At 38.7% G+C, this 140,035-nt stretch overlaps 1 protein-coding gene across 7 annotated transcripts; it reads left to right on the top strand.

Annotated features, from left to right (window-relative positions):
- Window positions 1-47,934: 47,934 nt before the first annotated feature.
- On the top strand, window positions 47,935-137,568 carry ARHGAP21 (Rho GTPase activating protein 21). Of its 7 annotated transcripts, none has more exons than XM_081971483.1 (26): window positions 47,935-48,523; window positions 62,048-62,164; window positions 93,659-93,841; window positions 93,936-93,960; window positions 103,626-103,718; window positions 104,530-104,608; window positions 107,971-108,025; window positions 117,149-119,078; window positions 122,174-122,326; window positions 122,418-122,517; window positions 122,616-122,652; window positions 123,152-123,277; window positions 124,294-124,572; window positions 125,243-125,307; window positions 125,385-125,533; window positions 125,980-126,042; window positions 127,238-127,386; window positions 127,506-127,661; window positions 127,739-127,817; window positions 129,689-129,762; window positions 129,852-129,941; window positions 130,867-130,992; window positions 131,165-131,206; window positions 131,581-131,686; window positions 133,472-133,503; window positions 134,682-137,568. In XM_081971483.1, the coding sequence occupies exons 1-26, from the start codon at window positions 48,452-48,454 to the stop codon at window positions 136,239-136,241; spliced, it is 5,940 nt and encodes a 1,979-aa protein (XP_081827609.1). In that variant the 5' UTR covers window positions 47,935-48,451; the 3' UTR covers window positions 136,242-137,568. The 7 variants fall into 7 exon arrangements, with proteins under 7 accessions (XP_081827609.1, XP_081827611.1, XP_081827613.1 ...); XM_081971481.1 differs by lacking the exon at window positions 47,935-48,523 and adding an exon at window positions 48,945-49,481; XM_081971485.1 differs by lacking the exon at window positions 62,048-62,164 and having other exon boundaries at window positions 47,936-48,523.
- Window positions 137,569-140,035: the final 2,467 nt, after the last annotated feature.

The following is a 140,035-nucleotide window of genomic DNA, read 5'->3' as shown; positions in this document are numbered from 1 at the left end:
AATTTGAGCACCATAAACTCCTATATAGAGCTGCTTGTTTACTGCAATTCTTACCAAAGTGTCTCAGGCTTGCATCATATCATACAGATTGTTTTTTGACATGAACAAGCAGGAGGGTAGATGATAGATAGTAGTATGGTACGTAGATGAAGCATGATCGATTATTACCAAGAAGGAAAAATAGGAATAAGAAATGCTTCCTGTTCAATTATTGTATTCTGCTGAAATAGCATCTTAGGCTAAGCAAAAGTCCATAACTGTCTTAGAAATGTCCCCAAGCAAACTGCACCCTTTGAACTGTGGCTGCAGTGATGTTGGTGAAGCACTTGGGCATCTCCTAATGCAATATGTTGATCTTGATAAGGCATTTGGGCATCTCATAATGCAGAAGATCCAGATTCAACCTCAGCTTCTCCCCATATAGCAAGAAAAAAACTTTACTCTGAAATCTTAAACTACCATTACTAGTCAGAGTCAACAGTGTTATACTCCAAGAACTAATGGTCTGATTTAATGTGTATATTTAAATGGTCTGGCATAATATGTGTGTGTTTATTTCATTGGGCTCATATTACAGCTAATTCTGAGCCATAAATTCTATATTTTAACCTTTATCAATCGGGTAAAAACAAGCAATGCATATTACAATGAGATAGAAGAACTTAAAATTCTAAAAATAACAATACATAAGAATATATACTGTAGTATTAGAAGTTGATCCATTCAATAGTAACTAAGTAAAGATAACTTCTGTTAAGACCCACAACATTTACAAAATAGGTATGTTTTAAAGAACTTTCTCAATGCAGTAGCAGGAAGGGTCCATCCAGACACATGTGAGAGCTAGCTTGGTCTAGTGGTTAAGGCACCAGGCTAACAACCAGGATATTGGTGGTTCTAGTCTTATCTTTCCATGAAAGCTAGCTGGCCCAATCAAATCTTTCAGCCCTACTCATCTTACAAGTTTGTTGTTGGGAGGAAAAGGAGTACTAGGTTTTTGCCACGTTAGGGTTTTTTTTTTTAATTATTAGACAATTTCCAAACATTAAAATCACAATTGCACTTTTACAGCTTTCTGTTATCGCTATTTGTTTTTTGTGATTTCGGTTTTCCATTTTCCATTCTATTATTTTATACATATTCTTCTTTGTCTATTGCTTTCTAAATATATGCCATCTCTTTTCATTGTGTTTGCTATGTGTTCCTTATGCATTGATTTTACATCTCTTTTCAAGCCATTTATACCACCTATTCCATATCCTGTAGTACTCTGTTTCCTCTCTATCTCTTAGTTCCATTGTTAGTTTGTCCATTTTGAGCATTCTAACATCTTCTGCATTGATGGAATGGTTTTTAGTTTCCAACTTTGGCCATATGAAATTCTGGCAGCAGTGATTATATGAAGCATTAAATATTGGATATACTTACTAATATTTTTTATTATTATTCCTAGAACAAACAGCTCGGGGTTCATGTCAATTTTTTGTTCTATTATTTTTTCTAACCATTTTTGAATTTTGGTCCAGAATTCTTTGGCTTTCGGACATGTCCATCACATATGATAGAAGGTCCCCTGTGGGTGGTTACATTGCCATCTTAAATTACTTAGGTTAAAGGCAGGATTTTTAAAAAGTCTTAAAAATTCCCAGGAGAATGTAGCATAAAAAGGAGGCAGTGGTTGAGAAAACTCCCTTTCATGCTGTCTGAAATCCTTAAGGAAAGGCACATGGAGTAAATCCACACAAGGAGATCTTTTTGGGATCATAGATACTACTTGAAGAAAGTGGTCCTGCAAATATACAGTTCCTAAAGGCTTTACAGGTGATAATCAACTTCCCAGATTTGTCCTAGAAGCCAACTAGCTTGGGAAATTACACACACATGCACACTATGGACCGATAGACTAGGTACTCTAAATTAATCAATTAATCTGAATTAAGCTTCCATAAGGATGCATTTTGGAGATGCTCTATTTACAATTGCTACTGTTTGTCTTCTAAAACCTGAAAAACATTAAATGCAGCTATAAAACTAGCTCCAACAAGCTGGAGAGAGAAAAACTGTACTGAAGGGTTTTTTTAGGGGTCTTGCCTGATCTGTGCCTTTAAAATTTTTGCCATCAGGACGTGCCTTTCTCTGCTTTCAGTTCAGTATGACAGAAGAATCACTCCTTGAAGAAGCTATTAATTCTCTCTTGAATGTATTCTTATAATTGGCCCTAGATGTCATTTTCTGTTTGTGCAAAGGAGAGGGAGGGAAGCTGGAAGGAAGAGTCCTCATTCCAACTTTCTTTTTTTTAAAACTGAAAAATAAAGCTGTCCCATTATATAAGAGGACAAAATAATGATGGAACAGTAATAATTATAATCCCTTAAAAAGCCAACAATCAACAAAAATGAAGAAAGGTTAATCAAGAACAAATAATCAATTGTCCTGCTTTAATAGGAAAAGGAAGATCTGAAAAAAGTAAGTTTTTAATTAACACTAGAAGCAATCAGTGTTACAATACTTCCATCTAAATAAACATTATAGAAGAATTTTGATGCTTGGTATTTGTTGTCCATAAATCTTTTTTTTAAATTCTGCTTCCAGCTGCCTGAATAAAATTTCTTGGCATAGTCAAGGGTTTTTGCTTGGAAGCAATGCCCCAGTGAACCTGGGTGAGTATGTATATTTCAGTTTAATCCAGGATTAATGTGAGCATTAAAACAGGACAATTTCCCATGTACTTTGAAGGAAAAAAGAGGTTCAAGGTAAGGGGATTGTACTAAATCATATGTTGGTGCCTTCCTTATAATTGAACAAAAGCAAACTGCATCTTTCCAAATCATATTGTTTTATTCTGTTCAGATAGAAAACTTACCCAGCTTTCTTCCAAATTGAACATGTTGGATGAGGACAGAATGCAAACAATTAGATTACCTTTATTAAAAGGAAGATTTACAGTTGGTTTCCAAATTAATCAAAATAGAAAGGTTTGGTAAATTTATGAACATATAAGCAAATAATTTTCACAAACACGTTCAAATTTTCCTCAGCATTGAAACGACAATAAAATAGGATCATTAGATTTGGGCCAGCTTTTATGAAAAATGCTTGGGTAATATAGACACAGACTATGGTCAGAAAATCCTGAGCAATAGATAACTAGGTATCCCCAATAAATTAATCTGAATTAACTAATCTTAATCTGTACATTCTTCTGCTAAAAGCCGCAACATCCCACTGTGCTAAAAGTATTGCTGTATCAGTACCATGATCATCAATGTCAACCGCATGTCTTTGTAATGAGAAGGAGTGATGCCATATCCAAAACAAAACCCAATGTGACATCTAGACATGGCACTTTGGATTTATCTAAATATGGAGTAGGTACCTGGCTTTATTTCCATGAAGAAGGGCAGCCAATCTCCTAAACTTGGTTGAGAGTGTGTGTTTTCTTTGTTGGCACTGCAAACCTGCATACTGTACGAGTCAAAAAGAGGGCTGTGAAAATAACTACAAACCCCTCACATCCTGGACATAAATTGTTTCAACTTCTAACATCAAAGCGACGCTATAGGGCACTCCATAGCAGAATAACTAGACACAAGGACAGTTTTTTCCTAAATTCCATCACTCTGCTTAACAACTAATTCCTATAACACTGTCAATAATTTACCAAGAATGTATTACTCTTCCTTCCTAGTATCTATCTCTCCCCACTTTCGACTGTAACCATGTTGCTTGTATCTTTCAATTTATATTGTTTTTTTCCTAGTACAATTTGATAGCTTATGAGTAACCTATGATTATCACTAAGTGTTGTATCTTTTTATTCTTGATGAATATATTTTTATTCTCCTTACGTACCCTGAGAGTACACTTGGCCAATAAAGAATTCTATTCTATTCTATTCCTGAGAAAGGAGTCAGAGGTATTTTTTGCACTAAAAGCAGAATTGTAGGCATGTCATGATATTGTCATAAAGTAGATGAGGCCCTTCACATCAAGGAAATATTATCACACGGGCCTAACATGGGCTCAGTTCATATTGGTCAGAAATGCCCAAATTAAAGCAAGATGAAATCATTATTTCAGACATTAAGAACATTCTGGAAAATTTTCACCAGAATATGCCACCTGTTCAGAACTGGTGGGTGAGAAAACTACTCAAGTTTTACTTCAGCTATTGTTGCTTCAAGATGCTTTGATCCCTGTTTCTTCTCTTCTTTCCCTATCGTTCAGTTTAAGGTCAAAGCTGATCCTACTATTTTGCAGAGTTGTAGCATACCTTTGCTTGTCTAATCATTAAACTGAGCAAAGCAACTATTTTAGGAAGCTAGTTTGGGATATCATAAAAAAAACACTAAAATCTTAAAGCTGTTTGTTTGATTTAGAAATGGCCTTCCCACCCTGGAGAAACTCAGGCTGCATAGCAATCTTTTTAAACAATATAAAATAACACAGAGATAAAAATTAAGAATACAAAAAGTCCTAAAACTATCATCAAATGTTTTTCAGGCCAGACAGCAAAGTTTTAACCTTAGTTTCTCATGTGCAAAAAATATATTGAGTTGTTCTCTTAAAGTCAATGCTGTGAATGTAGATCTGTCCCTAAAACAAAACAAAATGATAATGCCTCCAAGATGTAGCAGTTAGATTTTATTTTATTACCTGTTCCCCACAATACCTAAATCAAGAGTGTCCAGGGAAATGTGGCATCTTCAATTTTTGGTCAGCACCCGGTTTAGTCATGGTCAGAAGTGTTCATGATCCGAGGCTCCACTGTAATTCTACACCTGCAACAGTTAGCTTAATGTCCTTTCAAAGTTACATTGGAACACTGAAAAAAGTGACTTATGACCATTTTTCACAGTTAGGGCTGTGCTTTACATTAGGGTAATTTATAACTGATTCACATCTAGGACGGTTGCAGTGCCCTGGGATCATGTAATAATCTTTCGTGATCTTCATGTCAATAAGGAGACCACATTCACTTAACAAATGTGGCAAGAAAAGTTGTAAAATGGGGTAAAACCTGCTTCAGTTAGCAACAAAATGTTGGACTCAATTGTGGTCGTAAGTTGAGGACTACCTGTACAGGGAAATGGAGCAACCTGAACATATGGATGAATGCTATTTCTTCTCACTAGATGGGAAATCATACCTAATCCTACAGGGGAGGGGAAGGTTGGAGAAATGAACTATTAGACAATCACCTCTAAATCTAGAGTTTGACTGCAAGATTAAGAAAGCATCTAGTAGCCATTTATAGATTTATAGCCAAATATACGTATTTGCTGCACTAAATTGTGACAAAGTAATAAAAGACAGATACATCCTATAGTCAGTTTATTGGTTGTGTTTTCTGTCTTCTTGTTTCCCAGTCTATGTAACCACATGGATCCAATTTCTACATTACAATACAGTCACCAGTCTTCCTTCTTTCCCAATGAGATTCTGCAATAAAGTACAAAGTCCCATGCTTACAGTATACCAGCCTCTGATCATGTCTATTTGCAGGTCAGAAAATAAACTTCGTATGGTTTCACTGAACAGACTGCATCATAGTTTATGCACTGTGTTTTTAAACTCTGGTTTCAGAGCATAGCTTATAACATAGTATATTGTGTAAACTGAGACAAATGATGTTGAAAAAACCAACAATGACAGCGTAGCATGTGAGTAAAAATTATCCATTCCTTTACTGGTCCTGTCAAATAAAGGATCTTCTATGTCATGGGGTGAGGTTGCTCCCGGCATTACTGCTGGTTTGGTGCGTGCCAGATGCGTGCTGTGCATGCGCAAAATGTTAAAAAATGAAAAAAAATTACATTTGTGCAATGAAAGTTGTTCTGCGCAGAATCTAAAATCAAAATGGTGCTGCCGTAGGAGAACCGGTTCGAGGGTGTGGCAGGCCTGGATAACTGCCGGTTCCAGAGACCCAGGCCACCAAACCACTACGGGTTTGGCCAAACCAGTTTGAACCGTTAGGAACCCACCACTGTCCATGTCATTCAGTTACATAGGGCAAATAACGAACACCCAACTGGGCTGATACATTAATTATCCTGCATTAATAGCAAGAGCACTTAGACTTCTATACTGCTTCATAGTGCTTTTACAACCCTCACTAAGTGGCTTACAGAGCCAGCCTGTTGCCCCCAACAATCTGGGTCCTCATTTTACTGACTTTGGAAGGATGGAAGGCTAAGTCAACCTTGAGCCGGTGAGATTTGAACTGCCAAACTGCAGCTAGCAGTCAGCTGAAGTAGCCTGCAGTACTGCACTCTAACCACTGCGTCACCTCAACTCTTGAAGTTAAGATGGTAAAATTAAAGTAAAATGTTGGAGCAGGGGTGGGTTCCTGCCAGTTCTAACCTCTTCTATAGAAGAGGTTCCACAAATCTACAGTGCCGTTTAGAATCGGTTCCAGCTCCCTCCCCCCGCCCATCTGCACATCATCAAGATGAAGAGTGAGAGGAGGAATTCTGGGAGCTGAAATCCACAAATCTTAAAGCTGTCAAGTTTGAACAACCTGGGATTTTTTTTCTAAAGGGTTAGGGGTGCACGGGTCTTGTAACTTGACAGCTTTAAGACTTGCGTGCTTCAAATGCCAGTTTCTGAGCCAACATTTTGGTTGCTAAGCAAGAGCGTTGTTAAGTGAGTTTCACCACATTTTATAAGTTGGCTACGCCCACCCAGTCACATGACTGCCAAGCCACTCCCACTCAGTCACATGGCCGGCAAGCCACTCCCACCCAGTCACATGGCCAGCAAGCCACTCCCACAAAGCAGGCCACACTTACAGAAGAGGTTCTAAAAAATTTTGAAACCCACCACTGTGTTGGAGCCACTGGAAGTATTAGGGATACAGTAGCTGGAATATTCAGCTGAAATAATGACATATTGAATATTTAATTACAGTTGAATATAAACAAAAAAAAGGGATTTGGAGAACAATTTCCAAGAGAAAGAACTACTAGATTGTGAACTGATTTCCCAGAGGGAGCAATACGGAATCCATGGCTTGGTTCATTTGAACCAGACAAGACAAAGCAATAATAGAAGTGTGCTAGTCATCATAGTTCATCCTGGTGGTGTTGGGGAGGGGGACAAGGGCAAGACTGCAAAAGTTACATGAGATTAAAAGCTCCCTTTAATCAACACTTCTTTTCTTCTTAAATTCAACAACATGCCTTACTCCAGGTCAGCTCAGATTAGCTCCCAAACCTGCAGCTGCAAAACTTCATTCCTCTTGAGAAAGTCTGAAATGCTAATATGATGCTTACTAATCAAGTTCCAGCATTCTGGGTTTTGGAATAGGAGCTGCTTCTTCATGTAGATTCATGACAGCCCAGTGTAAAATAAACCCAAACTGCTAAAGAAATCAGCAGAGAAATCTCATATTATGGAAGTGTTCCACCTGCGCTGGGGCATTGAATCTTGCAGAGAAATCTCATATTATGGAAGTGTTCCACCTGCGCTGGGGCATTGAATCTTCCAAAGACTTCCTAAATACAGATAGTCCTTGACTTCCGACCATAGTCGAGCCTTGTTATTAAGTGAGACATTTGTTAATTGGGTTTTTTCCCATTTCACAACTTTCTTGCAACAGTTGTTAGGTGAATCACTGCAATTGTTAAATTAGTAACATGGTTGTTAAGTGAATCTAGCTTCCCCATTCACTTTGCTGGTCAGAAAATTGCAAAAGGTGATTACATGATCTTGGGACACTGCAGCGGTCATAAATATGAGTCAGTTGCCAAGTGACTGAATTTTGATCGTGTGACCATGGGGATGCTACAATGATCGTAAGTGTGAAAAACGGTCATGTCAGTTTTTTCCAGTGCTGTTATAACTGCACAGTCACTAAACCAACACAACAGTCAAGGAATATCTATAATGATCTTTCACTGCTGAGGAGAATAAGAGAGAGAAAAAAGAGAGAGAGGAAAGGATAGAGAGTGGGAGGGACCAGGAGATCTCTTCTGTTAGTTATGAACCCATCAGGTTAGAATAGTGGTGGGTTGCAGGCGGTACGCCCCGGTATGGGCGTACCAGAGCATGCCAGAGCACCGGGTACTGTTCCGGTATGGTGCTCCGGAGGGCCCACTCGCCCGACCGAGCTCCTTACCTCTCCTTTAAAGCCTTTGGCGTTTCCATGCACGTGCATGGCGCGTACAGCACCTGCGCAATGCTCCACCGAGAGCTGGACCATATGTATGGACGTACTGGTTGGAACGGGATCCGGAACCCGCCACTGGGTTAGAATGAAAAGCTGTCCTACTGAACAGTATTTGCCTAGATCACATCTGGATCACATCTAGAACTAGCGCAGGAATTTCTATTAAAGTTGTCACTGAGAGGTCTTTCTGTTGTTTGCATGTTTAAGACTTTGAAACTTTCTGGCATGTTCATTTCACAGTGTTTATTGTACCTGCCCAGTGTGATTTAGGTATTTCTTCTAGCAAGTGATGTGCAAATTTTTATCTTGTGGGCTCTCTGCTTCAATATCACAAAGACAATGGTAAAAGAAATGACCATTTTCAGCCTTAAAGTTGCTGAAAATCAGGGGTATCTCCAGTGTGTGTGTGTGTGTGTGTGTGTGTGTGTGTGTGTGTGTGTGTGTTTCAAGCATAAAGCAGGTAACAGTTTAGCTTCAAAAATCAAAGAATAGAAACCCAAGCTTTTTTTTTTCTTGACAGCCTAGGATTGTTGTGGAGAGATTCACTGAACAGTCACTATTAAGGAATTTAGTTAATATTTGTTGTTGCTATGCTCCACTGAGCTGAAACCAACTCCTAGTGTCCCTATGGATGAAAATTCTCCAAAATATCCTGAATTTCATTGCAATGCTTAAATCTTGCATTTCTGTGGCCTTCGGTATTTCTTCTACCTACTCTTCCTGATCTTCCTTACCCTTTGCTCAGCATTATCATCTTTTCCATAGACATATTAACCTTCTCGTGTGTCCAAAATATTATTTCACGATCCTTGCTTCTATTGAATATTCTGGCTTGATTTCCTCTAATATTGAACAATCAGCTCTCTCTTTCTCTCTAAGGAACATGAAGTTTTCCTAGCATTGTAGCTCAAAGGAATCCATTCTTTTCCTATCACTGTTGCAGTTGTCCATCCCTCTCATCCGTACATCATAGAGTGAATAGCAGTGAGTGGCCTATTCCAACTTTTGTGTCTTGATAGAAATATCTCACTCTTTGTCTACTAGGCTCCCTAAATGCCTTTTCCGTTATTCTTCTCTAACTATCCTTTGAACAGTTAGCATCTTTATAAGCTCTCAAGTCTAGAAAAGTGTAATTATCAGCTACTTCTATTATCTCACTGTTTATTTTAAATTCTTCTAGTTTTCCAGTTGATGTAATCTTAGCTCTTTGATGTTCAAAGAATCCCGTCCTTTTTCAATCACTTGTTTTGCCTTAAAAATCTTAAAATTATCCTTCTTAAAGTCTTCTCCAATTTCTTCAGCCAAGATAATATTACTTGCATATTTTTGATATTTATTCTACTAATTCTGATCACTTTCTGGTTCTTCCAGGTTTGTAGCCCTTATAATGTGCTTAATGCATAATCTCAACAGATGTGGTGATATTATGCAGCCTTACCATTTTTTTCCAATGGTAAAGCAGTTAAAACAGCCTTTTCATTTAAAAAAGGCTTTTTTTGAACAAAAAGGACATTCTTTTTTTTAAGATTCCTGTTTTTATCTTTTTGAAAGTCCAAAGATAACATGTTCATCAACTGTAAGCCTCATGAAGGTTGTTTCAAATTTATTTGTTATATGCATATCTACTTTTTCCAGGACTTCAAAGGAACCAATATGTTTTTCTCCTTGTCCCCAGCTCACTGCTTTTTCAGAATGTGATTTTTTTTTTTAAGGAAAAACTATCCAGAGCTTGAGAAGAGGAAGAAAACAGCATTTGCAATTGAACAATATATTTTTGACATTGTGTACTAACTATGGCGGAGGGACACAGTGGTTCAGTGGTTAAGACGCTGAGCTTGTCGATCAGGGTCGGCAGTTCAGCAGTTCGAATCCCTATTGCTGCATAACGGAGTGAACTCCCGTTACTTGTTCCAACTTCTGCCAGCCTAGCAGTTTGAAAACACGTAAAAATGCAAGTGGAAAAATAGGAATCACTTTGATGGGAAGGTAACAGTGTTGGCCTTTGGCGTTTAGTCATGTCGGCCATATGACTATGGAGACATCTTCAGATAGTACTGCCTCTTCGGCTTTGAAATGAAGATGAGCACCGGCCCCTAAAGTTGCGAACGATTAGCACCGTTAAGTGAGTTCCTAATCGGTAGTTGTTTGGCGGCCTGGGTCGCTGAAACCAGAAGCAACCCAGGCCTGCCATGCCCCCAGACTGGTTCTCTGGATGGCGCCATAGGCACCACCATCTTGTTTTTTGCTTCTGCACATGCACAGAACAATTTTTATTACACTGCACACGCGAAACGCGTGTGCACCGCACCCACAAGCGAACCGCCAATAGTGCTTGCTGGAACCCATTCCTGACTAGCACGTAAAACAAGGGAAGAAGAGAAAAGAATCTCATTTCTTTTGTCGCCACGAAGCGACAAAATCTTGTTCCTTATAATAAATATTATAATATAATAAATCGCAAAGGCATTTAGTGCCACCTAAAAAGGTGCTACTGAACGCCTTCTGGTTTTGGGCTAGTATAGACTCACATGGCTTTCTTTCTGCAGTGTCTCAAAACGAAACGGACACCTTTGAATGCAGTGGTGACAAGTATCAGATTACACCTAGCTTTCTAGAACAAAGAAGCTGGGGGTAATTCCTCACTCCAAATTTCTGAAAACACAAAGATTGGTTGTATTCGAGATGCATTTGCATCAAGTGAAGCACATATATTCCAGGCTTAGCAGACAGCAGCAGGAATAAGAGAGGAACCATCTTTATATTGGCTGAGTCATAGTTTAATTGGAGATGGTGCAGTAGGCAAAAAAACTAATAGGAAGCCCAATTGAGCAATATACTATTACCTAGTGGCCGGAGGTGTGGAACTCTCAAAATGTTGCAAAACTTTCTTTAGGTTATGACAATTTATAACCTTATCAGCATGAACCAACATGAATAACTAAAAGCAGATTTTGTTTAAAGGCACCTTGAGTAAAATAAAACGAAAAGTCAAATCTAAAATCTAAGGAGTTCAATCTAAGGAGTAAAATGCATTTTCATTGTCTGTAACCCAGTATCAGATCAGAAAAAGAAGTCTGGCTTGTTACTACTGCTGTGATGGCTTTTTCATATAATCAAATAGCATGCAACACAAGCATCATATGACTCAGATGCATTTATTTATTGTCCCATTTTATAAGTGACCCCTGCAAATTGCTTCCCTTTTCTTGTTTCTATTTTGCCAAGTCCAAACCAGGTTCTACTGTAATGTCTAAAAAGGAAATCATGGCTAACAACAGACTACAAATAAGTATGTATTAATATGGCAACTATGAATTATAATCATGATTATAATCATAATCATGATTCTGGAAAACTATCTGTCTTTGAATTGATTTGTACACTGTGTTAATAAATGCAGATTCCTTTCTTCACTTGATTAATTTTTTGATTTGATTACCCTGGACTGAACATGTACAAAAAAGTAAGTGTACAAAAACACTATGCTAGGTGCTAATAGAACATAGTTTACTATGAGAAGGAATAGCAAAGAATAATAGAGGCTCTTTATGCCTTTTTTGCCCCAAAATCAAGCTGGCAGTGAGTGGTGGCTGCCTGCTGTTTCTTCTGCAGTTATTTATTCATTTGCCATCCTGGATTGAATTTTGTGCTCCTTGAGAAAAAAAAAGATTTCCCCACCCCCATCCTCACCCTGCATTCCTTTTCTTTTTAAGTCCGTTGTTTTGCACAAAGCAGTTACCCTAAAGCAAAATAAGGATTTGAATTACTTTGCGCATCTACATTTTTGTACAGAGCTTACTATACACAATTTGATAAGTAGGCAATCTGCTGGCTATTTGTAGAACCACAACGAAACTACAGAATGTAGAATTCAGTTTCCCCAGAGTCCCAGAATTCATTGGGGAAAATAGCACATTTCCAGTTCTTAGGAGTTAAAAATGAGCTGGGAGAGGCTTTAGATCTCAGAAACCTCAAACACTGCAATATAAAATTTGCAGAGGTCACAGAGTGGATCTTAAAGTAATTGAAGTAATTAATTAACAGAATCGAAAGGTATGGTTTTTATTGTTGTTACTACAACAATAGGGGATGCAGTGGCTCAATGGCTAAGACACTGAACTTGTGGATAGAAAGATCAGCAGTTCGGCAGTTTGAATCCCTAGCACTGTGTAACCAAATGAGTTCCTGCTACTTGTCCCAGCTTCTGCCAACCTAGCTGTTCGAAAGCACATTAAAAATGCAAGTAGAAAAATAGGAACCACCTTTCGTAGGAAGGTAACAGCATTCCGTGTGCCTTCAGCATTTAGTCATGCAGGTCACATGACCATGGAGACATCTTCGGACAGCGCTGGCTCTTCGGCTTTGAAGCGGAGATGAGCACCACAACCCAGAGTCAGGAACAACTAGCACATATGTGCAAGAGGAAACTTTACCTTTACCTTTAAAGGTATGATTTTTATTGCTGTTAGTACAATAATAACAACCATGTGTTATGCTAAATTATAGAAATTGCATAGACAGCATAATATAAATAATTGCAGAATTAAATTTTCCTTATTGTAGATTTTAATTCTCCCCCCCCCTTCAGTATAAAAATCTAGCTAAAAATATCAAATAATCTGGATAAAAGTGTTTAAAAATATGCTACAATAGCTATAATCACAGAATACTGTATCATCTTATCATCTGACCAGAGAAAACAAGGACTAGGGGTGACATGGTAGCAGTATTCCAGTATTTGAGAAGCTGCCACAAAGAAAAGTGGGTCAACTTATTTTTCAAAGCACCAGAAGGCAAGATAAGAAACAATGGATGGGAACTAATCAAGGAGGGAAGCAACCTGGAATTAAGGAGAAACTTCTTAACAGCAAAGACAATTAACCAGTGGAACAGAAGTTGCTTTCAGAAGTTGTAGATACTTCATCACTGGAGGTTTTTAAGAAAAGATTGGGCAGCCACCTATCTGAAATGGTATAAGGTCTCCTGTTTGAGCAGGGAGTTGGACTAGAAGACCTCAAAGGCCCCTTCCAGCTCTATTCTGATTGATTGATCTTATGAAACTACTGGTTTGTAGGAATTCAGAAATCGGGTAAAAAATTTTTTGCATTTGATCAGTATTATTTTTTACTATGATTTTAATACAAGTCCAATGATGGTGTCATTTTTATCAGTCAGATATCTTTTGCTGTTGATGTTAATTTATATTCCTATCTTGACTTTAGATTTTTTTTATAAAAAGGCAACTGTGCAATTATATAATTGTAATAAACTAGCATTTATCTTTTACTGATAGAACTATAGATAGAAACTATAAAATGGAAGATATCCTAATGTTAGTGGATAATTTGAAGAGTGTTTCTCAGTGGAGGTTTAGTTCCCAGAAAAGGCGATTCTAGCACAGGGACTGAAAAATACAATTATCTGGGCAGCCCAAATGGATCCTCCATACATCCCTTGCACTCCAGATGTTGGTGTCCTTCAACTCTACAGCTGCAGCAAAGAAGACTGATGCTAAGAGATGCTGGGAGATACTTTATCAGCATATGAATGGTCTCATCCCCAATCCACATCAAAGTGGCTTACTGCCACATTTTTGGAAGCAGCCCTCCCACACTGCCTTTTGATGGAATGAATATATTTAGACATAATATCAACATTTGGCTAGCGCCACCAGATCTGGACTTCAAAAATTCTGACCACCATTAGATGAGGGCAAACAAAATTCTAAAATTTTTTGCATCTATTAATCATTTTTATTTTTGCAGCCTGGTAGCATTGGTGGTTTTCATAGCCTGCATATGTTAAAGCAATTAGTTGTACTTTAATTTTTGCCTGATAATTTAAAAGCAACATTTTCTCACTACATGCTGTAAGCTTCATTTATGTGAACATCTATCCACCCTCCTTTGTTGTATTCCTTGTCCACACTTTTGCAGTATTTAGGAGTAATTTGTGATCTATATTTTGTTGTTATCTTTGCCAGCCTTCTGATTGTCTCAAATTGGTTTTTCGCCCCTATTTTTGTATTTTACCTTCCCTTACCCAGCATTAAAGTCTCTAAATTATTCACATTGCAAAACCTCAGTCACGTTAAAATCAACAATCAGCTGGAAATCATCCTTCTTTCATTGTATTTGGCAATCAAAACTGGAGCTTCCACAAGGCCTCCACCCTACAGCTGCATCTAATCAACCAGCAACTTAAAGTGATGGAGTTGGTTGAGAGAACAAATCTTTCTCTCTGCAACCTGTTCCCAAATGACATCCCCACGGCATTTTTAAAGGCAACGTGCACTGCCTAAAATGTGTTGTTTTAGTTCTGAAGGGAGAGGGAAAAAATCATATGTGATTTTTCTAACTGATGAAAGGTTATTCTAGGTTTTCCTTAGGGATGGAGCTTACATGCATATTTATTGATTCATAAGAGGACATAGCATTTTCAAGGAATGCCTTGCATGTATGAACAATCTGACATGGAAGAGACACTAGAGGTACTTTGTGTCATCTCACATATAAAGTTAATTTGCTTTACAAATTCCAGCTTCAATAAGCAAATAACCAGGGAACAAATGACTTAAAAAAAGAAATCAAGTGATACCTTTAAGACAATCGATGGTACAATTGTTTTGAATCATAAAGCTACACACTGTAATGTCAAAGAGTTAGCCATGGTTGTCTGCAACAATGAGAATTGGTAATACCCGTTATGAGCCAGATGTTACTAAAGTGAGATATGTATGTGCATGTCTATATGTATAGTATATATATTGACAATAAACTAAATGTAGTTCCATTGTAGACTATCTGCTGAGTGAAGTTGGTTCAGTCAGTTGAAAATCCATCTGGTTGTGGTATTGACAATCCCACATTGTTGTATCTTACCAAGAAGTAAGCTTATCTGTTTGTCTGTCTGTCTATCATCTAGCTATCATTTATCTATCATCTATCTAATTTCTACAGCTGCTCATTTCAGCCAATGATTCTGGCGGCTTATAATTTTAAAAATATATAGTTTAAAATATTAAAAGCATGTGAAAACAATAAAAACAATAGAATCAATAAAAACATCCTAATTAAATGTGCTTAGGAACAAGATAATTGGCCAATGAGCCATATAGCCAGGAAAGGGATCATTGACACATTCCACACCTTAGTTTGGAAACATAGCCAATTTTTAGAGCATTGCCAAAGGTTAAGGGGGTTGGGGCCATTCTGTTCTCTGAAGGGAGAATGAACCATAGACCAGGCCCACTGCAGAAAAAGCTTGTTTTCACAGCCAGCATTCTTTGGCTGACAGGATCTGCCATATGCCCATATGCCCTAGTTGGATGGGTAGAGACTCTTGAAAAAAAATGATCCCCTAGATACTGTGATCCCAAGGCATATACAGTGGCTTTAAAGATAATCACCAGTACCTTGAATTGCACCTGTAATCAGCATAACTCATGCAAGACTGGTGTCACATGTGCTGTGTCTTTGGCACTATTTACTACCTACGCAGCCACATTCTGCACCATTTGGAATTTCCAATGGTCTTTAGGAACAGCCACACGCAGAGCATGTTACAGTGAGTTACATGCTGTCCTGGTCTACATATGGACAAAATTGGTGCACCACTCAAAGGTCTCCCTGGGTGGAGGGTCCAAATACTCTCAGCCGGCAACTCCATCTTGCTAGAGTTGGGGCAGAGCTTCTTTCACCCTATCCAGTCCCCAGTAGTCTCCAGACAACAATATAGGACCTCCATGGCATTACTCAAGGGGCCTGGGGTAGATATGTAGAGAAGGATATCATGTACATACTAATGACATCTCACCCCAAACTGATGGATCATCTCATCTAGTGGCCTAATTTACTGCATATGTTCAATAGAAGGAGAGAAATAACAGAACCCTTAGTTACCCCACAAAGTAGGAGTTGTGAACTAGATATCTCTCCCTCTATCAATACCAGGCAGAGTATCCCCACAGCTGGCTCAGAAACATACTATGATTGATGGTATTGCTGCTGCTGCTGGGAGGTCACAAAAAGAGCCAGGATGAATCTACCTCCATACTGTTCCTGTCAAAGGTCATCCATGAATGTGATCAATGCCATCTCAGTCTCAAACCCTGGTCTGAACCGTGGCTGAAAGAGGAGTAGATAATCTGCCCCCTCAGAGTTTTCTGAAGCTACCATGTGTGATCATTGTCTCCACCACCTTCCCTAGAAAGGGAAAGTTGAAGACAGGATAAAGACTATCTAGGTTAGCTGGGTTAACTGATAGTCCTTTGAGAAGGGTGCACACCACACCTCTTTAACTCAAAGAAGAGTTAATTATTGCCCAGATCCATTCATACATTCCCTCCCATCAAGCCTTAATCCTTTAAGAAGAGCATGAATCTAACACACAAGTGGCTGAATTTGCAGTTGAGTTCACTTCCCCAGGTTCAATGATCTTGAACTCTTCCTAGATCACTATGCATGATATAGCCACCACACCTCCATAGATCCTTTTCTAAATCTACCTTTAAGTAGATTTTAACATGGATGACTCCCTCCAAGGAGGGGCCAAGTCATCCATTTTAACATGGATGGCTCCCTCCAAGAAGGGGCCAAGTCACCCAGAACAAAGCCACTGATGACCATAAGCAGATGCAATAAAGATGAAGAAATAAGTTATGCTTTGTCAAATGACTTACTGAAGTCTAGGTAACCCAAGTCTGCAGCCTTTCCCTTATTGACTAAATTAGTCACTTTGTCAAGGAAGGCAATAAGTTTTGTCTGGCATGATCTGTTTTTGATAAACCAATGCTTGCTTCTAGTAATTGCCTTGTTTGTTTCAAGGTGCTCACAAATGTGCTGCTTGATTATATTTTCCAAGATCTCCCCAGGTAATGGGGAAGGCTGATTGATGCCAGGCTAAGTGATCTATAGTTTCCTGGATCCATTTTTCTCCTTTGTAGATTGGAACCGCATCAGCTCTTTTCCAGTCCTTGGTATTTCCCCAGTGCTCCAGAAGCTCGGAAAATTTTTGTTCTGTGGTTCTGAGATAAGGTCTTCCAGGTCCTTCAGAACCCTGGGATGTAACCCATCTGGTCTTGGCAGTATAAACTCATCTAAAGTGGAGAGGTGTTCTCTTATCATTTTCTTGCTTATTCTTACTTACATATTTTTTGCTTTCTGAGTGAAAATAGATGCAAAGAACAAATTAAGTTATTCCACTTTCTCCTTGCTTCCCATCACATCCTTGCCATCTTCTCCCATTAGTGGACCATGCATTTCCTTGACTTTTTTCTTATTCCATATATATTGAAACAAACTTTTTTGCTGTTAATTTTGGGATTTGTTCCAAGTCATAATTTATTTTGAGCCTTAATTTTTCTGACCTAATCCTTGCAGATTTAGGATATTTGCTGGTATTCTGTTTTAGGTATGTGCCCCTTGTTCTTCTTATACTTGTCCTGTTTTTTCTCTCACGTTTGTCAGAAAATTCTTTATGTAACCACACTAGCTTTATTTTTCTTTCTCTGTGTTAGACTGGGTTTTTATAATCTCATGTTTCAGAATTTCTCAAGCATCTCAGTTGGTTTTTTCCCTTTAAGATTTCCATCCATGGAATCTTTCTAAACTAGTTTGTTGAAGTTAGCTGCCTTAAAGTGTAAGACAGTAGTTTGGCCTGTTTGATTATTTGTGCCAGCATTATGTTGAATTCCAGCATGACATGGTCACTCTCCCCACAAATTACCACAACTTCAGCTCCTTCTGCACTGTCTATACTTTGATGGTTATATCATATAATGAGGAGAGAGTGTAAAAGATACTTTAAACTAAAATGCAAAAAATTAAAGACATCCAAATCAACTCAGCTGATCTCATCATGGAAGAAGGAAGGTGGCTGAGTCAGAATATTAACAAATGTTCACTAGCAAAGTCTCTATGTTCTACATTGTGAGGAGAGCATAAATTGGCTTTTAAATCAAATTTCCAGAATATTCCCTAGGAGTATGAGAATGAAATATACCAAGCATAACATGGATCATTTTCTTTAGTATATTTTGTGTGCTCTGTCATTGTGGTTTGAAACCTGTGGTTTGTGGCTTAGCATATTGGGCCAAGTATAGTTTAATCAATAAACCATGCTTAAACAAACTATAACTTAACATATAGGATCCTTATCATTATGAAGTTGCAGCTACTTGAAACAGATGATAAATCTTTTTCTTTTGCATTCAATATTGAAATGCAGAGCTTTTCCAGTTAAAAAAACCCCACAAAAGTTACAAAAATATTCCTGAATCTAAATCGTTGGACTTCAGTTCTTATTAATGCTGAGCCAGCATGTTCAATGGACATGCTACCCTAAAGTTCTGAGAGTCACAATCACATATATTTTAAAGGCACCAGTTTCAGGACAAACTGAATTAGCATCTCTCTTCCCCAAACTAAAAGCTACAAATGGGTTAGGACAGACTTCTCTGTCCTGGGGCATTCTGGTGTGCTGGATTATAACTCTCTTCATCTTTTGCCAGCATGGCTAAGCACTATTGAGAATTGATCAGTTACGTATGAAGGTGGGGTATCTGTAAGCATCCTTTCCACAAGGAACTTCCTAAATGCCAGAATTCACTATTACAGCCTGGCTTATATTCTCAAAATATGATTAGAGGCATTGTCAGAGGAAACAAGGGTCTTTAATAGGAAAAGAGTAGGCAGTTGTAGACTTTGGCAGACAAATGTGAGTAGGAGGCCTTTTGGCTTCCTGGAACACAGAATCATATTTAAATGATGAAGAACATAATGTTCCTCTTCTTCCCCCAACCCCCATACTCCTGTCATAGGAATTTCTATTTTTTCTTGCACCTAGCTTGCCCTTTTCAAAAACTCTAGAGTATAGTTCTGTTAAACAGGTATAGAACCAATGGAAGAGAATATTTATAGCTCAAGGTTGACCTGTGGGGTCCTTGGTGCTCTCTGAGCTTGGTTGTCAAACTCAAAGAGCATGAAGGATCTCACAGATACAGAACTCTTTTGAAAGGAAGCACCTGCCCAGTCTTGTCCAGAGTATGACATGATAGGACTTCAGATTCTAGCAAATCCCATGCAAAACAGGGAAGCTGGGCGGGGGGGACGACGACAATATTATCTCCTGTAGCCAAGAAAGCTGCATTAATGCATCCCTTCATTCTCTAACGTCGAGCTAAACTCAACAGACAATTCATTACGTTTACTCTCTGTATATGCATCACCCCCCTCTCTTTCTTTCTCCCCTCCAAAATCATATCCTACAAGTCCACGAAAACTATAGCGGATAGAATTAAGGGAAAGGATAGGAGCAGTTTTTCTCAATCTCAGCAACTCTGTGAGGACAACATTGTAAAGTGGCGGAGATTGAGAAACAGTGAGTTAGAAGATATGTGTTAGGCTCGGCTTCTGCCTAGAAATGAAAGTAAATCCATTTCCAAGCACAATTCTCATAGGCTCTTTAGTGAGAATTTACTAAGAATGGGATGAGGTTACAAAAAATCCTAGCACTTGAATTGTTCTCAGGACATAGCAGCTATTTTCCAAAAATACGTACGGGTGAAGCCTTGCTCTTTGTCCCTTTTAATGTTTTTCTGTGAATTACCAAACTGACAAGTCTTTTTCAACAATAATCAAAGACTATGCAGGTTCTCTAAATCTGATCAGCTTAGGAACTGAGGGAAACATCACCTCCCCCTTCAGGTCTGCTTCTCTGCTCTCCTAAGTCCAAGAAAGCTCATTTTCTACTTCTCTTTACTGTGAAAACCTCCAATTGGATCATAACAATAGCCCTGTCAAGCGCTCCCATCATGAGCTCCAGGGCAGGAGATTTGGAATGGAGACTAGTGCCCAGGTTGGGGAAAATTACACTTGTGGATATTGTAAACATCAGGATCATGAACAGCCGTGTTTATAAGTTGGCAGTTGGGTAAATGCTAATAAAATCAGTGTCATGTTTTTCTATCCATTTTCCTTCCATTTGATAAATCCGTTTTTCACATTTATTTCAAAGGCTTCAGCAGGAGCCGGCTGAGTGCGGCTTCTTGGAGCAGCACGCCATCCTGATCACACACTCTGGGGATCCCCCCAAAAAAGACAGTGAAAAGCCCCGGCCTGGAGCGTACCCCCATCAAAACTTTTCGCCACAGTTTTGGTGGCCATGGCTTGGTGAGGGCGTCATTTGACTGAGTGTGCGTGAGTGACGTCAAGTTGGTCATGCCCACGCCCACCGAACCGGTAGTAATATTTTTTTGAAACGTGCTCAGAGGTGGTATTCAACCAGTTCTAACAGGTTCTGGAGAACCAGTAGTGGAAAATTTGAGTAGTTTGGGGAATCAGCAAAGAGGTTGGCCCCACCCCAGCTGCCTCCCAGCTGATCTTCTTTTGTTGCCCTGAAGAGGAGAATGAAGCTGGAAAGCAAGTTAATGGGGTGGGGAGGGAATGGGGATTTTGCAGTATTCTTCCCCTGCCATGCCCAAAAAGCCACCCCCACAAAACCAGCAGTAAAATAAAATTGAATCCTACCACTGTTCTTACTTATGAAGTGCCCAACAAGAATCAGTTAGTGTCTCACCTCACACTATGCACTAATCCAAATTTGGACATTTTTCAGCCTGTGGGCCACATCCGGCCCTTTGGCTGTCGCTGTTTGGCCTGGGGCATTGGCAGTGAGGACAAGGTATCAGCCCCAGGGTTGGGCAGCATCAGTGAGGGTAGGTTGGATTTGGTAGGGACACGGGGGCAGAGGGCAACAGCCCTCCACAACAGTCCCAGTTTCTTCTGTGGCTCCTTGGGAAAATTAATTGCCCAACACTGAACTACTGTCTTGGAGTGCTTCGATCTCCTTGCTTTGTCTATTTCAACCGAATCCAAAAGGAAGACGTTAAGAATAAATTCCTCCCATTTGCAGATCGGGCAGCCGATCTGGCTGCCCAATCTGCAAATAATAAGAATAAGTAACTTTGGGGTTCTCCTGAACTCAAGACTCCTCCTTGAGGAGCTGGTGGCAGTCATGACCCAGAGGGCATATGTACTATGAATTGGGCACCAGTTATGTTCATTCCTAGACCAATATGCTGTCCTCACAGTTACCCATAACCTAGGCATCTCCCATTTGGACTAATGTAATGTGCTGTAAATTAGGATGGTCTTGAAATGGTATTTAGAAGAGTCAATTGTTTTTAAAAAATGGTGGATTGCATGATTTTGCACAACTCAAATTTGCACATGTGTAGCTTCTTTTGGAGAAGATGCACTAGTTGCCAATTTGCTTCCAGACTAATTCAGGATGTAGTTAGCATCTTCAAAGCCTTGCACGGATTCAAGGTTATTGAAGTTTTTCTTTTTAAGAATCATCTCTCTCTAGTTACATCTATCCAGTCTATCCCGTCTACCAGAATCATATCTGGAATGAGCAGTTTATCTGGTGGGACCAAGAAAAGGCACCTTTTTCCTCCTTATGGAATACCATTTTCCTGACATGATTCTTTTCTGAAGGCCCAGAAGATTTGGTTCTGTCATTGGGACTAGGAACCCCAATCTGACACAGAGCTGATAAAGTGGTTGGAATGATTGTGTTTGTTGTTATCATGGGCGGGAGGGGGAGAACTATGGATTATTTTAACAGAAATTTTAATTTTGTAAGCCACCCAGAGTCACTATGTGTGAATTGGGAAGCCGTATACATTTATTTAATTAATAAATAAATAGATAGACTCCTAACAAAAAATACCAGCAAGAACAGGAGCCTTTTCCACCACTTTTTGTAACATAAAATATACCAAAGGGATCGCCAAGAAAAACATCAAAAAACATTCTGAAACATCCTGATAATGACGTAGAAAAACCAAAGTATCTTTTGAGAGGGAACAAACGTCTGAGAAACTACATGGAAGATGTTGGACCAAAATGATTTAGACTGCTGGATCCAACTCCCTATTCAATGCATGAACTTCTTGTAAAAGATCACTGATACTGTAGTTGTGGAATAGATTAGAATTCTTTATTGGCCAAGTTTGATTGGACACACAAGGAATTTGTCGTCGGTGCATATGCTCTCAGAATACATAAAAAGAAAAAAAATACATTCATCAAGAATCATAAGATACAACACTTAGTGATAGTCATAGGTTACTAAATAAGCAATAAAATCATACTAGAAAACAAATAAAATAATATAAACCATAGAGATATAAGCAACATGGTTATAGTCATAAGTGGGACTTATGTCTAGTTGTTCTGGTGTGCAGTGCCTTATAGCGTCGTTTTGAGAAGTTGAAACAATTTATGTCCAGGATGTGAGGGGTCTGTAGATATTTTCACAGCCCTCTTTTTGACTCATGCAGTATACAAGTCAATGGAAGGCAGGTTGGTAGCTATTGTTTTTTCTGCAGTTCTAATTATCCTTTGAAATCTGTGTCTGTCTTGTTTGATTGCAGAGCCAAACCAGACAGTTATAGAGGTGCAGATGACAGAGTCAATAATTCCTCTGTAGAACTGAATCAGCAGCTCCTTGGGCAGTTTGAGCTTCCTGAGTTGGCGCAGAAAGAACATTCTTTGTTGTGCTTTTTTGTTGACATTTTTGATGTTAGGTGTCCATTTTAAGTCTTAAGCTATGATAGAACCTAGAAACTTGAAGGTCTCTACTGTTGATACCATGTTGTCTAGTATTGTAAGAGGTGGTAGTATAGGAGGGTTTCTTCTAAAATCTACCACCATTTCTACGGTTTTGAGTGTGTTTAATCAAGATTGTTCTGGTTGCACCACAAGACTAGTTGTTCAACCTTCCGTCTGTATGCAGATTTGTCATTGTCTCAAATGAGACTAATCACTGTTGTATCATCTGCAAACTAGCAGAATCTGACCACACTTGTAACTTAGCCTCTCTCAAAACCCACTATTTCACAAATTTGGGGTTAGAAAGGCAGTAAGGAAAAGATAAACTCCCCATCCTCTTGCCTTATGATTTGCATGTACATCAACCAAGAACAATCATACATATTTGATATCACAGATAATTGGTTTAAAACAAATTCCCAGCACTCATATTAAGACTCCCGTGCTTTGAATTAAGACAGAAACCATATCAGCAGTCCTGCTAGGTAGAGTAAGACAGTTATTGCAACAGCAAGTTGCTGGATGATAAAGAGTTTTATGCTGTATTGTTTCCCCTGTGACACTAGTCCCTCCTCCAGCCTATTTCCTTCATGTCCTATGGAGGATGTTATTCCATCTCTATAGTGTTGATGTGAGATGCAGGCAGTTTATGTATGGGGGTAGTGGTGCAAAAAGACCTAGAAATGGGGAGGGCAAGAATTTTTCTAGACCCTAGAGAAAATTATTTGCAGAATCTTAAAAATACAGTAATATCTTCTTTGCAGGGTTTTTTTTCTGTCTAGTAAACAAATTAAGGTCTAAATTAATATATTCATCGATAAAAATCAAAAGATGACAAAAATGTTTGTTATCTGAATTTTATTAGGAATTCCATGCTAAATACTACACTTATGATTTCTTGGCTACAGAGAGGAAACCAATGGGGATGCCAAGGAATCCAAAGGAAATGTAAATCAAATCCTTCTGCTTCTGTAGATGGCAGAACACAGTATGAAACTGGCTGAGATAAACAAAGCAGGAGTAGCATGTACTGAGAAGGGCTAAGAATGGCCATACAGCCCTTAGCATCATGAGGATCCTTTATGTTTATTCTCAAGGAAGAGTAAGCTTCTAGACCTCAAGATGAGAAAGGTAAACTTGGATAAAAGAGCAGGTATCCGATAGGAAATAAGTGGGCAAATATAGCTTATTGTTTCTCTCATTAGGATCTTATATTTGCAGGCCTGTGTTACAAAACCACAAAGTTACTTTTAAAGCCTATGTTGCTGCTAAATGTTGCGATATCACAGCAAAGTTAAAATGTTCTCCGAACAAATGGCAATGACAATTTTAGCAACGTATGCCCTATGGGACCTTGGAGCCAAGAAAAAAGGATTTTTCACTTTATTTTATTTTGCATTGTGACTACAATGAAATTACATTTTTTTTTCAGATTCTGAAGGGTGTTCATGAGCAATGGATGAAATAAATCCCATTGTTTGCATGACATCATCATCATCAATGACACTGTGGATATCAATGGATTGAGCAGACTCTCGGGAATAACCAGCATGCCTCTGCCCCAATTAATTTAAGATTTTACTGATTAGTGACATTAATTAGATCATTAGAATGAGCTACCATAATCAAGAAGCTACTACATACAGTACAGTATAAGGACATTGGGGGAAAAAATTACTGTACTTATGACCCAAATTGTATACATCCCTATGGAGGGAAGGGGATGTTGAAAAAGCAGCACATGTTTTAAAAGGGGAGCTGTGTTCCAAGGCTCCATTTTGGGTTATTGTGAAGTACTCCTCTTATGTTCATATAAGAGTTGTAAAGTGGTAGCCAGATTTGTTAACTTCCATTTCAGAAGTGGTCTTCAGCAGGTTCTGATCAGTTCTGGAGAATCAGTAGCGGAAATTTTGAGTACTTCAGAGAACCGGTAAATATCCCCTCTGACTGGCCCCACCCCTTCTATTCTCTGCCTTCTTAGTCCCAGCTGATCGGGAGGAAATGGGGATTTTGCAGTAACCTTTCCCTGGAGTGGGGAGGGAATAGAGATTTTACAGTATCCTTCCCCTGTCACACCCACCAAGCCATGCCCACCAAACCACGTCACGCCCATAGAACCGGTAGTAAAAACAGTTTGAATCCCACCACTGTTCCACTTGTAATCTGATCTTATCAAAACAGATTGCTTTACCTGGAAAAAATTTTTAAAAATTATTGATGCCATTCCAAATTAAGGCAAAAAAGGGACTGAGAGACTCTGGTTATTATTAGCATCAGTTTGACAGGCAAAAGCATTAATACAGTATCTGCTAACAATAAAAGAAAGACTTCCAAAGCCATTCTATTCAACCTGTACACCAAGGGCTGGCAGCATGACCAGGAATATATACTCCAAAGCTGAACAATGTAGAATCACTGGGATTCACAATCATTCTTCAAAAATTTCCCAATAGAAATCTAGGAAACCAGTGGTGTCCATGGGAAGGAAGGAAGATCAGAATAATCGAATGGTGGACCCAATTCAGGTAAGGCTTAAATGGCATGGTTGCAGCTGTTACCTTCAATTTTTTTTGATTACGTATCCTCATAGATTTATGGTTCTGACAATTAGACAGAATAGATTATTTTTTTAAAAAATAGAATTCTGTTGCAACAATATTGAACAAGAGATATAACTATTTTAGATGTCTATTCATTCCTTTATTCATTTACACTTCATATTTCTAGACCATACATCTCCCTCAAGAAAGGGCTCTGGGTACAATATAACTGACCATAAAACAGCATATAAAGTTAATGTTATAATTTTAAAATTATCTTAAGATTTTTTTTTTAATTATGAGGTAATAACATTATAACATTTCAAAATAAAAATCCCAAGATGGCCATTTAACATTGGTTAATAAAGATGGAAGTAGGGTTCTCATGGCACTTGCCGATCCCTCAATTACATGGTTCTTTGTGCACCATATGAAAGGCTGCAAAGCCTGGTTTTGACCTTTTTATGGAAGGCCTCCACACAGCTCTCTTTCTAAACCCCAACAGTCACAATTCTTTGGGATCTCCAGCATGCCTTCTCTGCCTGGGATGGGCTGAGGTGATGAGGCAAAACCATTCCATAGAATCAGGGGTGTCCAATCTTGGCAACTTTAAGACTTGTGGACTTCAACTCCCAGAATTCCCTAGCCAGCTGGGAAACTCTGGGAGTTGAAGTCCGCAAGTCTTAAAGTTGCCAAGATTGGACACTCCTGCCATAGATAAACTGGTCCCATCCCATGCTTTATATGTGATGACCAACAATATAGAATTATGTTGCAACCATAGAGCAAGATATATATTTATAATGGTACAACTGCTGTAAAGAAGAACGGAAGCTACTTTTCTGTATCTTTTTCTTTCTTTTCTATTTTTACTTTCTTTTCTTCCTTGCACTATTTACCTTTTCCTTTGACTTCTTTTTTTCTTCTTTTTTCTTCATTTATTTATTTATTTATTTATTTATTTATTTTATTATTAGCGTTTATATACCGCCCCCTCTCCCGAAAGGGACTCGGGGCGGTGTACAGTCCGTATTAAAATACAACAGATTAAAACATAGAAATAACTATATAAATACATGTATAAGAGGAGGGTAAAATATGCCAAACTGTACAGCTAATAAATAAATCAATACAAAAGTTTAAAATATCAAGTTAAATTTAAAACAATATCCCTCTAAAAACCAGTAAGAATGTGTATGCCAGGAGGTAGACGTTAAAATTATGCCAAACCAGCCAGTCGGAACAGGTGTGTCTTCAGTTTCTGTCGGAAGGAGCGGAGGTCAGTAGTGGTTCTAATATCGGGGGGGAGGTCATTCCAGAGGGTTGGGCCCATCACAGAGAAGGCCCTACTCCTTGGTGTCGCCCGTTGGCATTGCCTCGTGGACGGCACCAGGAGAAGGCCCTCCCTGTGAGAGCGGATTGGCCGCAGGGATGTATGTGGGAGGATGCGATCCCGCAGGTAACTAGGCCCTATGCCATGGAGCGCTTTAAAGATGGTGATCAGAACCTTGAAACGCACCCGAAAGACCACAGGTAGCCAGTGCAGCTCGCGCAGGAGAGGTGTTACGTGGGAGTACCTAGTACTCCCCATGACTACCCGCGTGGCTGTGTTCTGGACTAGCTGCAGTCCTCGGGCGCGTCCCAAGGGAAGCCCCATGTAGAGAGCGTTACAGTAGTCCAGGCGAGACGTCACCAGTGCATGAGTGACTGTGCGTAGGGCATCACGGTCCAGAAGGGGGCACAATTGGCGCACCAGGCGAACCTGGTGGAACGCCCCCCTTGCCACGGCTGCCACATGATCATCCATTGACAGCCGGGCGTCTAGGAGGACGCCCAAATTGCGCGCCCGTTCCACAGGGGGCAATTGTTCGCCCCCTATGGCCAGTGATGGAATCAACTGGCTGAACCGAGGCGTCGGTAGCCACAGCCACTCAGTCTTGGAGGGGTTGAGTTTGAGTCTGTTGTCCCCCATCCAGACCCCGACGGCTTCCAAACACCGGGACATCACTTCGACAGCCTCGTTGGGGTGGCTTGGGGTTGAGATGTACAACTGAGTATCATCAGCGTACAGATGGTACTCAACCCCAAAACCACGGATGATCTCACCCAGCGGCTTCACGTATGCGTTGAACAGAAGGGGCGAGAGGACCGACCCCTGCGGCACCCCACAAGAGAGTGGCCTCGGGGTTGACCTCTGCCCCCCAGTCAACACATATTGCATCCAGCCGGAGAGGTAGGAGCCGAACCACCGTAAAACGGTGCCTCCGACTCCCATCCCCTCCAGCCGGCGCAGTAGGATACCATGGTCGATGGTATCAAAAGCCTCCGAGAGGTCTAATAGGACCAGGATAGAGGAGCAACCTCTATCTCTGGCCCTCCAGAGATCATCCACCAACGCGACCAAGGCTGTCTCGGTGCTGTGCCCGGGTCGGAAGCCGGACTGGCGTGGGTCTAGATATACGGATTCGTCGAAGTGACGTGGAAATTGCTGCGCCACCACATTCTCAACAACCTTCGCTAAAAAGGGGAGGTTGGAGACTGGACGATAATTAGCTAGCTCCGTTGGGTCAAGTGAAGGCCTCTTGAGCAGTCGGTAAGGAACCCTCGCTCAATGAGGCGTTCACCAGGCCCAGAAGCCAGCCTCGCGTCACCTCCCAGGATGCCAGTACCAACCAGGAGGGGCACGGGTCCATTGAACATGTGGTGGGTCGCAGCCGTCGACGCAACCCTTCTAAATCCTCGGGGGCAACAGAGTCAAACTCCTCCCAGAGTGGGCTCACAAGACTCACTGATGTCGGCTTGTCTGGTCCACTGAGGAGGGCCCATCCGCTCCGGATCTGAGCGACTTTGTCTTGCAGATATTCCCCAAACTCCTCTGCTCTTCCCTGCAAGGGTGCCTCCCGCGTCTCCTGCGACAGGAGAGAGCGGGTCACCCTAAACAGGGCGGCAGGGCGGTTATCCACAGACGCAATGAGAGCAGCACAATGTCTACGTTTGGCCGCTCTCAATGCCACAAGGTAGGTCCGTAAATAGGCTCTTACCTGTGTTCGGTCAGACTTCATACTTTATATGACTTTAAAAACTAATAGAAAATACCTTTAAAAAAAACTATTTAATAAAAACTTATAGTTATAATTTATAAATTTCTGACCACTTGCAGAATAATTCGCTTGGCCATATCAAGCAGGCCAACATTCCAAATCAGTGTTTTACCTGTGTGCTGTCAATATTTCAAATGTTGTCTTAAAAGGATGGTCTATGCCTTTCCTACATTGGCTGCCAACAATAGTCACCGTCTAAACTTAATGCAGCAAGAGTAATCCTAACTGTATCATTTCCATTAAGGTGCTATGGATCAACATGAGGCTTATTTCATTGTTGGGGGAATTTAGAGTTGCATCTTTAACTGCTTTAGAGAACATAGATCATATCACAAATTCAACTGTGGCAAAACTTCAAGAACTGCTGATTTCTGGGCTCAGCCAATTGTGTTAGAAAGCATTTTATTAACTTGTGCTTAGTTCACTTATTTCATCTGAGTGCCTCAATTGTTTGGTGATTGCTGATTGCACATCTCTGTGTGCAGCTTGTAGTTGTTGTTGTTTTTTAATTCAAAGTCTGGAGCCTATCGATACAGGACTGCTGCAGAATAACAATTAATCATTAATATATTCCTTTTTACAAATGCCACACATTATGCCTGGTGCTTTAATCTGTCACAGTGCAATCTGCATAGCCAAACAATACTGGTGTAAGTCTGAAGAGGTAAGCAGTGTTTATGAGAGCCCAGATCTGTTCATTAAGCACCCTTAACCCATACAGCTGGGCCTCCTTTCGAGCATTCATTTCTACTGATAGATAAGCCACTAACTTGCCAAAGAAATTTTGCTGCTCTCTCATTCTTAGATAAAAAGTTCTGTTTAGCCTTAAATAATGGTCCAAAGTTCCAGGTGTCTTCTGCTGTACAGGAAATCATTTTGATTTTTTTATCAACTATGCAGCTGTTAAAAGATTTGTATGTCCTGGGTCTGGCCAGCTATAAAACATCAATTTATCAAGATATCAAGGCAGTTGCTCCCCACCACACAGTCCGCTCCCACCTGCCAATATGTCCTTGTTCCTAGCTCGATTTTGTCATTTTTTTTCTTTGAACTTTTCAAATGCTAGGGAGTGGGATGGGGTAGTCACATTTTGTTTTATAATTTGGGAGATTCCTAATTTTTCAAGTGGTCAAGGACCCTGCCAAGAATTCAGGAAGACATCTGGGCGGGCTTGTCTTCTGTTCAGAGATTCTTATATGAAATAGTCCAAACATCCTCCTCCTCCTTCCTGTATTTTATCTTTGAGAACCACTGAGATGTCCTTGGTACTGCGGTGGTCCATAAATATAAAAAATAAACAAATGACTTTGGAATTTGTTGGTGAAAGTCCGGATACAATAAAATCTTTTCTGCATCAAAGGCTGAAAGAAGCAAAGTTCTTGTTTATAAGAAAAGATAGGAGAATGAAAGAGGTAGCAAACAGTGGGACCACTTTTACCAGTTATTCTTTCTTCTTCTTTTCATATCAAAAATGTCATTTTATGTGATCAAACCAGTGGGGGATTCAGCCAGTTCATACCACTTGGGGAGAACTGGTTGTTAACTTTCTGAGTAGTTTGATGAACTGGTTGTTGAAAGAAATCATTAGGGCAGAGAACCGGTTCTTGAATTATTTGAATCCCACCACTGGATCAAAGCTAGTAACTGGGTCCAACAGGATGATTTTTATACCTGCATTAATTGTGTCCTATTCTTTCTCAATATAAACATGTTCACATAACCTGGCCAAACAATCAGTTGCTCTCCTGAAATAGAAAACTTAGGTTTGTGATGTTCAGATCAAAGGGATGCTCAATATATTTTCGAGTTTTCAACAGGAACATTTTTTAAGAAAAAGAAGTAGACACTCATTTCGAATCTTGGCTCCTGAAAGTAAAGGTTTCAATATCCCTTGCTCCCCAGCTTCTCCCCTCCTCTAAAAGATTTATTTAGTCAGTTCTATCCACTTCCTCGGGACGCAATGGCTCAGTGGCTAAGACACTGAGCTTGTCAATCAGAAAGGTCGGCAGTTTGGCAGAATCCCTAACATTGCATAATGGAGTGAGCTCCCATTACTTGTACCTGCTTCTGCCAACCTAATTCGAAAGCATGTAAAAAAATGAAAGTAGAAAAATAGGGACCACCTTTGGTGGGAAGGTAACAGCGTTCCATGTGCCTTCGGTTTTTAGTCATGCTGGCCACATGACCACGGAGACATCTTCAGACAGTGCTGGCTCTTCAGCTTTGAAATGGATATGAGCACCGTCCCTTAGAGTCATTGCTCTCCTGAAATAGAAAACCTAGGTTTATGATGTTAGATCGAAAGGAAGCTCCATATAGTTTGGAGTTTTCCAAAGGAAGATGTTTTAAGAAAAGGAAGCAATTGGAATCTTGGCTTCCGAGGACAAAGGTTTCAATATCCTTTGCTCCCCAGCTTCCCCCCTCCTCTAAAAGATTTATTTAGTCAGTTCTATCCATTTGTTCCAAAAGAAGAAGTTTGTCCTCTTCATTTTCCAAGGAAGAATCAGAGGCATAGCAGGTTGGGATCAAATGGAGTTCTCACTCACTTGATAGCAGGATGAAGATTGGGGTATGGATTCAGCATAGCTGGCTGAGAAAGCAGGGTGCTGCAAAAAAGAAACCCTATATTGTCTTAAGTGTTGTCCCTCCAGACTTTGAGTTAGAGAGACGCTAATGTTAGTGGCTCTGTCCCCATTCTCCTGCAGTTTGTCTCTTTACAATGGCTAAGGAGGAAGAAGGGACTTCCTCACCAGCCAAACTCTCTCACCTGCATCCCCTTATCTTGCCACAACTTGCGTTGTAGAGGTTCCACCTCCAATCAATCTTGCAACTACAGGAATGGTTTCGCCTTCTATATCCTAACATCCTCTAATGAGGGGTGAAATCTACTTACCTTTGCTACCGGTTTGCTAATGTGGGTGCACGCACGACTTCCATGCATGCACAGGACCTTCATGCATGCACAGAGCATCAAAACAGATGTGATGATGTCCAGGCGGGTGGGCGGAGCCTGCTACCGAGCGCTCCTGAAAGGTAAGTAGAACAGCGAGGGGGGGAATCTGCTGTGCCACGCAGGAAATTCTGCTTTCTAGCTAATATAAATTCTGCTTTCTAGCTAACAAGCAAAAGAATTGCTTGTCACAACTGATCATTGGAAATACCTGTTTGCCTGAACCAATAGCATTTTTTTACTACCAGTTTGGGTGAACCGGTAGCTTTTTTTACTACCGGCTCAGGCGAACCAGTGCGAATTGGTAGCATTTCACCCCTGCCTCTAACCAAAGAAAAGTTGCATCATAACAACTATTATATACAGGCAACAATCTCTCAAAAGTAAGATCTGGCCATTAGTCCACTCTCCAAATCGCACCTTTCACTTTTGATTTTTAAGAAGCAGAAAAAAGGGTTAGGTTTGGGTGTCAATTGTTGTCTAAATTAGATACAATCTCTGTGCAGCTGTTTATCTGGAAGAGGTGGTAGATAATACAAGAAAAAAACATAAATAGGAGTTCCTAGAATGTTTTTTCCCTAGTGTCCTCTATAAGTTTGTCTCTGTGCTAGATCTAGCTGTTTGCATATAATAAACTTCTTTTTCTGTCCCAGTTAAATGTTTCTACATAAAACAGGATCCATTAGGGTCTTGGGATAGTTCATTGTAGTTTTCAGTGTGTGACCTAAGTGCCAGTCCAAGCCCATGGCTCTTTTATTTATGCATGTTGACATATTAAGTATCATAAAATCAATGTAGAATTGTGCTAGTGAGGACATTTTATTCAGCTGTCCTAAACACTGAAAGTGAAGATGAGAAGCTGCGATGACAGGGTGTTCTTGTAATGTACTAATGTTATTTTTTTAATATTATTTCTTTTGGAGATGGGGTTTTAAGTGGCTGACATTCAACTAATGACTGAAATTAGCATTTCAAAAAGATACCTCCATCCTTCAAAATTCCAAAGTTCTCTTTCTTCAGACAATTCTGACTTGGGGTTGAAGATCTTTAAGGAATTTTGTACTTCTGTATCTCACAGCACATGGTAGTCTTTAATGGCCAGAAACCATGGGTGAAATTCAGCAGGTTCTGACAGGTTCTGGAGAACCTGTAGTGGAAATTTTGAGTAGTTCAGAGAACTGGCAAATACCACTTCTGGCTGCCCCAGAGTGGGGTGGGAATGGAGATTTTGTAATATCCTTCCCCTGCTACGCCCACCAAGCCACACCCACAGAACCAGTAGTTTAAAAAATCCAATTTCACCACTGCCAGAAACTGTTCTTAAGAAGCTACACAGAATTGGATTTGCTTATTACTTGGTTGAGAGACAAGAAACCACAGAATTGTAGACAAACAATGGAAAAACACAATGTCATTCTTACTAAGAAAACAATAAGGATGTATGCTTTTAATTCCAAGAAACTGAGCTCAGTTCAAGGGTCTTTACAAAGTAAGTATTGATTATATTTTATGCCAATGAAAACTTTTCTTTTTCACACAGAATACAATCTAACAGAGTTGGAAGAGCTTTTGGAGATCTTCTATTCCAATCCTCTGTTCGAGATTGGAATTGGCTGTCCAATCTCTTCAATACAATTCAATTCAAGAGCACACAACAGATACAAACTCAATGTAAACTGCTCCAAACTTAATTGCAGAAAATACGACTTCAGCAACAGAGTGGTCAATGCCTGGAATGCACTACCTGACTCTGTTGTTACATCTCAAACCCCCATAACTTTAACCTTAAACTGTCTACTATTGACCACACCCCATTCCTAAGAGGTCTGTAAGGGACATGCATAAGTGCACCAGCATGCCTACCGTCCCTGTCCTACTGTCCCCATTTATTCATACTCATATTTATTATTATATCTATTCAAGATAAACGCTTGACAAATCAAATAAATAAAATGAAAATGAAAACCTGTAGCAATGGAGCACCCACAATTTCTGGAGACAAGTCATTCCACTGATTTGTTCTCATTGACAGGAAAATCAGTGGTAAAATTCTTTTTTTTTTACTACTAGTTCTGTGGGCATGGCTTGGTAGGCATGGTGTGGCTTGGTGAGTGTGGCAGGGAAAGGATAATGCAAAATCTGCATTCCCACCCCACTCTGGGGCTAGCCAGAGGAAGTATTTGCCGGTTCTCTGAACTATTCAAAATCTCCACTATCGGTTCTTCAGAATCTGTCGGAACCTGCTAGATTTCACCCTGAGGAAAATTCTCGTTAGTTCTAAGATGAATCTCTCTTTAAAGAACTTCTCTACTTGTTACTTCTTGTCCTGCCCCCCAAGTTCTTTGAAAAATATTTTGGCCCCTCTTCTCTATGACAACATCTCAAATATTGGTACTCAAATAGAAGTACTCAAATATTCTATCATGTCACCCCTAGTCACCCCTAGTTATGGTAAGCTACAATCCAGTGATTACTTATATCTCTTTGAAGGTGGGTACTACCATTATGATATTTTTTTAAAAAGAAAAGTTTTAATTACACAAAGGCAACAAGACTAAGGGCTAAGAAAATTAGACTGCTTTTTCCTCTTAATTCTTGTCCCAGTTGCTGAGTTGTAATAATCAAGATCACTTACTAATATTTGCTCAAAGTCCAGCAGGAGTGAAGAGCAACTGATGAGTACTGCTTAGATTCTGAAAACAAATTCTAAGGGTGGATAATTTATATTATTTCTTTCCTACTTTTACAGTAACTTATTCTATTCCCTTAAACATTGGCTGTGTTGTCGGGGTTAAAGAAACTATGGTTTGCTCAGCCCGATTAATTTTCTTGAGTTGTGCAACACTGATTAGTTTTATATAATACACTAGGTTGGCTAGTTGTAGTGTACTTTGTGAACCCAGACAATGGACTTATCTACAATTTAGTATGTTGTGCCAAGGCAAACAGTAGGATTAAATCAACAATGTGTGGGTTGATGTGTATGAGTATAGTTAGTATATATGACCTTAGCAAGGTTTTGCAATTGACCCAATTGGTCTACCTTGAAGTTCATAGAAGAACAAAGAAAAATTGCAGATCTAAATACTGTCCTTTTCCAATGTATGCATTCTGGTCTGTAATTTTCCTGTACTTTAAGGTAAAGGTAAAGGTTCCCATCACACATATGTGCTAGTCGTTCCTGACACTAGGGGGCGGTGCTCATCTCCATTTCTGTTTCAAAGCCAAAGAGCCAGTGCTATCTGAAGACTGTGGTCATGTGGCCGGCATGACTAAATGCCGAAGGTGCATCGAACGCTGTTACCTTCCCACCAAAGGTATTTTTCTACTTGCATTTTTACATGCTTTCGAACTGCTAGTTTGGCAGAAGCTGGGACAGGTAATGGGAGCTCACTCCATTATGCAGCGCTGGGGATTCAAACTGCCAACCTTTCCAGTGGTGAGATTCAAAAGTCTTTACTACCAGTTCTGTAGAGGTGGCTTGGGGTGTGTGGCTTGGTGGGCGTGGCATGGGAAGATACTGCAAAATCCCCATTTCCTCCCGATCAGCTGGGACTTGAGAGGCAGAGAATAGATGGGGCGGGGCCGATCAGAGGTGGCATTTACTAGTTTTCCAAACTACTCAAAATTTCCGCTACCAGTTCTTCAGAACTGGTCAGAACCTGCTGAATACCACCTCTGAACGTTTCTGATCGACAAGCTCAGTGTCTTAATCACACTGAGCCTCCATGTCCTATACTTTATGAGGAATAAAAATCCCAACATGGATATTAGGGAATAATTCCAATTGAAATGGACGGACATAAGTAAATGGCTAGGATTATTCAAAGGCTATGCTTACATAATTAGAATGGGCTTACATCACATTCTGATCTAAAAACAAATGACTACATTAAGAATTAGCACGTGATACAAATCTGATCTTAATGTTAGTGATTAACTGAGGGATACAAGATACAAGTAGACTTGATTTACAATTGGGACCAGAATTTATGTTGCTAAGCAAGGTGGTTAAGTGAGTCACACCCAATTTTACAACCATTTTTTTGCCAGTATTACTAAGAAAATCAATGCAATTGTTAAGAGAATGATCATAGATTCAATTGCCACTTATAAAAATGTACAAAAAGCCAACCGGCACAAAAGCTTTGGAATTCTTTCTAACCCTTTCAATAGTCATTAATAGTTGTCACCAGAGGACAGTGCATTTTCTTCTTTGCAATTTTCTTCTTGCATGCCTTAGGGTTTGCCTCATATTGCATATATGTGTGTAGGCATAAGTGTGCAGGCACAGGGAAACTGCATATCCACTGCTCTGGGTTACACAAGCAGGAGAAACAGAACTTGGAATGGAAGAGTCAGCAACATTCCAAGCAACTACCTAACTTTCTCCCAAGGAGATGCAGTCGGGATATTTTCCTAGAATATTTTCCCTAATTGGATCTGACCCATTTTCAAATATAATGATTCTTTCACTGGCTTATCCTTTCCTTCATAGTAAATTTGGTCCCAGTCTGTTTAATTTTTCTAGAGCTAACTCACAGATATAACTTCAAGTTCCTTTATGTTAATTTCTTCCCAACATCTGAGTTGGAAAAAAACAAACAAAAATATGTTTTGAATAAGTTTAATTTAGCATATACTGTTCGATATTAAAGATATCAGATCTGAGCTGCAAAAGTCCAGTTGACCCTAGATCGGGGGTGTCAAACTCTATTTCATTGAGGGCCACATCAGCGTTGTGTTTGGTCTCAGGGGGCTGGGGTGGGCATGGCCTGGGTGGGTGTGGCCACTTGTGTTGGGGGTGCCTGTGGTGGCCCGAGCACTCTGCCAGTGAAAACAGGCTCTTTAGCTCTTTTTGGCTATGACAACCTCTTGCAACCCTCTGCCAGCAAAAATGGAGCTTGGGAGGGCTGCCCATGGTCCTCGTGAGCTCCATTTTTGGCTACGACATCCTCCTGAAACCCTCCTGTCAGTGATAGCCCCCTCCAATCCTCTGCCAGTGAAAATGGAACTTGGGGTGCTGCATGCCATTTTCGCTGGTAGAGGCACCACGGGCCTTTGCTGTTTCTAGGGCAGCCCCATGGACCATATCTAAGCATCATGTGGGCCAGATCTGGCCCGTGGGCCTCGAGTTTGACACCTCTGCCCTAGATAGTAGCAAAGATCTGGTAGCTTAATTAAGGAAAAGATAGAAACTATTCTGAAGATAGCGAAGTACTGGTGTTTGTTATACAATTGTTGCAAATTTGGATGATCATCAACAATCATATTGATGAAATTCTTATTAATCTGTGTGTGATTCACAGATTACCCCATTTTATAAAACAAGAATTATCCTTAATTTCTTTCTTGGGTTTGAAAAATAATTTAATGCAATTCTCATTGGCTTTGATTTTATTCTCTTCTACTTTAAGGCAAGATAATCTTCTTCCTGCTTTATTTAAAAAACAAATTTCTCCTTAATCTTCAAGTATTAAATGAATGGGTCCAAGCAATGTATCTGCAGTTAAAAGATGACTGCTCATCTCCTGGAAAAAATAAATGACTGACTGCTTCCCAAAACCCATATACCAGAAAAACACTATCATTGTCTAACACTATTTAGGATAAGACAAAGGATGGTTTTTCTTGAGTTTAACCTGTTTCCCTGAAAATAAGACCTCCCCGGATAATAAGCCCAATCGAGCTTTTGAGCGCATCCGCTAAAATAAGCCCTCCCAAAAAATAAGCCCGCACCAAAAATATTGCAACACAGCAGCAGCCATGAGGTGACCATGCTCACTGATCTCCTGCACCTCAAAAATAATAAGACCTCTGCAAAAATAAGGCCAAGCATTTATTTTGGGGGTCAAAAGAAAATAAGACCCTGTCTTATTTTTGGGAAAACATGATAGGTAGTCCTCAATCTACAACTGTTTGCTTAGCAGCCATTCAAAATTACAGTGGCACTGAAAAAAAAAAGTATAACCAGTCTTATACTTACAATCATTGCAACATTCCCACAGTCACAGGATCAAAATTCAGATGCTTGGCTAATAGCATGAATTTAGTATGATTGCAGAGTTCTGGAGTCATATAATCACAATTTACGACCTATGGAGCCAGCTTTTGACAAGCAAAGTCAAATGAGGAAGTTGGATTCACGTAACAACTTCAGTAATTCAAACTGTGAACAAAAGGTTGTAAAATTGAACATAACTTCTTTAACAACCGCCTTGCTTAGCAATCAAAATTCTAGTACGAAATGTGGTTATAAATCAAGAACCACCTGTAGTCAGGTGGGGTGAGATATGTTCTTTGGATTTGGTTATATTTATTTATTTATTTATTACTTGAACTTATTAGTCGCCCCCTCTCCCCACAGGGACTCGGGGCGACGTACAAAAGTATTATATAGCGTACAGAGGAGGTAAGAATAAATAAATAAGTTACAATACCTAAAAAAGTTAAAACCCCAGTGAAATTAACCCTTAAAAACTAAAATTACCAATTAAAAATGCCCTGGGCTGGAGAGGTTGTAGTATTATGCCAGGTCAGCTAGTCGAAACAGGTAGGTTTTCAGCTTCATACGGAAGGAGCGAAGGTCGGTTGTTGTCCTGATGTCTGGGGGGAGGTCATTCCAAAGGGTGGGGCCCACTACAGAGAAGGCCCTACTCCTGGGCGCTGCCCTCTGGCACTCTCTGGAGGATGGCACCCGGAGTAGTCCCTCTCTGTGTGAGTGGACGGGTCGCAGGGATGTATGGGGCAGGACGCGATCCCGCAGGTAACTAGGCCCTGTGCCATGGAGCGCTTTGAAGGTGGTAACCAGCACCTTGAAGCGCACCCGGTAGGCCACAGGAAGCCAGTGCAGCTCGCGCAGGATAGGTGTTATATGGGAGAACCTCGATCTCCCCATAATTACCCGCGCGGCTGCATTCTGGACCAACTGCAGTCTCTGGGTGCACCTCAAGGGGAGCCCCATGTAGAGAGCATTACAGTAGTCCAGGCGAGACGTCACCAGCGCGTGAGTGACTGTGCGCAAGGCCTCCCGGTCCAAAAGGGGCCGCAACTGGCACACCAGGCGAACCTGGTGGAACGCCCCCCTCGCCACGGCTGCCACATGATCTTCCATAGACAGCCGGGCATCAAGGAGGACGCCCAAATTGCGTGCCCCTTCCACCGGGGCTAATTGATCATCCCCGATGGCCAGCGATGGCATATGCTGGTTGAACCGGGAAGCCGGAAGCCACAGCCACTCTGTCTTGGAGGGGTTGAGCCTGAGCCTGTTGTCATCCATCCAGACCCGTACGGCTTCCAGACACCGGGACATCACTTCAACAGCCTCGTTGGGGTGGTTTGGGGTGGAAATGTACAGCTGAGTGTCATCAGCGTACAGATGGTATCCCACCCCAAAACCACGGATGATCTCGCCCAGCGGCTTCATATATATGTTGAACAGGAGAGGAGAGAGGATCGACCCCTGTGGGACCCCACAAGTGAGGGGCCTCGGGGTCGACCTCTGCTCCCCTGTCAACACACATTGCGTCCGGCCAGAGAGGTAGGAGCGGAACCACCGCAATACGGTGCCCCCGATCCCCAACCCCTCCAGACGGCGCAATAGGATACCATGGTCGATGGTATCGAAGGCCGCCGAGAGGTCTAATAGGACAAGGATGGAGGAACAACCCCCATCCTTTGCCCTCCAGAGATCATCCACCAACGTGACCAAGGCTGTCTCCGTGCTGTGACCGGGTCGGAAGCCGGACTGGCGCGGGTCTAGATAATCAGCTTCCTCCAGGTGGCGCGGAAACTGCTGAGCCACCACACTCTCAACAACCTTCGCTAAGAAAGGAAGGTTGGAGACAGGACGGTAATTTGCTAGCTCCGTTGGGTCCAGAGAAGGCTTCTTGAGCAGATATATGTTATATATGTTATATGTTATTTTATGTTGATAAGAACATGTTAAAATAATCCCATAGATAACTGCTATGTATAAAAAAGAAAAGTAAAAAAATCCCTGGTGGTTTTAAGGACATTGGATTATTTTTAATGAATGAAAACATTTTACAAAGCACTTTTTTTACTTATTTGAAGTACCACTATTTACAGTATTTCCTTCTTCCTTGTTTATTTAGGATTATGGGTTTCTTTTACCTTCCCAAATACTAAATTCGAAAGAAAAAAGTCTAGAATTTATTTTACTTTAGTTGGAGAGAAGTGGGATTCCTATGCTTGTACTTCTTGTGGATACAATCATACAGACGCAAGACACAAATTCATTGTTTCCTCCCCCCCCCTCTCTGTAAAGGCCTGATGTACTATGACTGCCAGATACACATTGGAAAAAATGCAGAATTATTAGTGTTTTTCTTTACCTCTGTTTAATGCTTGTTACAGTTTCACTGACTGTAGAGAGAAAAACTACCGTGCCATCCTTCCTATCCATGCCCTCTATTAACCTTGCCTAGCCCTAACCTATCAGCAAATCCTAGATTGTAGGACAAAAGATACTAAGTTCAGAGATGTGGCTGGTCATTTAATTTGGCCAAATGAGGGTATCTGCAACTATGTAGTGCCCAGGTTTTGTTTAATTTGTCTTCTATTCTGTTTTCTCCAGGTATTGCCACCTCCACTATCCGGATTTCTCTGTCATTCTTATTGATAATTGTTAAATCTGGGGTGTTATGTGGCAAGTGTCTGTCTGTTTAAAGTCTGAAATTCCACAGCTTCTCCATTTTCTATTATCTATTTCATGGACCCATCAATTCTTGCTCACAGGCAAATGGCATTTCTTCCAATGCACCGTTGTTGCTACTTTGTCATGCTGTTGTTTGTAGTTGGTCTGTCTAAAAAACTTGCAGCAGCTAACCAAGTGGTCCACCGTTTCTTTAGCTTCTTTACGGTATTGGTTCTCTATTGCTCTCTTTTCAATTCTGGATTTCCATGCATTTGTTTTTAAGACTTGTTCTTATGCAGCCAAGATCAGCTTCTCTGACTCTTCTTTCAACTTTCCTCCTCTTAGCCATTTCAGTTCCTTTTATTATCTGCTTTGCTTCCTGTTTTTTTTTTTTATGTTCATGTAATACCAAAGAGATAAATGGGCACGGTGCTCAGTGGCTAAGATACTGAGCTTGTCGGTCAGAAAGGTCAGCAGTTTGGCAATTCAAATCTGTAGTGCCACATAATGGAGTGAGCTCCCGTTACTTGTCCCGGCTTCTGCTAACCTAGCAGTTCAAAGGCATGTAAAAATACAAGTAATAAAATAGGGACCACCTTTGGTGGAAAGGTAACAGTGTTCCATGCACCTTGGCGTTTAGGCATGCCAGCCACATGACCACAGAGAGCCCTACAGACAACCCTGGCTCTTCGGCTTTGAAATTGAAATGAGCACTGCCCCCTAGAGTTGGGAACATATGCACTTATGTGTGAGGGGAACCTTTACCTTTATCCAATACCAAAGGCAATTTTTCCAAAAATCAAGTGGACTTTCTTGTTTTCTTTTTCTGTGAAAATATTTAGCTTCTCATCCAAGAAGCTTTTCCAGGTCTGATACTTTGTCATCATTTTTCTGGTCTTCCTATACAGTGCTTTTAATTCTGCTAAAATCCAGTCCACTATTCTAACAGTGTCTAATGGCTGGAATTGCCTAGGTATTAATTGCCATAGTGGCATATTCTCCACTGAGTTTGGACTTTAAGATTTTCTTCACAGTCATGATGTATCCACTTCTAACTTTTTATATGTCAAAATAGTGCCTCCTCGGGGGATTGTTACTGTTATTATTTATTATATGCCACTGCTCTCAGAAATAAGGTGACTCCGGATGACAGTAAAAACAGAAATATAAAAGCAATTAAAATTTTAAAAAAGCTACATAAAATGTTAGAACCAACGCAACAAATCTTCCAAGGAGGGGTTCTTCTTACTTCATCAACCACCTCCAGAGGTGATTGCTCCCTCGGGGCCCCAAGCCAACCCTCAAAACCAGGTTTTTATATATTTTTCTTAGGAAAGTGGCAAATAGCAGCAACTTGATTAATCTAAAATCTCAAGATATAAAAATTCCGCACACCTACAATAGCCTTCACACCCATTATCCAAGGTCAACATCTGGAATCACAAAGGGTAAAGACTGTAAAAACCCCACAGGGTGAAAAGTCGTATTTCCTCTCAGCTCACTTTTTGAGACACAAGGTATATCTGCACACTTTCTAAAACAAAAGATGGGCCTCTCTATGATGTAACTAACTTTTTTAAAAATTTATGCCCACCTTTCATTGATATTTCTCTGTTTTGCTGTCAAATAAATTTTTCTTCCACTTCAAACAGTTATCCTGTGGTCTTTGAAAACTTAGCTTGGAATGGACCAGAATTTCTTCTTACACTGAGAAACCAAAATATAGATGGGCAAACCAAGACTTCTTGAAGAGGTAAAAGAATACCCCCTAACTCCAGAAAGAGTTCACTGCCACTATACCTTACAGCCATTATTCTTTTCAGGCTACCTTAACAGGTTCGGGAAGGTCATAGATCTAAAGAGCAGATGGCCTTGAGACCATGTCCACTTTCTCAAGTCCAAAAAATCCAAACTGTTCCTAGATAACTGTCCAAAACTCCTCCATGGGGTACTTTTCCAAACGTGCAACAAAATCAGCAACTAACTCTGAGTTAATTTAAGCTATTTTTTCCAATAGATGTTGAACAAATTCTTTTATATTCCTGCTAGAAGTTCTCCAGAACCTCTCTACTGTACAAAGAGGGCAAGTGTCATCCAAAATAGGGCAGCATGATATCAATACACCTCTCTGCAATAACAGCAGAGAGGTACTGATGCTTTGTCACCCATATCACCACAAGGTAGGCCATAATAGCAGCTCTAACTCATGTTCAATCAAGTTTGCCTTCGTTGAACACAAGGGGTGTTCTAGATCTCTCCCTTTCCTTTCATCTGCCTTAATCCTCCATGAACGGTGGGGAAGGATGGAGCCAGGGCTGTCTGAATGCATGGGCCTGATGTGCACTTGCCACGAGCATATGGGCCCCATACTAATCTGTGTATGTTAACCTTTCAGTGCATCTTGTATCACATAAATACAGCAACTGTATGGCTTATTGAGTATTATTATGTTTTTAAAGCCTCATGTATTGTTCAAATGTTTATCCTGTTGATTAGTTGTTGCTGCACAACATGTTTTTAATGTTTCACCACCGATTTTGTTGGAAGTGCCAGTAAAATAAATATATGTTTAATTTTATTGACCATTTACATTTTTTATTCCTATGAGTAGTTGTCGTACGCTGCTTTGCCCAGGACCTATAATGCTGTTAAGACAGCCCTGGGATTAGCTCCATGAGAAGAGAGAGGTCACAGGGGCATGATCTGATCTAAAGTCTTGGCTGTCCCCCTATTCCAAGCAAAGCCTTGGCTGCCCCCCTATCCCAAGCAGTGACTAATGTTTCAGATGGAAACTGAAGCAGTGACTAATGTTTCAGACAGTCAGCAAACTAGTAAAAACAACTTTCAACTCCTGAAACCCATCTGGAACTATCATTCGCTGAGAAGTGGGCCAATCTAATGGGTCCAGCCCCCCTGCAGGGGGCAGAGAATCCCATGACAATCATGGCATGACATGACAAGCTAAACATTGATTGGTCCCACAATTTCAGGTCACATAGCAGCTGATTCAACAAGAACATCAAATCAGGCATGGAGCCACTGTCACTTCTGGATGATTCTGGGATAGGTTTATGGTCATCGTAGTGTCCACTAACTCCTGAGCCACCTCAGACCTCAGTCCTAGAGAAGGCAAATTGAAATGTCTCAAGAGTACAAGTCTGGGAAACTTCATCACCAACTCTGACATGGAATCAATGAACTCAGACATGGAGATTGCTGTGTAGCAAGTAGGTTGGACTGATTAGATTCAATCCAATAACTTCAACTGACCCCTAGAATTCAACTTAATGAACAGGTTTCACATCTGGCAGCCTATGGAGAAACATTCCCAAAAGCTGTAAAGGATTACTGGATGACAATTGTTATGCCACCACTCCCCCTTTTGGATCTTGACTGATGTCATATGCAAAATCTTGATAGGGATATCTCCAAAACAACTATCTCCCTTTTTAGGAGGTGGGCATAAAAGAGAAAGATTACTTCCAGGTATTGTTTGTCCCTTCATATGATATTCAATTGTAAGAATTCTGGGAGTTGAAGTCCACATGCCTGGAAGTTGCCAAGACAGGAAAACACTGGGTTATTGTGTCTCCATCCAACATAATGAGCTACTGTTCTACTTTTTTAAATCTATCAGTCATCACTGAAAATTATAAATGAAATGTATATGTATTTAGCAATTTTATACTACTGAATGCAGAGATGAACTGAAGCACACAGGCACATAAATCTGGGTTCGAAAAATGTATATGTTAGAAAAATTACAAAAATAGATGTTGGGATATATAGTGTGCAAAGTAGGAAACGTAGCTACAAAACACATACAACGGGCTGAATACACATGAAAATTATTTATTTATTTGTTTATTTATTTTATTCGATTTATCAGTCGTGCCCTCTCCACGAAGGGACTCGTGTATATGTTTTAGAGTGACTGTGCATAGATATGCATAAAATGTGAATGGAGCAGGACCCTGCAAGCAAATATATTATACACTATGTGATGGAACTACTTGTATATACTTGCATATGGTTGCAGTATTCAGAAGGTTACTATTGGTTTGTTCAAGAAACATAAGGAATCTTGTTGCAATAAGACACTAATAAGACACTAATTCATAATGATACACCTTTTTAGAACTAGAGTTCACACTCTCATATTTTAGAAGTTTTATTATCTATATATAAGTATAAGGTAAAGGTTCCCCTCGCACATATGTGCTAGTTGTTCCCAACTCTAGGGGGCGATGCTCATCTCCATTTCAAAGCAGAAGAGCCAGTGCTGCCTGAAGATGTCTCCCTGGTCATATGACCTGCGTGACTAAATGCTGAAGGTGCACGGAACGCTGTTACCTTCCCACCAAAGGTGGTTCCTATTTTTCTATTTTTCTATTTGCATTTTTACATTTTACATTTTTGAACTGCTAGATTGGCAGAAGCTGGGATAAGTAAGGGGAGCTTATTCTGTTACGTGGCACTAGGGATTCGAACTGCCGAACTGCCAACCTTTCTGATCGACAAGCTCAGCCTCTTAGCCACTGAGTCCCTATATAGAAATATAGAAGACAAAGATGATGAACCTAAAATGCAACAAGTACAATGTATCACAATTAAATTAAATTTTAAATGCTTGCAAAACAAGCATATTGATAGTAGTAATTGATTATAATACAATCATTTGCAATGTTTTCCAGAACTTCAGAATTAACTCCAGACTTTCTCCCCACAGTTCCAGATAAGTAGAAAGGAAGATGGTTGTGGGTGTGTTTCAAATTGATTTGTGTGGAACTACATAGTACAAATGCTGACTGTATAGAAATTCCCATTGCTAAATAATATTTGTTTCTCAGGTCAAGAAATTAGCAAATCAAGCTTTTGTCCAAAAACGAACCATTTCAGAAAAGTAAATTATAGAAGGACAGCAGAGTGCAAGAAGCTGAATGTTCTCCTACTAGCTTTTGAATGCTGACAATATTACTGATTCTAGCTCTTAAATTAAGTCAGCTAGTCAAAGCCAAAAGGCTACCAAGCTGCAGAAATATTGTGGAGAGAATCTTTAGCAAGCCCAGATGCAAACCTTCTCCCTAATGTATCTTGGCAACTGTTACCAGACTTATGCACTGTACATTTCCCAGTAAGATATGTGCTGTTGTGACTATCAATGCGCTTTTATTTTTGGCAAAAATGCGAGTCTGTTTTGAAAATAATACATGAATTACATACCTTTGGTCATTTATCTGCTGAACTGAAAGCTGCAATTTTTCAACAGAAGACCTTGAAGATGAAATTCCAGTCTTAACATACTTTGAACAGGAAATAATAACAAAGAATGATGGTCCCATTATTATAGGTATAATTCATTCAGCTACATTTAGATGACTAAATACCACCAATTAATACTCGGTGTGCTTTTGAATAAATGCAGGAGGTGATGGTGGTAAATAAGGTGTTGAACTTGCACAACTAAGGCCTAGATTCAAGTCTATCCCCAGCCACTCACTGAACAAGTTACTCTGTCACACAGACCAACCAACCTTAAAGACTATTCTGGGGAAAATAGGAGAGCAATGATTTCTTTATTGATTTTATTTATTCTTTGGATTTTTATCCAGTCTTTATTACTTTATACAGTAAGTAACTCAAGGTGGTGAATGTACATAATACTCCTTTTCCTTCTATTTTTCCCCAACCTTGTGAGGTGGGTTAGACTGAGAGAGAGTGACTGACCCAGCTTTCATTCCTAAGGTGGAACTAGAACTCACAGTCTACTGGTTTTTAGCTGTAACCACTAGATTAGACTAGTTCCCCCATGGCAGCTATAGGGCAACTGTTTATGGCAGCCAGGCAACTATGGTTGCCATCTTGAGCTCCATAACAAAAGGTGGGATATCAAGCCGGAACTTATACTCTCTGTATTCATTAAAATAATTACTGAACTACATTTGCATTTCATTGCTGTACTATGCGACCTTCTATCTCATGTGCTTCAGACGTTTGTGGATTCTAGTCAATAAAATGTGCTAATATTCGCCACGTTGTATTTAATTGCAAACTTTTCCTATCTTTGAAAAGATAAATTTCTTGAAATTCAGATACACACACGCACACACGCCTGCTATGAAATGTAGTACAAGTAAAAATCATTCTCACAGCATTTCTAATCTGAGTTTTCAGTTAAAGTTTGCAAGCAAATGCACTATAGTCATTAAGTTATGAGGTGAATCAGATATTGTAAAGCATCTCTCTATTCTCCACTCCTTTTACAATGTTAAAATCTTTAAAAAGTGATATTTGATTAAGTCTAGAGGCAGACTTTAATACAGTATGTTTAGGTGGACAATTATCACCCATTACGAGTGCTTTTGAATATATGTAAGAATTAGAGGAAGGTGGAAAATAAAATGCTGAATTAGGCATGGTTTCCACAGAAGTTTGTTTTTACATTTTTTTATCAACTTTGGTTTGAGGAGCCATCCAGTTCTGCTCTTTTCTTAGCTTAAGGACACAGGAACTCTGAAAAATAATTGGGAGGACCCCGCAACTCCAACATGTGGTGTTGCTTTCTGAATTGTTAAGCTAGAGCGTTCTTGACTAGATTTTTAATGGTGTGGGGTTTTTTTATGTAAATACACCTGGTTTGTCTTGCTCTGTCAAACAGATTGGCTGAAGATGGGTGTAGTGTCCGGCAAACAATAGATGGGCATATAATTTGCCTTGCAGTCTTCTGTCTTTCTCCTCCCAGAAGAGAAATTGTTGCTTTATGTTGGAAATAGGTTTATATTTTTAAATATATATTTTTATTTTGTCTCCCCACTTCCCTCTTTCAGCAGTACATAAAGCACCTATCGCGTGGCTGACAGCTAGAGCAGACCTGGGTGCAGCTGGCACTCCTGCAAATTGCCTAGGGCAGCAGGGCAATGTAAATGCTTTGTTTACTTTTTTAAAAAAAAGTAAAATAAAACCGGTAGCTTATTTCCTCTTTATTAAGAAGTTTTGATCCCTGTCTTTTTCCTCGTGTTAAAAACAAGTGCCCTTTCCTGGCAGTCTTAGGCTTACTCGCTGTGAGGCACGTTTAGAGAATTTAAAAACAGAGTTAGGACTCCCTCGGGCAGGGAGAGGTGACTTCCGTTTGGAAAATGTAGTCAGGCGAGGTGTTGGGCAGTTTTGCCAAGGTGTTGCACAGCTGGAAAGAGTGGAGGTATTTACACTATTTTTTCTCCGGGAAGGGATTCGAACTTCGAAGCTAATCGGCCGTGAACGACTCACCGAAAAGCAACCCTCATTTGTAGAAAGCGGCAAGACTTAGAGCTGCGCGCTGGGTAGCATACCTGAGAAGGGCAATTTGGACCCCCGATTGGACTCAAGGAGGCGAGCGAAGCCTTCCCTGATCGATGACTCCCCCCACCACTCTCCCCGCTTCAGGTTGCAATCGGCCTGGGCCGGTTCAAACTGTGTGCCAAAAGCGTATGCAGCAGGCAAGACTTCCGTGTCACATGCCTGGCAGGATCGGGCAGAAAAGTTTTCGAATTCCTGAGCTTCTCCAAAGGAGCATCCGGTCCCCTCGCCAACCTGGCCCGGACCTTGCGCTCCTCCGTCGCTTGAGAAGGAAATGTCGGTCACGGGGAGGGGGCGGGAATCTTGATTTATTTCCCTGTCCTTGGACAACTTGTATATATGGGTGTCCTCCTCCCCCCTTTTCTCAATGCTTCAGACACGGGTGTATGCGTGCGTGCGCGCCCGAAGGAGGCAGCGGCAAGCGCCTCTGCTCCTCTCCGCCCTCTCGTCCCTGCGCTCGGGCTTTGCAAAGGAGGAGGAAGAGGAAGATGACGAGCCAATGCAATTAGCCTAACAAGGGACGGGCGGCAGCGGGAGCAGGCGGCGGCGGCTTTTGCCCGGGCCACTGACACATCCCCCCCCCCATTTCTTTTTATTTCCCTTTTTCTTCTCGCCGGGCGACCGGTTGAGAAAGTCCAGCAGGCTCTTTCTCTGCGCTCCCTTTTATTTTTCCTCGCAGGGATTTTTGGACAAGGATCCCTTTCCTCCCGGACCCCATTGTGAAGGCGAAGCTTGCTTAGAATTTGCGTGCTGGACAGCGCTCTTTTTAAAAAAAACATTTTTTCCCTTTTGCTCTTTTTCCCAAAAGGCAGAGACTGGGTGTTTGTTTGGTTTTTTTTGTTGTTTTTTTGCAGCTTGAGCGCTGTCCCTCTTCTTTTCTTCCAGGTGGGAGTGGCTGCACCCCTTTTCCTTGGTGCATGTGGACAGCCGTGTTTTCCATTTGCTTTTGCCTACCGCCCCACTTCCTCCCTCGGGAGCCTGTTTTTTTGCCGCGCGACAACCCCCCATACACACAGACAAACACCCCATGCTGATTTTTTCCCTCCCCCTTCTTCCATTGTAACCGGAGTCTGAAATAATGGCGAGCCGTTGGACAGTGGGGCCACTCTGGGGAAAAAGATCACCCGAAGTTCCCGAGAAATGCAACCAGGTAAGACGCCGGGCGGGCGGGCAGGCAAGGCGGGCGGCGGGGCGGTCTGGGGGCGGGGGGGGGGTCTGAACTCGATCCCAGCTGTGGGGCGGCGGGCAAAGGCTGAGGCGAGCGCCACCGCGGTGTTTATGTGGGAAGCCACGGCGGGGGCGGTTCGGTTGCAGCCGCCGCGCGCGGGGAAAGGCTCGGATTGGAGCGGCTTTAATGGCCGCCCCATCCCTGCGGGCCTGCCTGCTTCCTGCCTTCCCGTCCCGGAGTCGTTGGAGCGGCGTGTGTTGCTGCTCTCGGCCGCCCGACCCTCGAATGAGGCGGGGAGGGAGAAAGACGGCGAAAAGGGGCGGGAAAAAGGAAAAGGGAAAAAGTTTCTAGCCGAGGCGGCTCCGCTCCCCTTTCCTCCCTGCTTTCGGAAGGCTGGATGGGTTCCTGGTCCTGACAGGACGCGGAGGCCCCGGGGCAAGAGATCGGCTCTACTTTTTTCCTCGCTCGCCTCTCCCCGTTTACTCCTTTGGGGCTTGCGGGGGGGGGGGGGGTTGGGATGCCACAGCGGGACCTCCCCTTGTTGATAAAGGGAGGGAGCGCTGGCTGCTTCCAGCCCTTCGCCCGCCCTCTCTGGGAAACCCTTTTAAGAAAAGGCAGCCCCCAGACTTTCCTTTCTCTGCCTCTCCCCCCCACCCTTTTCTCTTTGTCCCATTGATCTGATAGGAGGGAGAGAGGGGGCGGTGCAGTCTTCCCCGGGGTTTTTCTCTCCCCCCCCCACTCTCTCTCGTGAAGCCCTTGAATGACACTGTTCTATTTTTCCCTCCCTCTGGTGCCTCTGTGTGTGTACAGTACACACATATTTCCTTCCCTTCTTTTTCACGAGAGCCTGCTCCAAGCAGCTTCCCGGGGCTCTCTCTCCCACCCACCATCCCGGCTCTGCTGCTGGGGATGCTGGTCCATGGATCTCACATTGGAAAAGGTGTGTATTTCTCTTGGGCATAACCGTGGAATTGCCACTTTCCAATTAGCAGGCTTGTCCTTAGAAAGCCAACGATTCCAACCCTGAATCCCAGGATCCCTGTTAGTGGCACATAGAAACATTAGATCTTTGCCAGCCGTAAGTATCACAAGTGATTCTTTTTTTTACTTAGAAATGCCACCGGAGTGTGTTTTGGATTGGCATGCCAGAATATTGTGTGGTGTCTCTGGATGCGGAGTGTGAAAGCATATGGTGCATGAACGTTTTCTCTTCCACATGTAAAGCTTTGGTTATGAATTGTGTGCATTTATTTTAGTGTATTAGGGAAGCTTGTGGAGCTGATTTATTGTGAATGTCTTCTTGAGAAATGTAATTTTCACTTTTTAAATATCGAGTTAGTTTAGGAAGGTAGCTTTAAAACACCTTCTAATGTTTTGTCCTTGGTTTACCTTGTGCTGTAATGTAAAAGTGTCAAATGGTGTTATGGTATTGTAAAGCTCATTCTTAAAAAGAGTTGCTTTCACTATAATACCTGGGCTGGGTAAGTGCTACATAGAAAATTATTACGGGAAACAGTCATTGTTTATATTTAAGACGTAGCGTTTCAAATGCTTTTACTCCCCCCCCCCTTTTTTTTTGCAAAAGGGTAATGGATTAGGTTCTTAATTCTCCAGTCCAGCCCCATGCTATTTATGTCTGAAAATATTATTAGGAAATGAAAGAGAGAGAAAAGGGCTGCTTGACTGAGATTTTATTTCTCAATAACTCTTCCACTAAGTAGAAGTTGCGGACCAGGCACTACTTATATAATCCATCTATCATTAGTATGGTAAACCATAATTAATCCCTTGCAGTTGCGGCATACAAAATAAGCAAAGTGATACCAATTAATGGAACTAGCTTGTTTTTTAAAAGGCAACTTCAAGTTTAATGGAAATTAATGGAATGTTTTTTTGGGGTCCTTTTTGGAACTGAATGTCAGTCCTTATATTCTATTTGGGGGGCAGAGATGAATATATTCTATCTTGATATATTGTGTGTTTTATTAACAATAATAACCCCTACTGATGTGCTCCAGCACTGACAGAGTTGTACATCTTTCCACCGAACTTTATGAGATCTGTATCTTGCAGTGTTGTTTTTAATATTTGTTCAGAATAAGGAAAATATTTTTTAAAAAATCCATAATCATATTTCTGGTGATGTATTTGATAGAAATAACCATCTTTTTTAAAAAATTATATCCCATATTTGGTTCAGGAAGTCACTTTTAGCGGTTCTGTACCTAAAGTTAAAAATGGAATCTCTTTGAGATGGAATGTAACTTTTTTTACTAGAATACTATAAATTTTAATTGCGGCACAGCTGAAGAAAACTATAATTGACATCCACAATAACTGAAATGATCTGTGCAGATAGTTCTAAAAAATTTACATAATGTTTGAATATATGGTTTTGGTGATATATATGGACATAAATGACAAGTAGAGCTTTTGGAATGCATTTTGAATGAATTAACTTTAGCAACTTTATACTGATGATAGAGTAATTACAAAGTAGACACCCAATGCATAATTTGAAATAATATGTTTTAATTTTGTTTTCTTTCATTGATTCATTAATGCTAACTGTGGTTCTGGTTTTGTTTTCTCCTTTAGAAGTGAATACTGAATCATAAGTAATTCCAGCTAGAGAAAGGAAAACGAGGGTCCTCTCAGTCCATGCAGTTGTTCCATTGATGAACAATGAATTGATAATTAGGCAGTATAATACTTGAACTGGTTTTATTTTGATGATAATGATACGTTTCAACAAATAGGGCACTATGGTTTTGCTGCTTTTATTCCTTGGAGTCACTTATTGAATATAAACAGGTAGCAAATATGTTTGCTTTTCACTGTACAAAGACATTTTCGTTTAGAGATTTGTTTGTACAGAAAAAAAAACCAAATTTGAAAGATCCAAAAGAAAATATTATCATTTTCCCACATATTGAAAATGGTAACAGTTGCTACACACATATTTAAAAGCTTATTATAAACAGTTTTCTAATAGAAATAACTGTACTGACCAACTTAAAATGAAATGAAAATTTATTCATGCCTTTACCTTGTATTATAAACCTTTAGTTTAATACAAATTGCTCATTTATATTGCAAAATATTAATAGGACTCTGTCTAATATTTCCTAATATTGATTTTGTCCCTCATGTAGTTTGTAATTTTTCTTTTGATTTTTTTTTGGCATCTGTTCACAATATCAAAAGAAGTAGTGTACATACACATACATCTATATGCATCAAATATATAGAACAAAAGTACTTCTGAGTATTGTTATGCAAATATTATGGTCCTATAATGTAGTCTGCTCAGAGTGTGGCAGCTTCTTAAAACATTATGAATCAACAATATTTTATTTATGAATATAACTCATAAACTTTAAACTTCATGGCTTACTATTGTATATGTGATTCTTGCCTTCAAACACAATCCCATAGTAATTATTGCAGGCAATATCTTATTGCATCTTGCATTTGATGAGAATAAGTTTTAAGAAAGGAATTGTAATCCACCTGAACAAAATAATAGCGCTATTGAAATAATATCTATTATCAGTGTTGGATTTGTTAAGAAATTAATGATACAATAAAATCAAATTGTATTCATGTAGTTTTGCCTTTGTTGTAGGAATTGTTGCTTCAAATGTAAGATTTATTAATGTCTTTAGGGATTGTTATCTTCTTCTTGTGCCATATCCGTCATTGGACATTGGCAATCATGTTGGCGATTCTATTTTTATCAACAACCGCACAAAAAAGTGCTTTTGAGTTTTGTCTAAACCAGTCTCTTAGAATTTGAAGCCATGATGTTCTTCTTCTAGACCTCCTGTGCCTTCAATCCTTTCTTGCTATGGGGTCTTTTATTCAAGTGTTGAATGCATCTTACAGTATGGGGAATTATGTGTTAATTTTTTTTCATTTCAATATTGTACTCTAATATAGGTGTGTGTGTGTATGTGTGTGATTTAAAGCTGTATACACTTCCATACCCAAACATATAATGCATATACACAAGGCTAAAGATTTTCAAATTGATCATATGTGTATTTACTCGGGATTTGCTCTCTCTCTAGATTTAGTAAGATACATGTTCATAAATAGATTGCAAACTTATTAATAGAGAAATATCGGGAATACAGAGGACAGGAGCTTGAACATGGTTGTTTCTAATTTGTGAGTATTAAAAAACTATTCAAGTGAGTTTGTATTTTTAAAGCCTCACCAAGGCTGGTCTCATTGATTTAAGCTGCAACTTGAAAAAAGTCAAAATGGTAATAGCGTTGGGCCTCCAACTTAAAAACCTTATTCTTTGTTCCCAGGTCAATTACTGGTAAACCAATTTATATCCTGGATTTATTTCCAAATGAAGCATGAATGTGGCATGTACCCTGAAGACCTGTCTGAGTGAGATGATGGGGATGGGATGGAGTTAATCTTTTGTAGCTGTTCTCTCCAGGTTACTCCATGGTATAGGTAAATTAGGAATGGAAATCTGAGAGGTGGACTTATTCTGATCTGTACAGAATTCATATTTCTGAACAGATGTGACATCTGACAGTTTGCCAGTTTTGGATGGATGATGCTATTTTCGGATGTCCAGAAAAGATACCATCTGGGTGTAGAAATGCTGTATAACATATCTTTTTGAGCAAGCTAAGGTGATCTTTTTGGTAATCTTGCCCAGTCAGGACAGTCAAGATTTCTTGTCCTCAGCTGCTCCTGACTGGGCAAGTTCATCATAAAGATGAGAGCCCTCTCTGAGAACCACGGTATTAGTACAAGGATACACACACACACACACACACACACACACACAAAAACACACATATATATTAAGATGCTATATCTACCATCTTAATATGATAGATCCCTGTGTGACTGTTGTCATGGTTACCCAGTTTCCTAGGTCAATTTTAGATTGTTGGTATAAGAACAGTGTAATGGTAGGTACCGGTTAAAATGGTGTTTAATGGAACCAGATAATTTTGTTAATGTGCTTAAGGAATTTCCCATAATATTTGTGTGTCATGCTGTCTTTGTCTGGCTGCTCTGTGGAGGGAGGGGGGGAAGAAGCATCCTTGCACAAACTGATTCACAATGGTTTATTAGTTTATCAACGTATAGGGTACAAAGAAAAATAAAAATAATAGGAAAATAAATGAAGAAAAAGAGAAGAGAAGAGCAGGGTACAAGGGAAAAGAAAATGCATTGACTTCCAACTTTTTTTAGCGAAGTACAATAATGTAAGAACATACAGCCTCAAGTTTTTCCTTTTACAAAATAATGTACCATATTTTTCGGACTATAAGACGCACAAGTCTATAAGACGCACCAAGATTTCAAAGAGGTAAGTAAGAAAAAAAAGATTTGGTCCTCCCCGGCACCCAGGAGCACTCTGCAGACTTCAGCAGGTCAGAGGGAAGGCAAAAACGCCCGTTTTTGCAAAAAAATGGACAGAAAACAAGCCATTTTTCACAAAAACTGAGGCGTTTTTGCCTTCCCTCAGTCCTGTTGAAGCCTGCAGAGTGCTTCTGGAGGTAGGCAAAAATGCCTCCATTTTTGCAAAAAACAGCTTGTTTTTCACCTGTTTTTCACAAAAATGCGGACATTTTTGTCTTCCCTCAGCCTTGCTGAAGCCTGCAGAGTGCTGTTGGGGGCTGGGGGAAGACAAAAACGTCTCCATTTTTGCAAAAAACCGGCCCATTTTCGCAAAAACGGGATGCGGGAGTGGGGCTTTGGGAGGCCAAAAGTGGCTGCATTCGGTGTATAAGATGCACCAACATTTCAACACTCTTTTGTGGGGGGAAAGGTGTGTCTTATACTCCCAAAATGCGGTATACTATTTCTATAACAGCAATCAGCAAATCCAAAATCAGTTTAATTTTTTTTTACCTCAAGCACAAAATCCAGAAGCAATTTCTAAATAGAAAGAAAATTGGTTGTATCCTTTCCTTTAATTAAAGCAGTCAATTTAGTTATTTCTGCTAACTCTTTGCAGCCAATCATCCATTGTGGGAATTAAGGTATCATTCCACTTTTGTGCATAGAACATTCTTGCTGTTATCAGCATATATAACATTAAAGTTCCAATCTTTTTTTCAAAATCTTTGTCCATTAGCCTAAAAGAAAAGTCTCTGGTTTTACCTTTATATTCACTTTAATAATCTAGATGTGAATCCTATTCCAATATTTCTTTGCTTTAGCACAAGTACACTATAAATGATAAAAACTTCCTTTTTACATTTACATTCCCAACATACATTTGAAGGTGCTTTGTACATTTTTGACAATTTATCTAGTGTTACATACCAACAGTAGAAAAATTTTAAATTATAATTTAATGTGAATTTTGAATCCTTCCTTTACATGTTTCCCATTGTTCAACTATTAAATTATGTCCAAAATTCTTTTCCCATTGAATCATATTCATTCTCCAAATTCAATTTCAATAACAATTTATAAACCTTAGCAATAATATGTTCATCATTACCATATAACACAAATAGTCTCAACTTACAACCACAATTGGGCCCAACATTTATGTTGTTAAGTGAAACATTTGTTAAGTGAGCTTTGCCCCGTTTTATGACCTTTCTTGCCACAGTTGTTAAGTGTATCACTGCAGCTTTTAAGTTAATAACACAATTTGTCAAGTGAATCCTGCTTCCCTATTGACTTTGCTTGTCAGAAAGTCACATAAGGTGATCATGTGAAACCAGGATACTGCAATCATCATAAATGTGAGTCAGTTGCCAAACATCTGAATTTTGATCATGTGGCCATGGGGATGCTGCAACCATCATAAGTGTGCAAATGGTCATAAACCACTTTTTTCAATCCTTTTTAATTTTGAATGGTCACTAAATTTAAATCTTTCGTTCGATTGTAAATATGTAAGCCAGTGGTGGGCAAGTCCTTTTAATTTCAGCTCCTCTTTGGGTTTGAGGGTAGGTTCACCATAATTAAAAAAATATTATTTGATCATAAGTCCACCAGTTTGGCCTCATCAACATTTCTTTTCTTTAAAAAGCCTTCCACATCCAAAGAGGCATCTTCGCAGGGAATGTTATATTTATATTTATTTCAGACCCTCAGGATGGCATGTCAAACAAAGTGAATGTTGAAATTAATGTTTACTCTTATCTTATCATTTCATAAATAGGCTCTGCTGCCCAATTTTTTTTAGAGTCTTAAATTCTTATTGTGCCGCAGTAGGGACAGTGGAAGTGATTATAATAGACTTTGTTTAGTAACCATAATTGGGACTGGCAACTCATTCATTAAGTGAAGCTGTCACTAAGTTAAACTGTGGTTGTGCTTATCATCTTACTTCAGCTTGCCTTACAGGCCTGTGGAGTTTGTTAATGTGAAGGTTGTTTGCAGGTTACTTTTTCAACACTTTCAGTTATTTTATAATACAGCTGCTAAGCAGTTTTAAACTGTTTAGCAACTTTACTGTTTCAGATCCCTCAACATAGAATAATGCAGTATAGTTTTAACGTGTTATATTTGAAACATAACATCCATCAAAATATTTGAGAATAGAATATAGAACAATCTATGTGGGCAGAATTAATTATATTTGCCTTAACGTGGACTCCAGTGTTAGGGGAGAATATAGAAACTTAACTTCAACCACAACTTGTCCTGTTGCTTTGATTTTTTTCTCAGCCTATTGACCTCAAGTATGTGGACAGGCTAGGTGGAAAAATTGGAGGCTAACTTTTTCTTTGACCTCCACAGAAGACTAGAAGATTTCACTTAAAATTTATTTCTTGATTCAGGACACCTAACAATTATAAGCCAGTTTCAGCTGTTTTTGGAAAAGTTAATAAAAAAGTGATAGTTTCATAGTTTCCGAAATAACTGAAAGATATTTGAAATGATTTAAATCGGGGATACGGTGGCTATCATATATGAAAAAAGAGAACTTTAGTAAAATTCAGAACCATCAGTAATAGTATTTTTTGGGACGTAAGATGCAATTTTATAATGGAATTGGGGCTTTATTCAGAAAATGCTATTGTTGGGGCTACTGTATGTAGATAGTGTTGTAGAGCTATTATATAGCATCCCTGCCCTACAGGGATTCATCTTATTTCCAGGGATCGTCAACATTTACATGAGGTGAGCTAGTGTTTTGGAGTGGGTAATACAGGTAATTCTCAAGATACAATTGTAGCAGAGCCTGCCCATTACGGGTGCATGTCATGATCGGCGTTAAGTGAAATGTCTCACTTAATGATTCCCCCGTCCTTGCTCTTTCCAGTGAATCGTTAAAAGAACGTGCAAGTCATTAAGTGGAGCATGGAGTGTCTCAAGGGCAGGGAGACCTGATCCAGGCCCAGGCCCGCTTGTACCAGTCGTCCTTGGCCTTCTCACTCAAGACATCCTGTGCTCTGCTTTCTGCCCACATCACCCACAGGCCTTTTCTCACTCCCACTGGATCTCCCCAAGCCTCAGGCCTGATTTCCACCAGGCCAAATAACCCCCTTCTGGCTTACCTTTTGAAAGGCTCCAAGGCCTTCCAGAGTCCTGGAGTTGCTCGTTTCAACATAGGGCCATGTGGCACAATTCCAAAGCGGCAGTGATATTTACAGCTACCAGAATGCAATTCAACTGTTGGAAAAATGGCGGCTGCTTCCAGAATAATGTTGTGTGCTGAGGGACAAAACAACTCATTCTACTTTGTTAATGCAATCTGCATAGTCTTTCAGAAACTTCTGGGCCTTAAAAGGCTGTGCCAACTGTTAGCAAAGTAACGGTCCGCTTTGTCCCTCAGTGGCTTGGGGCAACTTAAGAAGCAGCTGCTATGCTTCCACTGGCTAAATTGCACCCCTATTTCCAGAATTACTCCATGCAGCCTTGGGACAAATGAATTCATTTTGCTACCTTAATGAGGTTGCACTGCGCTGTAGAGAGCTTCTGAACACTACAGAAAACGTCTGCAGGCTTGCACAACTGATTAAGGCAGAAAAATGGAGCAGTTTGTCCCTGGTTGTCCAGCAGCAACCTGGAAGCAACTGCTGTTTTGTCCCTCCTGCTTGTGAGCAAGGAAAAATAGTGGCCGCAACACAAACTGCTCCATTTTGCTAACTTAACTAGGTTGCACAATGCTTCAGCAAACTTCTAAAGTTTAAATTTTTATTAGGTTATAAAATAAAATACAAAAGTAAATGGAAATATATAGTGGGGGGGGGAGAGAAAGGGAGAGAAAAGGGTGAGGAAAAACTGGGGAAAAGAAAAGAAGAAACATTGACTTCCGACTCCCTTTGTTGCAGTAAAAAAAAAGCATTAGCATCAAACTACAACTTTTTGTTTTTCCATGCTGCAGCAAGCTTCTGAAAGCTGAAAAGCTTCTGTAGCACAATGCAAGCCATGTTAACACAGCAAAAAGGAGCAGTTTGTCCCTTGCCCGTGCAGCATGATTCTGGAATTGTGCCAAAGCAACTCATTCCAGTGCTATGGAAAACTTAGCATCTCTTCAACAGGTAAGTGAAGTATGTGAGGCCTAGTGGGGAATGAATCAGGCCTAATGCGAGCGGGAAGCTGATGAGGGAGGGAAATGTTTTCAAGGACCCCATGAGGGTGGGAAGATAGGTGGGAGGTGCTGCAGTGATCCTGCATTTGGTTATAAAAACAAATATGGGGACACTACAGTGGCCAGAACTTTGGGACCAGATTGTGAGTAGCTCTTGGGGAGGGGGGGATCTGCTGTAACTTTGAACAGCTGTTAAACGATCAGTCACAAATTGAAGACTACCTGCATAAATAATATACTGATGGCATTCAACCTATTACCCCTTACTGTTTAACTCAAAGAAATCATAGATACTTTTGAATATTCGCTAAATATAATTATGGACTAAAATGTGAGTGGACAAATTATATCCAGAAAATGTAGAAGTATTCTTACAAATGGAAACTGTACTACAGTACGTTTTACATATATTGGGTAAGGTGGTGTTCCTTAAGAAAATATTCACGATCTTGGAATGACCCTCTATAAAAAAAATATAAGAAAACTTTTCAGTTTGGTATAAGGTTTCCTGCTTGAGAAGGGTATGAAATCTCCAAGATCCCTTCCAACTCTGTGATTCTGTTATCTATAATGATAACCTGTTTACTGCAATTTGAGCGTGCGTTGAGTGGCATTTCAGGCATTGTGATCAGTTTGAATGGCAGCATCTTAGAAATTGAAGGTTCTTTTGTTTGAGATTCCAGGGAGAATATACTAGCATTGACTTGTAAACTAGAGAGAATTAGGTTCAGACATAACCAAAAAATTTGCATAACTTAGAAGTTGAAATAAAGATTTCATATTATTCTTTGAGACTGCACAAGACAGAATGGTAGAATTTATGTTAATTCACAATTTAATATTTTGTCCTTAAAAGGTCAATTTTGGGTTAATTAACACTTTTTTAGTTTCTCAGTCGCATAGTTAGATTTTTTTTAAATTTTGCATTCACTGAAAAAAGTTGCCAAACCATCTGTCATTTTGAACTGCTGCTGATGCCTTTCTATTCTGAGTACGCATGCATATCCACACAGCGAGAGCACTAGGAGGCAGATGGGAAAAAAACCCACATTAAATAATCACACAAACATTGTAATTTATATTCTTGCATCATATATAGCAATACAAATATGTGATAGTGCCATCTGTATGATGATGCACCCCCAAGTTTGACATTACTTGTAGTTTCTTGCATAGGCCACTGTGAACACATGTTTTTAGTAATTCTGTACAAATTAAAATGCTACTCAATTTCAGCAAAAGGCTAGTTCTCTAATGTGTATTGAAACTTTAAGCTTTATTCTCAGTTGCCTTAATTTGCTCATCACTTTGATAAATTTCAGAAGTACGGCATTTCTTTTTGTAGTGCATTTTACTCAAGGTGCAGATATAATTTTATGTGTGAAGAAAGTTCAAGAAGTTTGTTTTGAATGATGCTTAATTAATACTGGAACAGCAAATCTGCAAAGAGACAAGGTTTAACAATTGGCTTTCTGTTTGAATAATAACAGTAACAACAACAACAATAATAATAATGTAAAGATTTCCTGTCTCATCTCCATTTCCGAAGGCACTTCTGTTGTCATGTGGCCGGCATGACTATATGCCAAAGTGCACAGAACCCTGTTACCTTCCCACCAAAATAGTACCTATTTAATATACTTGCTTTTACATTCTTTCAAACTGCTAGGTTGGCAGGAACTGGGGCAAGAACGGGAGCTCACCCCATGGTGCTTGGGTCTCAAACTGCTGATTTTCCAGTCTACAAACCCAGCATCTTAACCACTATGCCACCATGCCCCCTCAGTTTGAATATTAAATAGTAAATGGGATTGGTATGTCATCTTAGATGAATTTCTAGCAAGTATACTGCGAATACTGGCAGCTTTCTGGATAATGATAAATCAGACTTGCTATACACAGGATGTGCTTGTATCTAAAGTCTACAACAATATTAATAAATTGTTTGTATAAACAATATTCCCCCCCCCCATCTTTTTATGTGTAATTCAAGTCAGCAGATATAACTAATACTACTCACTCTTGTTTTCTTCACAATAGCAACCCCGTGTGGTAGGTTGACTGGCTAGATCAGGGGTCTGCCAAGGTATTAAACACTCAGAGCTATTTCAACCCATTTCCCACAGAAAAGAAAACACCGGGAGCCATAATATCTGGGTGGGCGGGGCCAACTCAACATCACTCCCACCCAGTCACATGACCCCTCCCCAACCACGCAGGTTTTGTGGCTCCTGGTGTTTTATTTTCTGTGGGAAACAGCTCTCTCTCTCTCTCTTTCTTTCTCTCTCTCTCTCTCTCTCTCTCTCTCTCCCTCCCTCCTTCCCTCCCTCTCTCCCCCTCTCCCTCTCCCCCTCCCTCCCTCCCTCTCTTTTTCCCACTCCGTCTCTCTCTCATCTCTCTCTGTCTCTTGGTCTTTCTCATCTCTCTCTGTGTATGTCTCTCATCTCTCTCCCTCTCTTTCTCGTGTGTGTGTGTGTGTGTGTGTGTGTGAGAGAGAGAGGTCCCTCTTGAACTATTTCCAAAAACAGATGACGGTTGGGTGTTTTGTTTTTGCTGCTGTTGTTTCTTCTGCTTTGGGTGCTTTTTGCTATAAGGTTTAAATCAAGAGGCATTTCAGGTTCCCAGATAAATCAAGGTCTTTTCATCCCCCTGCTATGACTCCCTGTTGGCTGAATCCATCACTAACTGGCCCCGTCCCTCGCTCTCCCCTACCAGTCACTCTTTGCCTGGCCTGAGAAGGTAAGTGTGACGGTGGGGGATGGAGACTCGCTCCATATTCCTGAGCAGGAGCGAAGCATCCCTGTACTTGCTAGGTCTCGCGGGCGCTTCTTCTGGCCCATGTTGGTGCTGCCTGATCTTGCAGGTGTTCGGGGAAATGTGCGACTTACTCTCTGCCCTTACTCTTTGGCCCGGCCCAGCTGCAGCAGATGCTCTGTGTTGTAATGGAGGGAACACCGTCTCCTCCATTATGAAGCATGCCAAATTTAATTGTGCTATGCAAGGCTCTGCAAAAGCAGCGGGCAGGCCATGGAGGCAGTGAGAGCAGCCGCATTGGCTGCAGCCAGGCTGGACCAGTGTCTCAGAGCAGAGAGCAAGTTGTGCATCTCCCCAAGTGACCAAGGTTCATGTAGCACCCACATGGGCCAGAAGAAGTGCCTGCGAAACCTAGCAAATACAGGGGCTCTTTGCTCCCACTCTGGAATATGGAGCAAGTCTCCATCCACCACTGTCAATCCTTCTCAGGCCAGGCAAGGAGTGACTGGGAGGGGAGAGCAAGGGGCGGGGCCAGTCATTGGTGGGTTCAGCCGACAGGGAGCCACAGCAGGGGGACGAAAGAGCTGCATGTGGCTGTGGAGCCGCGGGTTGCCGACACCCAGGGTAGGTTGATTGGTTTAAAGCTGTGTTTCTCAATCTTGGCAACTTGAAGATGTCTAGACTTCAACTCCCAGAATTCCCCAGCCAGCTGGCTGGGGAATTCTGAGAGTTGAAGTCCAGACATCTTCACGTTGCCAAGGTTGAGAAACACTGGTTTAAAGCCTTCTGGTTTGAGGGCACCGTTTAAGCATTATACCAAGCTGTTGGTGCTCTTTATGTATACATTGACGTTTGCTGACTAATGTCTTATTCACAAATATGTCTTTTTACTGTGTTCCTCCAAAGTCTGATTCTTTTTGTATTTACTCTTTTCATAATGATGTCATCAGTTGGAGGTCAATGTGGAAGTTTATTAAGGAGCATCATAATTTATGTCTTATTAGCAGCTTAAAATGCTAGTGATTGAAGATATCACTTATCTGCATATTTAACCAAAGTGCTAATGATTTTTTTACTATAGGAACAGGAGAGGCATTGCATTATAAATAGGTATATTTATCCAAAGGTACAAATATAATTGTTCTGTTAAGTATATAATATGGGAAAGGTAAAGATAAAGGTTTCCCCTGTCCATTTGTGTCCGATTCTAGGGGATGATGCTCATCTCTGATTCACAGCCGAAGAGCCAGCATTGTCCGAAGACATTTCCGTGGTCATGTGGCATATGCCAAGGATGCACGGAATGGTGTTACCTTCCCACCAAAATGGTACCTATTTATCTACTCACATTTGCATGCTTTCAAACTGCTAAGTGGACAGCAGCTAAGGCAAATAACAGGAGGTCATCCTGTCACGCAGCCCTTGGATCTTGCATCCAGACTGTCAGCTTTAAGGGTACTAGACTGGAATACCTGATCTAAACCAAATGATTAATTCATTGAATATTATAATTATATTTGCCAATACTTCTCTGAAATATCTGTGAGATATAGCCTTTGATTTTTTCCAATTGGACTTTTAATTGACTTATAGTCAATTATCAAATAACTATTGTGTACTTCAAATTACTTTGGTAGTCATGGAGGTGTTGGAAATAAAATTGTGCTTCAGCACTGGAATTTTCCATATTTGTTTGGTAATAATTTTTCTGTCTCTTTTAGACAGTACTTAAACAAATACTACCCTACTACTTAGCTCTTAAGGGTGAAATGGATAGCTGCAAAAAAGTTCACTCTCTATTGGTTTCTTTTACTAATGAGATGTCCTTGTTACAGAATTTTTTTCACATCAGATTTCACCTTCATCCGGATTAAAGCTTTAATATTTCTTACTGATTTTTGTGTGGAGATTTGAGGGGGGGGGGAGATTTATTTCCCCTTATTTTTTTATTTATTTGGTGTTCTTGGGTTTATGCTTGTTATGTTTACATTTGTACCAATTAGGTACTATACTCTTTGAGCTTAATACCACTATATTGTAATTTATATTAAAAGAGGAAGCGAAAAAGAACTGCTGAATACTGATAAGTATTTAATATCAAAGTCCCCTCCTCTCTTTTTCATTTTATAAACTAATTGAGTATTCCAGGGGTGGGTTTCAATTTTTTTTACTACCAGTTCGGTGGGTGTGGCTAGATGGGGCATGTGACTGAGTGAGTGTGGCCAACTTGACATCACTCATGCACACTCAATCACATGACCCCCTCACCAAGCCATGCACACTGAAACGGTGACAAAAAGTTTTGAGGGGGGGGGGTCCAGCCTTGCTGGAGCTAAGGAAACACTTGCAAACTACCCAGTAAAAAAAAAAAGCTTTTGCCTTCCCCAGCCCCCAGGAACACTCTGCAGGCTTCAGCAGGGCTGGGGGAAGGGAAAAAAAGCCCCCATTTTTGTGAAAAATTGGCGTAAAATGAGCCATTTTTGTGCAAAAACAGAGGCATTTTTGCCTTTTCCCAGCCGTTTTGAAGCCTGCAGAGTGCTTCTAGGGGCTGGGGAAAGCAAAAATGCCTCCGTTTTTGCAAAAAATGGTTCATTTTTTGCAAAAACGGGGGAATTTTCCCCTTCCCCCAGCCATGCTGAAGCCTGCAGGGTGCTTCTGTAGGCTGGGAAAGACAAGAAAACCTCAGTTTTTGCAAAAAAGGCCCCTCTTCAGGACCTCTCTGGGTCTGGCATGCGCACACGATTAAAAAATGGGAAAAAATGCATTTTTTCAATGAAGATTGTTCTGCGCATGTGCAGAACAGGAAAAAAAATGGTGGTACGGTCACGTGTCCGGCCAAGTTACTATCTATTTGGCCGAACCGGTAGGAATCCACCTCTAGAATATACCTTTCAGTTTCTCAATATTATACTCAGCATCAATTATACAATTTAAGCAATGCTCTGCCATTTACATATCAGAAATCATATTTTAAAATTTAAATATAGCTAATCCTTGATTTATAACCATTCATTTAGTGACCATTCAAAGTTACACTGAAAAATGACTTATAACCAGTCCTCACTTATGATCACGGTGGCATCCCCAATTATTATTATGGCATCCCTGTGATCACATGATCAAAATTTGGGTGCTTTGCAATCAGCATGCATTATGATCATTGCAACATTCCAAGATCACGTGAACTTCTCAGCCAGCTTCCAATGAGCAAAGTCAATGGGCAAGCCAGACTTGCTTAATGATCATGTGATTCACTTAACTTCAGTTATTTGCTTAACAATCATGGCAAAAAAAGTCATAAAATCAGGCACAGGGCATTTAACAAAACTTTGCTTAACAATATAAATTCTGGTTCCAATTGTGGTTGTAACTCAAAGACTACCTATATCATTTTAATTATTACCTTTACTATATAAGGCTCTTATTTATATTCTATAGCAGTGATGGTGAACCTATGGCACGCGTGCCACAGGTGGCACGCGGAGCCATTTGTCAGGGCACGCGAGGCGCTGCCCTGTCAGCTGGCCAGCGCGCATGCGCACACTGGCCAGCTGAGTTCACCGTTTTTAAAAGCCATTTTTTCGCCCTCCCGAGGCTCCAGAAGCTTTATAGGAGCCTGGGGAGGGCGAAAAGAGCCTCCACGCCCCCCTGGTGCCCTCCGGAGGCTTCAGGAACCATCCAGAAGCTTCCCTGAAGCCTTCGGAATGCTTAAAATGACCCTCCGAGCAAACCAGAAATGACTTCCGGTTTTCTCGGAGGATCGTTTTAAGCGTTCCGAAGGCTTCAGGGACCGTCTGGACAGTCCCTGAAGCCTTCGGAGCGCTCAAAACGACCCTCCGAGAAAACCGGAAGTCACTTCCGGTTTGCTCGGAGGGTCGTTTTAAACGCTCCGAAGGAGTCAGGGAAGCCTCCAGACCGTCCCTGAAACCTTCGGAGCGCTCAAACTGACCCCCCGAGCAAACCGGAAGTCACTTCCAGTTTGCTCAGAGGGTCGTTTTGAGCGCTCCGAAGGTGTCAGGGAAGCCTCGGACCGTCCCTGAAGCCTTCGGAACGCTTAAAACGACCTTCCGAGCAAACCAGAAGTCACTTCTGGTTTGCTCGGAGGGTCATTTTAAGCGTTCCGAAGGCTTCAGGGAAGCCTCCGGACGGTCCCTGAAGCCTCCAGCGGGGCGGGGGAGGCTCTTTTTGCCCTCCCCAGGCTCCTATAAAGCCTCTGGAGCCTGGGGAGGGTGAAAAAAGCATGTAAAAATGGGGGGGGGGGGTCACGCCTGTTGTGCGCGCATGCGCACTGGGGGGTGCACATTGCATTATGGGTGTGGCATGCCCGCACACGACCCCCCTGCACTCCCCCCACTTGTGGCACGCGAGCCAAAAAAGGTTCGCCATCTCTGTTCTATAGTGTAATAAAAATATTTTTAAAAATACAATTTAAAGAGCATTATTAAAAGATACAACTGACTGTAAGTTTCATATGATGCTCATTATTATTTGTTGAAGGTTTAATTATACTGCATTTCCCTGAAAATAAGACTAACCCTGAAAATAAGCCTTGGCCTGATTTTTTGGATTGGACCTAATGTAAGCCCTACCCCAAAAATAACCACCGGGGGATGGGCGTGGCTAGCAGAAGAGGCAGCGAGCTCATGCAGGCTGATGGTCCCTCACCCTCTCACACCCACAGGGCAGCCACATCCCTTCATTAACCTGCTTTACAGCTCCGTTCTCCGCCGCCACGTATAGGGCAAGAAAACTACTGGTAGTCTGTGAGACTACGGTAAAAATAATAGTTCAGACCTTCCAACTTCAGGAGATTTTTTTTTTTCGTGAGAAGTTGGCAGGTCTGAACTTTTTTTTTTTTAACCATCGTCCCATAGACTACTTTTTTTACCCTGCATTTCTTTTTGCAGTGGCACCGGCAGTACTTCAGTGCCTGGTTGGCAGGGTGCTTCTCACCTAACCTGCCTGTTAGCCCAGTGTTGCTGGGAAACTTCTCGGCTGCGGCGGGCCCCATGCTAGCCACCAAATGGCTGCCACTGTTGCTGCTGGCCCCACAGGGGCTGTTTGTAGCGCTCCTGGGAGCACCGCTCTCAGCTGCCCTGCTGGACTTCCAGGCTGCCAGGGCCCCTTTGCAAGCAGCCATTGGTGGAACCATGATCCCTGTGCCATCTCGCCCATTGCCACCTTTGGGCTGCTAGAGCTGGCCTGCACATCTACTTGGTGCTGCATGTACCAGGCTTACAGCTACACTAGCTTTAACCTCTTAGATTTGCCAGTTAAAGCAACATAAAAGCAGTTATAAAATAATAAAAAATAAATTAGTTTCCATGAAGCACCTTGAATAAAACATGGGAGGCCTTCCCTTTTATAGATATTATTCAAGAATATTGAATTCAAGACTTATTGACATTTAAAAGTATATAATTTAGATTATTAATCAAAAGCTTATTTTGTTCAGAACGGAGCTAATTATTTCAGAAATCAAGTAGGTTTCATGTTAAATGGTATATTTTAGTTTTTGCTGATGTAATTTCAGTGAATTTACTAGGCCTAAATACACTGACAATCTAGCCTAGACTACTTATAAAATAAGTGTACACCAGTTGATAGACAGAACAAGAACTTGGCAACTGTTGACTTTAGGTCAATCTTTTTGTCTCCGCTTGTTTTACCTCACAGGGTTGTTGTTTGGGAGATATAGAAGGAGGAAGGTGTGCTGGATATGTCTGCCACCTTGAATTATTTGTAAAAAATAATGAAGGTGGGATACAAAACAAACAAGAAAATAAACAACATATGAAATTAACAGTTAAAAGTGCTGCTATGTTTGATTTGTGAATGTATCGTATTTTATGCCTAATATATACATGTGGTCTAGTTAAAAAGCAACAACATCCATTTTTACTTGGAATAAGTAAAGAACTATCTATAAATGTGGTTGCTTTTAAAATATCAAATATTGCACTTGGAAGCCATCTCAGTACTAGTTAAATTGGATCAAACAAAAACAGAGTATAAAAATAAATTTACATTTTTACCCTCTATATTGCCCAGAGACCATCATTTTTCTTGAAGAATTCAGTGGTTTTAAATGTCCAAGCAAAACACAATTTACCTTTACCCTCAGTAATATCATATCTTCAGTATTGCAAAGTATGTCAGCATTTTTGGAAAAGTCAGTGATGTTATATCTGCAAATTCTATGCCATAATCTATTCAGATTTTTACATATTTCTATGGATGAATGACTATGCAGGCTTTATTGTTAATGTTGGGCACACCTAGCTTGTCAGGACCTCACCCAGACTGTGTCAAACAGCAAGAGGCCCTTTCACCTCTAACATAGAGTAATGAGATGAGTCACTGTCATCAGATCCAGGTTGATTAAACTAAATTATTTAAGAAGTGAACTTTAATCTGTTAGACAATAGAACTAGCAACTCATTATTTTAAACACTCTGTCAGATTTTCTTACACCAAACATTTCCTCCAATACTTATTTGTTACGTAATAACCTGTTGAATGTTTAGAGCTATTGGGAAGAAGGATGGGTTGATTTCTCAGTTTAATGAGTCTTTCTTCCTCCTCCTACTGTTTTAAAAATCAGAATGGAAATCTTTGGAAGTGCATTAGACATAATAGATCTGGATTTTGGCAAAATCTCTCTGGTTAGATCCCTTTAAAAATAATAAGATATCAGCTAGTCCTTACTGTATTGAACACATTCAAAATTCAAAAGAGTGATTGTTAATGGCTTCAGTTTAGAGGAAAGTTTTGTGTGAGGTACCATAAAACTTCTGTCTTTATTGTTTTTACAAATAACTCAAGGTGGTAAATACATCTAATACTCCTTCCTCCTCTATTTCTCAACAATCCTATGAAGTGGATTCGACTGAGAGAGACTGACTGACCCAAAGTGTCACCCAACTGACTTTTATGCCTATGGCTGGACTCCAGACTCCAGCAATCCAGTTTTGGGATTGCTACCTTAACCATTAAACTGGCTCTTCTTTTACTTATCATCTTGTTCATGACCAAATGGTAACCCATTTACTTGGAGGAGGGAATTTAAAAGATGCTCATCAGTTAACATATGACATAACACTAGAGATGGGCAGGTGGTTGGCTAATACCTCCGAGAAGAGAGAAAAAGATTTACAGTAAAAAGATGAAATTTGAAAAAGAATAATATAATATTCTAAAAGTGATCAAAAAGAAAATAGTACCATGAGGATGAAAGAATTAGGGGCCTTGCCCAAGAAGGTATGGTTAAAATTTTCAGTTATGTTGAGCACATAGCAGTCTTCAAATATGAGAAGAACATACAGAAGAGGGTCCATGCCAGGGGTGGGTTCCGGCAGGCACTACTGCTGGTTTGCTTGTGTGTGTGCTGTGCACACATGCACAATGCAATTAAAATTGTTCTGCGCATGTGCAGAACTGAAAAACAAGATGGCGGTGCCTATGGCACCACCCAGGAAACCGGTTCGGGAGTGTGGCAGTTGCTGGTTCCAACAGCCGAACCAGTCCAAAACAGTAGGAACCCACCACTAGTCCAGACGGTCCCCCCTCCCCACCTCAGAGGAGAGGAGAATGGATTAAAACTATAAAGAAATAGCTTCAGCATAGATGCCAGGAGGATCAGTCTGCTTCACTGGAGATCTTTAAACAGAATCTGGCTTTTCATCTATCAGTTATTCTCTGAGAATCCTTTTCAACCCTATTGTTCTATGAAGTCAAACTACTTCTTACTGTATTCATTTTATAGATATACTGTAAGCCACCAGTAGCATATAATGGGAACTTGTGGTCAAATGTCTGGATGTTTTGGTTACCAGAAGGTGAAAGGGGCAGGGAATTGATAGCCACAGCTGCTGGATAATGGTTTAAACTTCAAAATGTGGTTAGAAATCCCACAACCCTGAACCTTTGAAGTGCCTCATTATAGAGCTCCAGGTTAGTTATGTAAAAATACTATATTACACATTACTGAAAGCTTTCCAAGCTACAAGGGTGCTCAACAAATGATAGTTTTAACCAATCCTTGAAGTTCCAGCTGTCCCAGCACCCCCACAATCATGATCTGGGTGCTTGACAATCAATTAACACTTAGGACTACATCTTTCTGCAAGCTTCCCCATTAACTTTCTGGAAAGCTGTAAATGGCAATGACAGGATCACAGGGTGATGCAAGGATTAGTAAATTAATGCCTTGTCAAGCACCCAGATCATGATTGTGGGGGTGTTGGGACAGCTGGAACTCCAAGGATTGGTTAAAACCATCATTTGTTGAGCACCATTGTAGCTTTAAACAATCACTGAACAAATGGTCATACCCCAAAGACTATTTATACAAATATTTGCTCCTCTCTTAACAAATCAGTCTTCTTGACCTTTTTATTTTACACCTTTCTTTCAAATGAGATTTTCTTGGAATCAAATTTCCAGTATCTATTGGCGTATGTATCATGAGTTCTGCCATGATCCCCTAAAATGATAAAGAAATTGTAATGACAGTACTCGGTACTCATAATTATTTTGTTGGATTTAGAGTAGAGCAAGAAGTTAATATGCCATTTTTAATAATTATATTTTTATTTATATTTCAGAATAAAGATGCGTAAACTTTCATAATTTCCGAAAATATGAAATTATATTTATTTCCTTTTCATAGTAAATAAACAATAAAACCCTTAAAGCCAATTTTAAGGAAAAGAAAAAGCATGCTTATTTTTGTGTAACTTATAAAATGTAGATTTATGTATTTTGACACAGTCTCTCTTATATTTTGAATCAGTTCTTGCTAATTTTTCTAAACAGCTATAGAACATCCTTACTTACAGTAGTTGCTTCCTTTTCCACTGTTCAGGAAAAATAGAAGAGAATTCTATGATAATTGTAGCTTCGGGTACATGTACCATGAAGTGAGCAGAGGGCTCACTTCCTAGTTTGAGAACTCCTGGAGAACTCCTGGATATATTCTGAACTTAGCCTTTTCCATTATATTTCTCCAATGCAGTCAGGATAATAAATAGATTCACTTTCCCCGGTTCAAGTAAAGTTGATGTTATGAGAATTCTAATCCATTTCTTTGGGAAGGCTAAGTAATAATTTGACTATAGTAAAAGCTTGCATATTTATTAACTGAATTCGAGGAGTTCTATGTAAGACTTGAAACTTGCACACTTTCACTATTTTAACTTTTTAAAAATAGAAGTCTTGTTTTTAATTTCTTTCGCCTGGTTGCTGAGCAATAAATTAGATGTCGCTTTGGAATCTAGTCCAATTACAAATCGCCTGTGTTGGCTGGATGATTCTTGAAATAGTTATTGCATTTATCTCTACTTAATATGCAAGTTATATGACAGGTTCTCTACGTGCTGTATTGAGCACAGCAAGTAGGATATAGACTAGAATCATTACCATACTGGAAAGATGCTTTTGGTAAACAAATATTCCCATTACTAGTTAGAATATACTTCTGTCATTTTAAAGCTGGTTTAAAGGTAGGGTTGTGCAATAACTCAAATAGTTTCTCTCTGTACTGAGTTCTCCAGCAATCAAATGAGCCCTGGCTCTACTTCTAAACTAACTTTGCACTGTACATTCCTCACTTGGATTTGCTGAAAGAGTGATGTGCCCCTGTGGAGCTGATTATATTTCCTGGACTGCATATTTTAAGTGGATTTTGGCAAATTTAAAACTTTCAGCCCAAGTCTCTACAATGTTTACTCAGAATCAAGTCCTCCTGAGTTCAGTGGGACTTCTTCCCAAGTAAATGTACATCGGAGTGCAACGTTTTTAGCGCATACACATTTATTTTGGGAGGACATATTTTTAATAAGACATTTGGAAATGTAGTTAATGGACAAAAGCATTCTAGGTTTTTTGACTTAGTTTATAGTTCCACTCTGATAATGTTTACTCCTTTTGCAGCAGTTTGGTAAAGATCTTGCAAAGATAATATAGTTCTACACACATTTTTTGAAGCCAGATGTTAAAATGATAATTATTTTCTAATAAGTAAGATTTTGAGGGGTGTTGCCTGCTGTTTTAAATAATATTTTCAATAGGTATGCTTTAGTCTTTGACTCTTTAATTTCTAAGGAAAGCCAGCTGTGACAAAGAAGCACCTGCGGGCATATTATTTGTTTGCTTTAATAAACAGTATTATTAAATCATATGAGGAAAGTTAATGTGATTATAAAATGGGTGTGCAACTTAAGACCAAGAGCTGCATCACAATCACTAAGCTTTACATTTAACTATAGAAACCTTACAAAAGTTATTGCCAAACTATAATTTTACTGAGACATGGGGGGAAATTATTAAATACAGTGAAATGATCATATTCATTGTATTTGAATTAAATTAAATCAAAGATATTTATCTTGAGTCCATGAAATTTTGTGCCTCTAGTATCAAGTGTGGCTCTTGGGTTAGAAAAGGCTGCTTGCATTGTTATAAAATGGGAACATCTATCATGGGCATCTTGAAGCTCTTCTCTGTGGTTTACTGCTAGAAGGCTGAATGTCTGTGGAGATTCTCAGTCATCCAGGTCATAGTTGTCTCAAAGGTGCTTTTTCAAAAGGCAACTTGACTGTTTGAGGAAGAAGAAGACGACATTTTGCTTCTCATCCAAGAAAGAAGAATCCAAGAAAGCTTCTTCGATGAGAAGCAAAACATCTTCTTCCTCGAGGGAAAAAAAGTCTAGTTGCCTTTTGAAAAAGCACATTTGAGACTGCTAGAAGTCTGATTTTGCCTCAGCTCTGTTTCTCAGGCAGCAATGTTCTTTTCCCTCTTCAGTTGCTTCAGTTCTTCATTTCTGCCCACACAAAAGTCCAGATTCAGTACTCTAAAGCTTTAGACTTATTAAACAAGTCTTATTATCCAGATAATGACATTGCTCATCACAACAGCAGCTGTGAAATTCAAAAGGCAGTGATGACAAAATAATTTTGTGGGATAGCAAAACAATATTCTCTACATATTGCCACTATATACTGACATAATTATAATTCATATAATGGCTGCTGCCAAATGATCTTTCAGAAGAAAGAAGATTCTAGAAAATAGACTTTTTCTTGTTTTTTTTTTATTGGTTTTTCATTTTTTTTATTGCAGCTAGTCAGTAATCCAATTTATAGATGTTTTGTTAAATATACGTGTATGTGTAGACATTTGTGGAAGGAATTCTCCTTTGATATTTTTGGTCTTCCAAGTATATGCACTGGACTCTATAGATTTAACTTTGCCCAAATATATTGAAGTTGGAACTGATCTTAAAACGCTTCTACTTTGTTGATGATAGCTTGGTAACTAGTAGATGTGTTGGACCACACCAGTGCTACAATTCTTGAGCATATGCTATTTTTTCTTTTTTCTTTTTTTAAACACATTCTAATTATATGCAGTTCCTGGATTAGTTTAATGCCCACCTGTGGTCCAGGTATACTCTCTGAATCATATGTATAATATAGTCATCTTATTCCTCTCATGTGTTATAATTATGGGAAAGATAGCTAAAGTAAGCATCTGTTTTAAGCAATCTTAGCGCTAAATGCAGCTAATTGGAGGATAGCCCAATGATATTTTTACTCTTTTCTGAATCTCTATCAATGTGATATAGCACTACTGGATGTTTTACCTATTCTAAATATTCTTGGTCAGAGAAAGGGCAAATTTGGTAATATATCCTAAACTATTATATAGCTACAGGTGTATAGTTGTAAAAAACAGCTTTGGGAATTTTGTCTCAATCTGTGTGTCACAGATAAATATTACTCTGGAGAATAGTTTGGTTGGAGAAAATAATAAATTAGAAAATGTATGCACAGGAAATTTATGTAATTGGAGGTGGTGACCCTTTGAGAGCTGTATGCAATGAAAGTTCATTTAGTGTATGCCAATTAGTGTATATTAAAAGTGGCAATAAAGTTAATCTAAGTCTAAGACTAAGTCTAAGTCTAAATGGGGAAAAAATGCATTTTGGGTTTTCTTCCAGAGTCTTATCAGACTAAAATGCTCATTAGATTTTCTTACTTATAATAATAGCAATCTCCTTGTCTTCTAAAATTTCATAGATAATTCTTGCTTAACAGTTGGTTGTTCCAAATTACAACAGACTCAAAAATCATCCTTGAAGTTATGACTGAGTTCATTTCGGGTGTTTGGCAATCAGCTCACAAATACAACCACTTGTAACGTCCCACGGTCAAATACATTTATTTGTGGTTATTTGCTGGGGGTGGGGGCAGAAAGATTTGCTTAGCAACTACATGGTTTACTTAATGACTAGGTGACTAACCTGATGAGTGTCATAAAAACAGTATAATCCAGTCTGGTTATATGACTAATGATTTATGACCAACATTCAAGGCCCAATTGTGGTAATTAAATGAGGACTACCTGTGAAGGTGTCAAATGATAATGTTTCTTCTTATATTCAACCCTAGAGGGAAGGGACAACAACAGAGAACAGTTTTAGAAACTTCAGATGTCAAATGTGAAAATAGTAATCCTTATATATGGCAGTATTTCTTGTTGGAAGCCTTTGGAGTAACACAGATCTTGCTTTCCTTTATGAAGTTTGCAAGATGGAACTACTTAAGAGAGCTTTTGGGATATGGTTTTGCCTTTATGTACCTTGCTATTATTATTATTTAAATGTGTCATTCATTGCTACTTTTAAATTGTTATAATGTTTCTTTGGAAACTATAGGAGTCATGCTGGCATATGGAGTCTACCAGGGATTAAAATGGATTGGGGGGAGGGGGTATTTATTTAAGATAGTCCTCAACTTACAACCGTCCATTTAGTGACCTTTCTAAGTTACAACGGCACTAGAAAAAGTGACTTATGACCATGTTTCACACTTACAACCTTTGTATCAGCCCCATAATCATGTAATCAAAATTCAGATGCTTGGCAACTGGTTCATACGTATGACCGGTGCTGTGTCCTAAGGTCACATTTTGCAACCTTTTGCTAAGCAAAGTCAATGAGGAAAAGGTTCATTTAACAACTGTGGCAAGAAAGGTCATAAAATGGGGGAAAACTCCTTTAACAAATGTCTCAGTTAGCAACAAAAAATGTGGGCTCAATTGTGGCCATAAGTCAAGGACTACCTGTATTTATTTATTAAACTTATATGCTGCCTATCCTGCTAGTGGTTATCTATGAATTAAGGTTATGATGAATGTAATATGGCAAATTGTAGCTTACACTATGCAAGGACTGACAATACAATACAACACAACACAATACAACACAACACAACACAATAGCAGAGTTGGAAGGGACTTTGGAGGTCTTCTAGTCCAACCCCCTGCCTAGACAGGAAACCCTATACCGTTTCAGACAGATGGCTATCCAACATCTTCTTAAAGATTTCCAGTGTTGGGGCATTCACAACTTCTGGAGGCAAGCTGTTCCACTGATTAATTGTTCTGTCAGGAAGTTTCTCCTCAGTTCTAAGTTGCTTCTCTCTTGATTAATTTCCACCCATTGCTTCTTGTCCTGCCTTCAGGTGCTTTGGAGAATAGCTTGACTCCCTCTTCTTTGTGGCAACCCCTGAGATATTGGAACACTGCTATCATGTCTCCCCTAGTCCTTCTTTTCATTCAGCTAGACCAGTGGTGGGCAACCTTTTTTTTCAACTGAGCCAAATCTCGCCAAAACCACGATTGAAATTTATTTTGAGAGCCACATTTTTAAAACCGAAAATACATAGGATGGTACACTGTTTTTAGTTTCAATAAACTCTGGCATTTGAAGCACGCAAGTCTTAAAGCTGTCAAGTTACAAGATCCTTGCATCCCTAACCCTTTAGGAAAAAAACCCCAAGGGGTCTTCAAACCTGACAGATTTAAAACTTGTGGACTTCAACTCCCAGAATTCCTCCTCCAGTCATGTTGGCTCAGAAACTCTGGCATTGAAGCATGCAAGTCTTAAAGCTGTCAAGTTGCAAGACCCTTGCACCCCTAACCCTTTAGAAAAAAAAACCCAGGGGTCTTCAAACCTGACAGCTTGAAGACTTGTGGACTTCAACTCCCAGAATTCCTCCTCCAGTCATGTTGGCTCAGGAACTCTGGCATTGAAGCATGCAAGTCTTAAAGCTGTCAAGTTGCAAGACCCTTGCACCCCTAACCCTTTAGAAAAAAAAACCCAGGGGTCTTCAAACCTGACAGCTTGAAGACTTGTGGACTTCAACTCCCAGAATTCCTCCTCCAGTCATGTTGGCTCAGGAACTCTGGCATTGAAGCATGCAAGTCTTAAAGCTGTCAAGCTGCAAGACCCTTGCACCCCTAACCCTTTAGAAAAAAAAAACCCAGGGTCTTCAAACCTGACAGCTTGAAGACTTGTGGACTTCAACTCCCAGAATTCTGAGAATTGAAGTCCACCAGTCTTAAAACAGCCAACTTTGCAGAGCTCTGTGTTAGCCCAAAGCCTGGCGCTGGGCGGGCCTTGCTCCCCCATTGGTGGAGCCCCAAGAAGCGAGGAGGGAGAAAAAGAGATGGATGCCAAGGAGCTTCTCCCCCCCCCCCGCAAAAATCTTATCAGGGAGCCGGTGGGCAGTAGCAAATTAGCTGATCACGCGGCATGCGCGGAAAGCGAGGTTTGACCGGGTGGGGCAGTGAAACTCCAGGGCTAATTCCCCATGAGAACTGTTGCCTCTGAAGCGATATTTTGCTCCAATATTTTGAAACTTTAAGCGCCCCTTTCCCTTTTTTCTTTTCAACCCACAATGATTAGGGAGGATCCTGAAGTCGGGCAGGGCTGAGAAGCGAGGAGGCAGAAAAAGAAACGGAGGCTAAGGAGCTTCCCCCCGCCCCCTCCCAGCAAAAATCTAACCGGGGAGCCGGGCGGGCAGTAGCAAATTAGCCGATCACGCCGTGTGGGCAGTAGCAAATTAACCGATCACGTGGCGTGATCGGCTAATTTGCTACTGCCCGCCCGGCTCCCCGGTTAGATTTTTGCTGGGAGGGGGCGGGGGGGGAAAGCTCCTTAGCCTCCGTTTCTTTTTCTGCCTCCTCACTTCTCGTCCCCGCCCGACTTCAGGATCCTCCCTAATCATTGTGGGTCGAAAAGAAAAAAGGGAAAGGGGCGCTTGTTTTGAAGTGCCCGAGAGGAGGGAGGGGAGCGGGCGCCCAGCACACAGAAGAGCCGCATTAAAGTGTGTAAAGAGCCGCATGTGGCTCGCGAGCCGCGGCTTGCCGACCACTGAGCTAGACTTACCCAGTTCCTGCAATCATTCTTCATATGTTTTAGCCTCCAGTCCCCTCATCATCTTTGTTGCTCTTCTCTGCACTCTGACTTGCACTGCTTGAAAATATTTAATATGTCATGAAATACTAACATTTATTATAAATTAATATTTAATAAAACATTAAACAGAAGAATTATATTAGTTTCCCCATTCTCACCATCCTTGCTCTACTAAAATATTTATTTATTTATTTATTTATTTATTTATTTATTTATTTATTTATTTATTTATTTATTTATTTATTTATTTATTTATTTATTTATTTATTTATTTATTTATTTATTTATTTATTTATTTATTTATTTATTTGATTTGATTTGATTTGATTTGATTTCTAGACCGCCCCCTCTCCCCGAAGGGAATATGAAATTCTGTATATTCTGTAAGCCGCCTTGAGTTGCCATGTGCGACTAGGCAGCAATATAAATTCCCTAAATAAATAAACAATAGAAAGATGACTGAAGCCTTAACATGTACATCATCAGATGGAAGTTTGAGGCTAATTTATATTATGAGAGATATAAACAGAAAACACTGCCTTGAGCTAAATAAAATCTGCAGCTTTTGTCTTATTAGTGTTGTTAGTGTTAATGATCAATTTCTGTACTCATCTCCATGTCTGTAATGTTGCATCTTGACAGGTTGACAATTCTAATAATTCCTAACTTTCGATGCTAGTGTGTTAGGTCTGATGGGAGTTAGAAACCAACATTAATGTAATGCTCAACAGGTTCCCAGGTTTTCATTTTAAAAAAGACCTGTTTTATTCTAATTAGAGTAAGTTATCTTACAGAAATAGGATATTATTGTATTTGTTTTACTGTAATGCCATCTTTCTACTCTGATAAAAGTCCATGATGGCTTTAAGAAAATTTATATATAGTTAAAAACCATAAATTGAAATTACTCAGGAAAAAGAAATTAAAATATTAATCATTAAGAGTCTAGTGCAGGGGTAGTCAACCTTTTTATACCTCCCGCCCACTTTTGCATCTCTGTTAGTAGTAAAATTTTCTAACCACCCACCGGTTCCACCGTAATGGTGATTTATAGAGTAGGGAAGTAACTTTACTTTATAAAATTTATAAAGTAGAGTTACAGCAAACTCCTACCACCCACCATGAAAGCTGGAACGCCCACTAGTAGGCAGTAGGGATCAGGTTGACTACCACTGGTCTAGTGAAAGGGATATATTGTTAAATATTTCCTGAATGCTGAGCATGACAGGCAAAAGCCATTTCTCAGGCACTTCTATAGCCTGGGAAAAACCCGGAGAAGACCTCTCTTGTGCTTTCGAAAGATGAGCCTCTGACAGAGGAGCATTTTTTAAAAGATCTTTTCTACAGATCTTAGTAGCTGGACAAGAGAGGCTTTTATTGGAGGCAGAGTGGGCAGGCACAGGTGGCTAAGAGTGGCCGTTTGTTGTAAGTTGTCCTATATAGGTAATGATGTGATATTCAGATTTGTAGGAATTTATGCTTTCCACCTGCGCTATAGATGGATCACATGAGGAAGACTTCCAACTTGCTAATGTCCATTTTTATAGCACTTTTGTAAGTATACTGAAGACACAATTCACACCCATTTTACAATATTTTAAATATAAAAGAACAAAATTATAGAAAGAAGAGCAGAGATCTTGATTGTTCAGCATTTGTACAAACGGGATTAGATTTGCATTTGGAAAAGGACTTTTTAAAGTTCTATAATAGTGTCAGTTGAACACAGTTTAGGATTGGTCTGATTTATAGGATGATTATTTTTCTATAGGAACAGTTTACCTACTGATTCTGGGTTCTCCAAATCTAGATATGTTTAAGATGAGGCTGGATAGCAACCTTTCAAAGAAGGTTTGCTTTTTCCTGCACAGTGCAAAGTTAGACTAGATCTGTGATGGCGAACCTATGCCACGTGGAGCCATATTTGCTGGCATGCCAGCCATCAGTTCTGGCGCGCATGTGTGTGTTGGCCACATGTGATATTCAGCCTTCTGGAGGGCAGGGGGAGGCCATTTTTGCTGTCCCCAGGCTTCAGGAAAGTTTGTTCCTGAACTTCCGGTTGGGCTGTTGGGCTATTTTTCTCCTTCAGAGTCTAGGGAGGGTAAAAACTCCCCCTGTGCACATGCACGGGAGGGTCGTGCGCTCATGCACAGGTGGGTGGGGCGCACTCCTTTCACACTCCACAGTTCTATGGTTTTATAATACATACTTTCTAACGCTTTTTAAGTAGAAATCTGCTAAGTTCCAGTGGCAGCTAATGATCTCTCTGTAGTTGCAAAGCACAGGCTGAATTTACTAGTATTAATAGTTATTGTCCTCTACAAAATGCAATTCAAACATAAGTTTGAATTTCTCTAACTGTCAAGCCGCTTTCCTGTCTGATAGTTTCCTAGACAGCATCTCTTCCCTTCATTCTGCCAAAGTCATCCACACATTCCATTACAGGCTACCTCTGTCCGTCTATCTATTTTTCTGATTTTGAAGCCACTCATCTCCCTCACAGAGGGACTCTGGTCAGTGTACAAATAAAATATTAAAAATAAAAAACAATATATAAAAATTTAAAAGATGCAAGGACAATTAAATTTTAATTTAAAAAAATTAATTAAAAGATGGGGAGAAAGTTCAGGGTGTTAACCAACCCAATGGCTATGTGTCTCTCTGTGCACCCCAAGCAAGACTGCAGCGTCATATTTTTATGCCTTTCTGGAAGGCCAGCAGGCATGCTTCACCTCTACAGAGTGGGGGGGGGGTCTTCTACAGGATGGGGGAAATAGCAGAGATGGTTCACTTCCTGAATCGTATCAGTTAGAATTCTTTGGCTGATGGGGCATGCAACACGCCTTCCCTGCCTGGCTGTGTGGGTTGGGCTGATTTAATAGGACAAAGACAGTTCCGTAGGTAACCTGGTCCCATACCATGTAGGTCTTTAGAGTTCATAATACTTTGAATTGGACCAGGAAGCAGACTGGAACCCAATGCAGCTCATGCAACAAAAGTGTTATATGTGTCATTCTTTGGGTGTCCCAAATTGCCCATAGAGCCACATTCTATATCAGCTGAAGCTTCCAGATACTTTTCAAGGAAAGTCTCATGTAGAATTTATTGCAATAGTCCAAGTAGGAGCTGCCCAGGTCATGAGTGGCTCTGTTCAGAAAAGGGGGTATTGTGCACAAATTGGAGACGAGTAAATCCATGGCAGCCACTTGCTCTTTGACTAGGAGCTGTGAGTCCAGGAGGACTCCAAATTACACACTGGGTGTGTCCAAAATAATGTAACCCTATCCAAGATCAAATAAACGTCCAGAGGCAGAGGGGCCTATCCTCAGCCACTCCTCCTTACCAGGATTCAGTTGAAGTTTGTTGTTCTTCATCCAGCCTCCAGGCACTGTGAAAGAATGTCTACAGCATCATTCACTTCACCTGGGATAGAGATATATAACTGTATCATCAGCATACTGATGATACTTCATCCTATTAGGCTGGATGATCTCACCCAGCAGTTTCATGTAAATGTTAAAAAGGAAAGCACTGAATCCTGCAGCATCCCACTAAGCAGGAACTGAGAGATGGCCTCTTGCTTCCTGCTAATATTGGTAGTGGCCTCAGAGGAAAAAGGTAACCAGCACAGAATTGTGCCATCCATCCCCAGCTCCTAAAGGAGACAAATGGTCAATATCATTCTTGACCTTGATTCAAAATTCAATAAGGTTTGCAAACTTAACACTATTATATTGAACTGCCACGTATTTTTCATTCCTGTTTTAAAAGAAACTCATGGTAATCCAAGGCAAGTGAACCAGTAGACCCTATAGGCTATACTAATCAAACTGTATAAATTTTGAATCGGTTACAAGCTTTTGAATAATGATACCATAATACATATAGGAATCCCAGTCATCTCTGAATAAAAAAAGGTACTGAAGTTTGCTTATATATGTAAATAAAGTTTGCAGATGCTATTATTTATCTTTAACTTAGTTACTGCTTGGTTTTTATCTGGACTTCTATTAATTCTATACCCTGCTTGATTTACTCAGAATTTGTTTATCTGTGAAAAACATGAATACTTTTAAATATAGAACAAATTTTACTTAGGAGGTTACTGAAGCAAAGCTGCTAAACTTTTATCTTTGAGCATTTTGAAAAGAGGGAGAAAGACATTATTCAAACAGCAGCAGAACAAATTGATAGTTAATTGGTTCCATTGTCAACAATTTATGGATTAGTCATCTCATGGCGGCTGTGATTCCATTTTCACTCTCTCATTTTATAGATTATTGATCACATTCAGTTGTTTGCAAGGTTTCCTAACATCACATGCTTATTATCTCTTAATATGTTTGTGTAAATCTGAGCATAATATCAACATTTCTGAGTGCAAAGAGACACCAAAATCTGGTTTTGTATGTTTGAGAATTTAACTAATTAAGTCCAAGCTTAGTAGGGAATGAAAATACGTTAAAAGAGTAGTAATAAAATATATTTATAATGCAAAGAAAAATAATACAGTTGAGTCTTGGTATTTTTTTGTCTTATTCAGTAAATTGTTTTGTTGCTTGTCAATATGTGTAAGTATAAAGTGTTGATATCCAGAAATTATGATTGTAGGTCTTTCATTTTTAAAGTCCTTAACTTTTTCATCATCTGAAAATATCATCGCAACATTTGAATATTTTGGATTCCAGTAAAATAATGAAACAAGCATAGGCTGTTTCTCTTCCTTAAGAGGTTTCTCATAGACCTTTCATCTTTGTTAATCTCATTTACTATTTTTTCTTTTCTTAGACCAGTGGTGGGCAACCTTTTTTTTTCAACTGAGCCAAACCACGATTGAAATTTACTTTGAGAGCCACATTTTTAAAACCGAAAATACATAGGATGGTACACTGTTTTTAGTTTCAATAAGTTTTTATTGAGAATATTCTGCATGCAAGTATCCACATAGGTCGGGAGGATACAAATAACACAACTAATAAAACAAAAACTTTATCGATAACGTTAAATTCCGTAAAATTTGCCTTACAATGTAGAGAAAATTACATCCTGACATTGACTGGCAAAGTCACAACCACTAATGTGAACATTGGCCTTGCATTTCCTTGGATAGTTTGAGTAAGTCAGGTTTGTATGTTGTTGTTTTTAATTTCATCTCTCTCTCCCACTTTCTTTCTTTCTTTTTTTCTTTTTCTTTCTCTCTCTCTCTCTGGCTCTTTGTCTCTCTCTCCCTCCCTCCCCCATCTCTGTCACTCTGTGTGTGTGTGTGTCTGTCTGTCTCTCACTCACTCTGTGTGTGTGTGTGTCTGTCTCTGTCTCTCCCTCTGTGTCTCTCCCCTCCCTTCCTCTCTCTCTGTCACTCTGTGTATGTGGGTGTGTCTGTCTCTCACTCATTCACTTAATCACTCACTCTGTGTGTGTCTCTCTGTCTGTCTATCTTTCTCTCCCTCCCTCCCCCTCTCTGTCTCTCTCTGTCTGTGTGTGTGTGTGTCTGTCTGTCTGTCAGTCTCTCTCTGATTCCCTCCCTCACTCCCTCTCTCTGTTCCTCTCTCTGTCTGTCTTTCACACACACACACACACACACACACACACACACACACACACACACTGTGGTCACCTTGTTGAGTGTTCCAATCACATTTGAAACACTCAACAACTGGCCTGCATTTATGGTATTTTGCAGCATTCTGCAGTCATAGGACCAAAATTGGTTGTCACTCGCCCGGGCTTTTGCAGAAGCTTCCCTCCGAAGCCCGAGAGGAGGGAGGGGAGCGGGCACCCGGCACACAGAAGAGCCGCATTAAAGGGTGTAAAGAGCCGCATGTGGCTCCCGAGCCGCGGGTTGCCCACCACTGTCTTAGACTATTCCTCCGATCTTTCTAAAGTTGTAAGCATTGGAAATGGCATCCTGTTTTAGCCTATATAATGTTGCAAAATGCTACATACCCTCTGAATCCAGTGCATATAGAAATAAAATAATTTGAATATGCTGAATTGGATCAAGAATTACTTATTCATATAATATTCGTTGGAGATCCTCCCGCTCCGAATTTGACCGAGCACAGGTACGAACCTACTTAAGGACGTACCTCGTGGCATTGAGAGCAGCCAAACGTCGACATTGTGCCGCTCTCATTGCGTCCGCAGATAACCGCCCTGCCGCCCTGTTCCGGGTGACCCGCTCCCTTCTGTCTCAGAGGCCGCGGGAAGCCCCCTCTACAGGGCATGGCAGAGGAATTTGGGAAATATCTGCAGGACAAAATCGCTCAAATCCAGAGGGAATGGGTCCCTTTCAGTGGGCTAGTGGAGACGCCCGAGGCGAGTCTTGAGAGACCACTCTGGGAGGAGTTTGACTCGGTTGCCATCGAGGATTTGGACAGGTTACGTGGACGTCTGCGACCTACCACATGTTTATTGGACCCGTGTCCCTCCTGGCTTGTACTGGCATCCTGGGAGGTTACACGCGACTGGCTCCTGGGCCTAGTGAATGCTTCGTTGGGCGAGGGGTCTCTGCCGGCCGCCTTGAAAGAGGCGGTTGTGAGACCCTTGCTCAAGAAGCCTTCCCTGGACCCAATGGAGCTAGCCAATTATCGTCCAGTCTCCAACCTTCTCTTCTTAGCGAAGGTTGTAGAGAATGTGGTGGCCCAACAGTTTCCACGTCACCTGGAGGAAAATGATTATCTAGACCCGCGCCAGTCCGGCTTCCGACCCGGGCACAGCACGGAGATGGCCTTGGTCGCGTTGGTCGATGATCTCTGGAGGGCCAGAGATAGGGGTTGTTCCTCTATCCTGGTCCTATTAGATCTCTCGGCGGCTTTCGATACCATCAACCATGGTATCCTGTTGCACCGGCTGGAGGGGTTGGGGGTTAGGGGCACCGTTTTACTGTGGTTTGGCTCCTACCTCTCCGGCCGGACGCAACGTGTGTTGGCAGGGGAGCAGAGATCGACCCTGAGCCCCCTCACTTGTGGGGTGCCGCAGGGGTCGGTCCTCTCGCCACTCCTGTTCAACACATACATGAAACCGCTGGGCGAGATCATTCGTGGCTTTGGGGTGGGATATCATCTGTACGCTGATGATACTCAGCTGTACATATTCCTCCTCCGTGTATGTGTATGCGTGTATGTGTATGTTTATATGTATTTATGTATGTGCTCTTGTTGTACGCCGCCCCGAGTCCCTTGTGGAGAGGGAGCGGCTAACAAATTAAATTATTATTATTATTATTATTATTATTATTATTAGTCTCAATAAAATTGACAGTAAGTTAGTTGGGTGTGATTAATTAATGGGTCCTCTCTTAGTATTATTAAACCTATATCCAAATCCATGGCTTTTCTTGCTGAACTCTTGACTTTCATTAAGAGGGATAACCTGTTTCACCAGTACCTGTACCTCCTTTTTTGTACTGAAGTTGGAAACAACTAGTTATTTTTTTTCCTGTAGCAGATGAGATCTGTAATGTTCAGATATGTTCAAGATTGTTTTCTCTGGTTTGAAAAGAAAAATAACAAAATCCTGAAATCGTTGTCAATCTTTGTTTATTACAATTCCGGTAGAGAATGCAAGCATAGCCTAGGTATTTTAATGGAGGCAATGACTTTTTGATCTTGCTCAAGTAGGATGTCTGTCATTCCTGGGAGTCTTAAGGGACTGTAAAACTACACTTATTAATGGGAGAGCCTCAATCTGTTCTTCTTGAGAGCTACAGGTATCAGTATTCTTTATAGGTAATATGCAGCAGTATTTGTCATATGTACATTCTTGGCTTGATTGCGGATCTTATAGCAGTTGAAAAATAAAAGGGGAAAATGGCAAAAAAAATTGGAACCTTCCAATAATTTTAGTATCCCAGTGACTTATTTAGAGGGGTATTTTTTGTGTGTGAAAAAAGTGGAAGAATAATTCCACCTTTGCTAATCTTCCCTTTTGCTGAAATGCAAGATTGTATTGTGTCTCCATCTATTTCTCTCTCATTTTCTTTCAAAATCAAAAGGATTTAATCGGTATTAAACCAAAAGCAGATTTTAAGTGATATCATCCTGCTGTATCAGTTTCAAAAATCAAGCGCAGCTTCATCATTTATTTTCAGCTATCTGTGATGTTACTACTGCATAAAGAACTTTAAATAGGAATGCAGTTTATGGCCTTTATTTCTAAAGGAGCACTTTAGGAAAGCACCTCATTGAAAGCACTTGTCATGTTGGAAGTGACTATGAAGTTAGATTTAAACAGGCAAAAGCAGACTGTTATAGGTATCATTATCTCTCAATATTTCTTGATGCTGACAGTTGGGGTATCTGTCAGTGTCAAAATAAATGCTCTTCATGAAAGGAGAAGTACCTATGATTCACTTATGCAAACATAATTGCCAAGGCAAAGAAGTGCTATTGCAACAATTTGTGAAAACTAACATTGAAACCAGAAAGTTACGGTTTTTCTTCCAATGCAGCCTATTTGAGTGTACAAATTCCATTGCCTTTTTATGTGGCAGGTGAATGCAATCAGGAACAATTTTCAGAGCTGTTTTGGGAGATTTATGATTAAAATGGATTTCTTTACTATGTTTAGACACCTGTTTTACACCTTATCTCCACAAATGCATCTAAAAGATGTTTAGTCCTGTCCACTTTGGGGTGTTCTAAAAGATCAAAAAAAGTATATCATGTATAAAAGTCTGTATAAAATATAGAGGCTAAAATAAGTTATGCCAGTGATGGTGAACCTATGGCACGCGTGCCACAGGTGGCACACGGAGCCATTTGTCAGGGCACACGAGGCACTGCCCTGTCAGCTGGCCAACGCGCATGTGTGTGCTGGCCAACTGAGTTCACCCTTTTTAAAAGCCAATTTTCGCCCTCCCCAGGCTCCAGAGGCTTTATAGGAGCCTGGGGAGGGCGAAAACAGCCTCCCCCACCCTCCCGGATGCCCTCCGGAGGTGTAAGGGAAGCCTCCGGACAGTCCCTGAAGCCTTCAGAGCGCTCAAAACGATCCTCCGAGCAAACAGGAAGTGACTTCCGGTTTGCTCGGAGGGTTGTTTTGAGCGCTCCGAAGGCGTCAGGGAAGCCTCCGGACGGTCCCTGAAGCCTTCGGAGGGCTCAAAACGACCCTTCAAGCAAACCGGAAGTGACTTGTAAAAATGGGGGGTCGCGCCTGTAGTGTGCGCATGCGCACTGGGGGTCGCACATTGCATTATGGGTGCGGCACGCCCGCACACGACCCTCCTGCGCTCCCCCCACTTATTCCCCCCACTTATTCGCTCCCCCCACTTATTCCCCCCACTTATTCGCTCCCCCCACTTATAGGTTCGCTATCGCTGAGTTATGCAATAGTAGCTCCAGGCTGAGCTTTTTTCTGATTTTTTTTTTTAGAAACATTAAACATTAGTACAGATAGTTCTTGACTTATAAAAGTTAATTTAGTAACTGTTACAATTGACTTATGATCATCTTTCACACTTATGACCATTGTAGCCTGGTCATGTAATCAAAATTCTTCGCAACTGAATCATATTTATGACAGTCGCTGTGTCCCAGGGACACGTGATCACCTTTTGTGACCTTCTGACAAGCAAAGTCAATGGGGAATTATTTTATTTATTATTTAATTTGACTTCTTAGTCTCCCCCTCTCCCCCCAGGGACTTGGGGCGACGTACAATAGCAACAGACACAACAATATAATATAATATGGAGGAGGTGGAAAATAAATAAATAAATTACAGTACTTTAAGACAATTAAAACCCCAATGACAGTTAAAATTTAAAAATTAAAATTAACAATTAAAAATGCCCAAGAGGTGGAGAAGCTCTAAATTTAAGCCAGGCCGGCTAGTCGAAACAGGTGGGTCTTAAGTTTAATACGGAAGGAGTGGAGGCCAGAATTCACTTAACAACTGTGTTACTAACTTAACAATTGAAATGATTCACTTAACAGTTGTGGCAAGAAAGGTCATAAAATGAGGCAAAATTCACTCACCATTTTTTAGGAGTATAAGATGGACCTTCCCCCCCCTAAAACAGCGTGGAAATGGTGCGTCTTATGCATCAAACAGCCATTTTTGGCCTCCCAAAGCCCTGCCCCTGCATCCCATTTTTGCAAAAAAATGGATGAAAAAACCGCAGGTTTTTGCAAAAACGGATACGTTTTTGCCTTCCCGCAGACCCCAGCAGCACTCTGCAGACTTCAGCAGGGCTGGCGGAAGGCAAAAACAGCCCATTTTCTGCAAAAACAGGGACGTTTTTGCCTTCCCCCAGCCCTGCTGAAGTCTGCAGAGTGCTCCTGGGGGCCGGGGACTACAAAAACTTTTTTTTCTTACTTACCTCTTTGAAATCTTGGTGCGTCTTATACACCGGTGCATATTATAGTCCAAAAAATACAGTAATAATTGTCTCACCTGGCAACATAAATTTTGGGCTCATTTATGGACACATCTGTATTCTTCAACAAATTATTTTTTTTAATTGACTATATTTTAGTTCAGTGTTAATTTGCAAAGCAGTGCAACTTGCCTTTTGAATGAAAGAACTCATCCTTTTGTTAAAAAGGTAAGAAAAGTAAAGATTTCTACTGCCAGTCATCTCTGATTCACAGCTGAAGAGCCAGCATTTTCCAAAGACAGTTCTGTGGTCAGGTGGCCAGCATGACAATAAGCCAAAGGGGCATCAAATACTGTTACCTTTCCTAAAGTGGTAATTATTTATCTACTTGCATTTACATAGTTTTGAACTACCAAGAACTGGAACAAGTAAAGGAAGCTCACTCTCTCAGTGATGGCAAGTCAAAAGCACGGATCTATCAAAATGCAATCCATACTATCCAATTGCTCCATTATCAAAGTAACAACTCAATTTCCAACAAGAGGAGCTGTGTGAGACCATTATTCAGATGAGCACAAATTGCAATAACCATTAAAAGGAAACATCACCTGCACATCTTCCCACAAAAGGATACCCACGCAACTTTATCAAAAAGTATCTAGCTAGTCGATCCATTTTGGCATAACCAAGACAAGCTATGAAAGATAACACTACCGTACATCAAAAGCATCTCAGTAATAACCAGGCAGAAGATTAGCACATGCAAGAAACCAACCTACCAGTCAGAAGACATAATGAAAACTCTTTAAACTCCCAACACATGATTAGATTCAACCATGGTTTCAACTGGGAAATCATGAGCATCCTGGGCCGAGCTATTTCCAAAAAACACTAGGGTATTCCTGGAAGCTTGGCACTCAGATAAACCACATAGTGATAGACCATATTTATACATCATTCAGATCAGACAATAAATAAGCTATGAATGAAGAAGAAAAAAACAGGACACATCCTCAAGGTATCCATCACTAAGAAGGGATTAATGTAAGAGTATTATCTAGAAACTTAATACAAGGAACTGCCAAGGAGAAATACAAGGAACTGCCAAGGAGAAAACCACATCCCCATCAACATGGGTAGGCTAACAAAGCAAGCCATACATTCACTACCACTAAAGATGTTACTTAATTAGGTAATGAAACATCTGCAAGCAAACATCTGAAAGGAAACATCCAAGCTCAGAGAGGATTCCTCAGTTCAATCCTGAGCTGCACTACAGATATTCTTTTCTGTCAGTAGCAGTACATTTTGTATAGGACTGCAGCCTTAATTTACATGTAGTTCTAATATATTCAGTTGTAAAGAGCATAAAGAGATCTCAGCTACACTGGAGTTTATGACCTCAAAACATTCAGGGATTTCCCCTTTTCCCTTTTGTATCAATGTAAAATATGGCACTACCATTTTGCATTCTAAATACCCTCTGCAGTTTGCTATATTGCTGATTTGGCAGCAGGGATGGGGGGGGGAGGGATAGCCCTTTTTTCTGAATCTCTTCACTGCATAGCTTGCAGATCTGAGTACTACACAGGCAAAAGCTGAGTCAGAGGAGAGATGCAGCTTGCGCTATAGACAGTCATGGCCCAGTTCAGGATTTTAGACTGCATGATCAACCACAACTGGAATTTGATATGTAACCTCTATTGCGCTTGGAGTGGTCAGGTTTGTTCATTATATTTAGTAGTTTATAAAGCAAGAAAAATTACATTATGCAAAAGGAGGAAACTAAACTCTTTCCCCTTTCTTTTTCTGCTCCCCATCTCCAATTCTTTACAGTATGCATAATCTTTAGTAATTGATTGTAAGATGAATAGTTAGTGTGCTTTCTGCCTTAACTAATTTATTTTTAACTATTAAAGTGGTTACTGAGAACTCTTTTCTTAAAGATAGGTTGCAATTTTTGGAAAAGATAGTTCAGTTCAAGAATAAGATAGAGAGAAGCAAATTTACATGCATGCATGCAAGGTTTGAAGTTCTAATTGTTATATACCGGTAATTATATTTTAAGGAAAGTTACTAATTGATTATCAGTTCATTATAAGAATTATAAGAATTTATCATTGCATTGGAAAGAAATAAGTAGTATATGATTTATTTATAATTTACATAATTAAATAAGAAACATAAGATAAAATAAACAAGATAAGCTGCTTATACAAGGAAGGTCAATAGCTGAGATAGTAGTTTGGATTTCATGTAACAGCAGTTGTACTTATTCTGAAATTCTGAAGTCTGGTTACTAAACTTCGTTTTTGCTTCAGAGCAAATGATACATTTTTAAAAATAATTTTGAATTTTAAAGTGTAGAACTGAACTTTAAGGAAGGAACAGAATGCGTGTTGGTGTATGCATAAGCACTAAAAGGATGGATGTTAAGGGCTGAAGGCTGGTAGTCTCTGCATTAAGGGTGAGAATTATTGTTGCCTATTCCTCATGAAAAGTATGAGAGTAGATGGGAGACAAGCAATCTAAGTTGAATTTGACAAAGCTGATGGGTTGCACTAAAGTGTGGCTTAAATTACTGGCTAGAACTTTGCCCATGTGCTGCTCGGGATGTGGTACAAGATTTTGATTTTATAACCTACTCTATAACTGCAGACAGTGATATAAGCATTTATTTTCTAATTGTTACCTCATGAAGCTTGAGTTAATTAATATTAACAGTTGGTTACGCTTGAGAAGTCACAGTGCAAAGCCATAAAAAGGTATTTGGCCTATTTTACTTAGACATCTCATGTGGGGGTGTGTGGGGGTGTTTTTTAAAAAAAATCATTTTGTCCTTTTTCTTGCACAAATTGCTGCTTCCATTGCAGAAAGAGTGGGAGGGCATTCTTTTTCATATAGTGGCAAAGGCCATTGTCCAAATAGACATTCTATCCCCATTTGGGCATGGTGATCCTTTGTGTTGTGATGTAGATTCCCTTGAAGTGGGAACAAAAGCTAATCAAGGTGACCTTACAGTTTATTCACCCTGACTGTGGCCTATGAAGAGAAGAAGGCTCCAATAGGAAGTAATGGGTAAGCTTTGTCCATTTGTGCAAAAAAAAGGGGGGGAGGGGGTATATTCTGTCTGAGACAACTGATCAAAATACTCAACAGAACTCCCCTGATGCACTCAACAAAATGCCTGCCACTGTTGGTATTACCTCTTTCATCTTTCATAAATGATTGTTTATATATAGATTTCCCTTATATTACCTTCTCAAAACTTAGTTGTACCATTCTTATGGTTTGATGAAGATCTTGAATTGACTGTGCAAGTAAAACTGGAGAGTATAAAGATGAACATCATTAGTGAACCATTGATGGCCATTTTAAATTCCATGGTCACAAAAGCACAGACTTTGGAGTAGCCATTTTAATGAAGAATGAATGTGAGGGGCAGTTGAAGTATTAGATAGTAGCACTGAGTTGATACTGTTTATCTTTCAATGCTTTTATGCCTGTTTTAGAGAGGTAGTTTTAGTTATCTTGCAATTTCAAAAAGTTTTGTTTACTATTGTACTATAAAACTATCTTCCCTGATCTCAGTCTAAAACAGATATGCTAGATTAAATCTTTAGGATTTGGGATCAGCTGCTACATATACAGGGGAAACGAAAAATGGCAATACACTTCTTGTAATAGAAGACAAATATGGTATCTGAAATATGAAAATACTTAGAAGACTAAATGATTATTTACACATTTTGACAACCAATTTTAATATTTCAGTTCCAGGGATATTAAGCTTCCCTTCTTTGAATCAACCTGCACCAATGTATGTGTAAGATAACCCATGACAATCCTCTAAACTCAGTTTAGAAGAACTGCACATGCCTATCATATCATATATTAAAAGAAGCATTTTAGCTCTTATTTTTTAATTTTGTTTTATTTTTATATAATTTGTCACATGAAACTGCTAGAGATGACATTTCCTCTGGATTTAAAAAAACTATAAATATATATTTCATAGTTCAATTATAGATCAATCCCTTTTTTATGCAACCCAAATATTCTTCATGAGAAATAGCTTGGATATTCTTAGTGGTTTCTCAAAGTTAGTTGCTTTTTATCCCTCCACTATAAAAATGATAACTATGTAAATGCATTAATGTCAGATCAAAAATGCTTTTTTGATTTTCAGGGTGGTGGATAGATACTAGATAATGTTACTTTGTCACTATAATGAGAAAGTAGTGCAAAGTCATCTATTGCATTGCTCCAACTTTTTAAACATCTTTTAAAAGCATTTCATTCCAAGGATGCTGTTCCCTGGGTTGGTAAAATTCATATCCTGTTCATTTTGTTGGGTTCTAAGGATCAGTTGGAATTGTTGCCAGGTACAGCTTCTCTGTGCTGCATAGCAGTCTCCCTGCCTAAGTTGCTTGGCTCCATTTTCGGGCCTTAAGGGTCTTTAAGTGGCGCCCCCTTTAAGACTGGGATCACATGCAGCTCAGGAATTCATAGTCACTATGACAACCATGGGCCTATCCCATGACATCCAGGACCCGAGACAAGACAGCGGTTGTACAATTGATCTAGCTTTCTTAATGGAACAGTGGAAATATGATCTGGAGGTGGGATAGCTTTTGGTAACACACAAACACCCCATGTCATGGTCAGATCATGCGTTGATTATTATGAGGTTCTCTGACACCACTATTCACTGCAGGGATCAAATCTATTAGATCAGTCTGCACTCACAACTGATGGACCTGGATGGGTTTCAGAAAGAGTTTGGAAAGTGTCCTACTGGTCTGCTGCACTGCCCGGCTGAAGCCTTGGTTGATTGGCTCACATCTGCCTTCTTGTGGGTCCCATCATCCTCCATACTTCACAGAAGAGATAAAAGCAGATGAAATGGCATAAGAGATGTATAGAATGCTCCTGGCATTTAACAAGGGATAAACTCAGTTGAACATGGGTTAGAGCTGCTGTTAAGATTATCTAGTGGTGATAAGGGCAATAGAATGACACCTTTTCACCCTTATTGCCTCTGCAGGTAGCCTGTCCCACAGCCTTGTTTTGAAATATGATGAAAAATGTTCTCTTGGGTAGAGAGGATTCATAGATACATTTAAAAAGACTATTTAATATTTAAATGGATATTCAGTGAGCCTTCAAATAATACTGATTCTTGAATATTTGATTTTTGAATCAGTAGATTCAAATAATAATCAGCTGATTATTAAACTTGTCCTTAAAACTATTTTACCTATCCTTCTGCAAGGCAAACTCTAAACTTCTTGCTTCTTTGTGTGGGAGTTTCAGATATAGTAGTTTTGTTCTATTGTACAGTACACCTTGCCATAGTTTCCATTGCAATTCAAGGTGTTTCCTTCCAAATGCCTGGAAATCTTGGAAGTATGCCATGAGGGAAATCCTTTGACCCTGACTATTACTAACTAGAAACATGAATCAAGACTGCATATACTTAATGTACAACACCTTTGATAAAATTATCAGAATGATAGGGTTTAACTTTTTAAATAAATTAAATGGTTCAATATATAATCAAGTTGCATTAAACTAAAATGTTCCTATTTTACTCTTGGGTAACGTCATTCTGTACTTCAGAGAAATTGAAAAAATATATAATGAGTTAGAATCTAAATCAGATGATATGCATATTATTCAAGACATGAGTCTATGTGAAGGAACAGAGTAGCAGAGATACTTAGAAGGCTTTTCTAACAAATGATAGAAAAATATCTATTAAAATAGTGGATATACTGAACATTAATAGTAGTAGTAGTACTTACACTTATATACCGCTTCATAGTGCTTTACAGCCCTCTCTTAAGTGATTTTATAGAGTCAGCCTATTGCCTCCAAAAATCTAGGTCCCCATTTTACTGACCTTGGAAGGATGGAAGGCTGAGACAACCTTGAGCCTGGTGAGATTTGAACTGCCAAATTGCAGGCAGTCAGCAGAATTAGCCTGCAATACTATATTCTAACCACTGCACCACCACAGCTCTAATGTTATGTTATAGAAGTGTATACATCTAATACAGATATAGTTGTGGAAGGGAGTGGGGAATTCTAAACAAATTACTAGAAAAAACAACAACATACACACACACAATGGTACTAAGTGCAAAATCTGAAATAATGAAGAATTTAATAAGGACAACAAAAAGTTACATGAAAGCAAATATTTAAGAACAGAGAACTCATTGGATTTTTTTAAAAATTAAGGTAGGATAATTCAAGTGAAATTATAAAAGTGGCTTAAAAAGGCATGTGAGATTTTTAAAAAGATGAAAAGATTATGTAACATTTCCAACATTATTATAGAATGAGAGAAAGGTTTAGTGAAAAGCTAATTCAGAAACCAACAACATTGGAAAGTGTTTTATAAGAATCAGTAAGACTAGTTATAAACTATGAAAGCGTTAATTATATATTAAATTTCCTTTGGACTGTATAAGCTATAGGAAAAGAAGCTGTGAAACTACATGGAGTGAATGTTTTCATGATTTATTATGAACTGCTCAGTGTAAAAAGATAACCTGTAAAGTGATAGAATAGAATAAAATAAAATACACAGGATTGTTCAAGTTACTGAACCATTGCAGCAATTTTGCTTTAGATTTTACAAATAAGAATAAAGGTGTACAAGAGAGGAACATGCAAAATGAACGAATGGGTTTTGGAAAACGTAAAGGAATATGAGATTGGATAGATAATGTAAGGTGGGTAAAGAGAGAACAAAAGAACTTAAGGAATTGCTTGATTGACTACAGCGAGATCTTGACAATATAAGTAATTCTAGAATGTGAAACATCTTAAAATTAAGACTTGAGCCAGGACAGTTGACAAATCTTTACTATAGCTAATGTAAGAACAAATAGCTAATGTAAGAATTTAGTTTTATGGTATAATGTTGTTTAGAATAGGGTAGAAACAATGATATATAATTTTCTTATATCTGTTTCATTTATATTATAAAAGGACTATAAAATGAATGAATAAAATGAATCAAAATATGGTAATCAAATCACAGCTTGTTATGACAAACAGAATACAACAGAATAACAAAAAATAAAAACAGAATAAAACAAGAAAAACAATAAGAGTCTTTTGCACAGGTCCACTTCCCTGAGTAAAACTGCTTCCAAAAACATAATGTACTGCATGAAATTAAAGACATTTAACTGTCCCCCCCCCCCTTTTTTTTTTCCCTCTTACTAGGTATCCAAACATGAAGATGAAAAAGGGCAGTGTGAAACAGGGTCTTTGTCAGAAGATGAAGAAACGTTATCTTGGCCCGGACTCAAACTGATAGCTTTACGAAGATCACCATTAGGTTTTGGTTTTACCTTAAGACATTTTATTGTTTACCCCCCAGAATCTGCTATTCAGATATCTTTAAAAGTGAGTGTAATGAATTATGAATAAAACCTTTTGTTGTTATAAGAGGGTTGTAAGGGGAAAAAAGAGTGACTGAATTTTTCTGCATCTTTTACAGGATGAAGAGAATGGAAATAAAACTGGTACGTTTTCTTTTTGACACTTATATTTAACTTTCCACTTTTTTGTGAACACTTAGAATATTTGTATGAAATATTGGTAGAGTGTTATTTGATTTATATATGAAATTGGTAAATGTATATATGCCATGTAGCATTTTCTGTCTACCAAATAGACTCCCAAGTATTTCCCTCTTCCCTCTTGTAAAATTTAGCATTAAAAGACAAAAAAAACAAAAAAAACCAATTCAGCCATCCATATAACCATCATGATTTGCAGAATGTGCAAAACTTTTTTTCCCTCTATCTTTTATTCAAAAATAATTTACTTTACTTTACTTTACTTTATTTAGAATTTATAGACCGCCCCCTCTCCCCAAGGGGACTCGGGGCGGTGTACAGACAAAAGCCAAAAACCGTATATACAATAACAATATTAAATACCCCTTTTTAAAAAACAAATTAAATATAGAGTCTGTACAATGATCATAAAAATTAAAACAGATTAAAAGGACAACCCCTTAAAATTTAAAATGCCGGCCAGGAGGATTGAAAATTAAAACTACGATTGGGCCAGGCCAGCTGATTGGAACAGGTGGGTCTTGAGTTTCTTGCGGAAGGAGCGGAGATCGGTAGTAGTTCTGATGTCGGGGGGGAGGTCATTCCAGAGGGTCGGGCCCATCACAGAGAAGGCCCTACTCCTGGGCGTCGCCCGCTGGCATTGCCTAGTGGACGGCACCCGGAGGAGTCCCTCCCTGTGAGAGTGAATTGGTTGCAGGGATGTATGGGGTAGGATGCGATCCCGCAGATAGCTAGGTCCTGTGCCATGGAGCGCTTTAAAGGTGATAATCAACACCTTGAAACGCACCCGAAAAGCCACAGGTAGCCAGTGCAGCTCGCGCAGGAGAGGTGTTATATGGGAGTACCTGGTACATCCCATGATTACCCGCGCGGCCGCATTCTGGACCAGCTGCAGCCTTCGGGTGCATCTCAAGGGGAGCCCCATGTAGAGAGCATTGCAATAGTCCAGGCGGGACGTCACAAGCGCATGGGTGACTGTGTGAAGGGCGTCCCGGTCCAATAGGGGGTGCAATTGGCGCACCAGGCGAACCTGGTGGAACGCCCCCCTTGCCACGGCCGTCACATGGTCATCCATCGACAGCCGGGCATCCAGGAGGATGCCCAAATTGCGTGCCCGTTCCACGGGGGCCAGTTGTTCGCCCCCGATGGCCAGTGATGGAACCCACTGGTTGAACCGGGGCGCCGGTATCCACAGCCACTCCGTCTTGGAGGGGTTGAGTTTGAGTCTGTTGCTTCCCATCCAGACCCATACGGCCTCCAGGCACCGGGACATCACTTCGACGGCCTCGTTGGGGTGGTTCGGGGTGGAGATGTACAGCTGAGTATCATCAGCGTACAGATGGTACTCAACCCCAAAACCACGAATGATCTCACCCAGCGGCTTCATGTACGTGTTGAACAGGAGAGGCGAGAGGACCGACCCCTGTGGCACCCCACAAGTGAGTGGCCTCAGGGTCGACCTCTGATCCCCTGCCAGCACGCATTGCGTCCGGCCAGAGAGGTAGGAGGAGAACCACCGCAAGACGGTGCCCCTCACCCCCAGCCCCTCCAGACGACGCAATAGGATACCATGGTCGATGGTATCAAAAGCCGCTGAGAGATCTAATAGGACCAGGATGGAGGAGCAACCCCCATCCTTGGCCCTCCAGAGATCATCCACCAACACGACCAAGGTTGTCTCCGTGCTGTGACCGGGCCGGAAACCGGACTGGCGCGGGTCTAAATAATCAATTTCCTCCAAGTGGCGTGGGAACTGTTGCGCCACCACACTCTCTACAACCTTTGCCAAAAAGCAAAGGTTGGAGACAGGACGATAGTTGGTTAACATAGCTGGATCCAGGGAAGGCTTCTTGAGTAGGGGCCTCACCACCGCCTCTTTCAAGGCGGCCGGCAAGGACCCCTCTCTCAAAAAAGCGTTGACTAACTCCTGGAGCCAGCCTCGTGTAACCTCCCAGGATGCCAGTATAAGCCGGGAGGGACACGGGTCCAGTAAACATGTAGTGGCTCGCAGTCGCCCATGCAACCTGTCCATATCATCGGCAGCAACAGAGTCAAACTCCTCCCAGAATGGTCCCTCAAGACTCGCCTCCGACGTCTCCCCTGGACTACTGGGGGGGACCCACTCGTTACGGATTTGAGCGATTTTGTCCTGCAGATATTCCCCAAATTCCTCTGCTCTACCCTGCAAGGGGGTTTCCCGCGGCCTCTGCGAAAGGAGGGAGCGGGTCACCCGAAACAGGGCGGCAGGGCGGTTATCTGCGGACGCAATAAGAGTGGCGCAATATTGGCGCTTGGCCACTCTTAATGCCACAGGGTAGGTCCGTAAATAGGCTCTTACCTGTGTTCGGTCAGATTCGGAGCGTGAAGATCTCCATTTGCTCTCTAGGCGTCTCTTATGGCGCTTCATCACCCTTAGCTCCTCGGTAAACCAAGGGGCCAGGGTGGCTTGCTGCTGCAGGAGAGGCCGCAAAGGCGCAACCCGGTCCAAGGCCCCGGCAGCCGCATTGTTCCACGCGGCCACCAGGTCCTCCATCCGGGAGCGGGTCAGGGCTACAGGAAGTGGCCCAAGCTCCGCCTGGAACCTTTCAGGTTCCATCAGGCGCCTGGGTTTTACATAACATTTTATGTTAATTTGTTATAAAGATGCTAATTGGAAAGTTATACAGCTCATGTATAAAAATTGCTGAATTCAGAATAGTTAGCAGGCTGGAAAATACCCACATTTCCGTAAGTCTCCAACTTTTCCCATAACTCTAACAAGCTTTAGTCATGTTCAGCTGTAGATATTACAAATATCTTATAATCATTATGAAATTCAAAATTATTATAGGAATATTAGGACTGCGTATTATATGTAAGTAGAGTTAAACATTATATAGGCAGTCCCTGGGTTAAGAATGAGATTTGTTCCCAAGTCTATCTTTTACTTGAATTTGTATGTAAGTAAGCCAATGAATTGCTGAAGCCACACAATGTTTTCATGAACTGCTGAAAACAGGCTACATATTAAATATATATTTTAATATATTTATAATATACAATATATATTATAATATACAACATACATAAGTATATAAATATATTTATAATATGTTTAATATATTGTAAATATATTAAGCAGTTCGTGAAAACATTGTGCAGCTTCAATACAATACAATACAATACAATACAACAGTAGAGTTGGAAGGGACCTTGGAGGTCTTCTAGTCCAACCCCCTGCCTAGGCAGGAAACCCTATACCGTTTCAGACAAATAGCTATCCAACATCTTCTTAAAGACTTCCAGTGTTGGGGCATTCACAACTTCTGGAGGCAAGCTGTTCCACTGATTAATTGTTCTCACTGTCAGGAAATTTCTCCTCAGTTCTAAGTTGCTTCTCTCCTTGATTAGTTTCCACCCATTGCTTCTTGTTCTACCCTCAGGTGCTTTGGAGAATAGTTTGACTCCCTCTTCTTTGTGGCAACCTCTGAGATATTGGAACAATGCTATCATGTCTCCCCTAGTCCTTCTTTCTCTTAAGCTAAACATACCCAGTTCCTGCAACCGTTCTTCATATGTTTTAGCCTCCAGTCCCCTAATCATCTTTCTTGCTCTTCTCTGCACTCTTTCTAGAGTCTCCACATCTTTTTTACATCGTGGCGACCAGAACTGAATGCAGTAATTCAGCTCAAGGAAGAATGCTGTCCACCATTTTTACTAATAGGCAGGCTATTCATAGGTTGAGTTGTCCAGATGGACTCAACCTTAATGCGATATAGTAGTATATTACCGTATTTAATAGAAGACATACTTTTTTCCCTCAAAAAAGAGGGTGAAAATCTGGGTGTGTCTTATACACTGAATACAGCATTTTTGGCCTCCCAAAACCTCGCCCCCTTTGTAAAAATGGCCATGCGGAGCCTTCGAGAGTGCTCCTGGGAGCTGGGGAGGGCAGAAATGAGTGAAAAATGGGCTGTTTTTTGCTCATTTTTGCCCTGCCCCAGCCTCCAGGAGCACTCTACAAGTCTCCTAAAGGCTATTCATGCCCTGTTTTTGACAAAAAATGGGCCCATTTTTCTCATTAGGTGGCCAAAGTATTTGAGTTTCATCTTCAGGATCTGGCCTTCTAAAGAGCAGTCAGGATTATCTCCTCTAGGATTGACCAGTTTGATCGCTTTGCAGACCAAGGGACTCGCAGGAGTCATCTCCAGCACCATCGTTCAAAGGCCTCCATTCTTTGGTGCTCAGTCTTTCTTATGGTCCAACTTTCAAAGCCATACTTTCTACAATTCCACAATTTACAGCATTTTTGCTAAAAACTGTCTTAGTTTTTGGCAAAAATGCCCATAGCAAGCAATGGGTTCACTTAACAGTCATCATGGTTGCTTAAAAAAACATTCTAAAAATTCAGGTTGATCACATAATGATCTGCTTTACAACTGTCACAACTTATGACCATAATTGGCAGTATCCATTCTGTTCATAAGTTGAGGACTACTTTCCCTCATTATAGATTCCCTCATTATTATGTTTTTATTCCTCCTTTATTTTAGTAGCTCAGAAAGAGAGTGAATTGCTTGTTTATTTTGTTACTGTGTGAACAACCTCTCCTATGCATGGACTTCACTTTATTGGATCATGTATTTATTTTATTTGTAGGACCATCCAATTGACTATCAGCTCGTAAAAGTGATCCTCCCCCAGGATCTGCTTTAATAATAAAATGAATAAATAAATAAAAGAGTGGGGTTTGATTTTCTGGTTGGGAATCCATCTGAGTTTTTCAATCTTCTTTTTGAACATCCCCTCATGTGTATAAATACATAATTATGCATTGAAACTATACATTTTCAGATAAATTAAAAAGTAAAATTGTAAAATAAAACTTAATGATTTCTCAATTATAGATGTATGAATAGCACACCTCAATAAGTGTTTTATTAAAAACATTTTAAGATCAAGTTTAACTTTAAAACATAGAAAAGACACCATAAAATTATGTATCACGAAGGAATAAATAACTCAGAATTCATGCTCAGTATGGCCATATAAAAGTAGCATTAGAAACTTTCTGTTTTTACATCCTTATGTAGTAGCTAAGATATAAGGTAGGCAATGTTCGTGTAAGCATACTTGTCATAGTGGATATATTGTTTTTTTATATGTGAAATTGCTGCTATGATGATGCTTTAATTACGTGCCCGGGAGCCACCTAGTGGCATAGTTGAGTAAAAGTATGAAATTCTTTAAAACTTGAGTAGCAAGTGCTTTGAAAGTAATAGGTGGAGCTAACTTACAAAATTATGCTTTACAGCCATCAATCATTGTTGATTTATTGCTTGATTACCAATCAGTGAGACATAAATGGTTATGATTCATTTCTGGCATTGACTTATCTAAGAATAATTAACGTGCTCTGGATCCAGAAATAGTTTCATGTATAAAAACAAATACTTTTTATGAAATTTTCTTATGGACCATTTAGACTGAACATAGGCTAGCAATAAATGAGGAAAATAATTCTGTCAAGTTCATTCTGAAAAGTTAGCATTTTGTTCAATTATAAAGCCACAGTAAAATGTGTAAGCCTGACTCGCTGTAGCTATTTTATTTTAATAATTGCAGCCAGATCTTAGTGGAAGCCAAATTGCCTCACCCTTTTGCTGATAAAACCTGACACTGTTAATTCCAAAGGTGCAGTTTCCTGAAGTAGAATCAAGTGCTGTGGGATTTTATATCTGAAAAATATAATTTTTCTACTTTTGAAAATGTCTACATCTAAGATTATTAAAATTAGGAAGTTGTTGATATGCATCATTCACCTTACACGAGTGCTTTCCTCCTGGATTGTGTGTCTAGTTTTTCCTTTGAAACTAGGATGCAATGTATCACTATTATGATAAGTAGTTACTATTTTCAGTGAATTTGTCAACTTCACTTTTACAAGGTCATAATATATTTTGAGGTAGTAACTTCCATAACTGAACAGAAGTTGTGAGAAATGTGGTTTCCTTTTCTATCATTTGAATCTCACATTATTAGATAATGGGAAATGTTAATGTAATGAGAGATGGGTCAAAGCTTTTCTGTATCTACTTTTTTCATTCAAAAATAATCTTGAGCTATTAGAATACTTCAATGTGTTTTGTGATGAATGCTTATTGATTTTTCTAGAATACAGGTATCTTTAATTTCTTTTTATATCAGTTATAATTATAATCAAAATAGTGTACTTTTAGTCTTTATTATAAACTAACCCAGAGTTTGTGAGTTCTAGTTCCAACTTAGCCATGAAAGCCAACTGGGTGACCTAGGAACAATCATTCTTTTAGCGTAACTCAACTCACAGGATTGTCCTTGTTGAGAAATTTGGAGGAGAGAGTATTAGAAATGCTCAGTGCCCTGAGCTGTTTATGAAAGTAATAAAGACAGGATATAAAATAAATAAAACTATTGAGAACACCACTAGATAATTAAAATTCAGCATGATGATATAAAGATGTGTGGGTATATGGTAAGCCTTACCTTATTTAAGTGGAAATATATGTGTGCAGGTAGTCCTCAACTTACAACCATTCATTTACACAGTTGCAGCAACCCCATAGTCATTTGATCAAAATTCAGACCCTTGGCAACTGGTTCATATTTTAATGCAGTCGCAGTATCCTTTGTGATTTGATCACCTTTTGCGATCTCCTGACAAGCAAAATCAATGGGAAGCCCGATTCACTTAACAACCATGTTACAAACTGCAGTGATTCACAACACTTGTGGCAAGAAATGTCATAAATGGGACGAAGCTCCCTTAACAACTGTCTCACTTAGCAACAGAAATTATGGGCTCAATTGCGGTCATATATTGAGGACTAGTTGTACACGTACATTCATTCAATTTCATTTCAATTAAATAAGGTAGCTTTTTCCCTCTTCGAGAAGCATCTTAAATGAAGTAGAGAATATAATTCCTCTAAGATATTTTTGTGCACTTATCGTGTTTTCTGTTACTTCTTCTAACCCATTTGCCTTTTGATTTTGTGTAATGGTATCCATGGCAACTGCAATTTCAATTTCCTTATTTTCATCTATCAATGAATGCTTTTCAGGCGATGTGAGCTACTAAATCTCATTTTTTGCTGCAGCTGTAGTCACTTCATACTTATTTAGAAAATGCAGTGTAGCTATTCCATTAAATCATTACCGTAAATTATTAAACATTTTCCAGGTCACTGTGGAGCACCCCAACATTCCACATTCTGAGGACCCTAATTTTTTTCAGAAGTCTTTTGACATTTGCCTGTTTGCCTATAGTAGAATCAGCAGATGGAAAAGTGATATATATGTATAGCCAATACACATCACCATTGCTAATAATTTTATAAACTGAATTTTACTTAGAATAGCGAAGCATTTGCCCTTTCCCATTTTCATGAACACCATTTTTGCCATCTCATATCATGGAGATAGTGTAAATAAAGTTCCTTGAAATGAAAAAGAACTATTCTTTCTTCACGCTGTGATATTGAAAGTATGTCTCATAGGTTGAAAAACGAGTTATTTCAATCAGCTTGAGTTAACATTTTTGCAAATAATTTTAACAAAATGCACAATCAGTTTCATTCTTGTCTAAGGATGAAATCCTTTTCCGATTTATAGCAATATAGCTAGTACATGATATATTTTCTTTTGGATTAAAAAGAATAAGTGTGTCAAAAAGCTTAATCAGTTGTAGAACGTAGAAGGAAAAAGCACCAATCATCTTTTGGGCATATTTGTTTATTTATTACCATCATCTACGTGCTGCTTCATGTTCAAAAACTCTGTGGCATACAAGTGTTAATATATTAGGACTGGAAGCGAAAATGAGTTAATAGAATAATTCACAGGTTGCAGCACCATTTAGGCATGACATGACCTTAAATTTCATCATTAGCTGCAGCTGTGTTAGCCAGACCCTATTTTTTTTGAACCTTTAAAGGAAGCTGCTACTACTTATTGTAAGCTTTGAGAATGGGTGGAACAGGGTGGGATGATGGTGGTTGAGTAAAATTTTTTAAAGATGAGTTCAGAATTTTCTGGTCCTAATGCATGCATCACTTTCCCTTGCTCAAGAACTGAAGTAGACTTCACTGAAGTAGCTCGAGGTTTGTATTTTTAAAAGATTTCTTTTGGGAGAGGTTCATGAATTTAAAGACATGGAATGGGAGCGTAATCTTTGTAAAGGCATCTAATATGGTCAGTATGGTAAACCTATTATGTGCAGTGTCTTCTTGCATTTTTAAATTCGTATTTGAAATAAAATAAGTTTTGAGTAAACCTGCCCATTTATTTTCCTAATTTGATGGTCATAAAACAGTAAAGCAGTAAAATTAGCAAAGATGTTTACTTGCAACTGTTTCTCAAAATTGCACCTTATCTTGAGATATAGATTAGATTTATGGGACAAGGGGAGAAATTGGAGCATGATAAATAAATAAATAAATTCCCAAATATTAACATATTCATTTTTACAATTAGAGTTTGGAACATGGTAAGCTATGTACCATACCTAGAGAATACAAAAGTACAGAATTTTAAAATAGGGTAATTGTTTATTTTATAGTAGGGTATTCCTGATACTTTTTAGTATTTTCTACATTATGGTATATAATTTACTATCTTACTGCTATCTCACTGCTATATATCTATCCTCTTTGATTTCCTAAATCAAGGAGTATCTGAAAGTCCCTCCAAGATTTAGTTTTGTATGTTTTTTTCTAATATGTTCTATAAATAATGGAAAACTTGACCTAGTGAAAGACTGAACTGTTTTTTTTTTACATTGGAGGACAGAAAATATATATGGAAATATGAATGAATTTGCACGTTTATCACTTCATTAAACATTTATCAGAAAAGTTATTCTCTATATGTTTTTGTTTCACTAGGTATTAGCAGCTGAGATGACCTATCCCTACATTGCAATTTATTTTGTTTTATTTATGCTTAAGTGACGTCCATAAGCAACAATTGTTTTTCTTAATTAGTAAATAATTTATTTTTGATAATAAAACATATATAATTTTTCAAAAGAAAAATAGTCTTTTCTAGAAGTATCTAACTTCATCTATTACACATCACTGTAAAATACAGTTTGTATTTTTCAATTATAATGGTGTGTGTGTGTTAATTTCTGTCTTTCAGCTTTACTATTCATCTAGATGTGCTTCTAGTGTTATGTGCCTTGTTGAAAAGACTACTGCTATTACTACTATTACTATTAGTAATAGGGCTGCAAATATCCAGCTGTTCAAGATTGTTATTGGTTTCTAGCTATACATATATTAATGAAAAGTAAACATCAAGAAACCAATCCACAAAGTTATTTAAGCTGTTTCAGAAAATATTCATAATTACCACCAGACTAAGCTATTTAGATGTCTACCACATATTACAATTTGTGGAAAAAGTGGATAAAAGTTTATAACACTAGATAGTACAATGAAACTAATAATTCAAAACTTGAATAGTTTTTATCTTCAAAATGCAAATAAAACTATTATTTTTTCAGTAACGAAATGGCTTTTTATGAGAATTTTATATATATATCTATAAAATATTTCATGGCCTCAATATTTCCACTTATCTTTTAGGGAAAACAAGAAAGAAGCCTGAGCCAGTGGATACAATATTTGTTAAACAAGTTAGAGAAGGAGGGCCTGCTTTTGAAGCTGGACTATCCACAGGTATCTTTCACTTCTCTTTATATAGGAATCATATCTCTGAATTTGGCTGGTATAGGATTTTATAGATAACTATTCAATAGGCAAATTTAAAACTTCATGCCAAATTTCATTGTTTGGCAAGTCTTGATGACTCTCAGACATTTTATACACATGAAATACATTTTATATGTTTTACAAGTGCATGTAACCATTAACAGTTTAATGGTCATTTGGCTATTGTGGAAATTTCTTCACCTCCATTAGCTCATTCAAATTGAGGCTTAATGGAACGTCATGAATAGAATTGTCTTTTTCAGTATTTGTGTCTGAACAGTTAAAGAACAATTCTTGGATAAGAGTGATATCTAGCTAATTCTTCTTAGGCAGTTTTAATAATATATGGCTAGTTTTTGTTGGTGGATTTTTAAAAGAGTTAATGAGTTTTGAAAACATAACCACTTCATATATTGCTAGAAAAGGTCAAGAAATTATTATATATTTCCATATTGTGAGATCCATGTTCTGTAAATGCCATGAGATCTGGAATAATAAATGAGTTCCACACTTATAGATTTCATCCATGATAACATACCTGGTATTATTAGAACAATCCTAGTTATGGTATCGAAGATTTTCAGTCATCCAGGTACAGTTGTCTGGAAACGGAGTCATGGCATCAATCACCATCCTAGTTCTGGTGTTATAGTAGATGTAAAGAAGAAAATTAGAAAATTAGAATTGTTTTTAATTTCCCCCCTTTTTTATTAAAACATTTGTGTCAGCTTTAAATCAAGAATAGAATGACTTTGTTTCCTTTTTTTTTAATCTGTAGGTGACAGAATTATAAAAGTGAATAGGGAAAGTGTCATAGGAAAGACATTTTCCCAAGTAATTTCTTTAATTCAGAACAGGTAAACCATTTATTTTTAAATATAATTTGATTTTTTCATATAAAATATTTCATATAAATATATCTTCAAAAAGTATTGATTGATTTATGAAATATGTTTTGTTCTGTGATACAATGAACTATAATTAAACCTCAAAATCAAATGGTTGACAAATGAAGGTGAATGGGTTAAAAGATCTAGTTTTTCTCTTTTCCAGTTTAAGCATTTCACTCTAGCTTTTCTTGTTGATAACATTTACAAGAATGAAAATAATTCTGAAGTGAATTTCACCACATGGTATGCTTAATCCAGTCATTCATTAGCCAAGTCAAGTTTTCTTATATATGATTTGCTAATGGACAATCACACAAGTTGGTTCAAAAGTCATTCTTCAGGAATATATATCCTTGCTTATCAACCACAATTGGGACCAGGAATTCTGTCACTAAGCAACACAGTTTTAAAGTACAATGTCACCTGATCATGCCAACTTACAATAGCAATTGTGGCAGTTCTAATTGCCATCACTAGATGAATCCTACAGGCATGGCATCTTGCAATCACTTGATTGCCATTTGTGACCCCTCCCCCTGCTGACTTCACCATTGGCTGCTTGATGGAGGCCAGCAGTGAAGGTGATGATCCTGTGACTCTGAGATGTTGCAGCTGTCAGAATTATGAGCCAGTTATCAAGTGCTCAAATTGCAATCTTGTGATTACAAGGACACTGTGAGGGCTGCAATTATAGGGATGCCTGCTATCATAACTTTGAATGACTGCTGAACAACTGCTCAGTCACAAGGATTATCTACATGTTCATTCAGAAAATGCTTGGTAACTCACCAATGGACTCTTCTCCTTAGAAATACTGGCAGGGTTCATTATTAATCCCTTTCTGGATGGCCAGGCAAGTTTTTTGGGGGATTGAATTCAGCCTGTTCTTTCCACCTCTATTTCTTGCAGGTCTGTATAAGCCAAAAAGTGCAGTTGACTGGGATTTGGTGTTCCCAAAACATGGCTAGATAGCTGGAATTAATTTAGTCCTTTGTAAGTGTGGGTCTATTTTGTGCTAAATATTAGGACCTGGGATTTATTTATTAGGTCAGTTGATTTTTTTTTTGAGCCTCATGACATAATGCCCCTTCCCTGTTGGCCTAATTAACCATGATGTGGGAACAAGACCAGAATCATTAACTTCCAGATGTTGCTGATCCTCATTTTCCAATCAGCTCTTATAGAATTGCCAAAAATCAAGGTAAAGCAGTCTGACAGCAATCAGAAGACAACAAGCTCCTGCCTCTTCTTTAGCACCCCCCATTCCAAAAAAGAAATTGCAAATGTTATGGTAATGGAAAAAACCAATCTTCAGTGACAACCATTTCTTTGAATGTTAAAAGTCCACATGCAATATTTGAAACATTTGTATTAAAAATATTCTGTTATAAGCTTCCAAATTCATTTTGTAGTTTTATAGTACAAAAATACATATGCTGTTTACTTTTGGACTAATGTGCACTTTTTTTTAGAATATGTAAAATTTTGAATTCCTTATGTGATTTTGAGAATTTCATAAAACAATATAATGAATCAAACATGGATTAAAAGATACAGAGTCAGGATTTAGATGTTAATTTGTAACTCTGTTTTCTACTTTTTTGAAGTATATTCTAATTTTAATTAAAGCATGTAGGATAACTTTCCTCTAGGACTGTCATTGCATTTTTCTTCAACCTCTTTATACATGAATCAATTTAATGCAGCAGATGTGAAATTAAAATCAAATCATGTGTTTGATCAGCATTTTATATAGGTTTTTTTTTAAATTAGGCTTAATTATGCTTGATCTAACTTACATTTAGTAGTTCACATCTTAATTTAAACATTTTAAAGCATTCATAAATTATTAGTAGCATTAAGAAAACAAATTGTAACATTTCTATAAAGATTTGGAAAAATAAAACTATTGAAAATGTTAATGCAGTGAAATTAATTTGCATAGGTTTATTGCTAGAAAAACTTCTTCATTTAGGAAATTTTATTTTAATGGATTTCTTTAAAAATTATATTGGAAAGTTAAATTTTAGATTGCATTGATATTAAGAAGGTGGCATCAATCAAATCAATAATCAATGAACATATCCTGTTTTGTAATTTATATTGAGACAGTTTATGATGACAGTCTGAATTGTTAAACTGCCAGTTTTAGCTAAAATCCTACTACTACTTTTTTACATTATATTCTTATATTGCCTATGTCTGATCTATATGTGTAATAATACTGCTTCTGGAATTGATTAATTCTTTTGAAAGAGGTGTTTTGCAATGTGGCAATACAAGCAGGAAAGCTCTTTGAATCATTAAAAAGCTCCTTGGCAATCGTATTACTCCACGTGGAGTTAGAATAGGAGTGTCAAAGTCACGGTGTCATGTTGTCATGTACATATTACAACTCTCCCCCCCCCTTGCTATAATGGGGGTGGGCATGGTCAGCACATGACGCATCCGGCCCACGGGCCAAGATTTTGACACCCCTGAGATAGAAGATGAAACAACCAAAACACATTTTCATAGGATTTGCCCCTACCTGCTGCCTTCATAATAGGTAGTCCTCGACTTACAGCCATTTAGTGACCATTCAAAATGGCAACAGCACTGAAAAAAGTGACTTGTTACTGTTTTTCACACTTACGACCGTTGCAGCATTCCTATTTTATCTAAATTTGGATGCTTGGCAACTGGTTCATATATATATGTCAGTTGCAGTATCCCAGGATCATGTGTTCCCCTTTAGCGACCTTCTGAGAAGCAAAGACAGTGGGGAACCCAAATTCACTTAACCGTGTTAGTGTTAGTAACTTAGCAGCTGTGGTGATTCACTTAACCGTGGCAAGCAAGAAAGGCCATAAAACGGGGCAGAACTCACTTAAGAACTTTGTCATTTAGCAATAGAATTGCTGGACTCAGTTGTGGTCGTAAGTCAAGGACTACTTGTATTTACACTGGAAACTACAGTATGAACAGGAGATATTCTAAATGTTTTCTTTTCTTTTAATTTAATTAATTAATTAAATTTATTTTTCTAAATGACAGGAATACATTAGTTTCATCATTTATTTTCGCATAGTAAATTATCTGCATGTAGGTAATTTTGAATTATGGATGCATGGGTTGTGCTTGAAAAAAATACCAGTGACTCATACCAGATAGTGTTAAAAGAAATAAATATATTTTGTGCTGAGTTTTTGTTATATTTTCTGTTTTTTTAAGAGAGTAACTATTAAGTTATTAACATTCCTATTTTTATAGCTAGATATGCTTCTCAAATTGTTAGCGTTTTAATTTATTTCCTTGATAATAAGGTTGTGTATTTATTTTTCCCACAGTGATGATGAGTTGGAACTCAGTGTTATGCCAAAAGATGAGGACATTCTTCAACTTGTAAGTTATACTTTTGATCTGAAATCTAAAATCAAAGTCTCCATAACATTCCTGCAAAAGGGATTCAAGTCTTTAATTAACACATTGGATGTAATGAAGCTCTGAATAACACTATTTCTGTATTTATCACCCACTCATCTTATTCTATTCTATTTTATTTAATTTTATTTGCAATTTTAGTGCTATAAAAATAGGTAAAAGTGAACTAGAGGGGAAAATATGTTTTGTGTTTCTTTATATTCATTTTAGTGAAATGAATATAAATTATGTTGCCTTCTTATGGAACAGATGCAGTCTACTCTTCTAAAATGCATCTTGGGGGTGGATAAGTCTATACCAACTCTAGCACTAAACGCAGGTTTGGGTTTACTCCCTATCAAACCCAGCTAATAATAATTCAACTGCTGGCTGAAAATCCTTTCTATGGATCCAGATGGACTATCCAAGCCTGTTTTGAGGAAAAGTTGCATGACATGCTGCCTTGAGATTAGTCATTCTGCTTTCAGATGTGTCATCTCACAACATGGATTCTCTATCCAATTTCCAGTCTAATTAGATCTAAAGGCCAGCAAAATGTTCAAACGAAGTGTCATTAATGTGACTTTCCCAATATTGTATTGCATCACTTAAATATTTTAAGTCTTTGTAGTGGCTGGCTCAACACAAATTACCCTTCCAATTAGAAGAAACATTTAAAACTGATATGCCTCAATGTCTCAAAAGAGCTTTTTCAAGAGCTTGTTTCAAACAACTAGACTCCCTGGTAAGATGTGTGAGATTTCATGGCGTTCCATTTGAAGAAAGACACTATATTTGTGGAACACCAGCCATTGAAGATGGACATTTTTCATTTAATTTCATTTAAAAACTAAAAAATACTGAGGTACCCAGGAGAAACTTCAACCCATGAACCTACATATCATTAGCAAAACTGCCTTAGTTATATAAAGGGTCATTTCAAAGAGGACAGAAAGTTTCGATTATTTTGGGATTAACTGTTGGTGTGCTGATTTATTGTGAACAAGTCCTATTGTTTTCTTTCTACTTGTTTATTAATGTTAGTTTTATACTTTGGTACGGTTGAATGATTAAATCAATACAGTTTACATAATATTCTATAAATGTTATTAGCTTGAAAAGGATACTAAAAAATGTATAGGTAGTCCTCGACTTATAACCATAATTGAGCCCAAAATTTCTGTTACTAAGCAAGACAGTTATTAAGTGAGTTTTGCCTCATTTTACAAACTTTTTGACACAGTTGTTATGTGAATCACTGCATTTGTTCAGTTACTAACGTATTAGTAACTTGTTAAGTGAACCTGTCCCCACTGACTTTGCTTGTCAGAAAGTTGCAGAACAGATCACATAACCCCAAGATATTGCAACTGTCTTGCCAAGCATCCAAATGTTGATCATGTAATCATGGGAATGCTGCAACAGTCGTAAGTGTAAAAAATGGTCATAAGTCACTTTTTTCAGTGTTGTTGTAATTTCAAACGATCACTAAACAAATGGCTGTAAATTGCGGAAAACTCGTAATAAGGAGGTGCAAATAATTTTATAATCTTCAGAAAAATAGAGATAGAAACTTGTTGAAGAAATTATTTTCCTCTTGAACTAAGAAAAACATGTTTGCTTTCCTCTTTACCATACAAAAAGTTTCAGGTAGATTCTTTCACTTTTTTGATAGATAAATACTTACAGAATTTGAACATAAAATTTTACTGAAACTTAATGTAAACTAAGATTATGACTATACTTCTAATAGGTAAACCACTTCTTTTTGCTTGGCTTTCATTTGTTAGAAGTGATATTAGAAATTTCGTTTGGTTCATCTGCTCTTTGTTTTGTCCCATGGCCCAGCAACAGAAAAAGATAAGCGATGGTAGTCAGTAATCCCTCTTTAGATGTTGGTGTATTAGCTCTATGTTTGCTTTTGCCAGTAAACAACCAACCTACCAACAACCACCCTAGTTACCTACAGCAATGAACAAAACACAATACAACATCACTATGTTAACACCTATCATTATAGTTAACACCTAGAAACCTTCTGGCCTAACTTGGTTTTAACTAGCTTTGGGGCAGAAGCAGAAGCTTTGTTCAAGCAGCATGTTGGCTGATTTGTTTTGATGTAAATTTGTTTTGATCCTTGGGCCTCCATAAGAAAGGCCTAGAAGAAGACAAGACATTCTGCACTCATGAACCAAGCATCCTATTTAAGTGTACCGGAGACTGTTTTACCATCTGTTATTCTAAGTTTTGCAACAAGTATAAAGATTAAGGTGTTATCATGACCCAGACATTGAAAGCCTGAATGATAAAAATCTTTCCTCATTATCAAACATTGGAGCCAAATTGAAAGTGCTTTTTTTTGTCTTTCTCAATACAATATATGAAGGTTGCCAATTCAGCTTGTTAGAATACTTAGAATGATCCAGAGAGCTTTGGGCTTCGTAAGTCTGCAGAAAGGTTTTTAATGAGTGTTTTCTATGTACCCCTTAATTTGTTCTTCTTGCCCACGTCAACAATTCATCATACAATGATGAAGTATTTTTATAATGTAGGCTTTCAGAGTCTGGGTCATGCTAACATCCTGAGTCATTACTGTTTACAAAAATATTTCAAAGTAAAATAAAATTAGGGTGGTGGAATTAGCTTTAAGTAATTTTGTACACAGGAGCCCAAAGCTTTTACCACCTTTTATTTTCCCTCAGAAAGGCTCAAAATAGGATATGCTGTAATTTTCCCTCTCTCTTTCCTTCTCTCTCACTCACTCTCACTCACTCTCTCTTTTTTGGCTTTCTAACGGATTACTTTAAGTTAAACTTTGCAAAAGTATGTGTCTAACTTTTTTTCAATAAATTTTTATTTTATTCACAACATTAAAATAAAAGCTCCAAAGAAAAGAGGAGGAGAGAACAGAACTAAACAGGATATGTATATATCAAGAATAATAATTTCTCCCCGTGCAAAAAAGGCCTATGGTTTATGAATTCCTACAACTCTATTTACCCAACCAATTTGACCTGACATCTACCTGCAAGAGTATGTGTCTTTAACGTTTAAAAAAGGCAAAAAAGTTCCCTTTTTATGCATTTAGGTAATCTATGTATAAGTGCTGGTTTTAAACACATTCAAAATAAAATATTTTGCTTCAAAATATAGGTTTCAAAATGTAATGATTGATTGATTTAACAAATTTATGTATCCATCCAACTCACACATAGTGACTCCAGGTGGCATACAACATTAATAATCCACAACCTAATCCTATGCCCACTGTATTTTCAATATATTAAAGAGTTAACATCAGACAACAATAGTTATTGCAGGTGTTCCTCAATGTACAGCTACAACTGAACCCAAAATTTATGTTGCTAAGCGAGACAGTTGTTAAGTGAATTTTCCTCCAGTTTACAACCATTCTTACCACATTTATTAAGTGAATCTGGCTTCCCCATTGAATTTACTTGTCAGAAGATCAATGACCCCAGGAAACTGCAACCCTCATAAATATGAGTCAGTTGCCAAGTATTTGAATTTTGATCACATGACCAGGATGATACTGCAACAGTCGTAAATGCGAAGAATGGTCATAAGTCACTTTTTAAAGGACTGTTATAACTTCAAAAGGTCACTAAATGAACTTGTAAGTCGAGAACTACCTGTATCTTTAGGATTGGTGAACATGGGATTTGGCTTGATTGGATTTGGTAACATCATATCCAATAGAGTTTGTGATTTCATGACATTTTTTCTTTTATGGTTGGTCCACAGTCAGTTGTTTAGACTGGATTCTGCATTTTTGCCTGCCTATTGAGTCTTTCCCAAGCACCTGGGAAATGTTTTTGTTGAATAATATTAAAGATATTATTGCAAGATACAAGCTGTTCCAAGTAAAACTGACTTTTGTAATTGACTGAAAATTGTTGTGTCAATGCAGATTGTGTTCAAGGGATGCTCCAGATGTTTTGGAATTGCACCCAAGACATCTTTAATCACTGGGGTTTTGTTTGTTTGTTTTTCGGCCAAGCCATTCTGTTTCTATTTGCAAGACTTTGTATTTTGTGATTTTTCTCCAGTTCTTTCTCTTCTATTTTGCTCTCTACAGGTATTGCTACAACCATTATCCAGACCTTTTTTTTGTCTTTCTAATCAACAAATGTTTTGTGTGTACATAATCTACAGTGAGATTCACAATCTAAAACTGGTGACAATAATTCAAGCGTCTTTATTTTCTATTTCTTTGTCTGCTCTGTGTTCTCACCAGATCTTGCTTGCAACAAAACAGTTTTTCTAGCAGCTATTCCAATTCACCATTGTTGCTACTTTGTTATGTTGCTACTTTGTAATCAGCCTGTGCAATCATGCAGCAGCTAATGATGTGGTCCACTGTTTCTTCCTTTTCTTTGCAGAGAGGGCATTTTCTGTCAGCTGCTGTCGTCTTAATTCTGGCTTTATATGCGTTTTTTGTTTCTTAAGGCTTGGTCTTATTCTGTCAGAATTAGCTGTCTCTTTCTTTCCTGCTTTTAGCCATTGGCGGATCTGGTTGTTATTTACTTTGCCTGTTGGCTTTTTATGAACAGGCTATGTAAACTTGGCGCTGCCATGTCTCTTTTCTGGCTTCATTTGGTCTTTCTTAAACGACATTTTGGTTTCTGCTATTCAGTAAGCCTTCATGGTGTCCTAGCTTCAGCGAATCATTTTCACTGTCCTTCAGATAGTCTTCCAATGTTTCCTTCCCCTGTTCTGGCAACATTTCAAACCCACCCACCCCCAATACTCCTTGGTCTGTCAACATTGCTATGTGGATGAAGGGGATGATTTATTGTTTCTGGTCTTCCTATTCAAGGCTTCCAGTTGATATTTTGAATCGAATCCAGTTTTCCAATTGTACATCTAATGACTAGAATGCCCAGGTATTAATCACCCTGATGGTATTTCTGCCACCTAGTTTGGACTTTAAGGTCTTCTTTACTTTCTGATGTATTTATTACAGGTAGTCCTTGACTTACAACAGTTGACTGTTCAGAGTTATAATGGCACTGAAAAAAGTGACTTATGACCATTTTTCACACTTAACAACCATTGCAGCATCCCCATGGTCATGTGATCAAAATTCAGATGTTGGTTCGTATTTATGATGTTTGCAGTGTCCTAGGGTCATTTCCTTTATGACAAGCAAAGTCAATGGGGAAGCCAGATTCACTTAATAAACCATGTTACTAATTTAACAACAGCAGTTATTCACAAACAACTGTGGCAAGAAAATTTGTAGAATGTGGCAAAATTCACTTAGCAAATGTTTTGCTTAGCCACATAAATTTGGGCTCTATTGTGGTTGTAATTCGAGGATTACCTGTGCCAAACTTTTTCTTGACTTCAGTGTACCTGGTGTAGTCAGCTTGAAGGATGCCCTGATATATGTAGTGATCTTCTTCATCCATACTTTTGATGTTATTTCTACAGGGCATCTTGATTCTGTTACTTTTCACTATTTTACCCTTGTTTATGGTAAGGATAACACATTTGTCCAATCCAAACTCCATTGCAATATCTTGGGTGTATGTCTATGGAGATTCTCAGTCATCCAGATCACAAAGGTGCTTTTTTTCCAGAGGCAACTGGATTGTCTGGTTTTTTCTTTGAAGATGTTTCGCTTCTCATCCAAGAAGCTTCTTCAGCTCTGACTGGATGGTGGGGTATAAATCCTGAAGAAGCTTCTTGGATGAGAAGCATAACATCTTCAAAGAAAAAAATCAGAAAGTCCAGTTGCCTCTTGAAAAAAAAGCACCTTTGTGACATCTTAGCTGTCTATTTAGCGTTGAGCATTGTTGTTTAGAATCTTCATCACACTTTTATTATTATTATAAATAGCGAAAGGCAGCAAACATATTTAACACTCATTCCTCCTCCTATTTTCTCCACAACTCTGTGAAGTGAATCAGATTTCAAGGGAGTGACTGGCCTAAAGTCATTCAGCTCACTTTTATTTCTAAGGCAGGATTAGAACTCACAGTCATCTGACTTCTCTCTTGGTACCTTAACCATTGGAGATTTACCTAGAAATAAAAGATAAATATGAATTTATATGAGGTAAAACTAAGGGGGGAAAAGACAAAAAAGTCATGAAAAGTAGTGCAAGAAAAAGGAAAGTTATATACAGAAGTGACTTTTCTGCAACAGTTACTAACAAATATATTCCATATTGAACCCTTTTTAATCAGCAAATCTATAAATCCCAAGGGGGGAGGGGTCAGCAAAAGATCTACAAAAGATTTCCAGTTTTGTCGTATTACCTAGATCAGGTCAATTTTGCCATTTCTGCAAATTCTCTCTTCTAAGCATAAAGGCTGTATCTATACATGGAACTTGGTATTTGATATCACTGTAAAACATTGACTTTGATTTATATATTTTTCTGTATATGATGTTTTCTTTTGAAATAATGAATGACGATATTTGAGTTTTTAAGAAAAATAATCAAAATTTGTTATTATTATTAATAACTTATTGATTAATTACCTAAATTACAAATTATCTAAATTTCTTATGACTGCCTCCTCTAAAAGATCCTGATTTCCAAAATGTTTAGCTCCAGATGTACGTGACATCTTCTTACATATTTTAAAGATTTTTTTTATTTTTTAATATTTTCCCCTTTGTGCTAATAGGAAATGAATCAGGAAATGGCTTGCAGCTGGTGATTATATCAGCCTCACAGCTTCATGCTTTTTTCAACCTTTTTTTAATGCCTGTTTTTCAGAATTTTGCAAAGACACAGGTTTAAGAATAAATATTTGAACCTACATTAGACTAGGGAGGCAGTATAGGCATCTTTTCGGGTGTCACTCAATATGTTGTTTCCTTAGAATGCACCATTTGCTTAATTTTCTAGATGCATTTTTTCCAGTGTATCTGCTTTCCTATTCTGAGAAACACATAAATGCAGAATGTATATTTTCTGGTATAACTAATACATGCAAATATACCTTACAATTGAAACACAGCTAATTCCTAATTTGTCAGGGAAGGAACAGCAAAGATATAAAAAAATGAAAATAATCACATGGTGGGAGTGGTTTTTTTTTTTAATGAAAATTATTCTGAAATCATCATCTTTCTAATGTCAGATGTAGAGTCAGCTGACAGCTTGTGGCTCTATTCAGATTTATGAGAGGAAGGGGTGCACAGATTTAAAATGCATAATAAAGCCCTTGTTTCGTCATCTGGAAGCAGGGATGGTAGCAGCTCAGACGAGATGAAAGACTGTTATGTTGCTGTAGCAGAAGGGATGCCTTGTGGCACAAGCAGAGGGCTCCGTTTGCAGCACGAAAAGATGCACTGAAGCACACAGCACAAACATGTCTTCTTTTTTTCGGGAAAGCTAGGGAATAAATGCAAGAAGCAGGTATTAAAAAAAAACCAAACCTGAGACTGACATGCTCACAAGGAGGCTGAAGTTATTGTGTGCACTCCAGTGCACCTCATCCGTCTTGGTACCTTCCAGAGAAATCGGTGTAGCTGTATTTTTAGCTTGCTGTATATTTGGCTTCAATATGACAACATAATTCTATCTTTACATATATAGGCAGCTTTTACTATGTTTTCCTGTTTTGTGCCAGCTGCAGTTTTCAAAGGATATCAGAGCACTGGTAAGAGTGTACTGTAGCCATTTCTCTGATTTTTTGTAAGGCATGTATTTCTTCGTAAATTTACAAGGAGCTGGATTGTTAAAGCCTGCAAGTTGCTGAAAGCAAGCTAGATCTGCTGGTTAGCTGAATCTCAATTGCAATAGCTATTCTGTTATCACTTTAATGTATGCCTGTGTTAAAATTTTGGATTATTATTATTATTTTTTTAGAAAAAGCTTATAATACTTTGTTTGCATTTAATTATTGCTCGCTGTAAAATTTATCAAGCTATGTGTTTTAAACGGGTCGCCTTTTCATCCTTAGCACTTGCTCTTGATCTAATGTTTATGATTGCATTTAGGCTTGTACAACCTGTCTAATGCTAAGGCAGGGCATGTTGATTTCTCTGAATGGAGCATGTTATCGTTTGAGCAGGAAATGCTGTATTACAGTATCACACACAAGATGTGTTTGTTTATTTTAAAAGCATCAGGAAAGGATTCCTGCATTGTCAATTCTTAATTTTTTTTTTTAATTACTACTTCAGAAAGTCGTAGCAAAGTATAAAATAATAGTGTTTGCAATTTCTGGGCAGACCTTGAAAATATGCTATTGTTGATAGTTCTACAAATAATGTAATATAAAAGAAATAATGCAAAATTTAAGATAAATATTTTTTTTAAGAATCGTGTTTTTAAAGTATAAGATGAAAATGATGAAGTATATAAGGAAAAATCACCTGAAGACAGACTCTGTTTCATGCTTAAGGAGTGCTTGAAAATACTTACCAATAATGTACGTTCAGGATATCTTTGAGTTTAAAAATGGCACTACTGTGCAGAGTATGGAATTTATATAAGTAACATGTAAGTTTATTCAGAGGGAGGGTGGGCGTTGGCTGGCAACAAAGACATTGCCACTGTCTAGTCATGTTAGATACAGGAATTGTGCCTTTTAGAAAAGCCAATGGATCAAATGCAGAGACTTCTTGCTGTTTCTATGTGAAAACAAACTGCAAATTTAACCTGTCGATATTTATAGAACCTAGCCTCTAGATATAAAAAATATCAAGGGGGGGGAGAAGAAATTTTAAAATGTTATGGTGGAAAAATAGTTTATATTTATAATCTGTCTTTTTCTTCTTCACTTGCAGTACTTGCTACAATTTGATACATACACATCACACACACACACACACACACATACACACACACACACACAGACGGAGAGGGGGAGGGGGGAGATAATGAGAACATGCTTCTTTTTGGAGACTTTTCATGCACATTTTTATCCATGGAAAACAATAATAGAAAAATATTGAAACAACCCTTAGTAGAGAGCACCTATTTCATTCTTTTTAAATAGGAAGTCCATTTCTGTCAAGGAATTTAACTTTACCATGTTCGTGCCTCTGAAATAGTGTGATGGTTTCCCACTAAATACTTACGGTGATTTAATTTCTTTTTGAATTTTCTGTGCACAGGCATATTCCCAGGATGCCTACCAGAAAGGCAATGAAGCCTACACTGGTAATGCTCTTAATATACCTGAGCCTCCACCAGTAAGTTATCCTCGATTAACATACCCATCTCCTGTCCTGCCATTACCTATGGAGAAAGCACCTCCTGACTTATCACTGGGAAAGCAATCAAATAGTAGAGCTATACCAACATTAGCACAACCTGAAAAGGCCTGCGGAAAGGAAATACAAGTGCCTCCATCTCCAAAAGATATTGCAAAATCTAACACAGCTGTCTGTGTTTGTAACGAGACCATAAGAACAGTTGTTGTGCCTTCTGAGAACGATGTAGACTTTTCATCAGTTAGAACAAACCACACTAGTCCATCATATCAGACAGAAGATATAAAATACAGTTTCAAGGAACAAACCTCTCTGAACGCAAAACCACGAACCACTTCACCTTCTTCTCCAATGTCCACTGCCATTGTACTTCCTCAGACTCCACTTACAAAACCAACAGATTCCCCAGAAACAGCCTATGATTTTGGAAACTATGAAGGAGAGCCAGGAGGAGCTTCAGCTTGTAGTTCTCCTGCTCAGAGTGGAGATTCTCCCTCTGTTAATATTAATCACACTACTTCTCCAAGTGCCCATCGTAACATAGACTGGAAAACTTACAAAACCTACAAAGAATATATTGATAACAAACGATTTCCCAAGTATGGTTTCAGAACCATACAGGAGAGATTAGATAGTTTAAGAGGCACATCTCCACATTCAATAGATTTCTGTATTGGCTCACAGGTACGCTGCAGAAGCACCTCTCATGATAGGAGCACACAGTCTCTATCTGTTCGGCAAAGGAGTATATCCCAGGAAAGAGTTAAGGACACTGTATTAATCAAAAGGTGGCCAAGAAGTGCTTCGCAAGATACTTTAACTTCACCAGTTATCAGCCCTCGAAGTCATAGGGCACGCTCCTGGAATTATTTAGGCAGACAAGGTGAAGCAGTGGAAAATGCTCACAGTGAGGACTTTATTGCAGATTCAAGCACAGCCAAAAAATTTACACATGAATGTACTGGACTTACTGATCAAAATGATCGCCAAGGCATTTATGAAGCTTCATGGCAACGTATGCTTCAGGGGTCCCTTAGTGATTCAAATTATTCTGTGGCTCCTGGTGGTTATCCTTCAGGTGGCAGACAAATAAGCAACCGAGTCTTAGGACCCTTTGCTCAATTCCAGAAAAATTCAACTGATGCAAAATTGCTGCAGCCTTCCAAGGATTTGCCAACCACTGGAGGTTCAAACTCTACAACCACTTTTCAGGAAAGATCACCTCGCTCAACAACTAGAAGCGCAAGAAATAGTTCTTTGAAGACCCATGTACGTTATGCAGCAAAGCCATCATTTCCTTCTAATCAGAGTCTGGATAGTGCTACAACCACAGACCAAAGAGAAATTAATTATGTGCACTATAGTGGTTTGCCAACTCACCAATCAAGGAAACACGCAGAAAGTCCACCAGATCCCAAACTAGACATAAGCAAGTCTAATCTTTCCCCCGTTTCCTATACAGCTTCTGTCAATTTTGTCCCACAAGTTAACGAGCACTTAACTACCTTGGTTAATTTAGATATTTCTGTCAGACAAAAGATTCAAAATTTTGAAACTGAAGCGATAAAACAGGCTGAAGTTCAAGCAACAGATGAGACAAATGAGGAGGAAGTGGTTTTGCGGGAAAAGTCATCTTTTGGACATCAAACCCCACAACTTTTGCGACATCAGTCCTATATTTTAGCTGTAAATGGTCAGGACTCTGCCTCAGAGACCACTTGTTGGTTACCCAATGATGCACGGCGAGAAGTTCATATAAGAAAAATAGAAGAAAGGAAAGCCTCTTGTTCCTGCACACCTTATGATTCCTTGGCATCAATTCCATTCATAGGTGAGCAAAACCATTTTTATTTCTCTGAATTTGATACATATTTGGATCTTCCATTTAATCCTTTAGCATGAATACAGAGTTTTATTCAATGTAGGTTAGTTTTCTAAACAATAATTTTAAAAATGAATTCAAACTCCATGGTGCCTCCTAGGATCCTTAAATATTCTACCAGTTTATTATTCTCAGATCAGATTTTCAATTGTTTTAGTCCAAGGCTAATATACAAAGAAAAATAAGATTATAACTGCAGTAGGGGAAAACCAGTGAAGGATAATCCCAGTTTTCCCTTTTTGAGGTCTAATATGTAGCATGGTTTTTCAGTATCCTTAATTGTAATGTAAGATTGTTAAATTGCTTCAAATTCATTATAAATCATAAAGATTTGAAACAATAATAATGTCTTGCTTTGTTTCTCCAGCATGTGGACATCACAGCCATCTACATTTTCTTAATTGGGTAACTGATAATTTGTGCAGATTATTTTGACTTCTTGTTTGGCCTTTTGAAATACTGTAGCTATTTAAAAAAAAAAATCCTGATTTCACTGATGGGCTGCTTTTACAAAGACTTTGGAGTTTGTCTTATTTCTGTTTTGCAACCTGCATTCATGAATATTGCACAAAGTGCATATGAGGATTTAGAGCCAGAATAATTATTTTAAAATCATTTCTCATGTCACCTCTGACTGATTCTTGTAAGCAATATATAGTTATATTCATATCTAATCGATAGGAGCATATCCCATAGGGGTTTAAGGTTTTGGAGAGCAGAAACTACCATGCTGTAAACTACTTTGGAAGCCCCTTTAAGCTTCTCAAAGGTTTTCTTTTTCATCAAGACAGACTGAAGTCCCTTGGATTTTATGAGGTAAGGTGCATGGAGAAGTGGCCCTAATTGTAATATTGAATTATACATATTTTTAAAAATATGATACAAAGTTCATTTGGAAATTTGATACTCTGTGATCACCTCACAATAAAATTTTGGTTTAACCTTTAAAACATCAAGAGGCTTTTTAACTCTCATGATTTTTAGAAGATTTTGTCTAACGGCTGGTGATATAACTTTATCAGAATATCACACAACACACTGAAACAAAAATAGAGTCCGTTCAACATAATTTGATTAGTTTTTGTAAGTAAAAAACCGAAGATAGACATCTAAATTATTGGCTAGTGAAAAAGAGGGCATGAAATAACACAACTCTTAGGATATTATGGCTTCCTCAGCTATATCCTTCATATTCTACTTCATTACAGATGGGCTAATGTGAAGCTCATTGCAGGAAGACTGCTTTGTATATTTTGAACAGATAGACAGTGTTTTGGGTCAAGAAATTGCCTATCAGCTGATGGAACTATAGACATGTTTCTTTGCCTGATGGTACAATAGAACTAATTTTTATCAACCTTTTTACTTTCAGATTTATATAACTAGCTTTGGTTTTAAGGATTCTGTATACCTCTTTAAAAAGAAATGCTGTTATTCTGAGAAACTCTGCAATACAATAGCACAGTCTACAGTATGACTTGATTTGCTCCAAATAAAGCATTTCTTGGTCAAGATATTGAATGTGAATGAAGCTTGAAGCATAAAAATATGCCTCATTTCATTATTATTTCTAGAAGCTTACATTGAGAAAATATAATAAGAACCTATTTTATAGATTAATAAGGAATCTTTCTTTTTTTACAGATATATTTTGGGGATCTGCTTTTTAAACTCTGAGAAATAAAGTCAGCATTGATAAAGTATAGTTGTTTAAATAAAATAACCTAATTCATGTTTTTAAGCTTTCAAAGCAGCAGTTTTGAAACATTTTACATCTGTATGTACATGAGAGAGAAAATAATATTTTAATTTAGATTGTGAAACCACACTCACAAGGAATCATAGAATTACTAAATCTACCTAGATTAGAAAAGGTTAGACATTTTTGTCTGCAAGTTGGTGTATGCATGTGTGAACTAGAAAACTTGAGTTATAAACCCAGTCTCCTTAAATCAGAGCCACCAATTGCTTTGAAACCACAATGCAATACGTGCAGATTTGTTCCTACAATAAAAATAATCACTGTTTGCAAATGGCTTGTTTATCTCAATTGGCCTTTCAGAAACACACCATATTAGAATGCACAACGTCTAGAACTATATATATTAATTAATCACAAGAAAAAATGCTCACATTCCCAATCTTGGTTTCTTTATAATTCTGTCTTATACATGGAAAGCGCAGTGAGAAGCCCTATTGTTATTCCAAAGATAAGGCTTTGTATTATTTTGTCGAACTATTTTAGATTTTGGCAATTTCTACAACTCTGTCAAGCTATCAAAACATTTATGCTTTAGAATATGAAGGATAGTTTTGGTGGCAATAGAAACTACAAGATTCTGGCTATGTACAGCCTATGACAAATTATATCACCAGTTACTAGAAGCTATAATCGGCAGGTAGCATAGCAGATGTTGATATTTCAGAGAGTATGTTGTAGATTTGATTATTTTAAAAGGTGCATTAGGTGATTTTAGCTTTTTACTTAGGTTTTCTGTAAGAATAATAGCATTTCTCTTCTTTTGCTGATGGTTCGTTATAATAAATAGGGTTGTTATTTTTGGTGAACTTTTAAAACAGCTTTATTTTACTGTTGCATTCATTTTGAAATATTTTTATGTGAACCAGTTGACATTCTATCTATTAAAAAGATTGGTCTATCTAAAAGGTTGATTATTTTGACAAATTTCTTTTATTTAAAATATAGATAACCCTGTTATTAGAAGCTTTTCTTATGACACTGTATTGATTCAGTTCAGTCTTTGTTCAATTTAATATTTGTCCAAATCTTGTGTAAATGCAACCATTTATATTTTGCGTATGATAGTATAGTTGTTAATGATTAGATTCTTAAACTTTAAAGGAAGAAGAAATGGTACTTCTACTATTATAATTGCAAGCAGTTCTCATATACAGTATGTTCAAAAGTACCTTCAGGACATCATGCTATATCAACATGTATTCTGGATACTGCTGAAGACCCTCCTAGTTTTCCCATATTGAGCCAACTCTTTTTATACTCATTTGCTGTATACTTTTTGTAGATGAACTGACCAGTCCTAGTATTGACCTGGACATCACCCACATTCCAGCTTCTGCTGTTATTTCACCACCTCCTTCACGAGCAATGGCCACCACCAGTGCTGTTCCTACTGCTCTTGTACCTTTTATTCGACGTCAACTGTCTTCTGGCCATGGTTAGTACAGTGTTTCAAGCTGTTTTAGCTAAATTAAACAAAACCTGCTTATTTTAAAAATATGAGGGTTTTGCGTTTGCTTTGGTTACAGAATCAATTAGAACTAGTGTCCTAGATGATCAATTCCCTGCAAAAAATGAAAGGTCCAAATCTTATGATGAAGGACTTGATGACTATAAAGAAGGAAAAAGGTAAGAATTCCTATAAAAATATAAATGTGCATCACTAGATGTTTTATTTAGGAATTTCAATAAAAACGTTCACTAAAATATCTACCTTACATCTATAGGGCCATAAAGCATGTACCGAGTTTAAAGGAAATTAAGGTCAGTTACTTTATTTTCAATATTTATCTGCTGTGAAAATAACATTAATATTGTGTGATTAAGCATTAAGTTGTACCTAGGTGTGTGCGAATATAGACGGCTTAAAGTTTAATGGTAGGTTTTTTTTTTTATTAATGTCCAAGCTTAGTGGACAGATGTTACTGACTTTTGCCAATTAAAAAAAATAGCTAGCATTTGATGAAAAAGTTTTTTTGGGGGCTACAGACAGGATGGCACACTCTATAGTTAACTTTAGAATTGTTACTACTTCCTTGCGTATTAAAAGAAAACCAACTGATTGAGATATATGGCAGGCCTTTTCTGTAATTCATTGGGGTTTCTTTGATCTGCTCGCTGACTGGAATGTACTATTCCATTAGTGTTAGTTCCCACTTCATTCTAGTTGTCTGTATTCCCACCTGATAGATGGAAGGGAAGGAAAGGGAGATCTTGAATTTATTAGAGTATGCTGAAGCTGATTTAATTATGTTTTCTTTAGATTCCAAATAGCCAAGCATCTTCAGAAAATGCAGGATTCAGAAAAGCATCTGCTTCAGAAGTCTTTCGTGACACCTCCAAAGAAGGATATCTTCATTTTCGGCAGATGGTTACAGACAAGGGGAAGGTACAGTTTTTTCAAACCACAGCTAAGTGTAAAACCTGTCTTCTTATACATGTTCAAATGTTTTTAGTTGCCTGCAGGTTTTTTCATTTCCTGTGAAAAATACTCGAAACTTGCTTGTTTTTCTTTTGGCAGAAACTCAACTTTTCAAACTTTCCCGTTAATCTGCATAGACCTGGTACAGTTGTTGCAATCTTCCTGTTCTTGAATTATTAAAACAAACTTATAAACATTAAACACAATTAAATGATTCTTTGCAACTCAATGTTCGGCAATTCCATTCCTCATCTTACTGATATTTTGGGGGCTACTGACACAGATCAATTATTAGAATTTTTTTTTCTGTCTGAATGTAAAAATTCTCAGTGATATAAAAACAAGTCCTGTCTTATTTCTACTCCTTTTAATTTGTCATTTTTGATTCAGAAAATATTCAATTGACACTATGACAATAAACCTATTAAAAAGATTATATCTGCTCAGAGTGCTTTAAAGCATCGGCCTCCAACCTTCTGGGCACCAGGAACCAGTTGCTTTTCCACAGACCCCCAGGGCTGTAGTTTTGTGTGCTGCCTGCATCCCGCGGATGGGGTTTAGCTTGTTTGCACAGCCCAGTTGCTGGCATTCTACAGTCCAGTGCAAATCCTCAGATCGGGGTTGGGGAGCCCTGCTTTAAATCACTTGCTGAACAGTTTGCAAATATCAGTAAATTGCCCCCAACAATCTAGGTTCTCATTTTACCAACCTCAGAAGGATGGAAGGCTGAGTCAACTTTGAGCTAGTCGAGATCAAACTCCTAGCAGCAGGCAGAGTTTGCCTGCAATGCTGCTTTTTAACCACTGTACCACCATGTCTGCTTGCTTGGTGGCAGTATTTTTATTATTATTATTATCTATTTATCAAATTTCTACACCACCCACCTCACCAAAGTAGGAAATTTACAAATTTTAACATATAAAACACTGGGCACACTCCTCTTGTTTTCTTAAATAAATAATATTCTTGATCCTATTTTTTAGAGAGTTGGTGGGAGCATCCGGCCATGGAAACAGATGTTTGTCATTCTCAGAGGGTGTTCATTGCACTTATTCAAGGATAAAAAAGAACCACCTATGCTTTCTGAGGAGGAACAGCCCATCAACATCAATGCTTGTTTAACAGACATTTCATATAGTGATACCAAGAAGAAACATGTGTTTCGGCTTACTACATCAGACTGTGAATACCTGTTTCAAGCTGAAAATAGAGATGACATGCTGGCATGGATTAAGGCTATACGAGAAAACAGCAATGAGGAGGTTGGGCTCTTGTTAAGAATTTATTCTACTTACTTGTTATATTTTGCAGAGCTCATGTTTTCCAGACCCATTATGCAATTCCACATAGTAACCCTGACATGCAATAAATACAAGCTAATGCTATTAAAAATCCATAAACTCACAGGCTTTTTTATAAAGTTGCATGAGATTTCAGTGTTCCAACCAGGGAAATAATACATCCATTAAAATGTGAAAAAGTGACATTGTTAAGAGTCTGTGTGAAGCAAAAAGAATCATTTATACGTTTGACATTTAGCCACACTATTCCAAGTAGATTATGGTTCAGATAAAATGAAATACAGCTCATTTAGATTGACAGGATTTCAGCCAAGGAAGGGCCTTACGGTACAACTTGCCCAAAAGTTGCACAATCCTCCCTCTCCTTCTCTTCTGGATCTTAGTGTGCTCACCATTCTCTTTTGTGCCTGTCTTCTCTAGCACCTTTCCCTTGATATTCCTTATATATACTGTATTTGGATTCAGTTGTACCTACTGGGCATCTCCCCATCTTTCTTGTGTAGCCATTTCCTTGTGCCTTGAACACGTCTGAGGGATGTCCTGCTCCTGTCCTAAATATGGCTAGTTAAGTTTTCATTTATGGAGTTGTGCAAAGCAGAAATTCCAAAATAGTTCTCTATTCATTTTGCAGGACACAGGTGTCTCAAGCAGGGATCTAATTAGCCGGAGGATTAAAGAATACAGCACAATTATGGGGTAAGCCACCACAGTACCATTTGAGAGCTCAGTTAGTCAGTACATGGATTTCCTGCTTTTAAATATTTTTTTTTCAGTGCTTCTAGTGGCAAAACTGAGCCACTTTCAAAACCATCCCGACCGAGCCTAATTAAAAGACAGACATTCCTTGGCACTAAAACTGAGCAAAGAACTCAGAGTCCACATTCTCCTAAGGAGGAATCAGAAAAGAAATTCCTTACTAAAGGTATTGTATATTGAATATAAGAATACTATTACTTACTCTAGGTTTTCCTATTATACTGAAGGAAGCCTGATGGTGAGGACACTAATGGGGTTTGGAGTTTCATTGATTATTAAAAAAAAACTTCATTGAATAAACAACCTATGCTTTGATTAGTAATGATGAAACTCTTTTTGCGCTGGGAACTTTTGACTATTCCTTGTTTATAAGGAAACTCCAGATCAGAAACCATCTGGAAAATTATGATTTGAAATGTGCATGCCTGTGGGGTAGAATTGAAAAGGGAGTGGGAAAGAGTGTGGGATGAAATAGACTAAAAAGGGCAAATGGAGGGAAGGATACCTATATAAAAAGGATAGAACCATTTCATTTCTGTAGTTGTGATAATTCCATATCATTTTGGGAAAGAAAGTTGATAAATACAGAGTATCTTCTGTTTTGTTATGAAGTCACGAAGCTTTGGAGATATTTGCAATCTTCTGTCAAGGAAAGTGGAAATGGCAGTGGGATCGGTAGGAATAAAACCATCATTCTCTGATTACTATGCTCAGAACTACAATTTTGTTTTTCATTGTAGCAATTTTCAATGCAGCCTGTTTTATAAAACAAGGTTGCTTGTTTACATCTAATTGTTTTCTTATTTATATAAATGTAATAAATATAGCATGCTCTTTTGCTAAGTATTTGAATTAGATCTCATAAAAATATTGCATTATTTCTTTAAAGATTACTAGCTTAGGTAGTTACTTGAAAGTCAGAAGAGATATTTAAGTATGGATACTAGGTTAATAAAGAATATATTCCCCACAAAATATATATATATCTCAAAAGTAAATCTTAACACGTAAGAATCTTAACACAGATAAGAACCCCTTCTTGAATTACAATTCAATACATGGATTTGTACCACATTCCAAATGTGGGTTTCTGTCTTGTGTAAAGTTTGTATTTTAGTTTTTACAAGACTTCTAAATTAGAATAGATTTAATAGCACGGACAGAATTTTGTACACAATTTCATTTTATGGTTTATCATGTGCTAACCATGCTTCTTGGTATTTACGCTTTGCTTAGAGTTTAATAGTGATTTTTCAAGCTTTTAAAATGACATTTATTTATTTATTCAATTTCTACAGCCACCCATCGCAACCAAGTGACTGAATAATGTATTCAGGCATTCAAAATCAAGTAATGATACACTGGAAAATTACATGAGATTTGTAAAATCTTTGTTTACTCATTTGTACTCTAGTCTTTTACTCTTTTCTTCTTCCTTGTTTATATATTTTCTCCTCTCGGTACGTGAGTGTATACAGATGCACATATGTACATAGGCATGAGCGCATGCATATAAACATGCACACACATACACAAATACACATACAAATATCATTTTGTTGATTGTGTCAATATACAAATTGTAAATTGTTTGATTTATGTACTGCTCATATAGATTGCAGATGCCACCAAATTTGATTCTGTTCATGGTTAATATAATTGCTAGACATCGGTTGCTAAGGTTGTGGTTAACCTGTGGCCTGATTGCGGAGAAGCCGTAATCTCTAGTCTGTTTCAAGATTTAAATGTATTAAGAATCTTATATTCATCTATTATTTTGATGGTGCATTTGATCATTATATCCAGTTATATTCCATTAGCTTTCTGAAGGTTTTAAATGACTTGTTTTCCTTTTTGTTCTTCCTTGAAGAAAAAGATGAGACAAGCCCACCGAAAGATAAAGGTATATGGCGAAAAAATATTCCAAGCATCATGAAAAGAACATTTGAAAAGAAGCAATCTGCCGCTTGCACGTTTGGTGTCAAACTAGTTGATTGTCCCCCAGCAGAGAGCAATAAGGTATTCTTTTTTAAAAATAATAATAATAAAGTCATGCATATTGATAATCTCTTTGAAAAATATTCTTCAAGAGACATAGATAGTGAACACAAACTTTCATTCCCTTTTGGATTTTTCAGTATATTCCAAGAATTGTTGAAATATGCTGCAAGCTAGTTGAAGAGAGAGGTCTTCAATATACTGGTATTTATAGGGTTCCAGGAAATAATGTTGCCATCTCAAATATGCAAGAAGAACTGAACAAAGGAATGACTGACATTGATCTTCAAGATGATGTGAGTTCTGCCCTCTCTGTTTTAAATTCTCATAGTATTTCTTTTTAATGACAATGTTTTGTCTGCTCAATTTTTAGAAATGGCGAGATCTGAATGTCATAAGTAGTTTATTGAAGTCCTTTCTCCGAAAGCTTCCAGAACCACTCTTTACTAATGGTAAGTTTTGATTCAAAGTAGAAAAGAAAAAAAGAAAACTATTGAATAAAACACATGACATAACTTCTGTGATAAGTTAAATTAGAAGACAGTTGTGTTAGAATTCAGTTAAGCATTGTTCTCCTTAATTTTAGTATTGCTTAGAAATATCAGGATTATTTTGCATTTCTCTTTAAAAGACAGGTTATTTGCTCAGAGACATATATTATTGGCTTATATGCAGAAAACACAGGTTTTATTCTGCTTCGTAATAATAATAATACTTTATTTGTCAGTGCACAACATATGTACAATGAGATTGGTTGAGCTTCCTCAGTGCACCCCCCCCCCCAACACAATACAACTCACAGTGAAGACAAAAAGTCCCTAATCTATATTAACAAATACCCAGTCCTATTGCATCAGTGTTAACATGTTACATATTACGCCAGCCCTGCAAGTCCATTGTACTACGTAGTTATGATGTTATTTCGCATTCAGGAGTCTGACAGCCCACGGATAAAAACTGTTCTTCAGCCTGTTTGTACAGCTGCTATGCTTCTACATCTCCTTCCTGATGGTAGGAGGGTAAAGAAGTGACATTCAGTGAGTCCAGGGTGTGAGTCATCCGTAGCCTAGAAAATATATCTTTGCAAGCCGCCTTGAGTCACCATGTGTGAGTAGGGGGCAATATAAATTTTTTGAATGAAATAAAAAATTATTGAAGCTGATGCATAATGACCTATCTCTGCCTAAGACTATGAACAACTATTGCTAAGCAGAATAAACTGTTCCATGTTGCTGCAATTGCCAGTTGTTGGACTTTTCAGTATATTTTTTCAAGTATTCTCATATGCAGGTTGTAGCCAGTAATTCAAATACTATACAGTCCTCCCAGTCACATATTGACCTGTAGGGTGCAGCCATTTTCCGTCTCTATGAACAAGACAAACAAACTAAAATATCTTGAAGCCCCAGTGGATTGCGATATGTGGCTAGGGAACTGGGTTTGAATAGATGAGTCATAAATCATGTCAGAGGTTAATGGTTGGGAATTAAAATTTAAAAATGAACTGTACTTTTTTGCCTTCTTTTAATGGCCCCATTTCTGTGCATTTGCTGCTAATAAGCAATATTTGGGCTACTGGATTTTTCTAGTTATATATTTCAGCATGAGAAAAAACATACAAGGAATAATTTCTCTGTGGCAAGATTAGAAGCACTTGTGTGGATTATTAAAACAAATTGGGAACAATTAGATGAGAATATATAAACGTCAAATAAAAGCCATTTCCATTTCTTTACAAATATATCAGAGTCTGTTGCAGAAATCAAATCCAGAAAACATACAAAGGTAATCTGATTCAGCAGGATTAATTAACTTCTCTTTATATACAATATAACACATAAGTAAATATACTATACCAACAAGTGGTTCTTCAGTTTCAGATTAGAGCAGCAGTTTAGTTCTCAGCACAGAATTTAATTCAGATAAACTAGTTTTAGTTTCAATTCTCAGCACAGCACTCAAGAGATACAGGGCTAAATTATGCCCAGGCTCCAAGCTGTTTCAGCTCCCATTGACTGACCTTGTTACCATGTAACAGTCATGAATTCTCTGACAGTCATGAATTTGCTGACAAAATGCAAATCATATCATATTTTTCTAATCCCACAATATCAGTTTATATCTGTAGTTTTTCAAAGTCGTATTTTTGAACTCTTATACAGAGGATTCAGGCTATTCACATTGATTGAAATAAGTTAGAGTAAGCAAAACATTGTGTTTCTCTGGTGACCCAAGTCCATTATTTATGCTTAATAGGTCCTCTTTTTCCAGCAGAGGGGATGTAATGCAGGTCTTGCAATAAAATTATTTTCTTTCTTATTAGAGAGATATTCAGCTTTCATAGATGCCAACAGAAAAGAAGATCCCGTTGAACGACTAAAAACATTAAAAAGCTTGGTATGTTGCTTTTGACAGGGATTGAATCAGATACCATTGTTATGTTTTGGGATTATTTTAAAATTTTATGTTGATATCATCCATTTCAGATCCATGATTTACCTGAACATCATTTTGAAACACTTAAATTTCTCTGTGCCCATCTGAGAAACGTAGCAGAACATTCAGAAGAGAACAAGGTAACTGGCTTATCTGTACCAGGAGTTTATATTTCTGACAACTAAATTCAGTGCTTGCTCCTAGGAGCTGTGGAAATAGAATTCTTTTTCTGGTTATAAGGCACACTCCAGATTATTTGGAATGTCAACATTGTAGTCTGCATTTGCTTTCTCAGCTCATTGGCTCTGTGGCTGCTTTAGCATGGTGAACATAGAGGAAAACCAGTAGTGTAAGTATATATGAGGGGAAAAAGCGAGAAGCAAAGGGCTGCCATTATCCTTGAGAGAAAAATAAATCTTTCTTATTGAGTTGCTTCCCACATGGAAATAAAGGAAACGAAGAAGTCTTGTAGGTCAAAACTATTTTTGCTTTCTTTTTCTTAAGTTGTGCACCTTGATCGGCAACATTTGTGGAAAAGCATTATTAGGTTTTGTAGGTTTCTTTTCTTTCCACACATATTGGATGGACAGATGATGTGCTTTAAGTACACAGAACCCACAGGTGCTGCATTATATGGCTAGGAACCTGTAGTTACAGGTTGAAGATTATTGCAGGGGGGAGAAGTGTACTATAGTCCATAGGAAAGTCACCTGATCAGTATTTAATTAAAGCTTCATAACGTGTTGAGAGATGAATGTACTACTTTAGATTGAGGAGAGGAATGGATACAACCAGACTTCTCTTTCTAGACCCTAATTTATGAACACTGAAGAATTATTAGATTCAGGAACAGATTAAAAAGAACAAGGTGTCCTGATCTGCTATATAAATCAGTTTCGTACACTGATCAGCTTTTGCTTTGAATTTTCATTCTAAGGAGGAAGTTCAGATTAATTTAGCAAAACTGGCTGTTAATGTTAGATGCTTCTGCTTTTTAAAGAGACAGATACATTTATGTAAGTACAATGATGTCCTGTAAATATGCTCGTTTTCTTTATCCTGTAGATGGAACCAAGAAACCTGGCAATAGTATTTGGTCCAACACTTGTGAGGACATCTGAGGATAACATGACTAATATGGTTACTCATATGCCAGATCAATACAGAATTGTAGAAACACTTATCCAAAAAGTAAGTGAATTCATTTCATGTTGCCAGACAGATTATTCAGACATAACTTTATCTTTAGTTAGACCAGCCTGGATTTTGATTTTTTCATAAACTACTCCTTATCTCTTCAATGTCCGCATTTTAATTCTTTCATTTCTGGGGAGTTTTTCACTTCTTTTATTTTGAATTGTAGCATGACTGGTTTTTCGCAGAAGATGATGCTGAACAACCTTTTGTAAGTACTAACCTTAACTAAATGGATTCTTCTCCTGTTTTAATTCAGAGCATACAAATGAATATATGATTCCTGCCCCTCTCCAATGTGTTTTAACAGTGTTCTTTGTTCACCATACCAAAACATATCAATGGTTTTATCCATGAAGTAATGGAAATAGTATATAAAACGAAGTTGTAAATTTCTCTTGCAGGGAATTTTTTTTTCTCCATTTAATATGCCAGCTTGAGTATTTTTCTTTCTCCTTAAATGTTACATAGGAAGATTGACATTCTTTTAGTTCTCAGGTGACTAATTTTTCTAAATACTGTTGAATCGTGATGAACCACAGATTGTGACTTGATGATGAAGAAATCTTTGTTTATTAACTATAGACAGGAGTTCAGGAAGCAAACACAGTAGAGTCTCAGCCAGTGCCAAGCATAGATCATTTACTCAGCAACATTGGAAGGATTGGAGTATATCCTGGAGATGTATCAGGTAACTCTTGCCTAGACAGTTTGTAGGTTAGAAAATTCTCTCTTCTGATGATCTCTTATAATCGTCTCCTTTTTCTTTCTTTGCTAATAAACTTGATTTCTCCCTTTATCTACATGAACTTGGGTGTATTATTTAAAGGTCAGCAGTGAATTGAGCATGTTGCATGATGTAGGTTGCAATGCTTTCTCAGCAAACAGTAGAATTCTTAGACCATGAGAACAGCATGTTCGCTAGTGTGTATCATTGACCATGGTTACCCATGTACTTTTTAACATGACATGGATAAGGTACCTACTACTTTCTAAGTCGTTGAGAAGAAGGCAGAAAGCTTTAACTTCTACACACTGTTCTGATGGTAATAATTTTTTAAACTTAGGGAAGGCAAAATCAAGATTTTGAAATTCATTTTGCTCGACTAATAAGTATATTTTTCCAAACTATATTGCAACTAATTATGTTTGTTCATTACTAAATGCTTTTTTCTTCTTTATGACTGCCACCTTAATATTCAGCTAAGTACTACTACTGCAAACTGCCACCATACTGTCTCATTAAATATGTTTTTACCCCAAATGTTATTCCTTTGTCTCTAGCTTGTGTTTTAGTTTATATAAAACTTTTTTCAGCATTTTATTGAAACAGTCCCTCTATCCTGCTGTTGAAATAGGAGAAGTGGGAGGAGTCTATCACACGGTGATGTCACTAGTGGACTCTGTGGTGTCACTGATGGACAACTGGAACTGTAGGAAGAAGGAGGATTGTTGCCCACATTGTAGCTGCCTTGTCTGCAGAAACCCCCATTTCTTGTAAATGCACAAAGGACTAGTTGATCTGTACTGTAAATTTATCCTTTCAAGAGTATTTGAACAGATCAATGCTACTTTTTAAAAGTATTTCTGCTGTTTCTTGTTACTTCTGAAGCAGACCCTGAGGAGAAATAGCATGGTATGGTCCACTGGTTTTTCTAGTCATTAGCCATGTGTCGAAAGGGGCATGGCATGGGGTTCAGCTCATTAATTCTCCAGTGGGGTCACTCTCCTGGCAAGTTGGAGAATGTCTTTTAGTTACTCTGTTAGCCCCTCCGTACCCCCTTTCTAATTGTATAACCTCCGTTGTTTTATTTTGCTGAACAGTACAATTATGGTATCCATTTTTCATTTCATAATAACGCTTCTGTTTTGAGATAAGCACAAAACTGATGGCTGTGGAAAAAAATATAGATAATGATAAATTCTTAAACAAATAGCTCGGAGGAGCACCGGAATGTTAACTGGGGCTTTTAAATCCATAAAGCCCAATATAATTTGACAGCATACAAACAAGAACTGCAAAAAAGAATATTAATAATTGTTTCAGAAAGTAGTTTAAGGCACGAAGATAATGCTTTAAATGTACATTTCATTTGCCTGAATGTACAGAGTACAGTCCTGAAAAGGTCCCCCAGCTGCGGTTTTGCAGGGCTGTGCGCTTAGAGCATTAAATAAATATTAGTATTTCTGTTTTATTTAGAAGAAAGGGCTTTTTTTTGCCATTTCTGTCATTGAGCTGATTTCTGCCTCCAACTCACAGCATCCTTTCATGGCGGTGGCTTTCTGTGGTGCAGCTTGCATCTTTGTGAGCAATTACTATCCACTGTTCTGATTATTTATTTTTTCTGTTATCTGTTTGCTCTCACCTTTTGTTGTGCTTGTCTTCTTTCATACTTCAGCATTGTCTAGAGTAAAAGCAAAATTTTGTGCCATGTTGACTAAAAGTGCTGTGTTGATTTTTCTCTCTCTCCAATAGATTCAGCTACTGGTGACTCTTTCAAATTTAAGGTAAACCATTCATCTGTGTTTTTACAGGTTTAAAAGCCTATACATTACAATGTTGAGAGAGGACTCACAGGCTTATTTATACTAGATCTCTCATGTGCTGTTGATAAAAAAAATGGGATTCTGACAATAAAGGGCTTCCCTTGCTTGTATTAAACCCTTTGGAGCCTTTGAATTGGGCTCTGGTTTTTATACATGAATTTAAATGACTCACCCATTTACTTCTTGGGCCTGATTATTAAGAGTAAGAAATATGTCATTCACTTTAATGTTGCTATGTATAAGCATAATATGCATAATCTTGTTTCATTAGCAAGACTAGAAGCAACTATTAATTTTAAAGATAGGTTGTGGAAAAGAGGTTAAGAGGTTAAATCCCGTTGTCCTGAAATGCTATATGGATTTACATTGAAAAGTATATATTGGTGGCATATAACATAAGGGATATTATGCAGATATTTGTATTCTTGGTATGAGTTTATGAGTCTTTTATAAATTGAATCTGTACAAATTGTGTATTAAAAATATAGAATATATTGTAAAATATTTCTAAAGCAGTATAGAATGAGTTTTGTAAAAAAAAAAAAAACACCAAGTGATAGATCAGAATCAATGTTAATTGGTTTGAGACAATTGCAAATTTTGATTAAAGTAAAGTCATTCAGTCAAAATTGCAATCCTGATTAATGTTAATTGGTATTTGATGAATAACCAACTGCATTTTAAGAATATACTGGCAAGGTTATTTTTAATTTGGCACTGCTTCAAAAAAAGGGGCACTACATTCATTTCATTTAGGCCACCATGCATTTGCAAATTATAAATGATTGCATTTAAAGATTTTATGTCACAGCAAAGCACTAGTATAGGCAAAGTAAAGAGAACAGTTTTTGATAGCAGTCTAGTTATGGCTATGCAAGACTGATCAGGCTCATAATAACAGTACATTTATAATGGGTGAGACTTCCTGAAGAGTCCTAAGCCACTGGTTGAGAAGCCATAGCCTGTGTAATTGATATGCTATGATGGGTGCTAGAATAGTTTTGTGAAGAACAACTCAGCAGTGACAGGTAATAGCATATATCTAGTTTCGTATACATAAAATTTTGCATTGGAAGATTTGTAAAGAAAATATTTTGAACCACAACTATGATGTTTACAATGGGTTTCTTTCCATACAGGGTTCTTGGGGATCTGGAAATAATCAATACAGCAGAGAGCTACTTAAGTCCTCTATATTTGCCACAACCAGTCGCAAGCGGAAAAAAGCAAAAGACAAACTGCAACCCAGCAGCTCTGAAGATGAGTGGGATAGTGTTTTTTTCATGAAGGAGCTCCATTTCAATGACTCAGCAAAAGAGGACCCATCTGAAACAGAGCTGGAGAAGGAAACCTCAGGGGGAATAGAGAGAGCAGGATTTCCGAACGAAAAGGAAGACCATGTTAACAATCCTTCTGCAACAAGCAAGGATGAAATGTTGCTGAGGAAAGAGAATTTGTTCTCTGAAGAACTCTCAACATCTTACATTCAGAAATACAGGAGATCCCCAAATCCCATCCCTTGGCAGAATACACAAAAAGATTCCCATAAACTCCCTAATTTCCAGATTGCTTCTGTGTTGGAAGAAACCATTTTGGACTCAGGCACTACCCTCAGCTGCAGTTCACAAACTTCTCTGCAAAAGGTCTCCTGTAAAAGATTAGGAGGCCCTGAAAATAAACGCAGTGAATTTTTAACAGCTGATATTGGCTCCATCACTTCAGGTTACTCCACAACATCGTCCACATATTTAGCTGGTGTAGATTCCACCGTGCTGGGTACTGAAGTGCTTTGCTCGGTGACAGAGAGTAAAGGAGAAGAGGCCGATGACGAAAGTAGTGAATTGATCAGTGAAGGTCGCCCCGTAGAAACAGACAGTGAAAATGATTTTCCTGATTTTGCAGCAACTTCTTCTGTGGATAGGCTATTCAGGGAGAAAACTCAAGACATGGCAAAGAACCTTAGGAGGAATTCTGAAGAAAGTGAAGTAAGTTGTTCAGGAGGAACTTCCACGCCAAAGTTAGACAGTCGCAGACTTTTCAATTCATACAAACTTATTGAATGTGATACTCTATCTCGGAAAAAGTTGGCCAGGTACAAAATGGAGAGTGAAGGCTTAAGAGATGCAAAACATGAGGAGGAAATAAAGAAAGGAAAGACGGACAGCAGCCTAACCCTATCAACAAGAAGTGAACCTGTCAAACAGGAGCCTACATGGAAACTCAAGATTCCAGACAGATTAAAAATGCGTCTCAAATCATCTGCTGATGATATGCTTGGAACTAGCAATGAGAAATTAACCCCTGCAGAGAGCTCCAAAAGAAAGAACATCAGGCGAAGGCACACATTAGGAGGACAGAGAGATTTTATGGAATTAAGTGTTCTGAATGCATGGAAAACTCAAGAGAAATACCCAAGCATGGAGAAAGACACTTCAACAGTAAACCGGTTGAAGGCAAAATCCCCACCCCAGCACACACCCATTTCAGAGTATGTTGCACAAGAGCGTCTGCGGAGTAACCCAGTAGACCTTAAAATAAATAAAACTGAAAAGGTGAATGTAAGCCAATTAGATGATTCCTCAAAGGCAGAATCCTCATTTTCTGCAGAGTTATCATCAGGAGGTGATAGTACCACTTCTTCTGGTAGTTCTTCCTCTGAAGCCTGGTACATAAAACCTATGGAGTACTCAGTACTCTAGACCATTTCAGTGGCGAAAGCCACCAAACTATGAATGAAGTCCATCAGCCTGGCTGTTGATGCTCACCCTCATAAGTTATCTGAGAGATTATGTCTCAATTCTACTAATCCTTTTAACACAGTTAAATAGCCACCGCCACAGTTCAGTAGCGTACTTTTTTCTTTTCCTCAGTTGTTCTGTATGCTTTTCCCCATCCCACACACAGTGTTAGTGTGCACTATGCATAATGCAGCTACAATATTATTAGTCAGAAGAAAAAATAATTCTTTTTATTTTAGTCGTTAACAAGTGCCTCATCAATATTTTTTTTAAAAAAGTTCATTTGATTTGTTAAGGTGCCATAATAGTTGTTATATTTAGATATTTATGTTAACTGTAAAGAACAAATTGCTGCATTTTATTGTAGAGACTGAAAGGGAAAATGTAAACCAATTATATGATTCCTCAAAAACAGAGTCCTCTTTTCCTGCAGAGTTATAATCAGAAGGTAATAATACCAGTTCTGAGAGTTCTTCGGGACCCTGGTTTATAATACTCACTGAGTACTTGGATTTCTAAATCACTCTAGTGGGAAAAGCTACCAATATATGAACAATGATATTCACCATCATAAGTTATCTGGGCCCAGGAAGATATAACTTGATTCTACCAGTACCTTTGAAACCATTAAATGGCCACCACTACCAAATGGCCACCAAATGGCCTCTCCCCCCTCTCTTGTTCTATGTTGCCCCTCCCCCCAGTGTTAGTATGCACTATGCATTAATGCAACTATGACATTGTTAGTTGGAAGAAAAAAAATTATTTGAGTTTAGTTGTTAACAAGTGCCTCATCAAAAATTAAATTTAAAAAAAAAGTTCATTTGGTTTGTTAAGGTGCCATAATAGTTGTTACATTTAGACATTTATGTTAAACATAAAACAAATTGCTGCATTGTATTGTTAAGACATTTCATTACATTTTTCAAAATTTAACACACATGGATACAGAGCTTCCATTTAGGCATTCCATTTGGATTTTTGAGTTTTATATTCTGATTTTAATACAGTTTTTGAGTATTATGTGACTTGAATTTTTACTCTTTCTGTAAAATAAATAACTTAAGTGTAAATACACTATGTGTGTATCTTTTCCTCAGACACCAGCTTTGATATAAATGTTGTAACATAGAAGTGTAGATAGTAGATCCTGGATATGTGGATAGAACTGGTTTCTTTTACCAAGAATATAATTCTGCATGAAGAGTTAATAAATCCAGATCTGCACATGCTTCTGTGTATATCCACTTAAAACACTGGAAATAAATTGGTTTTGATTGTTCTTCTATAGACTGACTTTCATTTAACAGAGATAATAAACCAATATGCCAAATTTGTATCTTCATGACCATATAAAGCATAAAATAAAAAGGGATAATTGAAAGAGGTTATAGCATAGGGATCTGCTATTTGAAAGATGGGTGAATTCTTTGACTTGAACATACTTACACATTATTAATCAACGGGACAAATAATTTTTAGGGATTACTTCTCAAATAACAGCCTTTAATTTTTACAACCATTCTATAAGCAAACAATGTTCTTGGACATACTAAAACCTTGTGTAAGCTTGATGGCAGTTTAGTTTCTTTCGTTGCTAACATAAGCTCCTTCATTTTACATTACAAAAATAAAATAAGTAAAATATTTCAAGAATTTTAGAGAAAGTTACCATTCCTGGGAATTATTTCAAAGAAGGTAGAATAGAATAAAATAATAAAGATTTGGAAGGGAGATTGGAGGTCTTCTAGATGAACCCACTGCTCAAGCAGGAGACCCCATATCATTTCAGACAAATGGTTGTCCAGTATCTTTTTGAAAGTTTTACAATGATAGAACACCCACAACTTCTGAAGGCAAGTTATTCCATTGGTTAATTACTCTCACCATTAGGAAATTTCTCCCTAGTTCTAATTTGCTTCTCTCCTTAGTTAGTTTTCAACTATTGTTTCTTGTCTTGTCTTTTGGTGCTTCAGAAAATAGTTTGAATAGATGTATCATGTCTTCCTTGGCCCTGTGGATTTTGAGCTAATATATAGTTTTGCAAATATGAGCAAGCTGTGAAATGGTAATTTTCTGATTCATAAATTGGACAGTTAACAGATGTGAATGAAATGTTCATTTAAAAGTTTAAACTTCAAGATAAAACCTATTTCCATTAAGAGAATTTTTATATTGCAAGTAAATAGTTTACAGATAATAATACAGCAAAGATGAAAATAATTTAAATTTGGCTTTACTTTACTTTACTTTACTTTTATTGGATTTATTAACCGCTCCCTCTCCCCTAGGGGACTTGGGGCGGTGTACAGACAGAATAAAAACATTATATACAGCATTATATACAGCAAATTACAAAACCCCATAAAAGCAAATTAAACATAAGTCTGTACAATAATGCCTAGATTAATTAATGATTAAAACCAAATTAAAATACCCCAATTTAAAATAACCAGTCAGGAAGATCAAGGGATTAGATCATGATTGCGATTGGGTCAGGCCAGCTAATTAGAACAGGTGGGTCTTGAGTTCCTTACGGAAGGAGCGGAGGTCAGTAATGATTCTAATGTCAGGGGGGAGGTCGTTCCAGAGGGTCGGGCCCGTCACAGAGAAGGCCCTACTCCTGGGCGTCGCCCGCTGGCTTTGTTTGGCGGACGGCACCCGGAGGAGTCCCTCCCTGTGAGAGCGAATTGGTCGCAGGGACGTATGGGGTAGGATGCGATCCCGCAAATAACTAGGTCCTGAGCCATGGAGGGCTTTAAAGGTGAGAATCAACACCTTGAAACGCACCCGAAAAGCCACAGGTAGCCAGTGCAGCTCGCGCAGGAGAGGTGTTACATGGGAGTACCTGGTACTCCCCATAATTGCCCGCGCGGCCGCATTCTGGACCAGCTGCAGCCTTCGAGCGCATCTCAAGGGGAGCCCCATGTAGAGAGCATTGCAGTAATCCAGGCGGGACGTCCCCAGGGCGTGAGTGACTGGATAATAGAAGATAACTAATATTTTAAATTCAGTGTTCAGCACACAATATTATTTCTAACTATCAAATGAGAACCAGAAATGAATTCTGGAGACATACCTTTCTCATTCAGATTCCTTCATTTTGAAACCCTTGATCCAACAATAGTTCCTTGTCCTGGTCTTCAAAAGCTTCTAGTCCCTCCTTTTTGCTTCAATGCCCTAGAGCAAGAGTGTCAAACTCAATTTCATTGAGGGATGCATCAGGACTGTGGTTGACCTCAAGGGGCCGGGTGGGCGTTGCCGACTGGATGGGTGTGGTCAGCTTGACGCCACTCCCCAAACTGCTGGAATGTTTCCTCTTCACATTGGGTAGACTGGGCCAAAGCTACGCTGACTTTACTTTTCCTCTTCGCACTGGGTAGCCCCGGCTGAAGCTTCTCTGGCCTGATCTTTCCTTTTTGCACTGAGTGAACCTGAACGGTCCTGTAGGCCAGATCCAACCACATCACAAGTTGTGTCACCTGTGGGCCTTAAGTTTGACATTCCTGCCCTAAAGCATGACTTCTGCAACATTTTCCTTTTAAAAATAAATAAAGATCAAATAATGGATAAGGTAACAACTGGGAATGGCATCATCATGGATCCTTAGAGCCACATTTTTAATGCCTCAGACAAAAAATATCCTAAGTAGCACTTAGGAGTAACTGCTCAGGCACAGCTCAGGCACAATATGTATATACAGTGTAGTGGTCCATTTACATAGAATGCTGCCACTTCCCTTATGAACACACATC

The sequence above is a fragment of the Natrix helvetica genome (genome assembly GCF_964273705.1).
Source record: "Natrix helvetica genome assembly, chromosome: Z".
NCBI lineage: Eukaryota > Metazoa > Chordata > Lepidosauria > Squamata > Natricidae > Natrix > Natrix helvetica.
Note: the sequence above shows the minus strand (reverse complement) of the source record. Positions and strands in the feature narration are given on the sequence as shown.

Excerpts from the sequence above, each read along its gene's own strand:
- ARHGAP21 (XM_081971481.1), top strand. The coding sequence starts at position 49,302 with ATGACACTGTTCTATTTTTCCCTCCCTCTGGTGCCTCTGTGTGTGTAC. Across the intron at positions 122,518-122,615 it reads GACTATAAAGAAGGAAAAAG|GGCCATAAAGCATGTACCGA; the intron begins GTAAGAATTCCT and ends TTACATCTATAG. Across the intron at positions 133,504-134,681 it reads GTGACTCTTTCAAATTTAAG|GGTTCTTGGGGATCTGGAAA; the intron begins GTAAACCATTCA and ends CTTTCCATACAG.